At 28.1% G+C, this 144179-nt stretch overlaps 11 protein-coding genes across 20 annotated transcripts in view; 5 read left to right on the forward strand and 6 right to left on the reverse strand.

Moving 5' to 3' along the window:
- Positions 1–2419: 2419 nt before the first annotated feature.
- Positions 2420–27626, reverse strand: LOC103579744 (RING-box protein 2). The gene is made up of 2 exons (XM_008561256.3): positions 27134–27626; positions 2420–2777 (listed from the first exon to the last, which is right to left on the reverse strand). The coding sequence occupies exons 1-2, from the start codon at positions 27288–27290 to the stop codon at positions 2596–2598; spliced, it is 339 nt and encodes a 112-aa protein (XP_008559478.1). The 5' UTR covers positions 27291–27626; the 3' UTR covers positions 2420–2595.
- LOC103579743 (facilitated trehalose transporter Tret1) lies at positions 12103–25302 on the forward strand. 2 transcript variants are annotated; one of them, XM_053738164.1, is made up of 5 exons: positions 12103–12789; positions 18027–18494; positions 21722–21841; positions 23084–23207; positions 24063–25302. In XM_053738164.1, exons 1-5 carry the CDS (start codon positions 12706–12708, stop codon positions 25196–25198), a joined length of 1932 nt encoding a protein of 643 aa, XP_053594139.1. In that variant the 5' UTR covers positions 12103–12705; the 3' UTR covers positions 25199–25302. The 2 variants fall into 2 exon arrangements, with proteins under 2 accessions (XP_053594139.1, XP_014299225.1); XM_014443739.2 differs by lacking the exons at positions 12103–12789; positions 18027–18494 and adding an exon at positions 21305–21628.
- A 3034-nt stretch (positions 27627–30660) lies between the features above and the next one.
- Positions 30661–38291, reverse strand: LOC103579742 (microtubule-associated protein RP/EB family member 1). Of its 6 annotated transcripts, XM_008561251.3 has the most exons (8): positions 37703–38143; positions 36679–36985; positions 35691–35925; positions 34503–34559; positions 34221–34309; positions 33999–34151; positions 32752–32831; positions 31298–31386 (listed from the first exon to the last, which is right to left on the reverse strand). In XM_008561251.3, the coding sequence occupies exons 2-7, from the start codon at positions 36943–36945 to the stop codon at positions 32790–32792; spliced, it is 843 nt and encodes a 280-aa protein (XP_008559473.1). In that variant the 5' UTR covers positions 36946–36985; positions 37703–38143; the 3' UTR covers positions 31298–31386; positions 32752–32789. The 6 variants fall into 6 exon arrangements, with proteins under 6 accessions (XP_008559471.1, XP_008559470.1, XP_008559472.1 ...); XM_008561249.2 differs by lacking the exons at positions 32752–32831; positions 37703–38143 and adding an exon at positions 38185–38291 and having other exon boundaries at positions 30661–31386; XM_008561248.3 differs by lacking the exon at positions 32752–32831 and having other exon boundaries at positions 30661–31386; positions 37703–38035.
- A 68-nt stretch (positions 38292–38359) lies between these two features.
- On the reverse strand, positions 38360–42052 carry LOC103579741 (uncharacterized). The gene is made up of 3 exons (XM_008561246.2): positions 41894–42052; positions 41528–41737; positions 38360–39896 (listed from the first exon to the last, which is right to left on the reverse strand). Exons 2-3 carry the CDS (start codon positions 41682–41684, stop codon positions 39460–39462), a joined length of 594 nt encoding a protein of 197 aa, XP_008559468.1. The 5' UTR covers positions 41685–41737; positions 41894–42052; the 3' UTR covers positions 38360–39459.
- A 418-nt stretch (positions 42053–42470) lies between these two features.
- Positions 42471–56980, forward strand: LOC103579739 (E3 ubiquitin-protein ligase UBR5). Its single transcript, XM_014443733.2, has 11 exons — positions 42471–42697; positions 43923–44123; positions 44201–49172; positions 50366–50705; positions 50800–51032; positions 51994–53283; positions 53357–53665; positions 53753–54324; positions 55217–55423; positions 55557–55935; positions 56486–56980. The coding sequence occupies exons 1-11, from the start codon at positions 42636–42638 to the stop codon at positions 56696–56698; spliced, it is 8778 nt and encodes a 2925-aa protein (XP_014299219.1). The 5' UTR covers positions 42471–42635; the 3' UTR covers positions 56699–56980.
- A 455-nt stretch (positions 56981–57435) lies between these two features.
- Positions 57436–62199, reverse strand: LOC103579740 (protein bunched, class 2/F/G isoform). Its single transcript, XM_008561245.3, has 3 exons — positions 59365–62199; positions 59177–59228; positions 57436–59090 (listed from the first exon to the last, which is right to left on the reverse strand). Exons 1-3 carry the CDS (start codon positions 61308–61310, stop codon positions 58884–58886), a joined length of 2205 nt encoding a protein of 734 aa, XP_008559467.1. The 5' UTR covers positions 61311–62199; the 3' UTR covers positions 57436–58883.
- Positions 62200–62399: 200 nt separating this feature from the next.
- On the forward strand, positions 62400–65649 carry LOC103579738 (uncharacterized). The gene is made up of 2 exons (XM_008561242.2): positions 62400–63198; positions 64355–65649. The coding sequence occupies exons 1-2, from the start codon at positions 63080–63082 to the stop codon at positions 65169–65171; spliced, it is 936 nt and encodes a 311-aa protein (XP_008559464.1). The 5' UTR covers positions 62400–63079; the 3' UTR covers positions 65172–65649.
- Positions 65650–67664: 2015 nt separating this feature from the next.
- LOC103579737 (tyrosine-protein kinase Src64B) lies at positions 67665–102877 on the reverse strand. Of its 2 annotated transcripts, none has more exons than XM_014443744.2 (7): positions 102564–102877; positions 77945–78355; positions 75567–75698; positions 74507–74717; positions 74161–74414; positions 71949–72659; positions 67665–69891 (listed from the first exon to the last, which is right to left on the reverse strand). In XM_014443744.2, the coding sequence occupies exons 2-7, from the start codon at positions 77985–77987 to the stop codon at positions 69677–69679; spliced, it is 1566 nt and encodes a 521-aa protein (XP_014299230.1). In that variant the 5' UTR covers positions 77988–78355; positions 102564–102877; the 3' UTR covers positions 67665–69676. The 2 variants fall into 2 exon arrangements, with proteins under 2 accessions (XP_014299230.1, XP_008559463.1); XM_008561241.3 differs by having other exon boundaries at positions 75507–75698.
- A 387-nt stretch (positions 102878–103264) lies between these two features.
- LOC103579736 (trifunctional enzyme subunit alpha, mitochondrial) lies at positions 103265–108696 on the forward strand. The gene is made up of 5 exons (XM_008561240.3): positions 103265–103496; positions 103792–103901; positions 104930–105202; positions 105271–106908; positions 107889–108696. The coding sequence occupies exons 1-5, from the start codon at positions 103427–103429 to the stop codon at positions 108090–108092; spliced, it is 2295 nt and encodes a 764-aa protein (XP_008559462.1). The 5' UTR covers positions 103265–103426; the 3' UTR covers positions 108093–108696.
- A 2404-nt stretch (positions 108697–111100) lies between these two features.
- Positions 111101–114201, reverse strand: LOC103579735 (Krueppel-like factor 10). The gene is made up of 3 exons (XM_008561239.2): positions 113909–114201; positions 113454–113663; positions 111101–113317 (listed from the first exon to the last, which is right to left on the reverse strand). Exons 1-3 carry the CDS (start codon positions 113966–113968, stop codon positions 112427–112429), a joined length of 1161 nt encoding a protein of 386 aa, XP_008559461.1. The 5' UTR covers positions 113969–114201; the 3' UTR covers positions 111101–112426.
- A 5743-nt stretch (positions 114202–119944) lies between these two features.
- LOC103574768 (zinc finger protein ush) overlaps positions 119945–144179 on the forward strand; it is a 105181-nt gene continuing 80946 nt past the window's right edge. For 2 of the 3 annotated variants that reach the window (XM_053738241.1, XM_014443740.2), the window contains exon 1: positions 119945–120501. Coding sequence is in view for 1 of the 3 variants with exons in the window: in XM_014443740.2 (XP_014299226.1) it covers positions 120462–120501 (40 nt within the window). In the remaining 2 variants the exon portion in view is untranslated. Of the gene's footprint in view, positions 120502–124244; positions 124297–144179 lie in introns of those variants that run through there. The other variant, XM_014443741.2, reaches the window with a different exon arrangement.

The following is a 144179-nucleotide window of genomic DNA, read 5'->3' on the forward strand; positions in this document are numbered from 1 at the left end:
ATCAAAATATTTATCGATTTTTCTTTTGAATATTCAAAAGTTTAAAAACCGTTCAAAAAGTTTTAAAAGTTTAAAAAAAAGTTCATCGTTTTGTCAAGTTTTGAAATTTAGAATAGTCAACAATTTTTTTTACATTAAAGATACGTTGAGCTCTCATCGATCATAGACATCGCTGTATAGTTTTTAAAATGATTTAATTATCGTAGTTAATCACAAAATACTAGAAGCAAAAACATTTATTTCTGTTTTTTCAATGGCAAATATAAAAAATTCTGAACTATAAAATTAATAATAGTAAAGGTTGTACTCTAATTCTAGATAATTTCAAATCGTGAGTACGCTAGAAAATGACACGGTCATATTTATAGACAAATCGAATTACTGTTTCAATTAATATATTTATTTATAATAAACTTTTAAAAAATAACAGTTACTCAACTTCAGCACCGGGTTGGATCATATTACATACATATGTATAAACCTGATGAATATGTTGAAATATATAAATCAATTTAATAAATTTTAATTATTTAATAAAACTATAAATAATATATATTTAATTATAAATATTAATGAGAAAATTATTTTTTATATTATTTTATAAAATTAAAAGTTATAATCCAAGACATTAAATATTAGTACCAAGATCTGTTGTTTATATAAGCGCATAAAAAATTTATAAATAACAATATAAATTTTCCATTAGTACTTTGGAAGTCTCGAAACTTCTACAGCTCATTAAATAAACCCGAAGTAAAGAATAAAATAAGCGTTGGAGGCGATATTGTATTAGTCATATTGTTCATTAATTAACCATTAAATTAGGTTTTACGTTAAAAAACATTATAGACGAGCCTCCACAAAATAATATAAAGATTTAAGGCTTAGTCCATAGGTCATAAAATTAACAAAGGCTGTAAAGGTATAAAGATTAAATTTAATTTATCAATTTTTTATGATAATAACTTGGAATACGTAAATGAAAAAAATTTATTTACAACTTTGTCCCGCGTCTGTGTTATTGACGTCATATTGTCAATTATACTAATACCGATCGCATGATCTTGTGGGCATGATTTTTTAAACACGTGCTTGGAACAGCTGCAGGAGCATAAAAAAAAAATAAATATAAATGATAGTTATTAAGTTATTGCAGATCTTAAACTAGATCATTCAATGTCATTTTTTAAAAAACAAAATTAATTATTATTACCACCGTTATCTTTTTGTTATTTGTTAAGAAATAAAAATTTATTATGGATTTATTTTGCTTTGTGCTATTGAAAAATATAATTTATTATTATTTTTTTTTAATATTTATTCCTTTGAATACTTTATTAATTTATTATAAAAAAAAAAATAAATAAATAAAAAAACAAGAGATTTTAAAAATTGGCTCAGCATTTCGTTATTACTTTAGCAAGTTGCATCATCATCACATATTTTCACTTCTTACTCTCTATCTATCGCGCTGCTAAATAATTAAATAAAAATTTAATAAGTAATACGAGGAAAAAATATACCAAGAAAAAAAATATTAAACAGCTGGCTTATAATCATAATAATTTATCCAGACTGGGGCATAGTCAGCTTTCAAAGATATGATTGGTTGATCTAAAGTCGTGCCTCCGAAGCACGTTTCTCTTTACAGATTTAAACAGTGGGGGTAATAAATGAGACAGAATTTCAAGTATGTTATCCTACTAGTATACTTGTAATACTAATATATATATATATATATATATATATATATATATATATATATATAAACAATTTATTCAATGAGTGTAGATGGTTTTAATTTATTAATTATTTCAGTTTTTTTTTTAATTAAACTTTTGGACTTGATCTAGATCTTTATTGTAATTTTTTTCATCAACTCAAGATTGAAATCGATTCAACAGACATGGAATCCAGTATGGATTTAATTGATCTGACTGTCAGAGGATCCAGTAATTCTTGTTAATTTCACATTCTCTTTCTGAACAAAAAAACTTGAGGGTCATTGACTCGTTTATAATTGTATTTTATTTTTTCTAATAAAGATTGTTAAAAATAATCATTTAATTTATTAAATTTCTAGTTTATTACTTTATTACTTCTATTGTATTATATCATTTTCGTAATTTAAACATTTAATTGTACAAAATCGTATATCGTATGTAACACCTTAAAAAATAAATCTTTATGATAATGATAATATGTTAAAGATTTCACTATTATTAAAGATACTTTTTAAGTTTTAATATGCCGCAAGGTAATTTACTTGTTTTTCAGTTTCTTTACTAAAATTTTATTTGATAAGATAATCATTTTAAGAACAACTATAATTGAAAAAAAAATATATTGTTTTACTTCTTAAAGACGTAATCAAATAAAATTATTATTAATTAATTATTGTGTTGATTAAATAGTTTTATTAAACATTTTTAATTACTTTTTTGACTTAACTACATAAAAAAAAAAAAATAATTTTAATAATTACCTATAATGAAATTTATAATTTTTAATTCGATCTTTATTAAATTTATCGAGATACAAGATCCTGATTAGTAAAATGAATTATAATGAAATAATGTAATTTAAAAAAAAAAATTATTTTCCCATTCGTTGAATAGACCATTCTTGTTGACAAAGTGGACATCGGTTGTTTTGTTTTACCCAGAGTGACATACAGCAATAATGAAATGAGTGATTACACTCGCCCCAAACTACAACACAGTCTTGACGACCGTCAAAGTCTTTTTTACTTTCAGCTTGACAACGTAGACAGGCATCTGAAAATATGAAAAATAAATAAATTAATAATAATGATATAATAACTACTCTATAAAGATAAGTTTATCGATTAAAAAATTCTCAGACATTTTTATGACGGGGTGAGGAAGCTTGAGGATTTATTTCGTTTTTTAAGTACGAGATTATTAATTGATTTAATATTATATAAAATATTATGAGCGATCGAGTTTGAGAACAACAGCTAAGATAATAATATGTAATACAAAATAACGGACATGAGATGTAATAAATGAAACACATTGACCTAAAATAACAAGACATGGATCGTTTGTTTTTAATACAAGTACAAATAAATATTAAAATAAAAATTATTAAATAGTAGGTTCATGTTTTCTCATTTATTTGTTTCAATATTCTAATCACCTATTGTACTAAATTATATCATCTGTATAAAAGAAATTAACTCTTTAGATTACGATCATAAATATAAACGGAGGGGCAAAACGGAGCGGGGTGGGAGGCAAAATGGGGAATCCCCAAAGTTTTATGTAAATGTTTATTTTTTAAACATTCTAAAATCACTTTTGTAAATATAATTAAACATCATTTTGAATTTTTTTTTACTATTGTCGGAAAATTTTTTTGTAAAAAAACAGTATAAAATCAATTTGATTTTTTTCTTATCAATTTACGATAAAAAATACTCCCGGTGTTAAATTACTTCAGATATATTCCAACAATCAACTTAATGATATTTTCAGTTTCTATAATTTTGAAATTTATTTAACTATTAATAATATTTTGATCTATTACTTTGAACAATATATAATTGCATTTTTCAAAATATCTTCTTTGAAATTAAAACTAACGTAAATCTTTTACCTTGAAGTTAATTATAAAAAGTGATTACCAAATAAAAAAAAGGCCATTCGGCAGCCGAAATGGAAGTAGATTTCTCATTATTTGATTATTTTATCCTTTCAAATAAACATTAATAACAAAATAAATTTTTTTTTTTTCGACATTTTCGAATATTCTCAAGGTTATACAACAAAAGATTTTAAGTTAAATGCAATAAAATTTTAAAATTGAAATTAAAAAATTGAAAAAATTATCGGAATGATAAGTTGAATCACAAAAATTGAAGTTAAAGAGAAAAAAATTATCTACGAAAAAGTATTCTGTGTTCTCTACTATAGAATTAATAGTTAATACGAAACTAAATAAAATAATTTAGGTTGAAATTTCAATTATGATAGATCTAAGTGTCACACTTGAAATCAGTCATATACACTGTAAATAAAACCAAATTAAATACAGACACTTGAATTGGAAGATTAGGATTTTATAAGTGTTACACAGTAATGATATAAATTCGATCAGTTTCATAAGTTACTAAAGAATACAGTAGTTAGATTTCTATCGATTCTATTGAAAGTAGGAGAACCAACGCAATAGCAAAATTTCATTTAATGAGTGGTAAGATAAGAAATTTCATTGGTCTAGGCACATAAAGAGGCATGAAAATTAAAGCTTATTTGAAGAGCTTTTAATTGAATTTTACAGAAAGTCGATAAGTTATAACATTCAGAAAATTTCGAAGAAAGAATAAGTGAAACTATAAATTTTTGACATTTTGAAAAATTTGAAATGCTATAACTTCTAAGCTAATTAACTGATTGAGCTCATTTTCAAACTCGATCAAGGTAGTCACCCACAGAATACGTATACTAAGTTTCAGAGCGATCGATTTGAAATTGTGGCAATAATCGAAGTGACAACCTGCATAAAATTAGTTTTTATAATATTTTGTAAATTTTCAAAACCATTTATCTATTAGAAAAAGTGGACAAATCAATGAGATGCATAATGATAATTGAAGAAAATCGAGTGAATTTTCAGATAAAACAAACAAAAATGAGCTATCTCTTTCCGTTTAGAAGAAGTTACATCCAGTTAAAGCGGCAGACAAATTTTTTTTTGAAAATTTTACAAAACTTCAACTAAACATAACTTTTAAACTGATTGGCCAAATTGGCTTATCTTCGAACTCATCCAAGGTAATCGTCCATAGAATTAGTATACTAAGTTTCATCAAGATCGGTGTAGAATTGTGGACGCTATTGTTGGAGAACGGCGCGTTATATTGTATATATATGTATATATAAATACACATATAAATATTTGAACCAAATGCATTTTCTGACTCAGCTCGTCGAGCTGAGTTGAAAGGTAGCAAAATTTTTCGAAAATTTCATTATAAGGGCAAATACACTAGTTAGATTTCTATGAAATCTACTAAAAATTAATAATTTAAAGTAAATCGAACTTTTTTAAAAATCGAGTGTCAGTCGAAAAGTGTTACCGACTTTTGTTTTATGATAAAAACTATTAAACAATTTTTTTTTTCTTTTGTATCCAATAATTATTATTTTTTTTTTTTTGTAAATTATTTACAAGAAAATTTTAATCAAATTTACTTAATTTCCAAAAATTGTTTTATTCACTTTGAAATCATTTAACATATTTGAGTCCCCAAAAACTTATTATTTCCTTAAGTACCCTGTTTTTCCCCCTCCTCTCTTATATATATATATATATATATATATATATATATATAAATATTTGTATTATATATAGGTATTAATTCAGCCTAATAACACAGAAAAAAGTTTCAAGATAATAAAAATAAATATTTAATTGACTTTTAATAGTTATTAAAATATTATAAGTTATATATTGTGCTATTAAATACGGTAATGGATATTACTGTTTGTGTGAGTGGTAAAATTCCATTCGGTTTCAATTAACCAGAGACGATGTTTCATGTGTTAAATACAAGTCATTGTTAATGATCTAGAAGATTCGAATCAACGACATATATGTATACAATATAATATAAGCATGTTTGTAGCAATATAATAGCGACACAACATTTATTGAATCATTTTATTTTGTATTCCTTTAATTGTATTTCTTTTATTTTATTTTACGTATAACATAATACAGTAGTGTATATAAGTATTAAAAAAACAATGTTTTCTATAATTGATTATAAAAGACGTCATACAGTGATTGTATCAAGGCAAAATAGATAGCCAATTAACCTTTTCATGGGGGACCTTGCCATCGATAAATCAATATAATATGCAACGAGCCTCCTTATTCACTACTTTGTAATATATGTTTAATTAATTCTCATTGCATCGTGAAACCAATGTGTCATAAGTGTAAAATATTTTAAATAAGCGAGTGTATTATTTTTCAATTTTTCATTGTGGATTTTTGAAAATCAAAATTTAAAAAAAAGCATCCGAAAATATTATTGTTGTTTAAAATTCTACGGTGTCATAGCAATGCTGGACTATACCCAGCTCCTAACAAAAATTGAAATAAACATCCGGTGTAAGAAAAAATCGTTCCAAAGAGATTCCAAAAAAGTTCCGCATGTGGAACTTTTAAAAATGAGACAGGTTAGTACTTCGAATGGAACTTTTTTGAAACGTTAGTAATTTTGATGGTAAAAAAAATGTTTTTATGAGCAAATTTAGAGTCAAAATAGGACGCTTTTTTTACTCTAAATTTAAAAGCCTTTTTAATCCATAAAAAAGTCGGAAGTGGAGTCTGGAATTTTTTTGAAATGTCCATATAAAATTCCGAAAAAGTTCCAAAAACGTCCTCTTTTGACTCTAACTTTATTCATAAAAACTTTTTTTTTTACCATCAAAATTACTAACGTTCCAAAAAAGTTCCATTCGAAATTCTAATCTGTCCCATGTTTAGAAGTTACACATGCGGAATTAATTCAGATGTAGTTTTGCCGAACTCCTTTGGGTGCATAATGTAATTCATACAATTAATTAATCCTAAAAATTTTTAATTTTTGTAGCGGGAAATTGAAAATTTGTTATGACAAAACTTTCTTCTTGTATTGAGTATTATTTAGTAATATTTTCGGAACAAACGAACCGATTTGAACTTTTATTGGAGCAATCAATAAAATTTATCATTGAAGAACTTGTTGAAATTAATTAGATAAACATTTTACGAAATATTAAAATTTAATCAGATCCTAATCTTGATTATTTTTTTTAAATGCAACAAAAAAATATTTAAATCATTTATGATTCGCTCGTGTGATCTTATATTTATTAAAAAAATAATTCTTTTGTGTTTAATTTTTTTTATATAGATCTTGAAAGCAACAAAAAGTTTAAGGGCTACAACACAGAATTAACCGTTTAACAATTTTTTTTTATAATCACAAATCAAAGTATCTAAAGATAATTTTTTTAAATTGTATTAAGAAAAAAATTGTCAAGACCAGTCAATGAACTTGAATCAAAGATAAGATAAAAATAATCCTCACTTGCAATAATAAAAATTCGAACAAATGTAGCCCATAAGCTCTCAAATCATGCTATCTATTACATTATTGAATATAAATGGAAACTTTTAAAAAAATTATCAGTAAAATTAAATAAAGATCAATGTAAAAATTGATAATCATTATGATAATATATAGACGTTAAGTATTCTGTGATAATTATGATAATTTTATCCTGATTACTTTATGATTGTATATACGAGTATATGAATTAGATTGTTGACATATGTGGCCGTCAAAATAAATAAAAATAAAAGTTTATTAAGTGAATACTGCGCTCAATGGAAATTTTTCGATTGGTGGTCAAGTATTGTTTCGAGCAATTATCGATTGGCTCCAGCGATGGGACGAATGAAATCAGTTTAGGAATATTCCCTTCCATCTAAAACATGTTGATCATTTAATAAAATATACATTAATAATATGATTTATCTTAAGAGATGTAAACAAAATACTGGCCATTTTTCTTAATATTAAAAAAAGGTAGTTTAGGATAAATATATAATTTAATAAAAAGAATTAAGATTTCGGAAATTTTCTGAGGTCTTTTCCTTTTGCCCTTACTTGACCGTTATATTAACCCTGGTAAATTGTTATATATGTTCAATATGACATAACGCAATGTACTGTATATTATTTAATTGCATTCTAACCGGAGCATTCGAGATTAATTCAGTGACGTTCAGGTCGAAAGTTTGACATTAAAATTCTTTTAATTTACGTTACAATAATTGGGGAAAGGTGCGAGGAAAGAAGAATAAGCTCCTGATATTTTCTTTAAAAATTTTTAGAGAAAAGAAAACGGAGATTTTACTTAGATTTTTTTTTAATTTTATTTTGATGATGTACTCAGAAAAAAAAAAGATTTCTTAGCGCAAAAAATTTTTACTTGACCCAAGAAAATTTTTTATTTGCCCTAATAAATATTTTGCATTATGAATTGAAAAAGAAAATTTTCTCGGGACGAGAAATTCTTTTCTTCTGTGTAATAGTAATGTTGCTTAATTAAGTTGATTGTAATTTTTTAAAAATTTTATTAGGTTGTACACTGAAAAAAAATTGATAGTGAATGTAGATTTTAGTTCGATCCGAAATAAATAATGTAACTAGAGGATATTTTTTTCAATGGCGCTATTCCACAGTGATTTGAATTTTTTAAAGCTGCCTTTACTTCGATTAGAAATTTTAATATTGAAATGTAAATTCTTCAGAGCAAATTTTACTCTGATCCAAAATTTCAAAGTTAATATAAACTCTTTTTCAGACTAAATTTCACTTCGAAGAGAGTTGATAAATAAAAAACCATTCAATCCGCGTTCATTCCGCAAGCTTATTAAAATAGAAAAAAAAATTTTTTTTTTTTTTTTTTTACTAAATCATATTGATGTAAAGAACTTACTAGAAATAGTGAATAAAAATCACCTTCTAAGAAATTTATTCTTCAAGAGCACATTCTGTCCCCTCTTCCCATTTTTGAATATTTCCAAGACTGTTTTTACTTAACACACCTTAATATTGTTTATTCTTATCTTAATGGAAAAAACAATTATTTATCAAGTAAAAGAAGTAAATAGATGTTATGAGTATAGTACAAAACAATCATTTCCAAGAATAGAACTAATAAATTTTAAGGACAAATGTAATTGTGACTTAAAAAAATTAACTAAAGAAAATGTACAATAGAAATTCCAATAAATGATTTTACAAGAACACAATGTCTTCCTAGACATACAAAAATATGTATGTCTAGTAAATGGTGAGAGGAAACTATAGTTAGACGTAAATGAACTAAAATGACTAATGAGATAATTTAAAAATAAAAATTTCAGTTAAAATATTTTAAAAATAATTTTATCATAGAAAAACAACATTTGAGTAATTGCAATAAATTATTTTTCAAACTTTCAAATTATATCATATTACGTTTAAATTATAAACATTTAAATGTTATAATTTTTTTTATTTGTCAAAATTATGTCTCGTTATTATTCACAAATGATGGGTCAATAATTACAAAGCAATTAATTGAATCTAAATCAAATTTATCGATTTAACATTGTCAAAAAATTTATAAATATAATTGTTTATTTATTAAACAAGTTATCACAATTACAAATGAGTATTTATTTTTAAAATAAATTATAAATAATATGTTTATTATTAAGATAAATTATGAAAGCTTTGTTTATAATAAATGAAAGTCATTTTGTCATTTAAAAAAAATAATCCATAAAAAACATAAATCAAAAATAAGCTTTCACTAGAAAGATATCTTTATTTAAAATAAATCTGACAAGAAACATCAGAGAAAAATAGGCAAGCTCCAAAATTTTTTGGACTTTTTAAACTTAAATCAATCATGAGACATATGTTTTTTTTAAGCTCTTTAAATCGTGAAACTAAAAAGTACAAAAATTTAGAATTAGCTTCAAGATTTTTTTCTATAAAATAAATGTACCTGAAGATAGGAACGATTTTCACGCAACGAGAATGAAAAAAAATTTATGTAATTCGACTGCTTAAGGGCGACTTAATAGGTATTTCTGGAGGTTGGGGTTGGCCTAAGATTTTTGGTTGACATACCAGCATCTATAAACGAAATATTTTAAAAATCTAGTCATCCAGTAGATTTTTTACATTCGAATTGTTTTTTTTCAGTTGCACGAAAATCATATGAATCTTCAGAAACATCAAAATAAACCGATTTATTAAGTCTCATTGACAATCAAATTAAGTAATTAAGACGAAAACTTTACATAATTTTTAAAACAACTAATACACAATAATTTTAAAGTATCATACAAATACATCGTACCCAAAGTTTAGAAAAAAAATAAAAAGTTATTATATGCATAAGAGGGGATCTACACATTTTTAAAAGTTCCATGTGCTTACATTTTAAATGTTCTACACGAAAGAAAATTCTGCTAAAATTTACAATGTTAACATCGTAATCGTGGACTAGACTTTCATTGGCGTCAATTTTTAAATATCTTATATCAAAATTTACTATAGACTTTGTTAAAATTACGATGTTAAATAATAAAGAATATAACCTTCATCTAATTTTAATAATGACTATAGTAAATTTTCAAATAAGACATTTAAAAATTGACGCCAATGAAAATCCAGTTCACGATTACGAAGTTAACATTATAGATTTTAGTGGAATTTTTTTTCCGCACTGAGATAACAATTTATTTGAGCCAAATAAATAGATTTATTTGACTGAACGAAATCATTTATTTCATTCAAATATATATTTATTTATTTATAGTTAACAAATCTTGGTTGAAAAAAATTTCAAATAAAGATTTGTTAACTATAAACGAATCACTATTTCATTCAAATGAACCATACCTTTGTCTCAAATAAATACTAATTGGGTCCATGAAATCTTACAAATTTTTAAGGTATTTACCGAAAAAAATGGGGTTTGTTTTAATTATTACTCATGTATACATCACTATAAACTAAAGGTGTACTTGAAAAAGTGATTAATTTTATTTAAACATTTACAAGCTCGGATAAGCGATAAATAAATCTTAGAGAATTTGCAGAGTGTAGAATGTTAATTCCCAATGAATAAATACTATTTTTTTAACTTACAAAAAAAACTTTGAGTAATTTACAGTGCGCAAGTTTTTGAAGAGATAAATTTAAATAAATATCATTTATGGGAATTTGTAAATAATTCGCAGATCCTACGAGATTTGTTATTTGAGCTTATGTGAACTGGTTAAATAATCATAAAAAATTATTCATTTGAAACTTTCACACTGCAAAGTCATCAAGGTTTGTTTTTTAAGCTTAGATGAGTTTAAAAAATAATCATCCAGGTCGTTTGTTAAGTACATAAGTATAGTCGCTGCAAATTCCCCAAGGTTCGGTTTATCGGTTATTTAAATTTTCAGACCTTAAAATAAAATTATTTATGACATTTTCAAATACATGTGTATTTTTTTATTCATTTAGTTAATTTATTATATAATATAAAAAATTCGCAATTTTTTTTTATTGAAGTCCATTATATTTTTTTTTTGTCATCTTAATAATTACACATCAATTTTAACAGCAATACGAATTATTTGTTAATTATGAATATGGATGAGTTCGAATTAAATTCAGTCTAATAAGCCAATACAATTAAAAAAATTTCTTAAAATATAAATTAATGCAAAAAAATAATAATTTTAAAAAAACTTTACTTTTGTTCTTATTCTGATGGACTAAAATTTTTTTAAATTTTTATTTGAAAAATTAAAACAATACTCATAAAATATCTCACACTGGAAAAAATTATGAGTAATTAATTCGACTGGTTTAGGTAAATACGCACTAATATGTACTATCGTTCTATTGATTTTTTCCGCCCACTTTTGAATTATTTTACGTTATAACAAAAATCTACAAGTTTTCTGTAAAAATTTTTTAAAATATTTAATTATTTAAATATAAAAATAGAAATAATTAATTTTTTAGATATTTTTGATAGAAAAATACAAAAAACTAAGAAGAACAAAGAATGATGTAATACAATTGCGCGTTACATTTAAATTGAATTTAATGAAAAATTATAAATCGTTAATGAATAACTAATTCATTTTAAGTTATTGATATTTTGACTTATTGAAAAAAAGAAAAGAAATAAAAATGCAAATGGTTCAACAAATTTGGCAATTACAAATAAAATTATAATAATGAAGTCGACAATGACACCTAATAAATTAATTGACATTTCGCGAAGACACTCCAATAATATTTTAGCTATCAATAATAATCAATTTTCCACCATTAATATATCAACAATATTTAAACAACATGTAACTGCATAATATTATAAATTTCTCCCACTCTAATACAAAATACATCATAGCACCTTTTAACGGTTGGTCGAGATTGTCCGAACATTGCCGAGGGTTTCTGGCGCCTGTCCCGAGTTCTCCGCAACAGAAGTATATAAAAGTCAAATCCTTTAGCAAAATGTTCAACAGTTATCAAAAACCCTTGAAGAGTAAATACGTTATAGAAAGCACGTGACTGTACTTTCTCAACTCAATTCAATCAAATTACAATCAAATATAAATTTCATATATTTTACTATTAACTATCGTTCATCACAAAACATTTTACGCTATTAATTTTAAACATAAATTAAAAAAAAAAATTTTTCTTTAAAATAAAATTAATAGCTGTCAAAACATAAGCACGTGTGTGGTTATCAAATCGTCATAATATTATCATATGTCGCTACTGTATTAAGTATGTAATGGTTGACACATTTACATATTTATAAATATATACATAGATAAAACAAAATTATAAATATATCAATACAAGTGCCCGGTACAAGTAAATGCGGCGTACATACGAAAAAGAGAATAAAAATATAGACTTTCATTAGTAAAACAAGGATAGATTTTCTACGCAGACTTGATAGAACGTGGAAGACCATTCTGCACTATACTTACCAACCGGCAACCAAGCAACAGTGGACATTTCTTATAAATTTTATAAACGTTATTATTTGTGTTTAATTATTTAAAAACATTTAATTTGTGATTATTTTGACAATAATAATGGATAACAATAGCAAATCAAAAATGGTTACGCGGAGGCAGATAATGCAACCATGGCCTCTATGTCTGGTTTCATCAAACAATGTAAGTTGAATTAATGTATATCATTTTTATATTTATTTACTTCATTTTATTATCACTAATTGATAACCATGATTAATCATAAATTATCATTTGAAGAATGACGAAATTTTGTGATAACGGAGTTTTGACGTTTTAATTTAAATTTAAATTATAGCGTTTGGTCGGTAGGGCAGTGTCGATGCGAATCTTTATATAAATGTGTACAGATGATGTTAAGTCGATGCTTGTTCCCGATTATCCTTTTCTCTCGCAGAAGTCTCTCGATATGTTCGACTTTATCTGGTTCCTGCCGGGCTTCTGGAAAGTTCCATGCGTTTCCGTGGGTCTACGCCACAGGCCGATATTGCTTTTATTTTAAATATTTTTCTGCTTACACAAAAAAAATCCAATTATGATTGTCTTTTGATATCTATTTTTATAAAATGATTCTTCATCATCACCCTGGTTTTTTTTTTTTTTTTTTTTTTTTTATTATTATGGTTCAACTATTTAATTAATAAGGTATAACAATGAATTATTTAAAAGTCAATGTCAAGGTTCAATAGAAAGGTCAATAAAAGAAATTAGATTTTTCTTAAGCAAACAAAGAACTTTATATAAATTAATGTTTTACATAAACTACTACTTTTTTCAGTTTCGTTAATGGCTATTAAATGATAGTTCGCGTCATTATCTTGTTATCATTAATAAGCCCAAAAATAGATTTTCGTTAATACCAAAATCAATCGAAATGACAGTAAGTTATTGTTTGATACATATATGTATAATACTTTTTATTCAACTATATAGAAAAATATTTATTTTTTAAATATGACACGCGGTATTAATTTCCACGTGTTTATTAAGTAATTTAACACGATATATTTAATCCGTATTTTATTTTTTTTAAAGTTGAAACAACCTTGTATTCAAGACATTTTGGTACGTAATTCGTTTCCCCAATCATTTGAGCTCACTTAATGTTACGTTGCTTTTATTTGCTTGACTGAGGAATAGAATGAAAGGTGTGTCGATAAATATATACACTCTCTACAACATGTGTATCGCAGAAGTGGAAAAGTACTGCAAAAGATTTTTGAAAGGAGAAACAGATCGTCGACCCGATATATGTGTGCAAAAACTAGTATATATTATATGTATACATTATCGATACATGTAGGCATTGAAATTACCGACAGTTTTAAATTCAAATTAAGTTTTATTTTTTTTTTTAAATTAAAATACACGGATAATTTTTTACTCAGATATAGGACACCTGATTTTTAAAAATTATGAATTTTTATCAAAATTTTTACTCTTCGATAAAGTAGATTTTACTTTGCAATACTGATAAAATTTAAAAAAAAATTTCATGTCTTAAAATTACTCAAAATTGTAAGATACTTTAAAATAAAAAAAATCTTTCCGCATTTTTTTTTTTTTTTAATAATACTAATGACTAAACATCATATTTATATGAATCATAATTATTTATAATAATTCGATTGAATGTATTTTTAAAATAAATTGTAGTAAACAATGTTAAAACCGTAAAGTTTATTTTGAATCGAGATATTTTCGCAGTGAGTCGTAGATTGTGCCAGCATCTTTGTTTTTTTTTTCTTTTTTTATTTATATTCTCTGGTACTTTCCACTACACTTGCTCTCGCTGGTCTTGTTCAAGCAACTGATCATCATACTCTTATTTTTAATTACATGTATACATATATATATGTGCATACATTTTTTTTTTAATTTTATTTTGTGTATTTTATATACGTACAGTAGTATGAAATGTGATTTAAGAAACCCAATGAATGAACTTTGCGACACTGACCTAGAGACACTTTTTTTTTTTTTTTTTTTTTTTTTATTATTCAAGTTTAAGAATAGAAATGTAATAATAATAACCATTCAAAATGATTAAGTATGATTACACAGTAATAGGTATGATATCAATTCGAACATTAACGGATAATTACTGAATTGATTTACTTGTTTGTTAAGTAAACTGTAATATTGTCATCACGTTGATCAGATTGAGTATAGAAAGTTTGTGATTTATATAATAGTATAATTTTTTAAAATAATAAATTACTTTGTCAAAGTATTTGCAATAATTTAATATCCTATTGTATGTTATTACTATTGTAAAAATTTAAATAATTATTTTAGTTGTCAATTTTTGATTGCTTAAGTAAACAGATTATCATTTAACTAAAAAAATTTATTTATAAAAATTAAATCCAGTAGCCAAACTTGGGTATTAGAAATAAAAAATAATATTTAAATTATCCCGAGTCGAAATGTTAAATGTAAATTAAACGTTTTCGTTTTGAACATTCAAAATGAAGGTTCAGCGGTTTTATAGTACGCAAAATGTAACTTCGTCTCACGAATTTAATAAAATGTAAATAAAATCTACTAAAAAAAGATTATACAAGGGTAGGAATTTTTTTTTCTTCAAAGTGACCTCGGATGGTCCGAATTTTTACTATGCCATTATGGCTCCCGGTATCTGCCTGAGAAGCCAGAAGGCGTACTACAAAATAGTTGGGAATTGACGTGATTATTATCCAGGAGTACAAAATTGATGATAAAATTTTTTTGGTATACTCTTATTTTCTAATTGTAAGTCTAAATAGGTTTTAATTACGTTTTGTATTCGTGGCATTCTGATCTACATTTTATAACTAAGTCAAAAACGGTCAATTTAAATTTTTAATGTCCAAAGCATTCAATTTACGTCTAATATTTCGACTCGGGATATACTTATGATGTATTTAATTAATAAATTATTTTTAAACCATATACGTAATTACATACTTGGGGTAAAACCTCCAATATTATTTATTTCTATCATTAATACTATGCATTATTGGATATTATTTATATATACATATATGTTAGAAAACTTTGATAAAATATAATTAAAATTTTGCTACCGATTTATACAAGATTTAAAAACAGTTTAGGATATCAAAATAAAAAAATTTTTTAGGGTTGATTTGATCGAGTTTGGTAAAAATTAACAATTAAAAATGTAAAATTAGTTTAAAGTATTGTTATTTATTTATAAAGGTAAGAAATTAAAATTTATTCATTTGGTGAATTAAAAAAAGTAAAAAATAAATCACAGAAAATTAGTATGGAAGTAAATAATTATACCGCAGTTTATGTAAGTTGGAATGACATCATCGGGGTGACGTTAATTATCAAAAAAATTTCAGACAAATCCAGTAAAGATACTAAATATTTTTTTTTATGTAGTTTATTAAACTTATTGTCAAATTGATGAAAGTCATCATGTCAACGAGCACAAAAAATGTTATCACAATATGGTAATAAAAAATAATTACTGTTGACATACAAACCAATAAATTTATTTTGAATATTTACTTTTAATGATTGCGTTTTTTCTCCGTTTTGACAGAAGAAAAATAATTTTAAAAAAGTAATAAATGAAACCACCTGAAAAATCAGCGCTAAAAAAAATTATTACGATTTTATTTTTTGAAAAAAAAAAATCAAAACTCATGAAAATAAATTAATGGCATAATTGTTTGTTGTGTTTCATAAAAACTGTAAAAAACAAAACTACTAAATCTCTATCTGTTTTTATTCATTTTTAAATAAACAAATAATAGTTCAAATAAAAAATATCTAAAAAATTTTCATGTAAAATAAATATAACCAAACATTAATCATAACTATTTTTTATCGATGTAGTACACAGCAAAATTTAAAATATTAATGAATTAAAAAATTAAGAAATGATATAAATTATGTGAATCACTTTATCACGCTACCATTGCGTGTATATAATAAATAAAATATAAGAAATCGATGAAATAAAATACGAAATTTTATCTTCTCACCCACGTTCTTCCATCATCTCAATAAGATCACGGGGTCTCTTTCAATCGCTTAAACTATAACGGATTAGTAATTAGGTCATTCTTTCAATGACACAATATCAGTTTAAACAAATCGAACATTGGTAAACAAAATTTTTTTTCAATAAAAGAAAAGTATCATGTATCGAAAAAAAATTATTAGACATTTTAAATATAAAATAAATGCTATAATTTATAATTAATCGAGTAAAAAAAAAATCATTTAAAAAACTTGTATACACTGTGAAAAATTTCCAACAAATTTTACTATGGGTGCATTGTAACCCCGGACCATAAGAAAACGGGTAAAAAATTTACAAGTGTCCCATAGTAAACGGTATGCGCAGACGACACGATTGACACCTATGCGCATACGTTTACTATGGGACACTTGTAAATTTTGTACCAGTTTTCTTATAGTCCGGGGTTACAATGCACCCATAGTAAAATTTAATGGGAATTTTTCACAGTGTAGAGTACAAGACTTATCTCAAGTGATTGATAATTCAGATGCATCTTAGTATCAAAACTAGTTTTATATATAATGATTATTAGTACAATATTACAATTACGGTAGTAATAACATGTTAAAAGTCATCTCCAAAATCAGTCATCAAGAAAGTCCCATAAATGGGTTCGATATGGTAATTTTTAATAAAATAATTTATAATTGACCTAATAGACTTACAAATAAATAAAACTTGAAATTACCAATAATAAGAATTTTTTCCTTTAAATAAATAAATTTAATATTTAAGAACAATAATAGATGTCCCTAGCTATCATCTGTTGTAATTACCAAAAGACGTATTCAAAGTTTAGTTAACAAAGTTCGCCTCAGGGGTTATCAAATGATTATTGTGGGGGATTTACGTCGATCAATCACAAAGTCTTCATACTCTCTATAATTTATTTATTAATTTTTGAATATTCTCATTGGTCAGTTATTATAATCTATGTCTTTCATATTGGAATTTTTTTTTTTTCATAATTATGTTGATAATACGAATGTATATATATAGTTAAACTTTGTCATTTTTCTTTGATTTCATTTTCTTATAATAGTAAGCTCACATTTCTATTGTTAAATTTATTCTTAATATTTTATTGGATTCTTGTAAGTTTATTAACTTTTTTTTTTTATACAATATTATATATTAGAGAAATGATGTCATTGTATTGGAAATTATTTCATTAATACTTTTGCCGCTAATTTCAAAATTTGAATAATTATTCAAATTATTTAAAAAAGATTGCATTTATTTTTTAATTCAACTAAAACTTTATTTGATAATTAATAAATAGATTTTATATTTTTTTTAATAGTATTATAATTTAATAATTAAATTGAAATTTTTTTAGGGGCAACCAGCTCATCAAAAATATCTCCCCTGGGTTTCATCCCTGGGAAATTCGGCTTCATCGTCTATACACGAGGATTGTTCATCAAACTCAACATTATTAACAAACGCCAGTCCTTTCAACAGCCAACAAGCCCTTATTACCAACAAGAAAAAATACAATATTACAATAACTAGGAATAAAAATTACGATCTTGAACAATCAGAGGCACATTATTATACTGAAAATCTAAGACACGGAAGTGAATTACAGTCAAAAATAAATAGTCCCAACAATAAAGACATTACTCTTGTTGATTACAAATTTTTGGAGCCCTTAATCATGGACAACGAGGTTGTCATTGAGGAACAGGATATTTTAGTGGACAATAAAAGAAATGGAGAAGACATTGCTCTCCAAAGATCACCTTCATCACCTTGTAATGCCAAAAAACCAAAACCTCAAGATATATTCCAATATTCATCCCAGGTAACTACTTATTCATATATTTTATTTTTTTTTTACTTATATTTCGTGAGTTTTACTGAAGAGAAAGTAGTCTAAAGTTTATATGATCAGCCCAATAGGATCGTAGTATCAGAACGTAAAAGATTTTAAATAGTACTCAAATATTGACTAATAAATGTAAGACTGATAATTATTATTTAAAAAAAAATTAAAATCATCTTTGAACTGTTTAATATTATTATTTATAATTTATTATTAATTCAATTGTGAGTTATTTAGAGTTTATATTCACTTATCGAATATCTAATACAGTTGATATGTCAAGAACTAAATAACATATTTTTAATTACGAGGGTAGAACAATCACGTTTATTATTGATATTTCACAATAACAATAGTTAACGCTATTTTATTTATAGATATTAATTATTTATATTTATGTTTAAATGATTTAATTATTTGCGTTTTATAAAAATGTATTTATTTGATAAACAATAACCTTTGATATTTTAATTTCATCATGTTTATTGTTGAGAATTTTTTTTTATCATACTTTTAATCCCAATAATTGTTCGACTTAATAAATTATTTTAATTTACTAATTTAAATTTAAAAATCTTTTACATATTTTTAAAAATTTTTAAAATAAAAACAAAATAATTCATTATCATTATTTAAAAATAATAATAAAATGCAAAACACTTGACATATTGTAAATATAATATTGAATGCAAAAAAATAATTAGTTAACTTTAAATATATGACATCAGTGTCTATTATTTTTGTTTAAAAACATATAATTATCTGGTACCAAAAGGAAGTTATGCAGTTAATATCAAGGTTAATATTCAATTATAATAGATATTATTTATTAAACTCAGAACATATGCATTAATGATGTATGTTCAGATGAGTTGCTAATTATTCTGTCTTGAATATTTTACTCTCGTTTTTTTTTTTATTTTTTAAACTCATTGATATGTATTTTATTTTTTTATTTAATTTCATAAAATTTGTTTTACTTGGCTATCTTACTGGCCTCGATTTTCTAAAACCTTCTGTACTCTATACACATTTCCTTGAACTTCTTTTTACACAAACTTACTCTCATTACGTTTACTAAACTCATTTCCAATATTATTTTTTTTACAATCCATAAATAATTTTTAATGATATTATAAAATTAGCATTCATATTATTTAATATGATACTGAATTTAACCGACGTCTAATAATTTTTGGATTTTTTTCAAAACGATAAATTGTAAAAAAAAATTTTTTCAAATAATTGCACCCATAGTTGTCTTAATTTTCTACATGAGCATATTTTTAAATGTGATTTTGTAATTAATTAGTTGAAAAAAAATTCGAAAATTGTTCATTGTCTGCTAACTTCAGATTCATTTATTGAACACATTATCAATAGCAGAAATTTTGACAAAAACAATATAAATTCTATTATATTTCAGCAACGTTTCGTGCTCTATTAGCACTTCATCAGGGTTCTTAATAAATTACTATAATATAATACAATCTGGACATAAGCAATGTTTCTGTCTACACTCTTTCAAAGGAAAAAATTAAATTGTCGTGAGAGTAGAGCATCCGATGTAACTTATAACCAGATTCTACTATTTATAATTTTCCACACAGATAAATTCTACTTATTAGTTATAATCATTAATAACTGGATAGTTATTACATAATTAGCTTACTTATGTATTTAACACTTAGCAATTTACATTAATTACAATCTTATATTTCATTTATTTGTCTGAGTGAATTTTTTATGAATTTCATATTGTAAATTTATATATACTCTAAATTCTTTGATATATTAGCTTCCTATCAGGATTTCGTTCACTTCTCTATTGCAAGATTCATATTTACTCCGAAAGAAATTTAGATTAATGACAATTAACAATTAAATAAATTTTTTTCAATATTTAATTAGTAAACATAATTATACAATCAGTTATTAATGATTACTTATAAATGAAATTTATCTGTATTTGGAAAATTGTATATATTAATATAATAATTTATAATGAAACTCGATGAAGTGCTGAAAAAGTACGAAACGTTAAATTAATAGAGTATAATTTTTATATTTAAAATTCTGTTATTGATAATGTATACATATATTTAAAAAATTTTCATATTAAAAATTAATAAATTTCGTGAAATTTTCTGCAAAATTAATTTAAATTTTATTCGAGTTTGAAATTAAAAAAATAATCATAATTATGAACTCATTATTGTAATGGATTTGAAATCGGAAAATTACTTAGGTGTCGGATCAATTTAATAAATGAGCATGCGCTTATACTTATTAAGAGCACAAAAGTGAATATTAAAAAAATCAGTATCATCATCCAAGTCGAATGAAGACTATATAATATTTAAATATATGAAAAAGTATTTAAATAAAAAAAAAAAAAAGAAATGAATTAATTTCTCAAAAATTTTCGCGTCATAGTATTTAAATTCTGGCAGATGTGGTGCTGATAGTATTATTATATTCACTATTCCATGAAGATACGTGATCAGTATTTGAAATATATGACATTGGGACGTTGCATTACGAATCCGTGGAATTAAACCGTATAGTATAGAGACTAAAAGTTTGTGAGACAGAGTAAGAATAATAGATATTAAGATATACATACATATGTACATATGTACGTATATATATATATATATATTTATATATAAGAAGAGTTACAATAATGAACGAGAAATAGAAGGGGGCCATTTGACGCAAAGAGTGGTAGAGCTGCCCCCCTGAAAACTTAATGTCGGTGGTATCATATATAAGGGAACGCGACAAGTGTTGATTGCCTTGTATTGTTATATTTGTCGCTCTGGCACCGAAAAGCTCCCACTCGTGATAATAGTGTGGGCTCGTCATTTTTTGATAACGATATTCTTTAATCTAATCGACTAAAAAAACTTTTGTGTGTGTTCTAATTTGGAGGCGTGGCAATTAGTTTTCTAAAACGTTTTTCAAATTCAAAGAAAAAAAATAACTTTTGCAAATTTAATTAAACGTTAAATAAAAAATTTAAAACAATGAAAATCCTTTTACGTGCTGATACTCATGTGAATATCGAAGTACCTGGCAATGTACCTGTTGCAAAATGTACATTTTTACAGGTACTGATAATAAAAATAATTTTAATTATAAATATTTTAAAAATATAATTATAGTGAATTTAATTAAAAAAATTTATTTGATTTTTTTTACAGGTCTTTGCAGCATTTGCAGTGTCAATCGCATCATTGCTTATAGGATTTTCAAGCTCTTATACATCACCAGCTTTACCTTCTATGAAAGAAACAAAGCCATTCGAGCTTGATGATGTTATGGTAAATTTTTTTTTCTTTTGTTATAAAAATATTTAATTAATAAAATCCAAAAAAAAAAAAAAAAATAAAGAACAATAAATAATATTGATATCAAGACATTGACGTGGGGATTAATCGAAGAGTTTGATTTGTAACCTCCTTAAAAGTTGTCAATTGATCCTCGTGGTCAGGGGCGCGTCTTGATTCTCTCGCATTATTATCTATTAGTGACAGTAGTTTAGCGTGATTGGCTGTAGTTCAGACACACACCGGCTGACGTTTGCATTTAAATGTTTAATAGAGTTGTATATTAAACATATTGACGCCTTTAACAGACACAATAATACACCATTTGATGAAATAATATGTCAAGCATCTCGGTTTTAACTATTCAATCACCAATAAAATATAAAACGATAGACAATACACATTACTATTATTAATATTATTATTATGTAGACGTCAACGTCCTTCATACTCCTAATCATCCAACTGTTTATATACGAAGGTCATTTAAATTTTTTTAAATCCACCGATTATCATCAGACACTTTACTCACTCATCTTAAATTCATGATGTGAATTGTAAATTTTACTTCCTCACTTACTTCCTCAAATAAATTTATCGTGCATTGAATTATTTATTGACACATAAAAATCAGGTCTTAGACATTAAAATAATTTCATTTTTTTTTTTTTGTTTTTCTACTATCGCGAAAAAACAATATTTTTTACAATTTATCGCTAAGCTTAAAAAACCACCTATATATTATATATATATAATACAAATATTTAATATTATATAGTTTTTATATATATATATATATATATATATATATATATATATATATATATATATATATATATTTATTTATTGAAATAAAGTCAAGTAAGATTATGGAATTTCACAACTTCTTAAATTATTTTTGATTGATAACGGATTTACATCAATGTGATAAAAACTGACAATCAAAATAATTATTTCTTTGAAAACAAATGTGTCGTAATTTTATAATTTAAAGAATTATTTCTTTTTTTTTTAAATTAAACAATTAAAATTTTATTTCTTAATAAATATTTTATCAAGATAAAACTTTTACTTTGTATAGATTAAAACTTAGCTTTATATAATATTTGCTGTATACATTGCATAAGACATTAATCATTACATTTAAGTAAACTGATTATCATCCAGCGTAATTACTATTATTTGATTTAAAATAACAAAATAATAAAATAAAATTCGAAACAATGATTGTTTCAGGAATCATGGATTGGATCGGTAATGCCTCTGAGCGCATTGCTTGGTGGAGTATTTGGTGGTCCACTGATTGAATACATCGGTAGAAGAAATACCATTTTAGCAACATCAATTCCATTTATGGCAGGTAATTATAAATTTTGTTTATTTTATATTTTAATGATAAATCACGGCATAAACAAAAAAAATGAATTATAAAAATTAATAATAATAATTGATAACTAAAAATTTATAATGTGGTCACAATTTAATATCATTTCAAAAAGTAATTCCGTTGTTTTATAAAATAAGTTATAATAATCTTAATTTAAATATTTAAATTTAAAGTTTATATGTAAATAAATCATATCAAAAGTAATAGAAATTACTGTTTGGTAGATAAAAAAATGAAATTTTACTAATTTAACTCTTTAGCTTTAACATTAGCTGTTAAGAACATTCAAGTTTATAATAAAAAATTTTTTTAAAAATCCAGTATGATAAACAAAATTTTCAATGTCGAGCAATTGATTTTTTATACAACGTTATATAATTATTACTTTCTTAAAATTGAAGAAAGTATATTTTAAGCGCGTCAGTTTTTAAAGTTTGAAACAATAAAATTTTACTTGTGTTCAAACAATGAAATTTAAAGACCAAGAGTAATTTTTTTTTCATATCAATATATTTTAGAGAATCACTCTCACACTTTTTCGCTTTCAATATCATATTATTTATGAATTACCTTCTTTGTGGCGGGTTTATTGTTCAAATAAAAAAAATCAATGAAAATCCGAATAAAATTTATTATTTATTTTTTTGCGTATAAAATTACTCGTAATGAATAAAAAAAAATCACACTATTATCCTCACTACGGATGTAATTATTAATAAACTACTTACATAGATTACGTAAAGTAAATCTCAAGTACACTCATCAATCATCAAGTCTCATATAATTTACAGCATTTATTTTGACCATTACCTTTTTGTCTGATTGCAGCCTGGATATTCATAGCAACAGCAACAAATGTCTGGTTAGTGCTAGTAGGTCGTGCACTGAGTGGTTTCAGCGTAGGTGTAATATCTCTCGTATTGCCTGTTTACCTTGGTGAGACCCTCCAGCCAGAAGTGCGTGGTGTCTTGGGTTTACTGCCAACAGCATGCGGTAATATTGGAATACTTATATGTTTCGTTTCTGGAATGTACTTGAACTGGTCAATGCTGGCATTTATGGGAGCTTGTATACCAGTAATATACTTCCTGCTAGGATTATTGATACCCGAAACACCAAGATGGTATGTGTCGAAAGGTAAAACAAAGCGTGCACGTAAATCACTTGAATGGCTGCGTGGAAAATCTGTTGATGTCAGTGAAGAGCTCGCCGCTGTTGAAAAAACTCATCTTGATAGTGAAAAAAATTCATCATCAAGTTCAATGGCTGAACTATTTAAACCAAATCACATTAAACCACTTATGATTTCCGTTGGGTTGATGTTTTTCCAACAGTTTTCTGGTATTAATACTGTTATATTTTACAGTAATAAAATATTTAGCGAGTCTGGTAGCTCTATTGATACAAACATAAGTTCAATTATCATTGGTATTGTCAATTTTAGTGCAACATTCATGGCAACTGCTGTTATTGATCGTTTAGGACGTAAAATTCTTCTTTACATTAGTAGTGTTGTTATGATTATAACATTAATGACACTTGGTACATTTTTATACATGAAAGATAACAACTATGATGTTGCTAATTTTGGTTGGTTGCCGTTGGCGTGTATTGTAATTTACGTTATTGCATTTTCATTAGGATTTGGACCGATACCCTGGTTAATGATGGGTGAAATATTACCAGCTAAAATACGTGGTGGTGCAGCAAGTGTTGCCACGAGTTTTAATTGGTTTTGTGCATTCCTTGTAACGAAAACCTTCCAAAATATAATATCATTGATGAAAATAACCGGTGCATTTTGGATGTACGGTACTATTTGTATAGTTGGTTTATTATTTGTTATACTATTTGTACCGGAAACTCGCGGGCGTTCGTTGGAAGACATTGAAAAAAAATTAACGGGACCAGTTAGAAGAATGAGTGCTGTTGCAAATTTGAGGCCTATGCCAACAGCATGTTAGAACTTTTTTTTATTATTTTATATCTTTATCAATGCATTTATTTGAATTTTTATTTAAATGTTAAAAAAAAATACGAAAAATATAAATAATGAGATACAGAGTTATAGGGATTATATTTATTCCGGTCCAAATTTTGGAAAATTATTCAGCCGATGATAACTTATCAATGATAATAGCAATACGTGTCATTTATATATATAAATAATTATTAAAATAATGTTAATAGAGAAAAATGAATGGCAGTATTGGAACAATGTTCCTTGTAAATTTATTAAATCAGTGAGTTAAATAGCTTGCTCAAATAGCAGTTATAAATATTATTAAGCGAGATAAGACGACAAAAGTAAAAACTCACTTTAGATTGTGAGATATATTTTTAATACGGTTATAGTTATATAAAACTTTAAAAAAAAACTATAAAAATAATGTTTTTTAAATATTAAAATACATGATAAAATAATTATATGTAACATTTTATAAGTATAAATTTATATTATTTATAATTATTATGTTAAATCTCGTAATTCGAGAGTCCTAAAGAGTCTACCTCATGGAAAATAGGTGACGTAATTATTTAAATGTTAAAAAAAAATATTTTTAAAAACAGGGTATACTAAATATATAAGCGTATAATTACTTAAAAATAATAATCATTTAGAAATTCGCATAAATTATTTAGATAATTAATGCGAATGCATGTAGATGAGTAGCGTTTAAAATAATTAGTCAATAGTCCGCATAAAAAAAATATTTGTAAATATAAATAGAGGCTTTAAATATTAATAATAATTTTTTAAAAATGTAAATATGTGTAGAAAGACGAGTAGTAAGTTTTATTGTTAATATTATATCAATATTAAATTTTTATTCTTATTAAATTTATAAACTATTGAAATATTTAAAAGTCAATGCAATCGAATCAAAATCCATTATAATTGTCTATTTTTATTTTTTTTTAATTCATCACAGGTTGAAATTTTATAAGTGTACTTAATTTATGCCTTAGCAGCAATCTCATAAAAATTTTCAGAATCATATATTTATTAGAATCTCTACTTTATTCCCTCAATTATAACTTTTGTTTTTAATTAAAATTAATTAATGATACTTATTCTATTAATTGTATTGAGGTGACAGAGGCTGCAAGTTTAATTATTTTTTTACATCAATTATGATGAATAAATATATGAAATTATTTAAATATTTTCAGATGATCTTGATGTACAAAAAAAAATATTTTTAGATAAATTATAATCAATATTGTTAATTATTTAAATAAAACATTGACATTATAATTGCTTAGTTTTTGTTATTTAAAAAAATTTCTTATACTCCTTTTTAAATAGATTTTTTTATGAATTATTAATTATAAGATAATTAATATAAAAGATTAAAAAATAATTTTGTTTATTAAAATTAATGAGTGTGAATGTAGCAGGCATCAGGCAAATTTAAAATTATTAATAGCGTAAATAATTTAAAAAATTAATAAGTGCATTTTTTATAAATATTATTTTTTTTAATTATTAACTCTATTTATTCACAATTTAAAATTTGTCTGATGCTTGCTACTCTCACACTCATTAAAATTATTATTTTTTTTGCTAAAGAATAATCTTGTAATGAATCAAATGGAAAATTACATTTGTCAATTTTCGTGTCTACATGAATAATTTAAAAATATACAAACATGGATTTTAAAAAGTCCTTGGTATGTATTTTTTCAAAAATTTTCTTTTAATATTGACTTTATTTATTTCAAATAAAAATATTGTCGATTATTTGTTGCTTAAATTTTCATTAAAACAAATGAATCATGTTATAATTTTAAAAATGATTAATAAAAACAAAACTTAAATGTTTATATTATTTTCCAATGATAAATCAACAACACGTATTATAAATAATAATAAATATTTGAGTAATTAAACTTACCCATAACTTGAACTCTGCAAATAGCACAGGTATCACATTCAACATCCCAACTCCACATTGCAACAGCGTTCCATTTTTTCAAAGTAAATAGTTTGTCTGATTTAGCACCATCTCCATCACCACGATCTCCACTACTATCGTGATCTTGGTCTGACATTTTTAGGTTATTAATTTTTTTACAGACGATTTAATTCAACGTTACAGATAATTGAACTTAGTAATCATTAATTTATATACTTTATATAATATTTAATTAATAAATAATGTTATTATTATATCACGTTTCATAAATATCAATAAATTATATATCTCTTATTTATGTTTTCAAAACCTTATTCTTTACTTGTTTACACTGATAATTATTTCGATACTGGTGTCCTCTATGGCGCCAATTAAATTTTATAAATTTCTTTTTTTATAAAAAAAAATTTTTACGGTAAAGTACCAGATTGTTAACGTTCTTATATTTTTAATTGATTAAATAATTTTAACATACAAGTATTAATTACTTTTTCTTTTTTTTTTTTTTCTATTAATTAAAGACATTCTTGGACAGTGCCCCCCACTTTTATAAAATGTCCAATGTCATGACCTTGAACTGTCATGAGAGTATTAAAATTAAATTGATTAATTTCAAAAAAATTAAAGCATTCATTGAAAAGCGGACAGTGCAGTTACAACTTCGAGATATAGATTTTTTAAAAAATTACTGACAGTTGTTATCAATTAGAAATTAAACTAAATTTGTTGAATAAATTTTAGCCTATAGAACTTGAAAATTCGAATTTTAAAATTGACATGATTTTACTGAATTGATAACAACTGTGAGTAATTTTTTAAAAAATTTATATCTGGGAGAAATTGTAATTGCGTTGCCTATTTTTCAATTAATACTTTAATATTTAATTAATTAATTATATTTTAAAACTCTTGAAATGATACTGAAATTAGTTGATGTCTAATAATGTTTGATTTTTCAAAAATGATAAATTAAAAAAAAAATTGCACCGATAGTTTTTTAAATTTTTTACATGTGCATATTGTTAGTTTTTTTTTTTTTAATTAAGTTGTTGAAAAAAAAATTCGAAAATTTTCAATTGTCTGCTAACTTCAGGATCACATTAAAAAACAAATATTTTTTATCAAATTAACAAACGACATTATTTATAAATAAATGTTGTCAATGAAAAAAAAATAAAAAAATCCTTTAAGAATTTAGGACATGCAAATCCCCATAGATAAAAATTCACATAATTAAATTTAAATTAATCTTTGCAAATAGCATTCTTTAATTCTTTAAGATGTTCATTTTTATCTGTTATCAATCCTAAAAGGGCCATGTCCTCATTTTCTGAGGTTTATTTATAAACTTAAGTGATAAAAAATAATCTTTGGGAATTTTCTCAGTGCTAATTATACAAAGTTTGTTTGCAAGCTTAAAAACACTCGTTTATTTATGGAGACTTTGGGCACTACCAAGTTTACTCAATAAATGATATGTATTTTTTTTATTTAATGATTATTATTACTAATTATATGATAAACAAGATTGTATGACATTTATCGTTGATGTTCGTTTTAAAGAAAAAGTTAATTTGCATGAAAAGATGCACCAGTACCAGCACCAGTATCAGTATTCTAGTGATATATTTAGGCTTTCAGTTAATATTGACTAAATAACGAAATTTACAATAAAAATGCAGATAATAATTTTTTTAGGAAATTTGATTCTATACAAAGAAGGTCCTCTTATTTAAGTGGATCAAGTTCTTCGTTTACGTAAATGAGGAATTTTATTAATTTTGTAAATAAAATATTTTTTTTAAAATTCGACTGAATGCCTTTGAATTTTAATTGTAAATTAGTAATTAATTTTCTTTTTAATAATTCAACCTGTTCATGAAAATAAGAAGGATTAAATTTAATAAGCTTCGGATAAATTTATAATAAATATTTTATTTACAAAATACTTTACACTTATCTTTTGAATTATATTGTAAAATTGCCGAAGGTGTTAATAATAATAAATAAAAATTAGTAAAATATCTATATCACGTGAACGAAGAACTTGAGCCACTTAAATAAGAGGACCTTCTTTGTAGAGAATAAAATTTCCTAAAAAGTTGTTACCTGCATTTTTACTGTAAATTTCGTTATTTAGTCAGTATCACCTAAAAACCCAAATTATTATTAGAAAAATAATTTTTAGAACTAATAAAGAGTATTAAATTGTCTACAAAATGCCGCAAACAGCGACTCGATAACTTGAAATGCGGCTGAGCTATAGAGAATTGAAAAAAAAAAAATAGTTCGACTCCCGATGGATTTTGAATAGAAAAACTTCAAAATCAAAATAAAAGTACTTAGAAATAAGATTAAGAGCTAAAAATTTTAGGGAATTTTTGTTTTGGTATATACATCAATATTTTGCTGTGCGAGTGGAAAAAAAAAAGTTTGTTCAAAACGAATCACCCTAATGTATATACCTCGTATATGATAGTATAAATAGTGTGAACTATTATTTAGAAACATGATTCCATTAATTCCTGTAGTTGTGAGAAAGAGATCAGGTACCGTTTCACTTTAATAAAAACTTACTGAACTAGTTATATTATAAGGTTTTAAGAGAAAATATTAAGTGCATAATTAATTATCAGACTTAATGAACGTAATTTATTAAATGCTTATTACTTAAAATCCATCATTAAAGTTATTTTTTTTTGTTTTTATTTTCAAAGCATTCAACAGCACATTTTCTGTAATTTATCATAAAAAGCTTATTACTAAACATAAGCTTTGTTTTTTAAAAAATTATTTATATTCAGTGCTATTTAAATATAAATTGGTAAACAATAGACATAAAGTATAGTGAAAAAACGAAAATATGACGGACAGTACAATTAAATGCAATAAAAATATGTGATCTTATTTACTTTCACTTAAAAATCAACTCATATTTAATTATTTTAATAAAACTTTAAATTATTCGTGCGTATGTGCAATTATATGAAAGATAAATATCAAGTAAATACAATTATTTACTTAGATATCGAACCTTTCAATTTAAAATATTACTCTCTTGCTTCACATCAATAACATCATAAATTTTATTCATTTATTTATTTATTTATTTTTGTTTTATATAAAACCAAAAATTAGTTGTGTTATATCCGATAGTGATTCCATCGACGTTAGAATTATTTTTTATAATTTAATTATTTATTTGTTTTTATATTTAGAGAAGCCATATATTTTATTAAATGACTGAGTATTATAATTTTATATTTTCAGATCTAAGTTATCTAAATTTTCTGTACAAGCTACCATCAATTTAGACAATTAAACATAATTAAGTTGATTTAATATTATAATTAAAGTGATTAATTGAAAAGAAAAAAAATGCTGATAAATCACAATCACTCGTCACATTTTAACGAAATCATTTGTGTGGCGTAGCGTGCACTTAATAGTAGTTATTGATAAAAAATTAACAATTAATTTGTAAATAATAAAACAAATAATAACAATTTACAAAAGGAATTGAAAGCAATCTATTATCGTGAAAACTTTACAATGTAATTAATGATTAAAATAAAATTAAAAAAAAAAAAAAAAGTTACAGGAATTGAATAATAAAATTAACATAAATTACCAAAGAATATTATAAATCTTAGGCACGAAGAACAAGGTTTGTTCAGCAGAATTAACATCATTTAGCTCCGACTCTAATATTTGTGAACCTTAAAATTTTTTTCTGTACAAAGATCATAGCACGCAAGATCACACAGATGTAAATGCATTAAAAAAAAAAAAAAGAATTATATGTTACCATGTCTCACATACTAATAAAGTCTGTTAGCTCTCTAACAAATAATTTTTTTTGACACAATCATAATCTATTGCAACTTTTTTTTTTTTAGATTCATCTAAATGATTTAAGTATAATGAAAAATGAAATTTAATTTTTTTTGTATCAATCATTAGAGTAATGGAACGAATGTCTGAATGAAAACACTAAATGATAGATTAATATTTATTATCAATTATGCGTGAAAGGTAATAGATATTTTTTTTTCTTTTTTTTGTTTTACTGGCTCACGAATGGTAGCGTGCGGTAACGCTATTAAAATTCACTGCTGTCTTGATGATTGATTAAATTGATAATGATGATGATCATTTAAATTTGGTTAATATTCCTCGTCATCTGGAGCAAGACCATCACCTTCCAATTCTTCGGGTGGTGCAAAACCATCCTGAAAATAAAAACAAAAAAAAAATATTAATAAATATGTTTATTTAAAATAAATAAGACTTGTTTGAGGTTGATAATATTATTTTCTTAAAGCCACGTGAGAGCTCTTCTCAAGCGGCAATCTGAGAAGAAATACATTCGAGCTAACTCGTGAGAAAAAATGTCCATTTGTTTTCTTTTATTATTAATAATTTTAAATCCATACTTATAAATTCAAATTTAAACGTCTTATTTTTTTTGTTTTTAAATTGCAATCAGTGTTTTTTAATAAAAATTTTTTAAACTTGCGTGATTTAACGTCAAAGCTTATCTTTTTTCAGTTCACTTTCAGCCATTTAAATAAAATAGTTCCTGTACAATCGTGTATTCGGCTTTTGAATTCATTTCCATCGTGTATTTGCATTTGAATGAAGCATTGTGATAATAAAATAATTGTTTTAAAATAAATAAAATAAACATATGTACATCAAATAAAATGAACTAATATTAAAAGTAACAAATAAAACTTAACCAGAAGTTAAACAATAAAATAATAATATTAAACATTTATTGTTTGTATTTAATTAATTCATACAAATCACAAAAACAAATATATTAATACTACGATATAATTAACCAAATATTTTTAATATTTACTATTTAATTGTATGAACTTAATGTTCCAGACGAAAAAAAAAATTTATAACTGTTAAATATATTATTATTCTACTGATTTGTTAAAATTAATAAAATAATTGAATATATTGACCAAGTTTTAGATAAGAAATTTTTTACAAAACTCCAGTGCTATCAATAAAGAATAAAATAAAGCAAACGTGCAAAAATATGACTTTACATAAAAACAAAAACTGGGGCCAGTTTTTCAAACCGGGTTTATTTTTAATCCAGGTTTAAATTATTATTGCTGATATATTTATATATTATTAATATATATACTAGCGGTATAAATTTACACCCGGATCAAAATAAACCCGGATTGAAAAACTGGCCCATAATAAGAAGATAGTAAGTGTTGATAATTTTTGTTTTTTAATATGACGATTAAGAAATTGAAAGTATAATAATTACATATGATTATAACTATCTACTGAGATAACTCTAATGTAATATTAGACTGTCGATGAAATAATTAGTATAATTTGATGACATCGGCGAGGACAAAAACAACCCTTACCACACAAACCCTCATACTGCAAAAAATATTTCTAAACCCAAAGTACACAACATATCCCTGAGATGTTTAATTATTTGTTTAATTAATTGTGGATATAATTATATAATTATCGTCCGTAAATTGAAAAAGTCGACCAAAGAACGAAGAAGACTACCAGATCAGACACTGAAGATCTACCATTCTCATTGTTACCTTTAATTTGCGAAATGAAAGATAACTGACAAGGATGATTAATAATTTTCTGCGATGTCTTCGTGACTATTTCCATTCTCCTGAAATCATTTTAGGGTAAACATTTCTCGCTTCTTTGTTTTCTTTTTTCTAACATTGTTTAAATTTTTTTTTTTTTTTTTTTTTTTTTATCGCGAGAAAAAATATTTCTGTCTTGATATCACCAAGTTGTATGTAGATTTTATCAGTGGTATAAAAATAAAAATATCTATCTTTGATTTTAAAAATAATTATAAACGATAGGGTTCTTAAAAAAAAAATTAATATGTTTTTTTTCGGCTGTTGTAAAAAAAGTTTCTATGTATCGAAAAAAAAAATCCTGTCAAACAGACGATTTTTTATTTCAACTTTAATTTCTTTATAAAAAATCCTATAACTTCATTTGACGTTGAGGAAAAAAATTGATTCATGGACAATTTTGTAGGAAATTTTATGCTCTACAAAATTTTTCAATTACAGGTATTTAAAGTTGATCACTTTTTAAAAATCGACGTTCAAATGGTATTTGCACGAAAACTGCTACTCTCACGGAAAGTATCAAGTAAAGGCTTTGTAAAAAACGAAATTTTTTACAAAAAGGCTTCAAAAATATCAATATAAATTTTGTACTTCATGATTAATTAATACTTTTATGTTTAATAAATACTTTTTCATGGAAATTATTATTTTCGGCTTGTACGACGTAAATGTAATTAATTTTTTTACTGAATTTTCTTGGAGTAAAACTAAGCTACGATCAAAATTATTATTTTAACAAATTTATTACGCTAATGTAATATTTTTCACTTATTTTCAAATTAATTTATGTAAAGATTGTGTTAAAAACATGACCACAACCATACAATTAATTTTAAAAAAATGATCAACTTTAAATACCTGTAACTTTTGAACCGTACGTCGAGCTCGTAAACGATTTTGTAGAGTATAAAATTTCTTATAAAAATGTCCATGACTCAAATTTTTTCCTCAATGTCAAATGGAGTTATAGAATTTTTTATAAAAAAAATAAGAATCCCATGTTATTAGCATGGGAAAATTCAAAGAGCGAACGCCACCTCTTAAAATTGAAATACAAAATCATCCTTTTGACAGGTTTTTTTTTCGATATATAGAAACTTTTTTTACGACAGCCGAGAGAAAAAAAAATATCGATTTTTTTTGGGGCATCCTAATAAACAATAATAATTATTTTTATAAAAAATTATTACCTCGGTAGCATAAAGAACATCCAATATTTTTTGTACGATTGGTGGCTGGTCATCTTCAGTCTCTTGACACATTAATTCGATATCTCGCAATTTACCAAAATAAAAATCTCGTTCCTTCTCTAGCCCATCAATCGTTACTTTGAGCTCAGAAACCTTTAGTAAATAATTATAAATATTTAAATTATTTATTGATAAAAATAAATGAATTAATTAAAAATATACCTGAGAAGTGAGCTCATCCATTTTACCATTATCTCCACGAGTGCTGATGGTTTGTTTTATTGGTTGACGAGTGGGTTGAATTTTGTTAACTAAATTTATAAAAGAATAATAATTATATATGAATAAGTAATTAAGATTCAATTTAAATTGTTAAATTATTTACAATTAAATACAGTTTAGTTTGTTGATTAATTACTCATGCAAACGCATTCACAGTAGCATAGCATTACGCGAATAACATAAAATGATAATGGAAAAAAAAAATCATTTATAAATAATTACTAGGCTTTGTTGTGTTCTTCACTGCAGCTGAAGAAATTGTTGATACGGGAATATCACCTATAGAAAATCGAATCTTACGATATAAAAAAAATGTGCTATTGTTGTTATAGGCAAATATTAATAAATTGTTTGTTGTACTAAAAAATTAGTTTTCCATTATTTTTTACAGCAAATCTGACCATTAGTAAAACTGTTAATAAATCTACTTTTCTCACAACGATCCAGCTTTAAAAATTAATTTTTAGCAAAAATAACACGGAAAAAATTAGGTAGTACTGGTTACTGTTTCGTACAGTAGTTGACGAACAATATCGGTAAAAATACATTTTAACTTGACTGATTTTTATTAGAACAGGAGTGAGTCATAGCTTAACACGTACTATCACTTTTTAAACAGTAACCAGTGCTGTGCTACACAGTACATAAAACATATGACTGGTTACTGTCAAAATAGTCACCATTAACATCCAGAACAGTACTCAGTCCTGTTCTGACATTAACGGTTACTAAATTCATGTGTCTTTAATATTCTTAACAGTAGAGGTATATTCTACCCTTTCTCTAAAGTTGAATAGTTTTCTGTCAGTGTGCTTTAATGAATTTTACAAACTTATAATTAAACTAATAATTTGATATTAAAAAAGTTAAAAATATATAATAGTGATTTGAACAAAATTTTAACAATCTATACTTGACAGATTTTAATTATAGACTTCTACTACCAAGAAGAGTAAAGACACATATGCATTTAGTAACCGTTAATCCCTGATTAAGAAAAATGATTTAAAACAACTGGAATTGAGTAATATATAGATATACCCTTAGCATAGATTAAATCATTTTTCTTTATTGTGGATGTAAGAACAGGACTGAGTACTGTTCTGGATATTAATGACGACTATTTTGACAGTAACCAGTCATATGTTTGATGTACTGTGTAGTACAGCACTAATTACTGTTTAAAAAGTAATAGTCCGTGTTAAACTATGACTCACTCATGTTCTAACATGAATCAGTCATGTTAAAATGTATTTTTCCCGACATTGTTCGTCGTTTACTGTGCAGAACAGTAACCAGTACTATCTAATTTTTTCCGTGAATAAGTATTAATTAAATTAATTGATAATTTAAAATATTTATAAAATTCAAATGGTGATTAATTAATAAAGGTGAGTGAGTATTATATACCGGTACGCGTAATAGGTTTAGATGGAGGTGGATCGCGTGGTGAAGGCCGTTTCATCATGCCTGAACCGCGTGGTACGTTACTTCCGCCGCTACCCATGGGTTCACCTCCCCGCATCGCGAGTGCATCGTAAGCTTCGTTTCCGGAGTAGTTTGCGTCAAAGAATTTCTTGAACCACTGCAAGAACTCAAAGTTGTCTTGGAAACGACCTTTGATCAGCCTATCAATAGGTACGATCTGTAATTTTATGTAAAACAAAAAAAAAACTTCTAATGTGCAAAACTAAATATAACCAAAATTATAAATAAAATATACATAATTACATAAATTAATAAATAAAATAATATATACATTTCTAGATAATAATTAATTTACAAAAAAAAAAAAATTTTATGTGGCCGTTTGTGCAACATAAAAACCAACAGTGATATCCTCGAAGCCTGTGATGTAATTAGAATGCGGCCTGATGATAAGTATAATCTAAATACAAGATATCATGCAGATTAAGCAGACACATAATATTACTAAGTACATAATCATTGGGGAATAATGTACCCGGCTGTCTCTGTGCGATGTTTCGCTGTTGTGGAATTGGCTTCTGATGCATTTGAGATGGTCTTGGTTGAGCTGGTAACGGTACCAGTTGAGGATTTGATGAATTATGACATCCATCAACGCCGTTACCAAGTGGAATTCTCCCACGTGCTTCAAATGCATCGTAGTCAAGCCCATCGTAATTAGCATCAAAGAACTTTTTGAACCATTGTAAAAATTCAAAGTTGTCTTGGAATCTGCCTTTTATCAGTCTGTCCACTGGAATTACCTGATTGACCACGCCGAACAAAATAGTTTTTTTTCTTTTTGTTCTTTAATTTTTATTATTTTTTTTTTACGACTATAAATACTTAAATTAATTTTGTACGAGTTATTCTATATAAATATAAATAAATAGTAATAAGTATATTTTTATGAATTTAAAAACCAGTTTACCTTGTCGACATTCATTTTTTTAAATGCTCCCTGTAAAATTTTGAAATTCTGTATGTATTCGTGCTCTAAGTTTGTGCGGAATTTGACTCGTTTAAGTGGTACACAGCCGGGGAAAAGCATATCCATGAACTGACAGTAAACTGCACCCGTACATAGCTCTTCAATTTTCGTGAATGATGATTGGAGACAATCGTTGACCCATGCAAGCATATCATGTCTACTGAGGTTGTCTGTTGTCACATTAGTCGCATAAACATTTACCGCCATGGTTATATTTATTTATTTATTTAGTTAACTTTTGTCTTATCTGTAAAATATTAAATATTTATTTATCAAAAACTGGTTAGATTTTTATACCACGACTGCGATGCGAGCAGCTCTAAATAATTTTAAAAGTAATTATAACTTGTATCCAACTAAAAAAATTTACAGTTTATTTGAAAGTTTTAGTTGCAATTAAAAAAACCAGCGACATAGAACATTATAACTGTAACTTTTTGAATTATCAATTAAACTTTTTCCTCAAAATAGACTTACACTTACAAATAAAAAAGTATAATAAAATAAAACCTGTTTCAAAAAGTTAAAAAAAAAACATCAAGGTACAAACTATGCAAGTCTAGACTAAAATTTTTTTTAGTGAATATTAGATGCTAGGTTAGTTTAAGAATGGATACAACTTCCTGTCCATATTTAGTAATTCAAGATAATAATAAATATGTACACGAGAACATGAATAAATATGTAAATAAAAAGACAAACCGCGTGTCCGGCAACAAAAAGGAGGCTTAGAGTATATTCTAACCACAATGTAGCCAAGTTATGTTGGATGGATGTTCAGTGGCGAGGGATTTTACTAAAAAATTTAAAAGAAACCAAAAAAACTAAATGAAAAAGAAATTAAGCAACGCGATCAAGGACCAGCAGAGAGCATATATATATTGGGGAATAATATATTAATTATGGAGATGTAGATATTGTTTAGTTAATGAAAAATTTAATGATTGTTCCGTTTATTACTTACCAATGCCACAAAGAAATAATTATATCGGGAGTGGTTCACCGCGCACGTAGATGACAAATGTGCCCGGTACGGAACGGAATCGCTGGTGCTGGTGCTTGGTTCGTAATTCGTTTAAACCCGTAGACACACGATATATACACAAAGTATATGTATATATATGAGTGTATATAATATTAGAGATTGGGTTGGAGTGTAGACGAAGACGATGAGAAGAAAAATTAAATAAAGTTAACGGTTTTTGCGGATTGGTCAATTGCTCCCTTAACAACCGACTCTCAAAAGTCCAAAAGACAACTCACGAGCCACAAGATTATATCGCTAATGCAATCTTAAGAAAGTGCAATTAAAAACTAATTACTATTTAAGTAATCAATTTTTTTAAAACTATTTAACTAATAGTATATGATTATTTATGATTTTGATAGTTTACTAAAATGAAATAATTTATTTATTTATAACAAACAAAAAAATGTTAATCGTACCTGTCAGACGCCTGATAAAATTTTCTCAAGACAAACTCTATACTTATATTTAATGGTCTGAGTTTCAGTCGTTTATGAAAAAGCCTTAAGGCTGATTTTTAAATATTATTCGCGCGCATTTATTTTTTCACCTATAATTGGCGGGAAAAATAAAATAATTTGAAATACTGAAAAATTGTAACTGTAAATATTATAGTATTTTTAATAAATATTCAATAAGTAATGTAAGAAGTAATTACATTTAAAAAGGTACAATGTTTACAAAAAATGAAGTATAGATACTTAAAGATAGAAAAGAGGAAGATAGAGTTGCTTTGGTTGATTATTTGATTCCATCACACAATATCCGCAATTCCTCTATTTAAGGGGGGAAAGGGATCTGAGATGCAGAAAAAAGAGCATATTTTTATGATTTTTTTTTTTCAGAGTAACTTCTTTAGTAAAATTCTTAAAATTCGTGACATTATCAAGTATCATTCCAAGAATATTCTGCTAAATTTTCATAAAAAAATATTGAAAAATAAGCCAGTGCCAGTGGGGAGAGACGAGTTACCTTAAAAAAAGTTTCCATGCCGTAAGCAGGATCACTCATGACTGCTTCTGAAATCAAAAAACCAAAAATATTTTTTTGGTACATAAGTTTATCTTAGATTTGAACGAAGGATTTTTTTTCAATAACTACTAATTTTTTAATTAAACAAAGGGAGCAATTTTTGGCAAAAATCAAAGTTTTTTTACTGCACCTTTACCAAAAATTCAAAAATGAATATTTTGTTGATTCCTTAGTTCAAATCCAAGATAAATTCATGTACTAAAGAAATCTTTTTGATTTTTTGATTTCAGATAAAGCAATCATGAGTTATCCTGCCTACGGCATGGAGGCTTTTTTTGAGGTGACTCGTCTCTCCCCACTACCACTAGCTTATTTTTCAATATTTTTTTATGAAAATTTAGCAGAATATTTTTGGAATGATGCTTAATAATGTAACAAATTTTAAGAATTTTAATAAAGAAGGTACTCTAAAAAAAAATCACGAAAATATGCTCTTTTTTATTGTATCTCAGACCCCTTTCCCCCCTTAAAAATTAGGTATCAATTTTATAAGAATAATCAAATCCTAATTTATTCTCCCAGAAGAATCAATAGAAAATTGATTAATTATATTAAATTGCATCAAAGCAATAAAAAAAAATAATTGATCCATACATTTTATCACATATTTATCCATACCAAATAATATGACCACGGATATTTTGTCATCATAACAATTATTTTTACAATTCTTTTAAAGTAATCAGTGAAAAAATCTCAACAAAGCAGAGACTGTACTGAATTAAGTCTTCATATGGCACATCATACCAGTCACAAAAAGATTCTGCGTAATAACGATTAAATATATAAGACAAGACAAATGTTATAACGCCAAAAGAGCCTTTTTGGACACAAGCTAATGTAATAATAATAAGTTGTAAATTTATCGAGTGATTTATCAACACTCGCATTTTCGATCGCTCTTTTCTCGGCACCATCTCATGGACAATCGGCAATAAAATAAGTACTAGAAGTAATGACTGTCTTAGTAATTGATCAACGCCACTGAGTCGTGACATTTCGGTTGAAAAAAAAGCAAAAGGTATTATTTCAACTATATTTGATATCCGTTCATAAAATTCTCTGAAACTTCTCTTGCCAATTAGACTTGCTGTGCTACCTATAATGATAAATTATTAAATATCAATCAGTTGTTAATTAATCATAATCCTATGTGGCTATTTTCAGCACCCGCAAAGTTGAAAATTTTGTGTTCTTGTGTATAAAAATTAAATGTTTAAATATTTTGTGTCAATTATTTGACACTATTAAGTGTAAATTTAATTCAAGTTTAATGTGTTATCTTATCTCAACAAGTTTTAAACCTGTGTTATTATTTGACGCAAGTATAATGTGTTAAATTAACACAAAAAATTGAGTGGGCCGTTTGGGAGATGTGATTTGTGTTAAATTTAACACAAATTTTTCAACTGTGCGTAAATCTTGAACATGGATTATTAGAGACCAGCGCTCATTCAATTATGTAAGGAATTCTGTAAGGACAAATTTGAAAAAAAATTCGTAGATCTTTTTTGGACTCGTAACTATGCGATAGAATTGTTGCCAGCCCCGAAAATCTCTTTTTCAATGAATATTTTTATCAAAATTCGGAGGCATGTAGGCTGATCACAGCAAAATATTTGGAAATTTTCAAGTTTGAATGTAACAGACATCAGACAAATTTAAAATTATTAATGAATAAAATGTTCATATTTAAGGTCACAAATCCAGTATCCGATTAGTTATGATTTATATTTCTATATAAATGTTATAAAACAAAAAGTACAGAGAACAAAATGACTAAGTAAAATAAGTATTTTTGAATTTGAATTCACCGAATTACATATTTAAATTCCTGATAAAAAAAAATATAAATGCATTTGAAATATGATCCTGAAGTTAGCCGAGGTCTAATAATTTTTTGATTTTTTTTTGAGACAGTAAATTATAAAAAAAAAAAATTGCACCTATAGTTTTTAAGATTTCCTATGTGTGCATATTTTTATTTCTATTTTTTTCTGCAATTGAGTGGTTGAAAAAAAAATCCGCAAATTTTTAATTGTCGGTTAAAACTTCAGGTTAACTTTCATCATGTTTTGACTTACTATTACAAACGGCGAGCATTTATGTACATTTTTTGTGTTATGTAAATTCGAAAGAAATACAAGCGTCAAGTGTTTTAATAGTTCTCACTTAAATTTCAGTCTGTGAACTATAGACGAATTGATAAAATTTTTTGTTAATTAATCTAAGAAATTAAAATTGATGGAATATCTTATTATATTCTTTACACTTCAAACTTATTTGATCTAGTCTAAGTTTAATTTGTCGGATGTTGAACGAGTACTCAATCATCTTGTTAATACGCAACAAACTGTTCATAATGATCTGTACACATATTTTTTATCTTTGCTAAAAATTTACTTTCAAACATAAAACATGAAAGATTGAAAAGCAAATAGAGTAAATAATTAATAAAATAAAATTTTTAAAAAATGCGCATTTAAAAAATTTTTAAATTACTGAGTGCATTATTTATCAATGTCATTTTTAAAATTATTTTCTCTATTAATTTATAATTTTAAATTTGTCTGATATTTGCTACATTCACACTCATATTTATTTACAAATTTAAACTTATCTGTCTTCTACATTTACACTCATGAAAATTCATGAACACAAATGACCTATGTTCAAGATATGAGGGTTAAAAATTTATTAATAACTATAAATAATTTAAATAAAAGATACCAAATCTAAACATCCCTAAAATTGAGTGGATAATAAATATTTGGAAGGCTCGGGTAATTATAATAAAATTTTTGTCATCAACATATCTTAAACATATTATTGTAGTAATAAGTTTTATAAAATGTGCGAGAAAGCCTCCTGGATTAGCCATTTTCATAATTTATATCCTGTCCTTAAATTGTCCAGGTCAACCTGTTGATGCGATGATTCCTATTAATAAAATAAAATTTATCATCTGAGTTTAGTAAGATCGTATCTAGATCATTTCAATCAAATTGTTGCATAGATATATATCAAGAATGATTTATAAATAATATATAATATTAAAGATCCATAAATATGACATCATAGACATTAAATACCTACCCCATCGACAGAGTCCTTCAAAATATTTCACTTGAAACTTTAGTCAACATTCGACCTCTTGTTATCAAAAATTTGAAAATTCATAAAAAATATCTGATAGTTACATTGTAAAATTTTTCTTTCTATTAAAAAAAAAAAAAAAAAAAATATTAAAAAATAAACAAATAGTGAAATGAGGTTAGAACGATAACCGATGATGATGACACTGCCTTAAGGAAAGTATAAGAAAATATATAATATTTTGTCCAATGAAATAACTTGAGTATCCTGATTTGCCGGTTAAAATTTTATCAACCAATCGTCTTTGTCCATTAGCGTAAATATTAATTAAAGAGTTTTCAAATCAACTAAATAATTAAATAGTTTTATTTAAAAAAAAAAATTTTGATAGCAAGCTGACACAGAAAATTAATAAATAATTTAAGAATAAAATAAAATAAATAAATAGAGATCTATAATCCTGTGGATAAAATAAATAAATAAATAAAAAAAAATGAGCAGTTTATATTAAATCGTAATATATATGTAGATAAAAATGAATGCGCATGCGAACCAGGATCGATAGTCTTTGTGAACGCCATTAATGAATATTGGCCGCCATTTTTGGCATTGCTGAACACGCAACTAGATAGTTCTCCTGAAACATGGCTGAATATCGGTTCTCTGTTATAGTTAAATTTTGCGTAAGGAAACGTTAATATAACATTTTGGATAAATACTATTGTGTTAAAAGATTATTAAAATGACGTCGATACATTTTGTTGTACATCCATTACCAGGCACTGATGATCAACTCAACGATAGGTAAGTTTTTTAAAGATAATATATGTGCTCGAGGAAGCAATAGGCACCTCCGTTTTTTTTTACTTACTCGCTTTAACGTATTCCTTCATTGCATACCTTTAGCTCTACCAGCTCATACTTGCACTATTCCATATTATACATGTTGAGCCATGCCATTCACCGTACTCATCATCATCGTGGTCATGCCTATCATCATCATCGTCGTCATAATCATTTTATTACCCACATTTTTTTAATTGCGACCTAACGATTCATTTTATATAAAATATCATTAGGCTTTATGGTTATTTTTTTTTTTTAATTTTTATTTTCTACTTCTTAAAATCATCATGAGATTAACTGATTTTTTTTAACAAGTGATGCAATGGGTTTTAAATTGACCTTACTATCCATGACATTCAAAATTTAATATTTATTATACAGCAATATAAATTATTATTATTATTATTAATAATAATTATAATAATAATAAAAATTAATGGCTAGTATATACATGTTTAATAAATAGTAATTAATTTTTTTTTATCAATGTCGTTAGTAGTTGGTCTTTTCTCTCGCCGATATTCACATTGATTCCCCACCTCTTTGTTCCGTATAATGTATTGTGGGTCATTTGATATCGTATATTATTCTAGACATCGTTCTTTACACTATTCTTATCCTTATTTTTTAAATTATCAATTCAAACTTAAAATTTTAAATCTTAAATACACATATGTATTTATTTACTTAACTATTTTTGTTTTTTGTCATTTTTTCTTAAACTTTAGTATCATCTGTTACAAATTTTCCATTTCTTAACACTATTTTCGTATGTATGTTAATTTATTAAATTACATTAGCTCACGATTTTCATAGTAATAGACTTGTGTGTTAATGGAAATATACGTGCATAGACATAAAACAATATATATATATATATATATATTTATGTCAATGTACATATATATGTATAGAATACAACCCATGCATTAGTTCATGTGAATAGAAGCGCAAAGGTTGAAATATTACATACGTCATCTTATCAGAGTATTTAATGGATTTCGTAAATGCTACTGATATGTTAACTACTATTAATTATTTGATTAATTATTTTCTCTATACTTTTGCCTAATTATTAAACTAACCTTATTTTTATTAATTTCCTTGTATTTAATTATTTAAATTTATTTAGTGATTAGGAATGCCAATTTATTAATTTTTTAAAAAATGATTTTATTTATAGATTAAAAGAAGTGGCTGAGAAGATTAATAGATATGGATTTGTTACACCACCGGCATTTAGTGGACTTAAAGCGTCTGTTAGACGGATTGTCGTTGGGCCATCTCATATTGCATTACTCATGGATGATAACAGAATTTGTCGTGTTGCTTTTACTGTTCTTTCAGATCGATTGGATCTTAGCAAAAATGAACCGAATCGAACGTAAGTTTTTTTTTTTAATATTTAATTATTAAATTTATTTTATCAAGAATAATTAATTAATTTATTTATTTTTTTAGTCCTAGTAAAAATCATGTTGGGAATTCAAACTCAGTACCGAGTGGCAGTGGAACTGGTGGAGGTGGTAATCGTGCGAATTTGAGATCAAGAGCAAGAATAATGCGAAGCAGTTCAGCAATACGTGGCGGGGGTGGAGGTGCTGGTAGTGGCGGAAGTGGTACCGGTGGTGGCAGCAGTAGAATAGGACCACCGGGTGTAATAATGGGCGGAGGTAGTAGCAGTAGTTCACGACCAATAGTATCAGTACCAGCACCATTTGTACCCGAAGATCTTATTTCACAAGCCCAAGTTGTACTACAGGGCAAGAGTCGTAATTTAATAATACGAGAATTACAACGTACTAATTTGGACGTTAATTTAGCTGTTAATAATTTACTATCACGTGATGATGAAGAAGGTGATGACGCTGATGATGCAGCTGACAGTTATGTACCGGAAGATCTTATTTCATTGTTGGATGGTGGATTCAGTAATGAACAATCAGTTATCATTGATGCTGATTCAATGTTTTCAGAGGATATGTTTGGTTACGGTGTTATGCGTAATCGTGGTAGCTCTTCACGACGATTGGGTATAGACCGTGAGGGAGAAAGATCAACGGAACGTGATCGTGATCGTGACAGTTTTAGTCGTTGGCGTGATCGCCAGTACTACGGGCCAAGACGATGGTTAGAAACAGCATTGAAAGATTGTTGGGAAAAAGATCCAGAGAGTAAGAAAAAAGAATTAGCATCACAGAGTCCACTATGGATATCTGAAGATTTAGAATGGTGGCACGAAAGAAGTGGTGAGCCAGCACCACGTTTTGTACAAATAGTTTCACTTTACAGTGAACTTATTGCTGTTTCTGCAACAGGACAATTATACCAATGGAGATGGGCTGATTCAGAGCCATACAGAAACGCTGAAAATCCAAATATACATCATCCTAAAACAATTTCACTGGCATTAGTTGGTGAAAAAGTTGTTAATATTTCAGCAACGGCAATACGTTGTTCAGTAAGTACTGAAAGTGGTAAAGTTGCAACTTGGCTTGATGAACTTCTTGGTCATGTTGCATCACGATTAGAACATCCAGCTCAAGCATTCACTGAATTTACTCTTGATAAAATAGTATCACTTCACACTTGTGCACTTTATACTGTCGCTAAACTCGAGAGTGGTACACTTTATTGGTGGGGTGTATTACCATTTGCGCAACGTAAAAAATTATGGGAAAAATATAAAGCTAAATCACGTAAAAATCGACCAATGACTGTCGTAACAGCTGACATAAGTTATGGAACTCACGTTTGTATGAAAAACAGTCCAATTTATCAAGCCGGAGCTATTGGATTTACAATAGCAAATGGTGTACCTAAAGTTGGACAGTTATTATCAGCAGCATGGAATTTAGATGCAACATGTCGATTTAAAATTTTACCAGCTGGTGCTTTATTGCCTAATAATGTTATTAAAACAGAAACGAACAGTAATGGTAGTGGTACCAGTACTAGTAAAAATAGTTATAAAGAAACAGCTGATAGACTTGATATGCCACCACCACCATCACCAGCATCAAGTACCTGCAGTGATACTGGTAGTATAACAACAAGTCATAAACGTCAAAAACGTATGACACCACGCAGTGAAGGTGAATCTGAAAGAAAAGATGAAGAGGATTGGCAACTCAAGGACGTCGTGTTTGTCGAGGATGTCAAAACAGTACCTATTGGTAAAGTTATCAAGGTCGATGGTTTATATGTTGCTGTTAAATTTTTTTCAAAAGATTCAAAAGAAAAAGAAAAAGAAATAAAAGAAAAAGATTTTATTACATCTGATTTTAAAGATTTGACTGCTGATGAAATGATGAAACTTATTGCTGAGTGTAGACTATTGAGAAAAGATGAAGTTCAAGTTGTTAAATCATCTGTTAATTCACGTACACCAGATTGTTTTCAACGTACACCAAGACGAGTTAATATTGCCGAGGGTGTAAGTGAAAGTATACTAACAGTATCAACAGACGGACAAGGTATTCATGCTATTGTTAAAAATGCCAATAAATTAAGTTATGTTGTTTATAATCTCAGTACTGGAAGATATGTTCAAGATTGTTATTTACCATCTGAAATAAATTCATTTCTTGGATTAGAACCACAAAATATAAGTCTTACAAGTGCCGGTGAAAATACTGAGTGTTCAATGATATTACGTGATGGCAATAATACTATTTATCCAATAGCTAAAGATTGTGCCGAGTCAATACGTGATTCAAATTGGCTTGATTTAGTACCAGTTGTGTGTATTGGCGCATCAACAATTCCAATACCCAGTTGTTCAAATTCAACAAATTTAAAAAATCAAGTTGCTGTCATTGCACTGGTATTTGATAATCTCATTGTGATGCCACGTATATTACGTTGTGATTACGAAGGCGTTAAACAAGTATTGATAAATATTGAACATGATGCTGCTAAAAGTAATAATATACAACAAATACAATCTATTTTACAAGAGCGTTGTGACGGTAATCGCAATATATTTCATGCTTGCGTAAATATGTGCTCACCAACATCGAATAAAGACAATGAACAAAATGTTGAACGTGAATTAGTAACTTGTGCTGTTGATGGCAATACAACACCAATTGAAGAACCGATACCACCACTCAGTTGGCCACCAGAGCTTGATAATACATCTGGTGAAGAAGACAGTTTACTGAGTATTGGTGCGGCAAGTATATCAATGATGAACAAATCCGTTGCAGGATCAACTACTAGCAACACATATATCACAGATTCAGCAGAACGCAGAAATAATGCACTTTTAATATTAAAATACATGTGTGAAGCTGCTGTACTTTCTCCTCATCTTAAAGAATTACTTACAGCTAAAGACGCTCAAGGACAAACTCCATTAATGCTAGCCGTATCAGTACGTGCTTATCATGCAGCACTTATACTTTTGGATACAATACAACGTGTTGGAAAAGACGCTAAAGAATGTTCGACAATGATTTTACCATCAGATGCAAGTCCAGATTTATCACCACTTTTCGTAACATGCTGCAATGATACGTGTAGTTTTACTTGGACTGGTGATGATCATATTAATCAGGATATATTTGAGTGCCGTACTTGTGGTTTAACGGGTTCATTGTGCTGTTGCACTGAATGTGCACGTGTATGTCATCGTGGTCATGATTGTAAATTAAAACGTACATCACCTACAGCTTACTGTGATTGTTGGCAAAAGTGCAAGTGTCGTGCTTTAATTGCTGGACATCAAGGCGCTCGTTATGATTTACTTTGTCGACTTGTTACAAATACTGATTTAGCAACTAAAATAAACTCACGTGGTGAATGTATACTTTTATTTTTAGTTCAAACTGTTGGACGTCAGTCTATTGAACAGAGACAATTTCGTTTAGTACCACGACAACGTTCAACATCAGCAACTCGTAAGACACCATCATCAGATGGCCATGGAGCTGATGCTAATATGCCAGATCATGATTTAGAACCACCACGTTTTTGCAGACGTGCTTTTGAACGTTTATTAAATGATTGGCCAGCAGTACAATGTATGATTATGACTGGAGTTACTGAAAATTCAAATGATCAATTATTTGGTGATGCTGGACAATCAGTACGTCAAAATGGTACAGCATTACTAGATAAATTTACTCATACATTATTGGTAAAGTGCACTGCTGAAATGTTGGATATATTATTAACAACACTTATAAGAGAATTGCAAAATGATACAATACCAGGACGTCAAGAAGAAGCAAATATTGTGGCACGTCGATTTGTAAGATCAGTTGCTAGAATATTTGTTATATTTACAATTGAAATGGCACCGAATCCAACTAAAAATCGACGAAGTGTCACTCAAGCTACACCACCATTAATTAAATGTCGTCGAGTATTTCGTGCGCTCATTAAACTTGCTGTTGAAGAATTATGCGAAACTGCTGATTCTTTAATAGCACCGGTAAGACTGGGTGTTGCCAGACCAACAGCACCATTCACACTAACTGGTTCAGCAATGGAAGTTGTTAATGGCTCGGAAGAATTATTTTCCATAGATCCGTTGATTCCACACAGTGGAGTTAGTGCACAAGTATTGGATCCAACACTTGAACAACCATCGGGTAATAATAATATTACTATATCTCGAGATGCTGTGGCGATGGATGAAACCGAAGCAGGTGAAGAAGTTCCAATGGACTTAGACGGTGACATAAGTGAACATGAAGACAATGGATTACCAGGAATACCTGGAGTACCACCGAGCCAACCAATGAGTGAAGGCGACAGTCATGCTGGTGGTGTTGGTGAAGAACAAGCTGGTGACGGTGAATCTGATACTGAGCTTGATTTGCTTGCTGAAGCTGAGACAGAGTCTGATTCAGATGACAATCATAGCAATCAAGATGCCGCTTCGGCCCAGAGAAGTGTACAAACTGGAGCAACTGCTGGATCTGACGGTGGTATAGGCTCTATTGTATTATTTCCTGAAGATGAATCTGGTGAGTCGAGTCAACAAGAGGACGATGAAAGTGAAGCCGGTGAAACTGATGAACAAGAGTCTGAAGAGTTTCCAATTGGTGAAGAACATTTAGAACGTCGCAGTGGCTCTTCAGGACATTTACCTCGTAATAATTTAGCCCCGATGTCAATGCAATGGGCAATAAGAAATAATCGTGAATTAAATACTAGAACTGCTGGATCAAGAGTTACTGGCGGTAGTAATATGATATTTATTGATCCGTCTTCATTAAGACGATCAACAGCAACTTCAGCAGTTGCTGCTGCTCAAGAACCGATTACGATGGGAACAACTGCTAGTTGTTTAGCTCGTGCATTCGGTATTGTCATAAGAATGATTGCTGATTTATTGACAATGGTGCCCAATTATAAAAATAATGCACCAGCTTTATCACGATTAATGGAAGTTACCTATCAAGATGCTGTTCATCTACAGGTACTTATTTATAATTATTTCAATCAAATAAATGTATTGACGTTCTAATTAGCAAATTGTCTAACTCCATTTTAGAAAATCCTCCATTTATGCGATAAAAAAGTTATTAAAAAATGTTGTTTTCATTTATAAATCAATTCCATATTTAGTATATGTATAATATTTTTGTCTAGGTTATTCAAATAATATTTTTTCTGAATATTACTATCTGAAAATTGCACAAAATCACCTACTAAAAAATATTAAGTTAGACAATTTGCTAATTAGATCGTCGATATATACATTAGACTGATTCAAAAAAATCGACTATTGTTTTTTTAATAAATTATACGAAAGAAATTGTTTGAGATAGTGAAAAAAAAATGCTGCCAAAATTTAAGCTCTTAACATTAATATTAACAATATCCTCATTGCAATTTTCGATTTGTCATTTAAATAACATGAGAAAATTTTTTTTTTTAAGTTTGGAATTTTATCACTCGTCAGCGAATCAGTGTATCGGAAAAATCAATAAACATTTTTGTTGGCAATTGAACACTACAAAAAAAGTCTCTTCTTATTTTTCGATAAATTTGATTTTTCAAAAGTTATTGAAACTCAATTTTCAATGCATAGTAAATTTTAGTATTATTTGACTTTTTCGATGAAACTATCAGACTTATCTTAAGGGGATACGCTACGGGACCTCCTTCTCACACGCAAAAAAATAAACGAGACTATTTTTGTACTCGTAGCGTAAATGAGAATTTTAAAATAATTATTCTCGGAGACGAATTATAATTTTTGAAAATACGAAATTTCTAGCCCTCTGTTGTTTTAAAAAACGCTAAAGACTCTATTTTAGGTTTTCAGTGTTTGTCCGTGAATTAGTTTGAATTGAAAATCGGTTATCGTTACCCCTCAAAATGGTGTAGACTTTTTTTTGTAGATCATTTCATTTCCCACAACTTATCTCTTACACAGTTTCCAAACATTAAAAAAAAATGTTCCCGTTATTTAATTAGGAAATCAACAATTGCGATGAGGCGGTTGTTAAAATTATAATATTAAGAGCTTAAATTTTAAGTATTTTTTTTTCGTCATCTTGAACAATATTTTCCGTATAATTTTTGAAAAAAAACCATAGCTGATTTTTTTGAATCAGCTAAAATATACATATATATAATGATTTATTATAATTTTTTCTTTTTTAGATGTATCTAGAGGGACATTTAAAACCTACGTGGGACTGGCTACTTGTAGTTATGGACGCAACAGAGGCACAATTAAGATTTGGTGTGTCATTAACACGAAGTGCTGATCCAACACATCCTGAACATCCTCTCAACAATGCGCCCTCATTGTCAGGCGGTAATTTTACTGGTCTATTAAATTCTGCGGCAATGTCATTAACGTTACAGGGTAACACAGGCCGTAATCAACGCACTGGTATGACTGCTAGCTCAAATATTTCCACGACTCAAGGCTCAACACGGCTTACCGTTGGCTTTACAGGAGTCGGCGAAGCTCCAAGAAATGCACGAGAACGTGAAGGTAGCCATTTTTTTTTTATTTCATTGTATTCTTAATCATTTACAATTTATAACAATATTAATATTAATAATTTTATAAAATTAATAATAAATAGGTGGAGATGCACACTGGGCAAGGCGTGAATTTTTATCATATTGTTTATCACTAATGCGAGCACACAACGGTGAACATAGAGATAGTCTACCCGTATTAGATGTATCAGCATTACGGCACGTTGCTTATGTCTTTGATGCTCTGGCTTATTACATGAGATCATTGAATGAACCTCTTGGTACACGTGGTGATAATCAAAAAGAACCAAGTATCTATTCAGCTTGGAATGATCAGGTTAATAATAAATTTAATGATTTAATTAATACACTAAAAAAAAATCGGTAGTAAATTCGAAGTGAAAATGAATTTTATTTAAATCTGAATTCCAAAAAAAAAATTCACTTCAAATACGGAGTGCAAAGTGATTTCAAAATGATGTTAATTTCAATCATAAAGAATAAAATAAATAAAAAATCATCCGCTTCGCATTCACTCCGAATTTAATTCTCGTTTAAGGTAAAAGCCCCTATACCCGCTCACTTTTCATTGGAGTGAGATTAAATCACTCAATATAAATTAATAAAAAAAATGCAAAACCATATTTTTTTTTTCAAAGTTATTTTTTTTAGTTTTAAGTATTTGAATAAAATTTTAGTTTAAAGAATAATGTTGATAATTAATTATTATTAATTTTTTAAATAAGGTCCTTGAGTGTATCTATAGTCGTTCACTAAAAGTTGTGATGTAGCATTACTCGATCAACACATGTCCCTATAGTCGCTCAAAGACAATATCAATGAAACTATGATAAGTTTATTGACTGGGAAAATAATTTATAAATTATACTACTTTATTTTTTCATAATATAAAATTTCATGAATTTTAAAAATGTATTTAATAAGATATAGTTATAACAATCCTTAAAAATTTTGACGTAACCTAAATTTAATCTAACGAATGAACGTTAAAGTAAAAAATGCTCGGCTGAGCGTGATTTTGAAAACAGTCACTTAATTTAAATTTATAATCTATTATAAAATAATTTGATACATCATATTTGAATATATTTAGATTCACAAATAATTATTCATCAATAATAATTTTTTAGTTGAAATTTTTCTTTCTAAAAATTATAAAAAACGTATTAAACAGTTAAAGTGAGCGACTAATGGTACTGAGCGAGTATAGAGGATTTTACCTTGCTAATTTTTTTCAGTCAATTCAATTTATAAATTTTTTAATATTTATATCGCAGGATGAAAATGATAATGATGAAGGAGATGAAGATATTTTACCAGCAGCACCAGCAATGGAAACAGATTCAGTAGATTATCCAGATTTATTACAAGTACCAGTGTGTGGTGCTGGAAATGCAGTAGGAAAAGGCCGAAAGCATCCATTTTTACAACGTTCAGACTCAACACTGTGTCTCGGTTGTCCAGCATTGGATCCATTTGACACAAATATAAGTGAAGCATTACCACTAGCTGATCAACCGCATTTATTACAACCGCACTCACGTCGTGAAGATTTATTTGGCGTACCTCGGCAACCAGTTGCTGGAACATCTACCGGAGTTAACAATAATTTATTTGAAGGATTACCAACAAGACTGGGCCTTTCTGCGCGCAATATTGACAGCGCAACGACTTCCTCAGTGACTCCATCATTTAGTCAAGTTATCCAAGGACCCAGTGGTAATAACAACAACAGCAACAACATCACCATTACCACTATCACCACCACTGCAACTGCGACTACTACCACCACTACAACTAGCACTACTATCAACAGCATAATTAATAATATTAATAATAGTAACAGTAATAGCAATAGTAGTACTAGTAGTTGTAATAGCAGTAATTCTTCATCAGGAATTACAATGGAAAATAAACGTAGTAATAATTTGTTGTCAACGAGCGAACCAGGATGCAGTAAACAATTGGAAAAACAAAAATTATTTAGTCAAACAATTAATACTTCTGTAACAGCAACAGCAACTGTCAGTAATGACAATAATTCAATGCCTATTATAACAAATGAACAAATAGATCGTGCGCCAATAATAGTATCACCTAATAGTCAGAACGATAATAATACAACAAATAGTAAAGGAAAAGAAATATGTAAGACTGGCAGAAGTGTTATAGTTAGAGCTGGTACAGTTAATGATTCAAATGTTAATAATAAAATAAATGCATCTGATGTATTGGTTATACCAACAGTTGAAGCGCAAAATGGTGCTGAAGAAGTCGATCCAGCGGCAACTAGTCAAGAAATATCAGCACACGAGACTGTTGAAACAAGCCCTATTGAATCTGCCCGTGCAGTATCGACTATTGGAACAAATATTTCACATAATATACTATTAGGCCGTTGGAGATTGTCACTTGATTTATTTGGACGTGTATTTATGGAAGATGTTGGACTTGAAGCTGGTTCAGTTGTGTCTGAGTTGGGTGGATTTCCAGTAAAAGAAGCCAAGTTTCGTCGTGACATGGAAAAATTAAGAAATTCACAGCAAAAAGACATAACTTTATCTAAGGTTTGTAGTGTCTGATTGATGTAATTACCCAGTACAATGTATTATTTTTTTTTTTTTTTATTTTGTTTTATAGGTTGAACGTGACAGAACGCAATTGTTAGTTCAGACGATGAAAGAATTAAATACGCAATACAATTTGTACAATAGAAGAGCATCAAGTACTCCACCATTAGCTGTCAATCGTGTCAAAGTTACTTTTAAAGATGAACCTGGAGAAGGTTCTGGTGTTGCAAGGAGTTTTTACACTGCTATTGCTGAGGCACTTTTAGCTAATGATAAACTTCCTAATTTGGAAGCTGCACAAGTTGGATCTAAATATTCACAGTATAATGTCTTACAAAAATTAAAAAGTCGTGACAGAGATCCACATTTACGACGACAAGTAAATAAAAATTATTATATATTTTTATTTATTAAATACTACTGCTGTGGTATAAATTTTTAATAATAATATTTTTATTACTTGCAGAATCCAAGATCATCTGGAAAATATCGAGAAACACGAAGACAATTATCATTTGAAGCCCGTTCTTTCCATCCTACATTCCCGACAGAGGGAGCGAGCGGCTCTGGTGGTGCGGGAGGATCGTCATCAAGCAGCAATGCAATACCTGTAGCTCATGGTTACAACGATCATTTAACAACCCACCAACAAAATCTTGGTGATCGATTATATCCAAAAGTTCATGCATTGAGACCAGCACTCGCTGAAAAAATAACGGGGATGTTACTTGAATTAACTCCAGCTCAATTGCTGATGCTGTTGGCTTCTGAAGAATCACTGCAGCAAAAAGTTGAAGAAGCTTGCGAGCTTATACACAGCCACAATCAAGATTTAGCCAGTGAAGCACTTCTTGATCTTGACGTATTCAGTTTAACTGAACGATGTGGTGCTAATAAGAAAAAAATGGATAGCAGCATTTTAGATGATACTGAGGACAATGCTCCATTATTTTATTCACCAGGTAAACGTGGATTTTATACACCACGACAAGGACGAGCTAGTTATGAACGTCTTAATGCATTCAGAAATGTCGGCAGGTACGTGAAGAAAAACAATTTTTTTTTTTATTATTAAGGACATTTTCAGACAGTGCCCCCCCCCTGCTTTTTAAAAATATTCAATGGCCTTAAACTGTCATTAGGGACAAGATTTTTACCTTAATTTCGAAATAAATGGTGCAATTGTTTTATATTACGGCGAAAATATTGGTCTTATAAAAAAAGTTTTCAAACAAAAGTTGTAGGTAATGTAATTTTCTAAAAAAAAATGTTCCTTATGATTTTTTTATTTGACCAATATTTTCACCGTAATTCCAAAATTAAGATTCATAATAAACGATGAAAATTTTTGATAATTATAAAAATCTCAATTTCGAAATTACGGCTTTCTTATTTATTAGTCATATGAAAAAATTACAAGAGACATTTTTTTTATAAAATTAAATTTTGAACAACTTTTATTTAAAAATCTTTTTAATAAGATCAATATTTCCGCCGTAATATCAAAACTTTGACAGCGTTAATTATTGTTATTTTTAAATCAAAGCAAAAATCCTGTCCCCAGTCATAACAATATTCCAATTTAATTAATTAATTTTAAAAACGAATTTTAGCTTCAAAACTTTGGCATTCAAAATTATAATGTTGACATAAAGATTTTGATGAAATTTATTTAACTCCTAATTGACATCAACTGTAAATAATTTTTTTTTAAATTTACGTCTCGACAAAATTGTAACTGCATTGCCCCGTTTTCAATTAATGATTTAACTTTTTTTTAATTAATTATTAAAATTTTAATACGGTTATTACAAATGAAAGTCATTAAATATTTTTAAAAAGTGGGAGATACTGTCTGAGAATAGTCTTAACAGTAATAATTATCGTGATAAAAAATATAAATAATTAATAATTTATTAAAATATTTCAGACTTATAGGTTTATGTCTATTACAAAATGAATTATGTCCTATATTCTTAAATCGTCATGTTATTAAATATATACTATCAAGACCAATACGTTTCCACGATTTGGCATTCTTTGACAGTGTTATTTATGAAAGTTTACGACAATTGGTGGTTGACGCAGAGACTAAAGACAGCAATAGTTTATTTTCTGCACTGGATTTGACATTCAGGTATTTTATTATTATTATTATTATTATTATTATTATTATTATTATTATTATTATTATTAAAACATATTTTTATAAATAGTAAGTGAATAATTAATTACCCAATACATATTTTTTTTTTTGTTTCTATATGCAGTATTGACTTGTGTCCCGAAGAAGGTGGTGGCTCTATCGATCTTGTGGCCAGCGGGCGAGACCTCGAAGTAACGGCAACTAATGTCTACGATTACGTACGACGTTACGCAGAAGTTCGTATGATAAAAGTTCAGGAGAAAGCTCTTGAAGCAATGCGCGAAGGTGTATTTGATGTATTACCGGAAGGAGCATTAGATGGTTTAACATCTGAAGATTTGAGGCTTTTATTGAACGGCGTTGGTGATATCAATGTGTCTGTTCTTATTTCTTATACATCATTTAATGATGAATCTGGTGAATCGATGGAGAGACTCGTTAAATTTAAACGATGGCTATGGTCTATTGTCGAAAAAATGTCACATGTTGAACGACAGGATTTGGTAATTTTATTTTTCATTATATAAATAATAAAAAATTATGATCATAAATTAAAATAAAAAATTTATTAGGGCATTCTCAGACAGTACCCCCCACTTTTTTAAAAATTTCAATGGCTTTCAACTGTCATAACCGTATTGAAATTTTATTAATTAGTTAAAAAAAAATTAAAACCTTCATTGAAAAAAGGAGAACGTAGTCGTAATTTCACCGAAGTATAGAATTTAAACAAAATTGTTTGCAATTGATATCAATTAGGAGTTAAACGAAATTTGTTGAATAAATCTTAGCTTATAAAATTTGAAAATTATTTTACAAATTTCGTTTAGCTTCCAATTGATATCAACTGCGAGTAATTTTTTTTTAAATCTATATCTTAGGGAAATTACGACTACGTTCTCCCTTTTTCAATCAAGGTTTTAATTTTTTTTCAATTAATTAATTGATATAATTTTAATACGGTGATGACAGTTAAAAGCTATTAAAATTTTTTAAAAAGTGGGAGGCACTGTCTGAGTATAGTCTTAATTTAAAATTTTTTTTGTATTTTAGGTTTACTTCTGGACAGGATCACCAGCATTACCAGCAAGTGAAGATGGGTTTCAACCAATGCCTAGTGTAACAATAAGACCCGCAGATGATGCTCATTTACCAACAGCAAATACATGTATTTCACGTTTATACGTTCCACTGTACAGCTCACGTCATGTGTTACGCCACAAGTTACTACTTGCTATAAAAACTAAAAATTTTGGATTCGTATGAAGCGTCTTCGTGGTGGTCGCATGCCCGACCAAAAATAATAAAATACCCTTAAACTATCCCGACATCTCCATTGTCATCATCATCATCAATCTCATCACCATCATCAATCTCATCACCATTTAATACCACCATCACCGCCACCATCATCTTCGTCGTAATTATTATTATTATAATTATAATTATTATTATTATCATCATCCTGTCAAGATCACCCGCGTGGATGACCCATTAACGATTAATTCGTAATGATATAATAAGGAATAAAATAAAAAGTTATACGTTGTTATGTTTTCTTTCTCTTCCTAGAAAAAAAGAAGTTTATAACATTTATAAATTTATAAGGTGTAATTATAATTTTTCTCTGATCAACTAAAAGTGGTCTTCATTGTAATAAGGTTTTATGTTAAAGTGTCATATTTAGCCTTTATAGTGACCCAAATAAAATTAAAAAAAAAAAAATAATAATAAGAAGAAAAAAAAAACAAAAAAAAAAAAACAATTTATGAAACGGTCACACGCGTGTGCTTTTTTTTATTACTTTTCTCTCCGTATTATTTTATATTTATATATATAACTAGATAAAGTGTATTATTTACATCTTTTACTATAAAATATATATATATATATATATATATATATATATATATATATATATATATATATATATATATATATATATATATATATATATAATATGAATATGCGGATAACGTTGGAAAAAAAAAATTGCCGCATTATTTAGAATAAAGAAATTTTAATGATAGAAAGATGGCGTATTATAATTTTGTATTAATATAAGTTACTTCTTTTTTATTTGTTGTACCCGCACCATGCTATGGTAAATTTTTAAAAAATAAATAAGGGATATATATAATATATGTCGGAGAAAAATGATACAATCAAAAGGAAAAAATTTTTTTTTATTAGGCTTGAATTCAGGTGCAGACAATTTTAAAACTTCATTTTTTTTTTTTTACTTCGCTGACGTAAATTAATAATCAATTGAATATATAATTTTTTTTTATTTATTGATCTGATCACTCATACTTATATTACGCGTCACTTGGAGATTTAACGTGAGTATTTTAAAAACAGCACATTTGGATAAAGTTTTAATTAATAGTCAATTTTATTTATTATTATTTTCTCTTGTCTTCTGTTAAATGACGTTTATTTAAATTTTTGTTTTTAAATTAAAAAAAGTATCGAAATATTGCGATATTTATGAAATAATATTACATATGTGAATACAAATTAATAATTTAACTTAATTACTTAATTAACTTCGTCTTGATCACTTGAGTTTTTATTTTATTAAATTAAATCAAATTCATGTTGGTTTTTTTTTTAATTGCGGACTATCTTAAACTGATAAAAAATACGCTGCGGCTGATTTATTAGAACTACCTGGTTAAAATTAAGATACAATTAATTTTTTTTTAATGTGTAATTTTATTTGCTTTTTACTTTTGTTTGTCATTGAGTTTTTAAATTCATTTTATTTTTAATTTAATATAATTTATAATTTAATTATCATGCACTGAAGAATTTGTTTTCATTTTTTCGGCCATACACAGAACAAATGCAAAAACAATATACATATATATACATGCTGTTTTCTCTTTTTTTTATAAGTCAGTAATTTTTTCTCTTTTCACTCACGAATGCGTCCCTGACATTTATTTTATTTTATTTTTCGTATGTATGTATGTGTGTATATGTGTATGTCTGTTAAAATTCCATTAAATTATTTCAGGCCCAATGAATTTTTAAAAAATAATAATAATAATTTTAAGTATAATTGTAAAATGAAGCGTGTCGAGCCATTATAGTTGTTTGAGAAAAGTAATATTTTCCAATTAAATATATACTTGTAAAATATACATACATATACGTATATATTTAATTGAAATAAATAAACTGCAATAGTAAAAAATAATCTATAACTTTTAATTTACTTAGTTTAAAAAAGAAAAAAAAAATGTTGCTTTTCTTTTTCATTTCCATTTTTTTTTTTTTTTTTTTTTTTTTTTTTTTTTTTTTTCGCTAATACTAATATGTATAATATAATAAATCTCATTATTTATAAATTTCTAAAAATCGTAAAGTTATATACAATAATTATATTATCAATTATGAGACGAAGTATTGATAGAAACTTATATTATTTACATCGGATGATTACCTATTGACCACTTGCTGGATTGTTATTTTGGGGTAATTTGGTTGTCGATTGGCTCAATTGAGCCAGTGTTTCGGGAGTCGCATGTGCTCTTAAAATTGAATTTTCAGCCTCGAGCTGATTTATACGATCCATTAACTCGGCTATTTTTTCTTTCAATACTTCAACTTCTTCTCTTACAGCAAACATTAAATGACTTTTTACCAAATCCTTAAATAATAAAAACAAGTAATAAATCAACATCATCATCAACACAATTACTTAATCACAATAATAAACATTAATGAATTACTCACCATAGCTTGTTCAATCTTGTTATCAATAGCTACAGCACTTGTCCCCGACATACTGTAACAAAATTTAACATAATCATTATTTTCACGGGTTAATACACAACGTATTATCCTATCAAGCGTTGATTAAATAACTGCTACATGTATGTACATATACATGTATGTACAACTATATATATGTTTAAACGAACCTTTCATTGTCTTCGAGTGTATGATGGTCATCATTGGTCTGTGTTACCTCAGCAAGGCATTCAAGGAGCGCCGCGTCCGCTAATTGACTACTGCCGGCATTACTAAGTCCTCCCGACATTGAGTCCAGCTCTATGTCGGGTTGATGAAAACCCATAGAACCTTGCTGCTGCTGCTGTTGAATTCCACTGACAACATTTTGACAGTTGCCAGAGACTTGGGTCATCTGTACCTGAGTATTAGCACCACCCGTTGGTTGTGACTGTTGTTGCTGCTGGGGTTGCTGCTGCTGTTGCATTGACGTTGGAGCAATAACTTGATTGGGAAGAGGACCACCAGGAACATGGATTGTTGAAGTTGGTTGCTGTCCACCTGACTGAGGGACATTATGGATACTCTGCATACCTTGCATGTTCTGCAACGTGTTCATTGGCTCGGAAATCTGAGTCATTGATGTTGGTGCCTGTAATCCTTGTTGTTGTGGTGGTGGCTGCTGCTGCTGTTGTTGAGGTTGTTGTTGTTGTTGTTGAGGCTGATGTTGCGTAACAAGGATGTTGGTTGCCTGAGAACCTGGTGTTGATGATTGTACTGACGACTGACAAACATTTTGACCTGGCATGGATTGATTTTGTGAGCTTACTGTTACATACGTATTATCCTCCTTCGTATGACTTATATTTTGTTGTGGCGTCACATTGTTATTATTAGTCTGAGTAATAATAGGAATAGAGCCTTGAGGCATACTTTGAGGCTGTCCCAAATTATTAGGATGTGTATTTTGTAAATTTGCTGGTAACGTCGAACCTTGTTGCTGTCCACCTTGTTGCTGATGTTGGTGTTGTTGAGAAGCTAATTGTTGTTGTTGTTGTTGTTGCTGTTGTTGTTGTGGTGATGACTGGAAGTATTGGGGTATCTGAGTAGGCTGTTGAACCTGCGGCTGTGTTTGAACCGGGGGTACATTGCGCTGCACACTCTGAGGTAACGAATTATTACTAACAGGATAACCAGTAGCCGTAGCAGCAGCAGTCGAAGAAGAAGAAGAAGCAGAAGCAGCAGCAGCTGTACTTGAAATCATCGAGCTAATAATATCTTGATGTGTCGCATGACCATTCATATCGACGTTTATGATGCCGTTGTCTTCAGAAGTCAAAGACTTGGACGGATCTAACGCAATAATTCCACCGTCCGTGACACCATATGATATACATACTTCATTTGGATCGGATACTTTTGGTGTACCAATGGCATTTGACTGATTAACAGAATTAGTGTGGTCAAGGTAGTCCATGCACGTCCATCGGCCCCGTTTGAATGGTTCCGTGCTTTCGATTTTGACAACTTTAAATCTTTCATTACGTCCATGTGAGTGTACCTCCCGGATATCCGTGTCCTGTTTAGCGGTACTCGACAACAAATTAATAATATTATTATCAGTAACAGATGCAATATCAAGCGTATTAATATTGGTGTCGTTTGTTGAATTATTAACATTACCACCTTCGGACGGTACTATGGCAAGTCCGTACTGTGAACTAGTCGGTATAACGGGTGCAGTACTTAAAGCAGCATTACTGGCATTAAAAAAAACATCCTCTTTTGAAAATGTATCCTCTGAATAACTGGGTGTTTCGATATCCGTAATTCTCGATAACTCAATAGACGTATCTTCACCGTGTGACTCATCAAGATCATCATTTGAATCTTCACCGGCGTCATTACTCATACGGCTGCCAACAGTGACGCTTGTTATTTGAAATGACGATGTTTTTTTCTTGCACTGATTACTCGGCGTGATGTTGCTAGGCACAGACAGACCCAACGCCGGGTGTGTTCTGTCTGGCTCACCAAGTCTCATAGTCTCCGTTGTCGTACGATTAATTGCGTTAATTTGTTTTTTATTGATATTTTCCGACGGTTTGTGCGATTTTCTGTGCACATTATCTCCCATTATTGACGGAACTTAACATCTCTCAGTCTCTATCTCTGTACTATGTATACTCTCTCTTATATATATTATTATTGAAACTGACATCTTTCTGTCTCGACTATTTTATTATTTTTAAGACGTCAATGGTTATGACGATTACGATCACAACGACAACAACCACGATGACGACGATATCAACCACGACGTTTATTATTATTATTATTATTATTATTATTATTATTATTATAATATAATATAATCACGATAATGATTTAATATCACAACATAAAAATAAATATCGTTAAAATAAATTTAAGAAAATTAAAAAATAATAATAAAATGAATTAATGCCCCAAAGCTGTTAGTCAAAGTCTATTCGTACATTTAAATAATTTACCACTATTAATTAGCAACATTTTATCATTTTTACTTGATGTTGACAGTCCACCATTTCGACTGTAGTTTAAATCCACAGGGCCCCTTTGCTAGTTATTTAGCCCAGACCAACTTCTCACTTTAATTTCTTCGTTATATCCTCCTTTTCTCACTTCCAGTTGTTAACCCTCTTCTATCTCACTTTCCTCATAAATCCGTGTTGTCTTTCCTTCTCAATCACAACTTTATATATATATATATATATGTATATATATATATGTGTATCTATCTATATATACATATATATTTTTTTAATATAAATTTCTAATCGAATCACCTTTAAATAAAATCACCCACAGTATTTATAAATATAAAATAAAATGTTAAATAAAATCCATTAGTTATTATTATTATTATTTTACGTAAATATCCATTGAAAATTTTTATTAACGTCCATGTCTCTTCTCGTCTCTCTACTCTTGTTGCAGGTGAGCAGTTTAAAAATGGCTGCCAGTACATTCGGATACTCTCGCCAGAGCCACGAAACCTTTTAATCTAGAGGGCTCTCACTTACTCATAATAATAATAACAACTCGTTTAAACTCGGGTTTTATCGGCTATCATCGGTGTTAGTTCTAAAGCCACCTGCACAATACTCGACATTTTAAAAAATAACTTAAGTCTTGTTTTAAATTTGCCGCGCGCGCAACCGATCGCGTGTTTGCTTGCGCGTGTATTTTAATAACGTAAACTCCCGAGGACATTTAACGAGTTTGTAGCCATTGAAAAATTTTATAAAATTCAAATGCGCAACCAGTATATTACCCCTACTCTTAAACACTTTTTTCATTGCTCCCCTCTACTTCTCCGTCCTTTTCTTAATAATTTTAAAAAGAGTTCAATGCTAAAATGGCCGTTGTGCGCAGTTGTCTGTGTTTATTTACGTATTTTACTTATTGTAAATTTACTTAATATTCAATGTTTATTTAAATAAACGACAATAATTAATTAAGATATTATTTTAAAATCTTAATTACTTATAAGTGAACTTTTATTATTACTGATTTATTTGTTTTTGTTTTTTTTTTTTTTTGGATTATTTAATCATGACAGTAATAATAAAATCAATTTAATTAATAAAATATAAGACTGTCATATATTTGTGTGATGTTATTTTGACGTGAGCTTAGGGAGTTTTTTTTCGTTCATTTTTAATTTTTTGTTTTATTTATTTTATGCGACTCATCGATATTGAGTTCTAACCTAATTGTCAAGGCTTCTCGAAACTTCGTACGTCAATTGATTTCAGCAGGAGGAGACACTGTCAATTTTAAATAAATAAAAAAAAAAGTTTGTTTTTGTTTATGATTAAAATTAATTAATAATAGAGAGTAAAGATCAAATGTTAAAATGAAATGTTTCCACAAACGTTGAGCGTTGAAGCTGAAAAAATAATAACGAGCATGGCAGACGAAGTGCTGCCGGCTAGTTTGGAAAAACTTGAAATTGATCGACTGTCAAACAATTGTCCTCAGTAAGTTATTTATTTATTTATAAATTTGTAACTATAACTGTAAATTTATCATTATATTTTATTTTTGTATTTTTTATTTTGTTATAGCACGCGAATTCTTTATTTAATGATACTATTTTTAACTCTCGTACTACTTTTATTTTATTCAATTGGAGTGAATAAATTTTATAAATCTTTTATATTCCTTGCTCATCGTAACATGGTCCAATTTTTATGAGTGTAAATGTAGAAGACATACGACAATTTTTTAATTACATATAAAAAAATTAAATAATTAAAATAATAAAATTAAAAAAAATGCATGTACTGAAATTTGAATTGTCTAAACATTTTAAATTATTATTTCAAAGTTTTAAAAATTGTCAAATGTCTGCTAACTTTACAATCATTCATTTTTTTTTTTTTACTTAAAAATGTTAATTTTACGAATATATATATTTTTTTTATATTAATATATCTAACAAATAAATATAAAAATAGTATATTTACATTTTGTTTATATGAATTTAATTTAATGCCCTAAATTTTTCGAGAGTATCCACGAGAAATTATTTCGTAACAAGCGAAAGCATTTAAATGTATGTACGTTGTTGACCTTGGGTCGAAATTTAACGTGATTCTTCGACTATTTTTTCAAGGGTTACTGCTTTAAATATTTAAATAATATATTTATTGTTATATATTTTTTTAAAAATAATACTAATTACTAGGGATAAGATTTTTGTCTTAATTTCAAAATGAATGATTCACATGTTTCATAATACGACGCAAATATTGGTCTTATAAAAAAAGTTTTCAAACAAAAGTTGTAGGAAATTTAATTTTCTAAAAAAAATGTTCCTTATATTTTTATATGACCAGTATTTTCACCGTAATTCCAAAATTAAGATTCATAATGAGTGATTTAAATTTTTGATAATTATGAAAATCTTAATTTTGAAATAACGGCTTTCTTATTAGTCATATGAAAAAATAATAAGAAACATTTTTTTTATAAAATTAAATTTTGAAAAACTTTTACTTGAAAAATTTTTTTATAAGACCAATATTTTGGCCGTATTATCAAAAATCTGATACTATTAATTATTAAGTGTTATTTTTAAATTAAAGCAAAAATCCTGGCTGTAATTACTAATTATTATTTTTATTATTACAGCGGCAATAATAGCAGTAGCGATAAATCAACATCTGCAAATCCATTTCGTTCAAGTGGACGTGGTACGGCAACTGGTGATACAAGTTATTTATTTCGTAGAAGATCAATGCCAAATCGTCCAACACCAAGTTTTGTAAGCCCACGTGGTGTTAAATGTACAACGAACTTTAAACCATCAAAAAATGATAAATTACTGGATGGACAAAAGAAAAATTCAATTATAAAAGAAGCCGTACTAAAACTAAATACTAATAATTCAACGACGTGTTTAAGTGATACATTGGCTAGTACATTATTACAAGAGGCGTGTAAACTCAGTATTTCATACATTAGAAATCCTAGGACATTTGGACATGGTTCAGTAACGAAAGACTTCAAGGCTTTGAATATTAACACGGATTCGAGATTGGCTAAAGACGACACTAGTTTACCTGAAAGCTCTTATCGAGCTAGTAGTTTTCAACGTGCGCGCAGTAATACGATGCCCAGTTTAAAAAGACCTGGACCAGGACCTGGTGGTGGTGATGGTGAAGAAGCTGTTAATACTGTTGTCGCTGCTGCCGCCGCCGCTGCTGCAGCAGCTTCTACTATTTCAAATAATATCAATGCTACTGCTAATATACCTGGTTACAATAATAATGAAGGAGTTTATTCATCAAATGCTGGTCAATCGAGCACGAATACTTGCTCTGTACAAGCAAGAATGTCACCGCCATCGTCTTGTGACGTAACAATTGATGAACTTGCTAGTTACTTTGAAGAATTTGTTCATATTCCAAAGAAGATGTCACACATGGCAGAAATGATGTATATTTAGCTATAGTTAGCTTTAATTAATGCAGATTTTACTGCCCATTCATTATTATTATTATTATTATTAATCTTATTCATTTTATTTTTTAAGATCGATAATAAAATTGATATTCGGTAACATTGATAATTATTATTATTTTTTTCATGATTAGTTTTATTTTCTCACGGTTGAAAATTAATTCGTAAAATTATTTTCAATTAAATTAATTTTTTGATATTTGTCATAATTAATTGAGTTTTAAATTTAAAAATGAAATATGAACGCGAACAAATTAAATTTTATTAATTGTATTATTAATAATAATGTATGTTTATGTTTTATTTTTTAATGAGTTGCAGTGATATAGATATTTTAAAATTTGAATATCATGATTTGAGTATCGACGTACTCAATAAGCAATTTGAATCATAGTCTTACGATTTATATTTGTCTTTTTTTTCCAATTCTCTCACGGAAAGATTTTTGTATTAAGATGATTAAGAAAAGGAAAGAAAAAAAATAAATAAAAAAAAAAAAATGTTTTAATGTCATTGTAATTATTTACTAAAAAAAACTCTGAACCTTAATTAATTGTCAGTTGATAAGATTAATTGTTTTACAGACTTATTAATATTATACATGTATCGTATGTATATATAAGCATACGATAAATATTAATACAATAATACAAAGTAATCATTTGATGATTATAAGCTTTGGTACATAGTAATTATACAGATTTTTAAATTATTATTAATATTATTACTATTATTATTATTAATAATTAATTCTCAATTTTTATTGAAATGTATTGAAGTTGTACCACGCGGTATGGAGATTCGACAAAAGCCATAATGTGATAAAAATAATTTTTTTGCTTTTTTATTTATTTTTACTTGTTCGTCTTTTAAATCGTAATAATATTCATTATTATAATCATTATAATTATTATTACTGATAGTGTAGAGCAGAGGTCAACTTTTAGCAAAATTATTTAAGCTTTGATTGCAAATAGTTTAAGACTTATCAGAGATATTGAAAAATTCCAGAATATCTATTCATAGATGAATAAATTCTTTGAAACTTTCTTCAATTTTAAATATAGATGAGGAATCTTAAATACAGAAGATTTAAATTTTAAAGACTGGAATTTTTTTTTTTTTTTGTTTTTCTTTTTAATACAAAATTAAATTTCATTTCTAATTACAAGCTACTGATTTAAACTTTTCATTAAAGACAAAGTTTAAAATTATTTAATTAATTAAATAGATGATCTGAAAATTTACTCTCTGTATTAAATATTTGCAATTAAAGTTTTAAATAAAAAAAAAAAAAAGATAAATAAATAACCTTCTATTATTAAGATAAATTTAACGTGATTACGATATACAATTACAAATTTAGTTTCATTACTTTATTATTAATATTATGATTAATAAATATAGTGACAGTTGTTGCAATAATGAAATGTTACAAAATTTCAATTGTCGATACGGTTTTTAAAAAATAGTCGTGGTGCACTTTAACTTGATAACTCGGTATCAAAACTTGAGGTCTGTTTCCTATATCACAGATTTATCAAAATTTTTCTCATTCCGAGCTCCGCGACTTTTTTTTAGCTTTTTCTCTTTATTTATTTCTTTCATTCGTGTTTTTTTTTGTATTCAAAAATTATATTTTTTAATTAATAAAATTTATCGTCAGCTGAGTCAATAAGTACCGATATTATTATTAGTATTGAGAAAAACTGTACTGTACATTATTTTTTACTGTTATTTTATTATTATTATTAATTTTCTGTATGCAGTATTGACAATACACGTAAAATATGTGGGAGTATTTGAATCTAATAATAATGGAAACAAAAAATTAGCAGCTGGCGATGCTTTGGCCTCGTGACGTTTTTCTATGATTTGATAATCTTGGCACATCAATAAAATGATATTTATATTATTTAAAATAAATTTAATACCAAGTATAAAAATTTTAAATTTAAGATGACAATAAATTAATACGAGGTCAAGTTACTTTTCACTCAGCTGAATACTATATTTTTTAATTCATTATTTCTATTTTTTAAAACAATCTTTGTTATTTCTTTTAATTATAACATCATTGACGTTTACCCGGTTTGTAACTCTGAAAATATTTTTTTTTCTTTGTTTTTTTTTTTTTTTTTATTTAATATTGAATTAACAAACTGTCAAAAATTTACTCCACTTTTACAGTAAACACAACAAGTCATTGTTTTAATAAATTTTTTTTTTTTTTGGTCGGTATAAAATTGTTCATAGAAAAAATTTATTGGACGTACAAGCTACACTACTCTTACAATAACGTGATGAAAAAAATTTTCACGTACGTATTACATGACAAGAGAGAATATTTTCTTATTAACAATCGATGGAAATTGTTTTACAAATAATTTATTACATTATTAATTAATAGTATTATTAATATTACAATTAATTATTATTATTAAAATTAACAACTAACTAAATTGCGATAAAATAAATATCCATTCGTTATATCAATATTTTTTTTCCTGGATAATAATTATTTCTTTTTAATAATAAGGTAAATCGAAATTACACGTTCGTAATTATACGTCGAAATCTAATTAATTAATTATATATTTAATTTTTTTCAATTATATATTAACATCTACTTAAAATAAAATTACTGTCTTTTTATCTTAAAGTGTAAAATTTACAGATTTTCTTTTTTTCTTTTAGTTTTTTGTACGATTAATATCGATGACTTACGATTACCTTATAATTAAATCCTCTAATTTTTTTTTTCCATTTTCTTTTTCCTTCATTTAAATTTCATCTTTATCTCTCCGTCATATGTTTATTTATTGAATTTAAATCGCAAATTGTAATATAATCTCCAGCTTTCAAGGACATAAAATGTAAGTCACATTCACTCAAGAAATTTTTAAACACTCTCTCATTGACTTTCAACGCATACCTGTAATTATTTTTTATTTTATATTTTTCGACGACCCATATTATCAGATTTTCAGATCTTCATCAGATCTAATGAAAAAAATATATTAATATATGTATATTTATAAATATATTTTTTACAGTCGGACATGAGTATACACTGATAATTTTTATTGTAAAACTAATAAATAATATAAGATTTATATAAATGGTTCAATGTAAAAAAAGAAAATTTGTATCAACTCACTGACATTATTTAATTAAGCGATTTAAATCAATGAGGTTGAGTAAGAGTATAATAAAATTGTGACTTAATCTTAATCTCGAAGTTTAATCAAACGAAAAAAATAAAATGAAGTTTTTTTTACGCGAATTAAATCGGCAATGAAGTGGGTAATGGTGCATTTTATAAATTGGGAATTGACTTGATTTCCCATTTGAGAAATGAAAAAAAAATATATATATATATATATATAAAGATCACAGCGAATATTCGTGATAAATAAGAGATTAGGAAATAAAATAATTGCAGTAATTAAATACAACTTATAATGTACATGTAAATAATTAAATAATATGTAATAGTAAATAAAAAAAAAAGCACACACGTAATCACAAATAATCGCCTGACATGGTTTCGCTCTCGTTTTAATTTTTACAAATGAATTTGTGCTAAAAAAATTTATTAGTTCGATGGAGAAAAAGTTGCGTTTTTTTTTTTTAATTCATTTGATGGAGACATTTTTTTTCACATTTAAAAATAATATTATTTGATTGGAAATCGATGTTTCTAGAGTAAATATTTTTTTTTTGCCAGTCCTGTAAGTAATTAAGTCTAATTTATTATGTTTGTTATTTTCGAAAAGTCAATTTTAAATTTAAATTTATAGACGTCATTTTACAAAACACTACTCTACGAACGTCTATTTAAAATTACAAGTTATTTGTATTCAAGTCTTTAAATTTTTCATTAATTTTAATCTTACAAAAATTTCTTCTCTTTTTTTAATTTTTTTTAATTTTTTTTTTTTTTTTTATTTTTATTTTTATTTTTTTTTCAGTCATCCATTATCGTCAGAGACGATAAAAAATTTATAGTGCCAAATTTACTTGATTGTAAACTACAAAAAAAAGTTTAAATAAAGAAGACTTGAGTATTTTCTTGAATGTTTTTAAATTTCCGAAGACTCTAAGTGAGTTTATGGCACACAAAGATCACCGTTTGACATAGAGATTATTATTATTTATTTTTCTTTTAAAAAAGTGCCTGTGTACAGGCAATGACAAACGGTATGATTCAATAAATATATCATTGGCAAAATTCTGGCAGTGTTTGGAATGATTTTTTCTTCCATATTACATTTTTGATAAAAAGTAAAAAGATTGCGCATCTTAGAAGAAGATTAATGCGCATTAATTTAGTGTATAAGGAGTAGTAGGGGTAGTTTTTTATTTTTAACAGTAAATCCCGTAAAATTCCATGGCACAATTAAGATAAGCCGGATGGTAATGACCATGCGGCGGCATAACGTGGCCATGCTGCGTAACGTGGCCCTCTAAATGATGATGGGCCGTGTATCAGTCTGTTGGCGGTTCAAGGTATGGTATTTCACTTGTCACATTAAATGATTCAAAATAATGATTGAGGAATTCAAAGGTAGGTCGTTTCTCTGGACATGCGTCCCAACATTGCAACATAAGACGGTAAATGCTGTCTGGTAATGGCTGATTCGCTGGCTTAGGCATTCGGTATCCTTTGTCCACTTGTTCAATAACTTCACGGCCATGCATACCTGCATAAATACATCAACATATATATGGATATTTATTATTACAACAGCTATGGTCTAAAAATAAAGGATTATCAAATTTTTTAAATTCGTAGACTAAAAAATTTGCGGATTAAATACGGAGTGAATGCGAAACAGATGATTATTTATTCATTTAACACTAAAACTGCGGATTTAAATAAAATTCACATCACTCTGAATTCCCTCTACTAAAAAATAAATGCCTATTTACTTCGTATGCAGAGTTAATTTTTTTTTAAACTCCAGAACTTTGAGGGATGAAGTGAAATTCATATTCACTCGAAATTTACAAAAATTTATTAAAATATTCTATGCGAAATTTTTCAAGAAAAAAAAATCTATTAGTTTGATATCAGTGAAAAGAATTACTTATATAATATGTATTTATCCATTGAAAGTTATAAAAATACATAATATTTAATCATATATTTTTATAAAAATATTTTTTAATTTAAATATCACTTTCTTATAAATTACGACAAATAAATCTATAAATTTCAATAAAAATTTATTATGAAATAATATTTTTTTATTTGTTTCCAATAAAATCCTGTCGATTTTATTGATTCTTATAAATTTTTTATCAGAAACTAAAATACGTTTCTTATAAAACCAACTCATTCATATAAATATTTTATCGAATTTCATAAGTATGAATCAGAACATATTGGATTGATTAAACAGAGAATGCTTATCATTAAATTATAATATATGAGTCATAAATTTTAAGTTTCATAAAAAATTAATAATTTAATATATGAATTAAAGCTTGCAGTAATCTATTATTGTAAGCTTGAAATTAAATAATAAATATTATTTATAGATAAATGTCTACCAGTGGACATTGATGGATAACTCTGATATTTAGTTTAATATATATTAAAGTACTAGGTCATTTTTAACGCTGACCTTATTAATTGATTTTAAAATTCCCTATATTATTTTTTATAGAATAACTAATTCACTTAAAATTTAATCCTATTAAATTAAATATTCAAAATTTTGTCTCCTTTTAAAAAAATTAATATAAATTGACTATATAAATAATTCAAATAATTTATCATTTAATCTTTACGGTGAAAAATTTCAAAGTATTTATCAAAAATTTGTTTTTCATATTTAGTAAAATTAAATAGTATATTGTGTGACGAGGAATAAAATTATTTCATTCCTGTGTTACACTATATTTTTTTTTTTTACGATTACTTGCATTGAACTTCAAGTTTAAGTATCAGCAGCCAGTCAGAAACAAGTTAATTTTAAAAAAAGGTGTGATCAATTATTAGCGTAAGCGTACATTGTAATATGAAATTTATGATTAAGCAGAAACAATAAATATTATTTATCATTTACACTAGTTTTTATAAATAGTCTATTACAGACCAAAGGAGGAAAATAGGACATTCCAACTCGTGTATGGAATTGCCTACCCGAGTCGAAGACGAGGATGGCAAGCACGTAGGATTTATCACCAGATCTGCACCTTAAAGTTTTTGACTCTGTTTATGGGAAGAATGGCGCATACGCTAATTTTTATCATTTGTTTTCTCATAAAAGAAAAGAACAACTTCCCTCTAATCAGGGCAGGAATTTAAACTTTCGGTGCAGGTATGGTGAAAACTTGATCTTCAAGTCAAAACAATCACTTACATAAATAAAATTCATGATTTAAAATTACTAATAAACAAATGACAAGAATCAGAGCTGAACTCAAGAGTGAACTGGCTTTCAGCGGGCAGCAATATTATTTGTTTCATCCCAAGGGACAACACAATTTGTTTCTGCCCTCTGGCTGGAAATTCATATTTTACGCATTCGCTAATATTTATTCACGGCATTGGGCTAAAATTAACTTGTTTCTACTAGCTATAGTACAGACACTGAAATTTGAAATTTCGATGTTGATATTGTGAAAAAGAATTTCTAACAGTAAAAAAATAATTTTTTTTTTATTATAATAATAAAGTCTTTTAAATTTGTTGACTAGTTTTTTTTAAATCACGATAACAAGTTTTCAAGAAAAAAAAATAGTTGTTTACCTGGATAAGGAACCTGTCCATATGTAAAAAGTTCCATAAGCAATATTCCATAAGACCAAACGTCACTTTTAATGCTGAATCTGCCGTAAACAATAGCTTCTGGCGCAGTCCACTTAACAGGGAATCTACTACCTTGCTTTGGGCAATACTCGTCATCTTCAATAATCCTTGCAAGGCCAAAATCACATATTTTAGCTTTATTTTTTTCACCAATAAGAACATTCCGAGCAGCAAGATCCCGATGTATAAGTTGTTTGCTTTCTAAATGTTCCATACCCGAAGCGACTTGAGCTGCTATATAAATGAGGTCCTCAAATTGCATATATTTACCGTCACCAGTTCTCAGAAAGTCTAAAAGACTTCCATTACACATGTACTCTTGAACAATATAAATAGGTTCTTCTTTGGAGCATACGGCATACAGTGCGACTAAATGTCTGTGCCTAAATTGTTTCATTATTGCTGCTTCCTGGAGGAATGCTTCTGTTGACATTGTACCGGGTCTCAACGTTTTTACGGCAACTTCAATCTTGTTGCGCCACTTGCCATAATAAACCTCACCGAAATTACCATGTCCGAGCTTACGTATCAGCTGTATCTCACTACGATTAATCTCCCATTTGTCACGTAACTCTGGTCCAAGGTCCCACATGTCGGGCTGTGGTTTTGGACATGGTTTCGACAGTACGTGACATAGGCCAAGTGCATTTTCTGTAATTTTATTTACATATTATAAATTATATAAGATCCAAGCTGTGTAATTTTTAAATCAATGGCTCCACAAAAAATTACAATCCATAAAAAAAATTATGATGATTTGCAGAAAATTAATATTTATTTCAACTATTACTATCTAGATTGTAATTTTCACTTATCATAATAATTACAATACAGCTTCGTTAAATTTTCGCTTGGAAAAAGTCAATATTTACTTATTCATATAAAAATAGTTCAATGTTACAAAAAGTAGAAATTGTTTCCAGAATTATTAAAAGTTAGTACATTAATCGCAATTTTTGTTTCGTAGTTGATAAATATTACATCTCCAATGTAATTCTACGTAAGTTACTGTACATTGTAGAATGTCGGTGAGACAAATTGCTACTCCGGGAGATAAAATTACTATTTGAGATTGTAAAAATTACTCGCCAGAATACATCTTTCACAAAGTGCGTTAACTAATATTTACTAAGTACCAGCGTAAAAATTATTGGTACATTATAATTTTTATTTGTCGCTAGTAAATTTTATTTTGAATGTAGTAATTTTTATAATCAATAGAAATTATTATTCTAAATAATATGTTGTAATTTTTTACTTTGAGTTTTGTACCAGTTATGATTTTTTTTAACGTTTCAAGATTACTTCTCGGATTGTAATTTTTTTTTTTCAAATTTATTAAAAATCCTTTAGTTATTTTTCTCCGTGCAAAAATATAAATTATTATTATATATTTGTTGAGTACTATCACGTCTCTGTAGGATTTAATAAAAACGATACTTAATTTCCTGAAACTAATTTTCAAAACCGGACAATGTTAACGAGCGGTAGATTTAAAATCCAAACGTAAAAAATGTAATTGATACAGAAATTAAAAGATTTATCTTAAAATCTAGTCAATAAATTAAATTAAAATCTGAATCAGCTTTTTTTCAGTTACTGCGATAAAAAATAGTGTATGAAAAATTTTCCAAACTAGTGACTTCAAATTAATTTTATTGCTGGATGATAAATTATTAATTTTTCACGATTTTTCAAGTAGTTTGAAAAATGTTTGCGCCTGATACATGTTATTTTCATTCTAAGTAATTGATTTTATGCTGATTCCGTAATCTTTTTGTTGATAATGTTAGACTTGTTCTCGTTTTTTTTTTCGTTTACTTACACGAGATGCTTTATTCTACATAGGCAATGAGATAGAATACAAATGTTTTATAAATCTTATTTAATCAATTAAGTTAGTGACAAATACTTGAAAATAAGGGTAAAAGAACATGTGTGACCCGATGAGGATTACCAACATAATTTGTGATCGAATAGGATTACCTGTGTAACTAACATGTCCCACAAAAAAAAATTCATCATTTATTTTTTATAAAGTTAAATTTTAATTGCAAAGCAGAGAATATAAAAAAATCTAATCATCAGTATTAAATAAATGAAAAAAATTATTATTAATTACAAATAAAAAATATTTAAATGAAATACTTACTGCTGTAGGCCATTACAAGAGCCGGTAGTGTGGGGAAGGTTTGATTAGTGGCAATAAAGAAGCCACCATTGTCCAAAGGTTTAATCTTATAATGTTTGACATGATGACCCCGTCCTTCTTCCCAGTCTTTAACACTGAGACTGTATCCGCGTGGATTATGTTCACTTGGTCTTACTAAAAAGGTTCCCCTTGGATTTTCATCCACCAAGAGTAATTTACCAGCCTCTTTTCTCGACACATTCTCAAAAAACCAGCTGCAATATCAACAATACTTAGTATACTTAAAAAAAAAAAGTTTTAAAATCGATATAAAAATGAGAGTGGATGAAAAAAGCTATGAACTTACTCTTCACTCTCGACTGAACGTTCAACTGCTACAAAGTTCCAAGGTATAAGTCCCTCCTGAAGGGTTCTCAAATGTAATACTCGCCACCAGTCGGGTTCAGAGTCGTCTAGAACTTCCATCTGATCGCCTTTTACAAAACTCACGTCTGTACTCTCTCTTGCAGTGTAGTTATAAAGTGCTACCACTATTTTATTCGTTCTCTGTGAATGAGCTACTCGAAAACAAACGAAAAAAAAAGAAAAAAAAATTAAAATTTTTTGCTCTACTTCTGGCAATTAAGTTCAAAAAGTTGTGTAACAAGAAACAAACATTTTCACTTGTAGAATTTTATTATTTTTTCTCAAAAAAATATTTAACGTGACTTTATTTAATGTTTTTGTAGTAAAAAAAAAAAAAAAAACTGTTTTTATGTTTTAAATAAAATTAAAATTCATAGCAATAAATTTAATTTAAATCATCGATTTTCTTATATTAGAATTTTAATTATATCAGACTTATCTCTATTAAGGTCAAAGGGAACTAGAATTTCCTCTATTTGCGTAGTATTAAAACGTAATATTTTTTTTTATATTACATCTATTTTTACTTTATCATTTTATTTTTTTTTTTAAATTATGAACCCTTGTTAATAAAAAATTAATTACTGATAAATTAAATTTCAAGGATAAACTACTCGAAAAATATTAAAAGAGTCATGATTAAATATTTTATAAATCTACAAAAAAAAAAAAACACTTTACTTATTAAAAATGAAAATACTCGTTACCGTACTCAGCTGATGATAATCTAAAAAAGAACTAATTACTAACATGACACTAATAAATGAAATTATAATAATAGCGTTAAAAATCGGCTGTTAAAAAATATTAAATGTAAATACATTTATAAATTAGTTAATAAGTTTGTCGTTCTTACCAAATAAGACATAAATGAATTAGTAATTAAATAAAAATAAATAATAAAATAAAAAAAAAAAAAAACATAAACATAAAATACACACATGCAGGTAAAACGACAGGCGAACTTGTTTTACGAGGTTGATGTGGAATCTGTGTCTTACAAGGTGTCTGCCTAGGCCGGATAATATCAGCGCGAGCTTGAACTCCTCTTTGATTAGGATCTGCTGTGTATCTATCCAAAGAACCTCCATTACTATGTTTTGAAGTTAATGCAGCTTCAGTTTTCTTATACACTAAAAAAATAAAGCCAATAATAATAATTTTTTATTTGTTTATAGTTTCAAAATATATATGTTAGTTAAGACATTTATATTTTTTTTTATCGGTACTCATAATTTGAGAATAATTAAGGCATATCTGATCTAATTCGATAAAAATTATTTATTGGTAATGAGTATGAATGTAATTGACAAGTGGGAATATTTTTTATTTTAGAATAAATAAATAAAATTTTAGTAGAGTCAAAATTAAAAAATGCGTATTTAGATCAATGAAAAGTCGGTACACGCATTTTTATAAATTTCATTATTGTTATTCGCTTATTTTATTTATTTAAAATTCATAAAATGTCTCATGTCTGCTACATTCATACTCATTATTGGTAACAGACCAAACCTACAATAAGGTAAAAGACTTAGTACCCGATCACTCCATCTATTTGTATAGATATATTTAGGAAAATTTAGTAAATATATTTATACAAATATATGAGTGATCGGATATTGAGTCTTTTAATTTATTTAGTATTTTTTTTTTTTTTGCAATTTTTACTTAGATCCCAATAATGAAAAAACGAAGCAGTTAGAATCAAAAAGGTTGTTAGAAAAAAAAGTCTTAGTAAAAACCAATCGTTAGGATCTTCAAGCTATTAACATGAATACTGACAAGATAAAAAAGTCAAAACATTAAATGTATACATAAGTATAGAACTAATAAGTTTCACTATATTTATTATTGGCGTACTTCATTAATACTTTATTAATATTCTATAAAATGTCCTTATTTCTGAAATTTATTCTAGTAAAAGTGAAAAATTTATTTATATTTTATTATAGAGTAAATTATATAAAAACATGGATTTAAAATAAAAAATAAAAAACTGTTCATTCAATAAATATAAAAAAAAACAATGAACATTAACAAATAGTGAAATAAAGTTTCATTTAACGACAATGATTGATTATTGATTAAACTGATTCATACAATTTTATTTTAAATTAAATAAATATTTCCAAAGATTTTACATTACTACACGGAGAGAAATTTATGGTAACAATTACAATATATTATGGGAATAGTTACCATAATATATAGGGTTTATTCCCATATGTACTTGGGGACCGTTGCAATATGGTTATAGGATTGGTTCCTATTTGCTTATGGGAACTATTCCTATGAGTATGGTACTCATTACCAAAATTCTTTCACATGTGATATGGGATCATATTTCCTAAACGTACGAGGAACGACTACCATAAAATACTCTCCGTGTACAGTTAGAGAATTTTTTAATTATTTGACTGGATTACCTGGAAAAGTCAAAGAATTTAAATCTTAAAAATCTGTGGCTACCATGTATACACAAAAAATATTGATTTGTAAAACTAAGTAAAAATTGTAAAATACACGCAGATTATTTTTGAGAAAAAATTACCTATAAAGTTTTGTACTGTAAAAACATCTAGCTATGGTAACTACTCTAGTTGTGAAATCTGATTCACTTCAATAGGATTTGATCGGAAATTTTCGATTGAATCCTATTGGAGTGAATCTGATATTTCCGAAAAATATATTATTTTCCGATTGAAACCTATTGAATCCTATTCAAAATTTTTAATCGGAATGAATCGATTCCAAACGGAAAATAATATTTATATTTCTTTATTATTTTTCGATTGGAACCGATTAAGTCCCATTCAAAATTTTTATCAGAATGAATCTGTTCCAATTGGAAAATAATAATGAAATAAAAATATTATTTTCCGATTGAAACTGATTAAACTCAATTGAATCCCAATCGGAATTCTTAACCATTTTGACTATGTTGTTAGTAGAAATTGCACTTCATTTGCATGCTATCGAGTAGTACATTTTACAATGTGCATGGGAGAAATTTAAATATTTACCACATGTCCTCACAGTATCAAACTTTTTGGGTAATTTTTACTAAAAATTTCTCTGCGTGTATAAAATACTAAATATCGTAGATTTGGTCTGATGATGCTGATGCACCAGCGAAATATTACCAACAAATAATTTTTCTTGAATTAGATTCGATATGCCTTCATTATTCTTAAATAATAATAATCACAATAAAAAATATACCAAAATTTATTTCTCAAAATAAAGTTGAATTTGTTGTAATTGAAATTGTACATAAAATCTATATTAGATTACAAATGTAATTGAAATTGAAATACTAGTTGTTACAAAGAAAATAAAAGCAAAGAAGAAAACAAAGTAAGATTAAATCACTAACCAATTGGCTGAGGCTCTTGCCTCTTGCTGCAACACTTGCCCATCTTTCCGTTCTTATCTTAACTTCTTTCGTCTCGTTCACTTATTTCTTCTCTCAGTCTCACCTTGCTCTTATTATTATTTTTCTTCTCCAATCTCCACCTCGATCACCAGCACCACCACTACTACCTTTCTTCAACCTTAACTACAACTCCCTTTATCCTTTAACGTTTCCCGTTGGATCGATTTCAATTTCCACGTTCTATCTGTCCAGTTGAGAATTATCACCGTGATGTGGACGAGACTCCATCGCGGTTGATAAGTTTTTTTTTTCCACAAACTACTGATGAAAAAAAATCGTTATCCACGTTCTTATAGTATCACTGCTGCCTTATTATCTCTTCCATTGCTTCGAAACTGTCCTCGTATTCTTCTGTAAAAAAAAAAATAAAATTTTTAATTAAATTAACTAACAAACATTAACTCATTAAAGCATGAACAATAAATAATCATTTTAAAATTATACAACATGTTAAAAATATTATTTTAAAGATTTAATTTATTGCTATACATAAATAAAATACGAGATAATAGACATTATAGTGAATGAAGAGGAAAAAAAAGCCATAACTCGCGTTTAACTTTAGTTTTTTCAGCTCATTTATTGTTATTGTTATTATTATTCCAGTTTATTTTATACTGACGTTCTTTCATTTCATTCAATCCCCTTGTATATTAAACTAGGGAAACTAGTCATGTCTCGTGAGATTTAAAAAAATCTATTTATTAAAAAATAAAAATATGATAATTTATTTTTTTATTCTATCCCCTTTTAACTTATAAATAGAGAAAGAAGAGAGTCTCCAGTCATGTTTTTAGTCGGGAACTGAATTGGATCGATGGTCCAGCAACAAATATTTGTTTCTCACAAAGAAAAACCGACATCCTCACTGCAGGCACGTGCGTTCTTCCATGTAAATCCTTTATTTTTATCGCTTTTTTTTATTATCATCATTTACGCTTCGAGGACATCAGATATGACATAGGATAGTCAATATATATACATGTATATATAGTGTGTGTGAGAATGTATGTTATGTAGTTGTCCATCCAATGGCTCTTCATTATTTTCAACCCGTATATATCTTCATCGTAAACGCCGAGTCTTTTTACGTCTTCCTGTTTTACAACAACACCGGAAGCAGATGAAGAAAAAAATCCTATAATTTCTTCTCAGAAAAAAAAATTTATTTTTAAAATGTTAATCTTCTGGTGTTTAAGATTTTTTTAAAACTTGTTTTAAAAAAGGTTTGATTAATCCAGCATGCAAATTACTGATATCAATAATTTTCCACTACAACTAAAATAGCAAATTGAAGGTTAAAATATTTTATATACAGAATTATATCTATTATTATCCTCTTGATAAACTAACATGTCTCAAGCAAAAGATTTACTTTTTATTCATTCCATTCTTCAACCCATAGCTCGTGGAAAGTGAATGAAATCTTTAGTGTATATCAGGGAGGAAGGAACAAATAGTAGGAAAATAGAAAAGAAAAAATAAATAAAGAGTAAAAAAAAAACAACGTTCTGAGGGTGCTGACTTTTTCAGGCGAATTTGTTATACGGCGTCTATACTCTGGCAAAGCCATTGACTCTCCAGGCAAGTTTACGAGCCGATTCTGCATCTAGTGTAGCCAAGAAAGTTTTTGTATTTATTTCATTCACCCTCGCTCTAAAATACGCATTTGTTATACACCAGTATCAGAAAGAGAAAAGTTTTTATTAACGTGATTGCCAGAGTATTTTATCTCTACATATCTATAAAAATAAATTATTTATTTATTTACATCTAAATAAACATTATATACTTATGATATTAATATAAAATAAGAATATTGATATTTTTTTATTCTCTGGTCACAACACGTTAAGAGAGATGGACATGCCCATGTATTTTAAACCGATCGATACTAATAATGGCTTGACTACAACTACCACATATAGATATGAGTATATATATATATACATATATAATAATACAAGATACGCGGAGAGCGTGCGTTATTGTATGTTACGGTATACAGTACAGAGCTACATACTGTACAGAATACTCAATATACCAATGGCACAGTGAACAGTGAGTAGGAAAATGAAAATAGTGTAGTTTGGTTGTGAATGTCTATAGGGGAAATAAAATGTTTCGATTGCCTGGGTATGCTTGAATCAAGGGGTGCACGAGTGTGTTGATTTAGGAGCAAAATGACGTGGGAAAAAAAAGTATATATGATGAGAAAATCATTGAACTACAAATGATGAGTTGATGGATTTAATAGGATTTAAAATTTTTAACAAATAATAAATAGGGCAGAGCGTTTTCGGTCGCTTAGTGCCAGTTTTGGACACTTGAAAAATTTTAATTAAATAATTTGGAAAAGACGCAATAAATTAATCAATTTTTAAAATGTGTTCGAGGATACTTTTATTACACTATTAGAGTGGAAATTATATTTAATACCTTTTCGTTAATTACAATAACGTATTGAATGTCCAAAAATGGAGCAGTGGCGACAAATGGTACTTCTACACGGAAAAAAAATAGATGGTGGCTACAGGACACAGACTTGTGGGAGGAACGAGACAAAATCCGGTTGAAGCAACAGGATTTTCATGCTACAGCAACAGGACAAATCCTGTGGGAGAAACGGGACAAAATTCTGTGAAAACAATAGGATAAGGAACAAGTTTCATATACCAATTTTTTTTTGTTAATATAATTAAATTTCAACATTCAAAAAAAAATTCAGTTTGGAAAAAGATTCAAATTTTGAAAGAAAATTCAAATTCTGAATGAAAATTTAAATTTTGAAAAAACTTCCAGTTTGGAAAAAGAATTCCAATTAAAAAATTCCAAGTAAATTTTGAAATGGCATTTAAAAATTGACGCCAATGAAAGTCTAGTCCACGATTACGATGTTAACATCGTAAATTTCAGTAGGATTTTCTCTCCGTGTATAGTGAAATTTCAAAATTGGAAAAAAAATTCAGTTAGGAAATAAATTCCAATTTTAAAATTTGAATTTTTTTCGAATTCGAATTTTCTTTTAGATTTTGAATTTTCTTTCAAAATTTGAATTTTTTTTTAAATTTTTAAATTTTATTATACTGATAAAAAAAAATTGGTACATGAAACTTGTTCCTTATTTTATTGATTCCACAAGAAAAATTGCTGCAACCAAATTTTGTCTTGTTGCCCCCACAAGGCTGCGTCCTGTTGCAGCACCTATTTTTTCTTCCGTGTACCCTAAATATGACTTAATCTTTATGCAATTAAATTTTTATTGTAGAATTGAAAGTATTATTATTTTTACTGTCTTGGTGTTAGTTTGAGTCTAAGTCTATGCATTCAAAATATATATATAATTAAATTATGTGTAGCAAAGCGTTAAAAGGGTCTAGGAACTAAGTCTGTAAGCTGGTGAACTATCATGCACTAGCTATTAAGCGTATCTGCTGATAAGATCTTTGATATTTTCATTAATATATACATAAGCGAGGGAGAGCTTGAAAACAGTTATATCAGAGGCGAGTTGCAAATTACATTTCCTCAAACTCCCCTTGACAATGTTATGCTTGGCAGCATAGTAACCAGAGTGTGGACTATAGAGGAACAGAGATGTAGGAAGCGTTGGGTGAAATGAAGAGGTAGTAGGGCTGTGTAGCCAAGGAGGATCAAGAAAAGAGGGGTGGGATCTTCATCTTGGTTGATAGCAACCGAGCCCCAATTTTCTTGACACAAGGGGCTGTATCTCTGATTCAGGTTGAGGGATCTCTTGTATTGCTTTCTAGCGCATACCAGTTTAATGCTGCTGTATATATGTATGTATGTATATTGTACAGCAGCTTTGAGATGGTATAGCAACTGTATGATGCTAGAGTTATATGAATATCTCTTTCTCGTTGACGGAATTTAACATCCAGAATGTGCTTTGGCTCCAAGTAACTGCATCATCTCGACGCTTCGAGGCCGTTGGGTTGTAAAGATAGACTTCCCTCCTGGCATGATATGACCTAAGGGAGGTTGCTTGACTCTGCTTGCATGTCTATTCCAAAATAGAGTCGTTGCTTTTAAAGCCAACATATATTTATACGATTTGTAGTGTTGGAGACAAGTGAGGCTTAGTTAATGAGCCTCGTCATTGAATTTACTTTATCATGTAGTGTGAATCTTCCATTTGAACTTATTACAGCTATTATTATTACCATTATTATGTTTTTCTTATAAATCAAGATCTTAACGATGGCAATGATGATGCAGTGTTGATACTCGTTAAAGTCTAAACTTTAAAAGCATAAAAGTCAAAGTGACATGAAGGCAATCTTGATATACTCAATTGTATGAATAATAACATCTTTTTTCAGTATTTATATAGAATTGAGAGTAAGCTTGTATTTTATTTAGAGAACTCGAGAAAACTGAGTCATGTACTCTCACTCTTCCTCTGCACTGTGAGCAAGAGATGACTCAATGGGTCTGTGGGTCGGCAAGATGTAAAGACGGATGATTTAGGTTTTGTATTATATTATATTATACTTATATTATTATAGGATGTATATTTGTAACTTATGGTATCGGCTGTTAAACAGCTGACATAAAATATCTACCTTTCTCAAGGGTCATATCCCTTCGTATTATTACTATTCCACAGATCATCATGCCATTAGGGCATATACATTACATAAAGTATTAAATGAAATTTAACGGTCCTTATTTACGTATATAAATATGATAAATGTACCTATAAGTTAAGTTTTTATATAAATAATAAAATTATTAGTAACGGGTTCTTAAATTTTTTTTCCAGGTCAAATGAGTTATTAATTCGATTCGTCAGCAGCACAGGGTAAAATAAGGTCGACGAGATGCTGTTGGTGGTAGTGCTGGTTGGATGATGATGGAAGATGGAGGTACTGCTAAAAAGGCTTGACGATCTTAATAGTCAAGGTGGTAATTGAAACTGACGAATTTAATACTGATGGGTAAAATGGCTGTTAGCTTCTTGTCGTATAAAATTCATCGAATACTTCACCCTCAGTATCGATTTTTACGGCCGTGGGTAAGGGATGTTGAGACGACGAAGGGCGCATAATGTCAAAAGAGGTTCCTGATGTCGTCCCATCTTATACATATAATAAATATATATATACACAAGGGAATATTTGGTTAGATGAGATACCTTGGTTGATGTGTTCCTTCGACAAATAATTGAATTGTTGAATTATTAATCGTCTACCGATCAATTTTATCTATCAATTTTGGTTTATAAATATATCAATACATATTATATTTCGGAACTTATCACTCAAGAACTAACCAACACATCATACAGGTTACTGCAGTTACACTGGTGTGATTAAGTACTTTAATTTATTATAGTTTAATATATAAATAGACATGACTGCTGATAGACCAATACAAGCACTCTAACAATAAAAAATAAACCCCGGGTCAAAGATAAAACTTGATTCAAACTCGCTTCACCTTATTTTCTTTTACAGTTATCATTTTGCCAACGATTTTCCGGTAAGATCTCGACTTTCTCGACTTTATTAAAATTTTTGTCTTCTTTCAGAACTTTGTTCATCTTAGTTTGAACTTATTCGCCTTCACTTCGAGCAAGACAGTCATCGACCTTACTTTTGACTTGCTGAATCAACTAGAAAAACAATTATTTATTCACGATACTTTAGATTCGCTCAATCAAGTCAAGAGCAAGCAGTATTTATTAATATCAAATTTGTTCTTCACGTTTACTTTAGTTTTGACTTTTTCGTCTTATAATTTAATTCAAATAAGTCTAAACCAAGTCAATTTCGACGATTTTGACTCTTTCGCCTAAAGGGGTGCCACTAGTGTGAAATTTAAAAAAAATTAATTTTTTTTGCATATTTCGATAGTCCACACCTTCAAAAATGACATATTACAATTTCAAGTGCATATCTCGAATAGTTTTTTTGAGTTACAGCCATCTGCAGAAGAGCCACTTATCGATTCTTGAAAATACATTTTTCAAAATTGCTGTAGTTATAACTTGACAAATCATCCGATCGATTTGATTCTTATTGCAGTTTCTTTTATATGTGTTTCTACGTAGTATGAACCTCCAGTTTTTCGATCGAGTCAAAAATGGAATTTTTCAGGCCAAAAATCATCAATTTTCGCGGAAAATTTGAAATTTCTTTTAAAAGCTCCGCCATTTTGTTAAATTTCAAATTTTTTCTTAGCTCGAGGGTCATGGTACGGGAAATACCTTCTAGTTTAATAAACTTTTTTGTTTTTTTTTCGTGAAGATCGCTATGACTGCAGTACGGGGACTTTTTTTGGAGTGTTGAGAGATTGTGAATAACTCCCAGAATTTAAAATTTTTTAGTTCAAAAATTTTATCTTGTATCCGTTATATATCCATAAATTTATCCTTAAAACATTAGAACATTCCATGCAGTAGTTTTCTTTAAAAAAATTGCCAAGAATAATCTTTTTTTTAGGCGGTCACACTAGTGAACCCCCTTAAAATTTAAGTTAAATGTCTAAACCAGGTCAATTTCGACTTGATTTAGACTTTTTCGTCTTAAATCGCGTCTAAGTAACCCCAGCTAAGTCTAAACCAAGGCGAAAACTCAATGTATTTCATATCTCCGTAAAAAAAAAGTCAAGTTTGTCTTTTAAAAATCGACCCTCAATTTCGACTTGGTAAACCAAGTCTAAATCAAGTTTTATTTTTGACCCGGGACGTTATATTAATGTTTTAAAATTACGTAATCGTTGGTCACGACTTTTGTTGTATCTTCCAGGTACTTTCTCATTTCTTATATATGCCTCATTTTCTTCTTTATTCTTTCTTATCCATAACTATTATATCTCTTGAGTCTCTTTTACTGAAATTATTACAGTACGTCGCATCCTCACTGTACTACTCACACTTATACTTAAAAACTTGATAAGAATAAAAATTTAACTCTTAGCGGTTATCCCGTAGAAGAATAGACATCGTTAAGACTGTATGCCAATGGGTTTGAATTACGCTCAAAGCGACACTTAACCCTCCAACTAACAGCACGAGCCAATCTTCCGTCACGCTCTGTCGACCTGCAATGAGAGACGAGGTGTGACTAAAAGAAAATAAAGATAAGACTTGCTGGAATATTATTTAAATCACTTTATTTTTTTTCTTATACTCATTTTTTATATTTTTACTAATAACCCGTGGTTATAATAAATTTTTCAATTTTTTTTGTTGCACTGTAAAAAAATAGCGGAGTGAACCTGGATTAAATCCAGAGTTAATGCGGAACGGATGACTGTTAATTTATTTGATCCCCTTGGAGTAAAATTTACTCCGAAGGTGAGTTTATTTTAATATCGAAACTCCGGTTTGAGGTGAAATTCACTCCGAAAGAGAGTTTATTTTAATATTAAAACTCCGAATCGAAGTGAATGCGGATTTAAATAAATTCTAGATTACGTCGCTGGAAAAAAAACTCCCGATTTATTCTATATGCGGAGTGATTTTTTTCTAGAACTTCGGAACTTAGAGTGAAGAATTGAATTTGAATTTTGAAAAAATCCGTACACGGAGAAAAATGCAGGTCAAAAATAAATAATAATTACAATCACAATGAAAAATTTACTATCTCAAATAAAAAATTACAATCCATAAAAAAAATTACGATGATTTGTAGAAACTTAGTTTTTTATTTGAATTATTACTATCTAGATAGTAATTTTCACTTATCGTAATAATTACGATATAGCTTCATTAAATTTTCTCTTGAAAAAAATAAATATTTACTTGTTTATATAAAAATAGTTCAATGTTACAAAAAGTAGAAATTGTTTTCAGAATTATTAAAAGTTAGTACATTAATCGCAATTTTTTTTTCGTAGTTGATAAATATTACATCTCCAATGTAATTCTACGTAGGTTACTGTACATTGTAGAATGTCGGTGAGACAAATTGCTACTCCGGGAGATAAAATTACTATTTGAGATTGTAAAAATTACTCGCCAGAATACATCTTTCACAAAGTGCGTTAACTAATATTTACTAAGTACAAGCGTAAAAATTATTGGTTCATTATAATTTTTATTTGTCGCTAGTAAATTTTATTTTGAATGTAGTGATTTTTATAATCAACAGAAATTATTATTCTAAATAATATGTTGTAATTTTTACTTTGAGTTTTGTACCAGTTATGATTTTTTTAACGTATCAAGATTACTTCTCGGATTGTAATTTTTTTTTTTTTTCAAATTTATTAAAAATCACTTCATTTTTTTCTCCGTGTAATCACTCCGAATTTTTTACAGTGTATTGTTAGATTTTTTTTATTATGATGATTAAGTAGGAACAGCATCTACGTTATTTGCATTATAAATGCTTAATTTTGTGGACACAAGTTTTAATTTAAAGAAAAGAAAAAAAAACGGTAGTGTCATCCTGTCTATTGTCGTGACACTTTAGTTGATTACACCGGAGTATGGTAGACTTTAAAACTTTTTTTAAAAGTCCGGATGGTGTGCTGCTGTCAAGGCTAGTAAGGTGATCCTGTAGATAAATTCCTTAGCCATAGTCTTCAAACGTAATTACAATTCAAGGGATCAGTTGTGGTGTTCTTTTTTTATCTGTAGTCTTTTATTCTCGTCTTCTGATCGTTGTAGAAGCTGACGGTTGTTGATTGCCTTCATATATATATCGTGTTATTAACTATCAGTATGCATAACTTGTAGCTGTCTTCCTTTGAGACGATCATAGACTTAATTTAAGTATTTCTAATATTGTTGTTAATTATTTCGTCGTTTACTATGAGAACGATGATTACGATAAATTTGTACTGATAAGTTTATACTAAAGACAAATTTATCAAGATTACTTTTTATGAAGATTTAGTTTCATTTTAGTTTAACGGGCGTTTATATAAAAAAATAATTTGCAATTAATATTTATAATGTTACATTTTTTTGTTTAAAAATAATTGGATTTTTCTGTATGAATATAGATAGGAATCGATTGTTCAGATTTTAAATTTAATCTGGCACTGAAAGTTTTATAATTAGTTAAGTATTGTTATATTTTTTTTTTTAATTGACACTTGATATAATGCTGATAATTGCACGTCCGTACGATATTAATTTACGCTATATATAAATTTATAAATATATACACATACAGCATAATTAAATAACATATAATTTGAAGAATGTAGAAAGCTTTATCGATTTTTTCTTACAATACAGCTATTATGAAAAAATAAAAGTTTATTTTAATTATGTTTAAATTTTATTAATGATATTGTTTATTATTCATAATGAATCCAATTAAAAAGGTATAATAACAATAAATTTCAGAGAAGCGAGTTTTTATTTTCATTATTATTAATAATAATAATAATAATAATAATAATAATAATAATATTATTATTACCGCTGCTTGTTATAAATTTTAACATATTGCTGTTTATTTATATTGATTTATTACAATATTAAAATATAATATGTAAATATAATGTATTCTCTAGCTTATTCAACTGGATAACATTTTTTTTTATCATGAATGAAAATAATAATAATTTGAAAACAGCCTGAGCCTGCGGGCCAGCCCTAAAACTTTCCGCTATTTCCGAGCTTGAAGAGCTACACTACAATACCAATGCTACACCTTCCATTGTGAAAATTCAAGTAATAAACAATAACAAAAAAAAATAATCAAGTAAATCGTTTTTTTTTAATATTCTATACCACCAATTTTTTTTGAAATAATGAGCTGATTTTGACGTTTAAGGTGATATTCGACGCAGTTTTTTACCTACTAACGTTAAAAAAAACTGTCATCAATTTGTTGAACGATTTGGATTTTATTAGGAAAAAACACTTTTTCGAAATTCTTTCGACAGCGATTTTTTTTAACTAATGAACCGATTTTGATGGTTGAGGTGGCATTTGACACGTTTTATAAAATTTTAGAGCTGATTTGATTTTGTAATCAATCCATTGAATACATTACAAGTTATCCGAAAAAAACATTTTTGAAAAAATTCATTTTTGGAATATCTCCGAATTGACTGCACCGGTTATGTTCAATTTGTCACAAATTGTTGCAATGAATAAGCCACTTAAAAGCCAAATCGGCTCATTCGTTCAAAAGTTACACTCGGACATCATCTTGAAAATAGTCGGAATAACTTCCTAGGACCTCAAAACGTCGAGATCTATTGAAAACTCGGTTATTTTCAAAAATTGAATGGAAACCAATAACTTCCATTCATTTTGAAAATTTTTAATTTTCTTAGCGGGAAGTTAATAATAATAGTAATATGTGACAATAGTACACCGAAAAAAATAATTTTTTTTTGCACGAAAAATGTGTACTTGCCTTAAAAAATATTATGCATTTTGAATCGAAAACAAAAATTTTTTGGAGCAAGAAAAAATTTCTGGTCTTAAGAAAATTTTTGTTTTCAATTTATAATGCAAAATATTTCTTGCGCTAAGAAATACTTTTTTCTGTGAAGTTGTGTTCCTGTAAATTTGCTTAATATTTTGAAAGCTATTATTTGTATGTACACACTGAAAAAAATAATCGCTAGCTGCTAGCGATAATTTTCTTTAGCAGGTAGCGATCAAAAATCGCTTGCTGGAAGCGATTTTTTCGCAAGCTGCTACAGATTTTTTTCCTTTTAGGAGACGGGAAGGCAAATTGGGCACCCCAAAATTTTTAACATGAAGTTTGGGGGGAGGGGGGTAAATGGGCTGCCTAGACTTTGAAAACCTACGAATATTTGTTAGCCAAACGGGTTCATAAAATTTCTTTGACAGAAATGATTAAAGAATAATGATAAAGAGCAAACTAGGTCATGAGTTAAACAGCATTACTAACTATGATTTTTTTCAAAAACAATTTATTCTATGTAAACGAAAATAATTAAAATATAAGTAATCAAGTAACGAAACTATTAGTTGTTACAACGAGTGATTAAAAACTTTGAATTAAGTTATTTTAAGGTCCAACTCTTCACTATCGACTCTTTTTTACACCAAATACATAACATAAAGTTTCAAAAAATAAAACAAGCAAGAAATATTCATTGAGTTTTATTGGGGATCCGTTTTACCCAACTTTTTAGGATTTAAAATTTTGAAAGACCCAGCAAATTAACGCCAAAAACTCAGTAGAAGGAAAAAAAAAGTAAAACAAGCTGAAAAACTCACATTACAAAAATTTTTTGAGGGAGCTTATTTTCGCTCAATGTCCCATTTTGCCCCCCCCCCCAAACACTTCATATTAATAATTTTGGGTGGCTCATTTTGCCCCCAAATATTTCGAGACATCCAAAATTTTAGGGGGGTCCATTTTACCCTCCCTTTCTCTTCAAGGAAAAAATCTGTAGCAGCTAGCAGCTAGCGAATATTTTTTTCAGTGCACTTACTATTATTAGTAATTGTTGAAAACTAAAGCAGAAGAAAGTTATTTCACTGAATGAAATTTGCTATTTAAACTTTTAAATATTTTATATATATTGTTATCTTTAGTGCTGTTGGCGAAAGTTTAAATTTAAAAAAAATAAAAATAAACAGTAATGTCATCCTGTCTATTGTTCTGACACTTGAGTTGATTACACCGGAATATCGTAGGCTTTAAAACTTTATTTTACAAAAAAACAAATGGCAAAAGATTCACTTCCAGTTTCATGACCTGTAATTTTGTAATAATAGAGCCTATATTTATCTTTCGAACGTTCCCTAAATTGCATAAATAAATATATTAGAATTCAGTTCAATGGTTCGTATATTTCATATGAATACACGGAAAAAATTAATTATAAACTTTTTATATCAAATACAATATTTCCTCTACGATACCGGTCCACTTCCTACATCTGCTGATACAAATTTCATATTACTTTTTTCCGTGTTCATGACTAAGACACTTGAAAATGTCGTAGATTGAAAGTGATATCGAACGAGTACTTATGAGAAACCTAATATGGTGGTGACATCTATTGAAAAGTATAGCTGAATATCCTTTCAAAATTTTTTAAAAAATTTATTTATGAAATTTGTTTTCTCCAGGTAAATTATAATTTTTAATTTCAATTAATTATTAAATTAACAAAATAAAATAAGTATACTTTTCTTTCAAATTTAGTACAATAATCAAAATATTGTAAGTTGAGAGGGATTTGTACTTTTATCTCTACACAGAAAAAAAGGATTTAGAGGCGCAAAAAAATTTTTATTTTCCCCAAGAAATTTTTACTTGCTTTAAGAAATTTTTCGCATTATGATTGAAAACGAAAATTTTGTAGTCCTGAGAAAATTTTTGTTTTCATTTCATGATGAAAAATTTTTTTTGCACCAAAAAATCCTTTTTTTTCTGTGTATCACACTCAAGTCGATGATGGGTATTGACCTTATTGCATTTGCGCAGTGAATGGAAAATTTGTCCACGTTTTTTTCTTAAACAAATGAAAATTTTTAAATTCTGAAAAATGAAAATGCAGATTACTACACAGAAAAAAAGAATTTCTTGACATAAAAAATTTTTTCTTCTAAGAAAATTTTTACATGGCCCAAAAAATTTTGTATTATAAAGTGAAAACAAAAATTTTCTTGGGGTGAGAAAAAATTTTTTTGGAACAAGAAAAAAATTTTTTAGGCGTGAAAAAAATTCTTGAGCTAAGAAAATTTTTTGTCTTCAATTCATAATACAAAATTTTTCGTACCCCATGAAATTATTTTTTTCTGTGTAGATTATAGTCGTACATCGAGCCTCGTTCTTAATTTGCGTTTAGCGGTTTTGTTTAAGAGAAAAACTTGGACAAAAATTATGATAGGCCTTTTTGAATTCCAATATTTAAACTATTTGTACACAGAAAAAAATGATTTACAATAATTGTAGTTCAACTTCTAATTATTTACTTTATGTTCAATAACTAATGTCGTTTCAATCAGTAAAATTATAATTTTAATGTTTAAACTGCTATAATTAACAGTTAACCGTTGAAATATACTGCTTGAATATTTAAAACTACTACTTAAACCTTAAAAAACTACAAGAGACGTCAAAAAAATGCATCTGTTATTAATTTCTTACGTTCTACTCCATAATATTTACTAATATCCGGTCTAGGTACGCTGTTGATGAGAATCTGAGTATTATTTACTAATATTTTTTTTCCATGTATTGATTTTAATTGAAATACTTCATTACTTTATTAACTTATTGAAATATAATAAAAAACAAAATCTGAGTACATATTATATATATGTATATGTGTATTTCCGGAGCCAAGGGAGATCGACAAGTGATCGATAAGGCACTGACGATAAGCAAGACCCTCTAGGGTGCTGGGTATTATTTTCCCTCTTGCAATAGACACGACGGCGCCACACGCGGGGGACGATATGTTTTTTTTTTCTTTTTTTTCCAACCTTTTATACAGTTTAAACAGCAAAAACGTTGTAGAAGAGGTGAGATAGACATACGTACGTATAGATATAAAAAAAAGATAGTACATCTCGCCACTAGCGGGTTTCATTCAGCCGTAATAATTTACAAGCTGCTATAGTTGTTCCGGTCAGCGAACCGGTAAAGCTTTGACGACACTGAATTTAAAGTGAACCCAGTAAATGGTTAAAAAGAGAAAAGGGGCTGTGTATATCAGGTGAAAATTAATACTCAAGAAGTAAATAATGGAAAGTTTGTGATACTTTTTATTGTATTTTGATAAATAGTAAATGAGAACTAGGAAATTATGGGATTAAATAACCGTTGAAGCGTATGTAGAATTTTTTTTCTATGTGAGTAAGCTCAAATATTCAATTAATATTACAAATTATATATTTATAGAAAAAGAAAATTTATTTGAAATTATTTTACTGGGGCTTACTCGCTTTATTATTAATTTAATTATTATTATAGAAGTTACAGGAGTTCAAGTTTTTATTTTCCATCAGAAATGGAGCACTCGCGGGCGTTCTGATGTAAAAGGGCAGTAACCTTTTTTTCCACGAGTTATGATTATAGCCCTAGAGCTAAACATCGCAAACCATTTATACAGATCTACATATATATATAAAAAAATACATAATAAACTTTTTGCAAAGTTCTCTGTCAAGACTAGCTCGATATCTTGAAAATGTTATTAGGTTGTACTGAGTACTTGTAGTCAAGAGTAATTTTCTTCGCTGATTTTTACTCGCTCCCGTTTTTTATACTCAACAGGACTTAATCTACTGTCCTACTTATTTTTTCTTTTATTTTTTTAAAATGACAAGAAAAAATATATATAGAACTCGAGCAAAATAGTTCTATCATCATTGTCCTAGGTTTCAATCGAAGCTAACGTTAATTAAAAGATGTAATTTTTTTTTTTTCGCTGGAGAACAAACAAAAATAAATAAAAATAATCAGACGGAGACAATTGTTTGTCTGTATATAACAAAGCCATTACCTTGTCCCAGTTTCATTGTTCCGTAATATACATATATATATTATATATATTATATATATATATATTTGTTACCAGAGAATTAAAAATAGTCCACACTTTTGGTGACATTCTCCTGATTAAGAATTGTATCAAAGAAACCTCTCTTCTCTAGTATATCCGTTTTATCGACGTCAAGTGGCCAGCGAACAGAAGAGGTCGAAGGGCACAGAAGTGGGCGAATGATACTTTTATACACTCTCTATCTTCCTTCATCATTTTCTTATATTATTCTTTTTACTACAAACTTCAACACACTACATACATGTATAGATATACATATACATATATATATCCATCACTCCATACCACTTGTCAATACGATGGTAGAGCTTTAAAAAATTTTTAAAAGCTCCACTCATCTCATCAGAATGACGTCTCTACTTGTATGAGTGATTTTATAAGTGAGCAAGTTATTGAAACTCACATGTTCCACATACATCTACACATATATAGTTAAGTTGTACACATACATAAAATTATAACCACTCGTCTCGCCTACTCCACATTAAGATAACTTAATTTTAAACTCACTCTTTTAGTACTTGATGATATAAAAAATATTTATTTATCTTATTAATTTTGATATGTGTATTATGTGTGTTGATAAAAATAAAAATATATGGATGTAAATATAAATATAAATATAAATATGGTTATTAGAAATACGTGTATTATTTATCATTTGTAGAATGATCAATTGAATATAAATGGAGATAAGGGAAAAAATGATAGTGACTGTTGTGTCGCGATAATGTCATTGAGATTGACAAAGCTCAATGATGATAGCGGAGCCGCGGACTTGACACGCTAATGGGGTATTAACGACGTGAACTTTATTTCCGGACTGGTTGTTGTGCGCGGCAACGGCAACTACTTCTGTTCTGTACTCAGTACGTGCTAGTTTCGATCGATGAAAAGAGCACGAGTTGAGTAGTATATATCTACATATATACTCATATGTATATATAATAACACAACCAAGTAGTCTCTCTAACTCTCTCTTCAGGTACCCGAGATGTTGAATAGACCGTACCGCGGTTAGCCGACTCTCACTCAACTTGAGAGAGAAGAAAAATAATAAAAATATTTTAAATCCCCACAGGTGAGAAAAATAATTCAAGTCGTCAAATACTTAATATTTTTATTTTACTCCTCTTTTAATGCCTTATATTGAAACTCTTGATCCTCTTTGGAATGTTTCACGGTTTGCTTTTTTTTCTTTATTTATATATTTTAGTATTCAGCTCATTTTATAATTTAACTTTAATGAAAATTAGACATTCTATTTATAACTCTTGGACTCCTGGATTTTATTGATTTTTTTTTTTTTAATCAATAGATAAGTAAATAAATGAAATAATATATTTTGATCACGTATTTTTTAGGATAGTGTATTGGGCATTAACAAATAAAAGTTACACAAGAGTGTCCGTTGAGGCGGTAAAAGTTTTTTTGACCATCCGAAAAGTTTACTCTTCTGTGTGATAGTCGCTGGATAAAACGAAAGAGGTAGAATAAGAAAGATATAACTTAAAAAGAGATGAAAGAAGAATAAAAAAAATAAAAAACAAGTATTAAAGCATAAAAGAACAGAGTGAAAATGGTATAAGAAAGACTTATAAAGAAAATGGGCAAAGGACAAACCTTTTGAAACAAAAGTACATTTAAAACTTTTTTTTTTCACATTTTAAAAATGCATATATTTACATCATAATTATTATTTTACAAGTCTGTGTACTTTATTGCCCAATAAAAATTAATTTCAAACAAAACGCCTCAGTTATGTTAAATTCAACAAGTACCGGAACAAATTGCTCAAGATTTCTTTGACCAATTATTTTAAAATTATCTCCTTCACTTATTTAAATATTATGTGTGTGCTATTAAACATGTAGCAAGTTAAAATAAAACAAAACTTTAAAAAATACAAATAGGGGAGGGAGGGGCAAAATGGGGTACATAAGAAAATACTGATTTTGAGGATCCAAATATGCTAAATATTTTTTTTTTATGATATCCAAAATAAATAGAAAAAAATTTCAGTTGCCATTAAAAAAAAAAAATTTTATTTTTGGGGACAAGATGGGGTACTCCCATAAAAAGGTGAAAACAAAAATTTCTGCGTATTAAATAAATTTAATTGAATTAAATTTTTTTTTTGTAAGTAGGGGAGGCCGGGGTGCTAAAGCCCCCTGGGACACAGCGGCCCTCCTAAAAAATGTTGGTAAAAATTTTTTTTTTCATTTTCGGTCAAATCAAGTTATCTCTGATGTTTTAAAGATATTTTAGGCTGATCTTGCGATATCTGGGGCATAACGGACAACCTAAAAAAAAATTTGCTGCAGAAAAAAATTTTTTATATTTCTAAACTAATATGAATTTGAAAAATTTATTGATTAAAGCTCTTTTTAAAATAAAAAAATAATAATTTCAATAAAACTGGTTATATCAGCTAAATAAAATTTGTTTTCAATAAATATGAAGTCTATGAGATTATAAAGGTACAGAAATAGTATATTTGTGCTTAAAATATTTTTTTTCAATAGAAAAGAAAACAACGATGTTTTTTAAGCTTTTTTTTTAGGTGGGCCTTCGTGCCCCAGAAAAAAACATTTTTTTTTTTTTGAGTTTTGGTAAAACCTTAATGGATTTGCTAAAGACAGGACCAAATTAAGTTGGCCTATAGGTTAAAAGCCAAAAATAATAATTACCGGCTTAAGGGGGCCGTCGTGCCCCGGTCTCCACTAATTAACATAAAGAAAAATAACATTCTACACAATTATTGGAAGCAAAGGAAGAAAAAAATGTTTTTAATAATTTTTATCATAAAACGAAAGTTATAAATATTTTTTCGACTGACACCCGATTTTTGAAAAAGTTTGTCAAAAAATATTCAAAATAATGCTCAATTATATTTACAAAGTGATTTTGAAATTTTTAAAAATATTTAAAAAATAAAATTTTTTTTTTTTTTTATAAAATTTTTTTGGTAGCCCGTTTTGCCCACTCTACCCTATATTAAGCACGTAACAAGTTAAAATAAAACAAAACTTTAAAAAGTACAAATATATATCATTAAAGCTATAATTCTACTCTCGTTTAGGAGCGAAATGTCATCTTTTCCTAGCATTTAATAGAACATATATAAAAATTTATATATATAAAGAGGGAGAATATTTATTTTTAAATAACCACAGCTGTCTTCCTCACTAGTTAAACTTTCCTCAAGATAATTCACATAACAAGTTTATTTAACGTCATTCCATTTGAACTAGAACACTCAACATCGTAATCCCATTTTATAAAAATTAAACAGAGCTTTGTTCGACTGTACGTATACATGTAGGATAATACTATTTATTATACATTTTAAGCCTTCAATCTGAGTGTAACTTTTAATTATGTACACTTTTGAAAGTATAACATAGAATTACAAAGATGAGAAAAAAACGTTTACAACTGCACACTAATAAAAAATATATATATAATACTAAAAACGCATGTATAGAAAAAGATGAGGCCAGCACGTGGCAACCAGATGCGTACGTTCCTGATTACCCACAGCAAAGGCCAGAACTGCGATCAATACACACATATTTTTTTTTCTTATATATATACATGCAGCGAAACTAATGCATATACTTGTCAATAAATATATAGAAAACCCCAAAAAAATGAAACAACTCTCCCTAGGTCCATATGATAACCATCCATTGGTCACTATATTGTTTGTTTTTATTTTTATTTTTTTTTTTTTTGAATTTACACCGACATGTCATCATTCAATAGCAAGTTCCAAGGTCCAGACGGTTACGCCAAATGTTTAAGTATAAATAAAAGTAAATGTTAAGGTAAAATGTTAAGTGTGCGAAACATGTGGTTTTAAGTTGCTACTTCCTATGAATGTGTAAATGTAAATGTATATGTATATGTGTATATAGATGTAGATAAACCACGAGATAAAAAGAAAGAATGAAAAGAAAAAGGTGAAAGTGAGCGAGAAGAGAATGGGGCACGTGCACGAATTCTGATCAGTATAAACTATAGATACTTTCTGAGTACTGTGCAACGTGTGCGGCTGCATAATATAATGGTTCACGGACACACGCACGGGAAATTATGCAAAGACGCGGTTGAATAGACCGACGGAATTGGAAAGAGCTAAATATGTATGTCTGTATGTACGTATGAATGCATGTGTGCAAACAGGGTTGAGGTGTATGAGGTAAAGAGAAAGGGGACTAACCAGGAGGCAGCAGAACAGTTTAAAACTAAGAGAAAGACCAGCTGTGACTCTCCGTCTCTTGTTGATTCTCTTTAAATGTTATCATGATCATTGTTGTCCGTGGAAGAAAATTACGAGGGATAATAATCAATAAAATTACCTACACACCAGCTGCTATTAAATACAGAGCTCTATTATAATATGTGAATTTATTTGGCAATAGATTGGGAAATTTATTACAAAACTACTACACGCTGTGTAGTACCATACGGTTCACGTTATTTAACCGTCAGAAAGAAAATAAATTAATTGATTGAACATTTTTCATGAATATTTGTACCAGAGTTTAAATTATTTTCGGTGAATAAGGTAAAAGCCCCTATACCCGCTCAGTACCATTAGTCGCTCACTTTGACTGTTTAAGGCTTTTTTTTATATTTTCTATAAAAAAAAATTACAACTAAAAATATCATTATTGATAAATAATTATTTGTGAATCTAAATATATTAAAATATCATGTATCAAATTATTTTATAATAGATTATAAATTTAAATTAATCGACTGTTTTAAAAATCGCGCTCAGTCAGGCATTTTTTACTTTAACGTTCATTCGTTAGATTAAATTTAGGTTACGTCAAAATTTTTAAGAATTGTTATAACTATATCTTATTAAATATATTTTTAAAATTCATGAAATTTTATATTATGAAAAAATAAAGTAATAGAATTTTCAAATTATTTTCCAAATTAATAAATTGATCATATTTTGATTCATATTGTCTTTGAGCGACTATAGGGCCATGTGTTAATTGAGTAATGGTACATCACAACTTTTAGTGAGCGACTATGGGTACACTCAAGGATGTTATTTAAAAAATTAATAATAATTAATTATCAACATTATTCTTCAAACTCAAATTTTATTCTAATACTTAAAACTATAAAAAATAACTTTGAAAAAAAAATATGGTTTTTCATTTTATTTATTAATTTATTTTGAATGATTTAATCTCACACCAATGAAAAGTGAGCGGGTATAGGGGCTTTTACCTTACACTGTAAAAAATCATCGGGGTAAGTCCAAACAGTGTAGGTGTTAAAATCGGCAGTGTTAAATTTCAACACCGAAAGCGTTAATATTCATTACCAATGTTAACATATTTAACTTTGTGAATATTTTTACTTACTCGATGACTACAATTAATCAGTGTTTTTATTAACTAATTAAATTATTGGTGATTGAAATGGTAGAAGTAAAATTGTGTAATTTTTAAGTAAATTACGTATAACATAAATAAGTACTTAGCAAAGTTGAAATTCCCTCCTGATAATATTCATTAAATTTTTTTATTTTTTTATATTTGATGAAATTTTTTTTCTGATTTCTATACGTGGACTTTTTACGAATAATATCATATATAATTGGTATTTAACAATAATATAATAATATATTACTGTATCTCATAGTTCAATCAATTTAATACTTTGTTTTCTTATTTTATACTTGTTAATAAATGATATTTTTTATTAATTTCCATAAAGAACTGACATTTTTTGTGTTTTATAAGCTTTTCAAAGTTAACACTTCAAGCAGACACAGTTTACCCTGCTTTTACACCGATATTACTCCGCTTTAACACCGGCATTTTTAACACCGGTGAATTACTTCTCCTACACCGGTGTAATTTCATTTTAACACCGAACGGAGTTTAACACCGGTCTTTTTACAGTGTAAGAACATTATCCAACGTACGGGAAATTGAGGGTATATTTTATGTTTTTATTTTTTAGTATTCAAGGACAATTGAAGCTTGCCAGTACTTGACAGACTAGAGAGCATGAGAAACAAGTTCACCCTAATAATTTTCGTCGCGTGAATAAGGAGACCTAAAAATCAATAATACAACCCATGGTACGTTTGCAGCGCGTGTAGTTGACTGAATATAAGTATAGGGGTTTTGTTTTATATTTTTATATGTATGTATATTTATTATAAACATAATATGAAAGCGAGGATAAGCGACATGTTATTTATTATTTTTTCACTTGAATGAAGTTTGATATAAATTTTACGCAAGGTTTAAAAATATAAATTGTAATGAATGGCTATCAGATAGAGTAGATTCAAGATTTCGTTTCCAGTAAACATTTTTTTTTTATTATTATTATCATTATTATAATTCATTATTGATGATAGCAAAGTATAATGTAATATTATATGATCAAGTGTAGTGGAACTCTTTTCCGGCCTTGAGAGTACCTGGTAATGTTAGAACGATAGTGGGGATGGGGTTGAACAACCCACCGGACGTTCACCGACGACAACAAAGCGCCTTTAGGATGATCCCTAGACTCCTTTTTTTCTTTTTCTTTTTATTAACGTCTCATTTTTTTTATTTTTCCATTCTTGTCTCCATTTCGGTTAAATCTTCTACGTCAAATTTTATTGGTTTTTTTTTATTTATTTTTACAGGTTTGTGTTTTATTTTTTTTACGGTTAAAGACACAAAGGGATAACCAACGACGTAAGTTAAACTTTTTTTTGTGAATTTTGCGATAAGGATACTTATTTAAAATGATAACGTTATTGGAGTTTCCTTTCTTGATAAAAACATCCTGGTATGAACAATTCGCTGACAAAGTTGCTACGTAAACCATTATCTATTTTTAGACGTATATATGTATATATGGTTTTTTTTTTGCTTAATTACAGACTAATGAGTAATAGTCTTTATTATTTTAATAGCAAAAAGATAAAATATGTATTATAGCTTTGAGCTTTATTTTAATTAAAGTCTGCTTTCACCGGGTTATTGATGAGTTCAACTTTGGACCATCATGATCAAAGTGAAAGTATTACCATCAAACAGAATAAATTACAAACATATTACATGTGCGTATACATATTTTTTTTTAATTTATTATTATGCAGCGTTAAAATTACTTATGTGATATTTTAAATTTGAATTTATTCATTTTATAATAAACTTGACGTATAATTAATGCTAACAAACAACAATATATGTAAAGCCAAAAATATGCTGGGCAATTTTTTTCAAGTGAAAAAAAAAAGATGTTTTGTTGTAAGTAAAAAAAAAAACATAACGAGCACGAGTTCTAGGACAACGGGTGAGTCATAACAGCGGGAAATCGACGACCCGGAAGGTGTCATCACATGATTATTAATTTGCTTTTCATAAATCATTTCTATTATTAAATATAAACTGCAATGTGTTTTCTAATTTATTTTATGTACACAACAAATAAAGCTTTTAAAATAATTATCGAGACCTAATTTATTAATAACTCAATTAAACCCAAAGTGTTTATGTATTATTATAATTACATTAGTAAATTTTTAGTAATCAAAAAATTTAAATAATTTAAAATTTAATTATTATTTTACTGTGATAATGGTTAAATTTTTTTAAATAATCAACAAATATTAAAAAAATATTTTTAATAGTTTTGAATTTCTCCAAATGAAATTTTCTTGAAAGATTTTTAATTTTTTTCTATAATGTCAATAAATTCTTGTGATAGAAATATATATTTATATGATAATCGATAAAATAAATTGAGCAAATAATATTTTCTTATTAAAAGTACTTTGCTTATATATGTATAAATATAATAATAACTATTACAAAGTAAATACTCTCTTGGCTAAAGAATTTATTTTGAATAATTTTTAAAATTAATCTGATATTTATCGGGTAGAAGTACCATTTGTGGCCACTGTTCCATTTTTAGACATTTAATACTTTATTTAAATTAATGAAAAAGTATAAAATAAAATTTTAAAAATGAATTATGTTATTGCATCTTTTACAAATTATTTTATTTTAATTTTTCAAGTGTCCAAAACTGGTCCTAAAGTGACCAAAAACGGTACCTCTACCCTATATGTAATAAAATATCTTCTAATTATAAGAAAGTTGACATTTTTGTATAGTTTATAATAATTAAAGTCACTGTGAAAATTTGCGGATTAAATCCGGAGTAAAATTCATTCCGAAGGGAGTTTATTTCAATATTAAAACTCCGAATCGGAGTGAATACGGGTTTAAATAAAGTCTAGATCACTCCACTATAAATAAACTTCCTATTTAGTCCATACGCAGAGTGTTTTTTTCTAAAACTCTGAAGCTCCGAGTGACGGAGTAAATTCGAATTTTTAAAAAATCCTTGATCACTCCGCATTCACTTCCGATTTTTTAGTGTAAAAACATTTTTTAATTAAAATAAATTATTTTGAAGCTAATATATATTTTATAAAATATTTTTTTAATATTATTAACACATTGGTAAAACAAAAAACAAATATTTTATTGATGATCACACTGACAAAAAATTTTATCGAAAATTTCTATACTAAATCATAAAATAAATTGTCGTCATAAGTAAAAATGACTAAGATTTAATCATTTTTGCTGATGCTGCATTTTATGTGTCTAAACAAACTAGACACAATATATGACTAATATATTAATTTTTTTTCAGAGTATCAACAAAATAAATTATTTAATCAAGAAATATTGTCTCGTTAAAAATATTTTTTCGCTCAATCAATATAAAAAACTGAAATCTAAAAAAAAGTATCAATCAATCAATTAAATAACTGAAAAATTTTTTAACATGAACTTTTCAGCAATTAATTTTTGAAATATTTTTCATTAAGTTACTAATTATTATTGATGAGTGTGAATGTCCAGACATCAGACAAATTTAAAATTATAAATAAACAGAGTAAATAATTAGAAAAATATTTTAAAAAAATACACTTATCAATTTTTAAATTTTTTACATGCGCATTTTTTTAAAATTTAATTTTATAAATTATTTACTCTATTTATTTATAATTTTAAATTTGTCTGTCTGCTACATTCACGCTCATTTTTATTGTCATGTATATTAACAATCGAGTCAACAAATAAAGACGAAGGTTTGAAAAAAAAATGTGCACATGCACTTATTAAATCCACATAAATTTTACACACACATGAGGGCGTGCAGAAGAGCCATGGAACCGGAACACACCACCCCCGTTAAATTCGATAGTCCACCGTTCCAGTCGTGCCGTTGAATTTTAAATTGCCTTTGTCGTTACGCCATAATATGTACCCGTATATACAACCAATAGATATTGTTTTCTTTAATTTTAATTTTAATTTATTATTATTTTTGTTTAGGCTTAAAGGTCAACGTACGTAAAAGAATTTTTAAAAAATCCTCATCAATGAGTCAAAAAAATAATAACATCCATCCCGGATAGGGCGATATTTTTACTATTATTCTAGATCTGTTTGGATTACTGCTGTAAAATATAAGTGCTACAAAGCCATAGGGTACCGTTATCGAGATTAAAAAAATAAATAAAAGGAAAAAAAGGGAAATCGAACGTGAGAACTAAAACGATATGTAATAATATAAGTACTCATAGAATGATAATTATTTAAAAGAGTCATATAGATAAATATTTATGTACTCCATTTATAAAATAAATATATTATTACATATATCGACATATAAGTGAAATTAGTATAGATATATATATGAAAACAAACCGGTTTACAGACAGAAACAATGACAAGGATCTTCAATACACCAGCTGATTGTTGCAACCAATCGTCAATTAAAAACCGGAAACAAAGCTGTCGATTAAAATGAAATTTGAACGGTGTTCAAATTTATAGTAATAGAAGACTAGATATTCAATTGCGATACTGTCTAATGCTTTTCTTCTGCATCATCTATTTTTTAGTTTTGAATTTAATTTAAAAATTTTTATTAGCGGCTGTTTTTTTTTAGACTAAATTTCACTGATTAATTTATTTTTGAAAATTTAAAAAGTTCTTACCTGTTTTAGATTTATTGATAGTAATCCTGATGCAATACTGTAGGAACAATTTGATTTACATTTTTTTTTTTTAATGTACAGAACAGTAAAACAATTAAAAAGTACACAATAACAAAAACACACTGATGGATAGTATATGTGAGAAAGAAAGTAGTTAACGCGTGCCGAGAAGGACACGGGCGAGCGTGGTTGCACCCACCGCAAGAGCGAACTGTCAGTTACCGTGGGTTACACATTACACATATTATTGGAAAATAAAATCCTACACTAAATATTATCTCACAGCGGGGCTGCTCTTGCGCAGCCGGCGCGATACTACCAGCCAGCAGCCATATTTACCCTCACCCACCCACTAACTATACCATTTACCATTTCCATGGGTTTTAAAGATCCCCTCTTAAATACATCTCCATTACCCATAATCAGGTTCGTATCAATACTCACTTGTAACCCTTTACTTTCAAAATTTTTAATTTTAATCATAATTTTAATTACAAACTTTGAAACTGAAAAATTCAAATTGTGCTGGGAATTGTTTCTAAAAATTTTAAACAATTAATTGTTGTTAGAATTAAACTGACGAATTAAATTCAAGTATAAGCGCATGCGCAATTATAGTTTGCAAAGTGCGTATGCGCAGTTAAAAGTTTTACCAAGTGCGCATGCACGGAGTTTCTATTTCTCTGCGCGTAGGCCAAAATAACGGAGCGTAAATGAAGTATTGGAGACTGCCGGCTGTGTATGGTCGAGTGTAAAAAAACGGGAATATTTTTTTACTGGATTTGCTGGTTATCTAAAGTACCCTGTACCCTACAGTTGAAAAAGAATAACAAGCTTTGTAATTATTAATTTTATTGGAAATAATGGCCAGCACACGAATACTTGGGGCATTGACACGATTTGGAAAAAATCGAACACTTATTACTAGAAAAGGTAAATTTTTTAATTATAAATTTATGTACTGCATGCAAGCAATTAATATATGTCTGAGTGACAATTTTAGTATCTTGAGACAATAACCTTTGTACCCAGGTTTAAAAAGGTATCACTCAAGTCATTATGAAGTAAAAGTTATAAATAATTAGATAAACAATTATTTTTATTTGCAATGATACTTATTTTTAAAAATTTACGTTAATTAATTATAGTTTCAAAAAGTTATACATTAATTATTAATTATAAATTTTTTCTTTTGAATGATTTATTTATTTTTGATTATATTTTTTAGTTTTCAATGTTCCTTTGAGATGTTTAGCAACAGCTGGAAATCAGAAGCATTTAAAATGTCGAGTTGTTGGAGACGTTGCTGTAATCACTTTAGATTCACCAGGGGTCAAAGTAAAAATTGGATAAGACAATTGATAGCTTTTATAATTTAAATAATATTACAATAATAAATTTATTAATATGTTTTATTAATTTTTCATGATACTAGCATTGAAACTTGAAGTTTCAGTGTCTTTACAGCCAGTCAAAACAATCCAATTTCAAGCCGATGCTGCAAACAACTATTAGCGAATTCGTAATTCAAAAATACCTTCATACAGCGGGCAGAAACATGCGTTTTTTTCCCTTGAGCAGAAACACAATTGTTTCTGCCCGGTGTTTTTTATATTTAATGTTCATTCGCAGCTTTATTAATCGCATTTGTTTGTTTGTTACTTTAGTTTACTCATTTCATTTTTTAAGTGATAGTTTTAATTAAGTAAACAAAAGATTCCGTGACAATATATCTACGGCAAAATACCCAAAAACATAAATATCTACAGAAAAAATATCCGTGGATAAAATTTAAACACTACGAAATGTCTGCAGACGAAATTACCAACCGAAATAATATTAATCGTGTAGAGTAGAGATCAATTATCTATTAAGAAATACATATGTTATATTTCAATCAAAAGTCATTTTTTACCGCTACTTCATAACACATCCAATCAAGTTCGCACAAAATGATCCAGTAATTGACGAAATTAAATTAAAATATGAGTATTTCTTCTTTGCTTCATCTAGTAAATACAAATATTTTATCTACAGATATTTTGTCCGTTGATATTTTAGTACGGCACCAAATAAAATTACTAAAAATGAGTGAAAATAATATTTTTATATTATTTACCATTTAATAAGTGAATGTAAATCACATATTTCTCATTCTCTAACAATTATCCGCATCATCGACTGGAAATAAACTTGTTTCTAACTGGCTGTTGACACTAAAGCTTGTTCCGATGCAGGTAATCATGAAAATTATAGTGTGTGAGAGGATGAAACACGATTTTAGACTGCGGTGGCAGCCAACTTCACCCTAGTCTGGAATCGTCTTGTTTTATCCCTTGTCACACAATGTACTATTTTATGTGTAGGAAAATACATTGAACCGCGAGGTGATGGATGAGATGGTTAATGTATTGAAAGATATTGAATCAAATATATCAGTAAAATCAGCTGTACTTATAAGTGGCAAACCAAATAGTTTTATCGCTGGAGCAGATATTAGTATGCTGCAAAGTTTAAAAACAGAAGACGAAGCATACCGAACTATAAAAGCCGGCCAGTCAATTATGAATTCAATTGCTGATTCTCGCAAACCCATTGTAGCTGCGATACAGGGTACATGTTTAGGTGGTGGTCTTGAGGTAATTAGAACTTGGAATTATTTGTAAAATTTTATAATCTAGTAATAAGTTATTATTTACAATCGTAGGTAGCACTCGCCTGTCATTACAGACTGGCAGTGACAGATAAAAAAACAGTACTTGGGTTACCTGAAGTAATGCTCGGACTTTTACCTGGTGCTGGTGGTACTCAAAGACTTCCTAGACTCATAATGCTTCCAGACGCATTAAGTATGACCTTGACCGGTTCGAAAATAAAAGCTGATAAGGCTAAAAAATTGGGAGTAGTTGACTTACTGGTTAATCGACTTGGACCGGGAGTAGCAACTCCTGAAGAAAATACTAGACGGTATTTAGAAGAGACTGCTATAAAAACTGCCCAAGATATTGCAAATGGTAAATTGAAAATAAGTCGTAGCCCAAAATCTTTAGTTAGCAAAGTTATGAAATTGGCATTTCAACTTGACTTTGTAAAAGATCAAGTGTTTAAAAAATCAAAGGATCAAGTTATGAAAATGACTAATGGATTATATCCGGCACCGCTTAAAATTCTTGAAGTTATTCGTACGGGTTTGGATAAAGGTATCGTTGCTGGTTTGGAAGCTGAAGCACGTGGATTTGCTCATTTAGCAATGACTCCTGAAGCTAAAGGTCTGATTAGTTTGTTTTTTGGACAAACCGCTTGCAAAAAGAATCGTTTTGGGGCTCCAAGTAAACCTGTTAAAAAAATAGCAGTCGTTGGAGCAGGATTGATGGGAGCTGGAATAGCTCATGTGAGTATTGACAAAGGCTACAAAGTTGTTTTAAAAGATACCACAGACAGTGGACTGTATCGTGGTGTAGGACAAATTCAAAAGGGTTACGATAATTATGTTAAACGAAAGCGTATGAGCATTGTTGAGAAGGAACAAATAATGACAAATTTAATACCAACATTAGATTATAAAGAATTTAAAGATACTGACATTGTTATTGAAGCGGTATTTGAAGATCTGGCGATTAAACACAAAGTTATTAAAGAAATAGAAAGTCATGTACCACAGCACTGTATTATTGCGACAAACACATCAGCGATTCCGATAACTAAAATAGCTGCAGGCAGTAGTAGACCAGAGCAAGTAATTGGAATGCATTATTTTTCGCCAGTCGATAAAATGCAACTACTTGAATTGATAACACACAAAGGTACTGCTACCGAAACGATAAAAGCAGCTGTTGATGTTGGTTTAAAACAAGGCAAAGTCGTTATTACTGTTGGCGATGGTCCAGGTTTTTACACAACTCGTATTCTCAGCGCGATGTTATCTGAAACACTACGACTTTTACAAGAAGGTGTTGATCCAACCCATCTTGATAAAATAACTAAGAAATTTGGTTTTCCGGTTGGACCAACGACACTTTGTGACGAAGTTGGTATTGATGTTGGTGCACACATTGGTGTTGATTTAGTTAAAGCCTTTGGTAAACGTTTCCAAGGCGGTGACTTCAATATTATGACTGATATGGTTAAAGCTGGTTTTCTCGGTAGAAAGTCTGGTAAAGGAATTTTCGTTTATGAAGCTGGTAGAAAGGAAAGAGATGTTAATTTAGGTGCACTCGATATATTAAAGAAATATCATCTTGAACCCAAAGGAAGTGTTTCTGATGAGGACCGTCAATTACGTATGGTATCAAGATTTGTAAATGAAGCCGTATTGTGCTTAGAAGAAAACATTCTTGCTAGTCCGGTAAGTTTAAATATAATTTACTGTATTGTTGTTACCCAGGAAACCAGAGTTTCAACTCAGAGATTGAAATGAAATTTTTGACAATGAAATCTTGATGACGTACAGTATATATAAAAAATTTCAGTTCAACTTGTTAACTTTCTTACACGTAAAATAACATATCAATTTGACGTAAAGTTAAAGCTGCTATTTGACATCAAGTTTACTCTGATAGCCAGATTTTCTGGTCAGAGAGTTGGTGTACATTAGTTGCGACCAACTTGATGACAACTTTCAGCTTTTGTAACTGTTGACTACAAGCTTTCCAGAAAGTTGGCGACAATCTACTGCCGCAATTTGTTGTCATTTTCTGAGAAAATTGAAGGCAACTTTCTGTCAACTAATGCCAACTTTTGCCACAAACTTTCTCGGAAAATTATCATCAACTTATGGAAATGCTAATTTTCGATGTCGCCTATCAGAAGATATGTAATTTTACGCGTGGGAGAGAACACAAAATTGAAATTTTTTGTGTACTAGACGTCATCGAGATGTTAAATGTTTCATATCAATTTTTAAGTTAAAATGTTGATCATCTAGAAAGTTCTCATCGAAGTCAATCTTTGCTATCTTAATTTTTGATCTCACGCCACGATATTCAGACTTTCTGATCAGAAGGTTGCTGTACATGAGTTGCGATCAACTTGACGACAACTTTCAGCTTTTGTAACTGTTGTCTACAAGTTGACTACAAGTTTGCAGCAACTTGGCGACGATCTACTGCCGCGATGTGTCGTCAACTTTTTGAAAAATTTGTAGTCAACTTGTAGACAACAGTTACAGAAGCTGAAAGTTGTTGATAAGTTTCTCGGAAAGTTGTGATCAACTTATGGAAAGGCCAACTTTTGCGGTCAACTTGGCAGGGATAATTGTTATTATTGAAAACATTGATCAGCTGTCGATAAATATATTACTTAATGATATTAAAAATTACATTACAGCTCGAGGGTGATATTGGCGCTGTGTTTGGTCTTGGATTCCCACCATTCACTGGTGGGCCCTTCAGATGGGTAGACTGCTACGGAGCAAATAAACTTGTTAGTAAAATGCAAGAATTCCAAAGCCATTACGGCGAGGCTTTTACTCCGTGTCAAACACTTCAAGATATGGCACGTGATGCTACGAAAAAGTTCTATGTCAAGTAAATTTATTTAGTTTTTTTACTTGATATATTTTTCAGATTTTAAATAATATTTTTATATAGAAATAAATTTACTAATACTTAATATCAACAATAGTGTCAATAACTACTATGAAAATTATTATAAAGATAATTTTTGATATTATTATTATTATTATTATTATTATTAATACTTGTTGTCGAATTTTTAAATATTTATATATAAATATAAGATCATAAGACTTTGATATTTTCATATTTTTCGATGAATATACTGTTATAAATGTAATGGAAATTTATATGTTGTAACTTTTTTATGTAAAAAAAAATGATAACGATTAAAATCGTAACATATATATGCATACATATTATGTTTCTAAGTATATAATTGTGATTTTTATTTTGTTCTCTTGAAAAAAAAAATATAAAGAAATTTAATCATGAGTGCTATCACTATTACGTGCATTAGATCATCCGATCTTGAATTTTTCCTGACTTCCACTGCAAAACGCGTAGCATAAATGAAAAAATCTAATGCGCTCGTAAAAAATATAAATGTTTGAATATTGTATTAATGATTTATAATTTATTGTAATTTATATTTGATTAAGAATCGTAAATCAATCGAATACTTTGTATCAATTATTTGTCTCATTAATTTTTTATTGTTTACATATCGGAATAATAATAAACTGCAACAAAATCTAACTTTTGCATCATCTAATAAAACAACCAGTCGCTTACCTTGTTTGACATTAAAAGATTAAATCACACGTACGGGAAGAGACTGGATCTTTGGCTGACGCAAGCAAGTTATTGGTTTCGTCAGTAATAGTGCGGAAAACTATTTACCTTTACAGTTGATTAGCCAATGTTAATATATTTTTTCTCTATTCGCATTATAATCTGAAAGTAACAAAGAATAAAATCAATTGATTAATCAATTATTAATAATATAATCTGACACGTTGTACTGGGCGTATATTAATAACGCCTACAATTAGCTTTCAATTATTTACGATTTTAAACTATTCTTATTAAAATTCATTGACGTTAATTTATAAATAAATTATTTATTTACTCAAGGAGGGTAGGATCTGAGATGCAAAAAAAGAGCATACTTTTGTAATTTTTTTTCAGAGTACTTTCATTATTCAAATTCTTAAAATTTGTGTCATTATTAAGCATCATTCCAAGAATATTCTGTTAAATTTTCAGAAAAACATATTAAAAAATAAGCCAGTGGTAGTGGGGAGAGACGAACCACCTAAAAAAACGTATCCAAGCTGTAGGCAGGATAACTCATGACTGCTTCATCTGAAATCAAAAAACCAAAAAGATTTCTTTAGTACATGAATTTATCTTGGATTTGAATGAAGGAATAAACAAAATATTCATTTTTGAATTTTTGGTAAAGGTGCAATCAAAAAACTCTGATTTTTGCCAAACGGTGCTCCTTTTGGTTAATTAAAAGATAAGTAGTTATTGAAAAAAAAAATCCTTCATTCAAATCTAAGATAAACTTATGTACCAAAGAAATCTTTTTGGTTTTTTGATTTCAGATGAAGCAGTCATGAGTTATCTTGCCTACGGCATAGATGCTTTCTTTTAAGGTGACTCGTCTCTCCCCACTATCACTGGCTTATTTTTCAATATTTTTTAATAAAAATTTAGCAGGATATTCTTCGAATGATGCTTAATAATGTCACAAATTTTAAGAACTTTAATAAAAAAGGAGCTCTGAAAAAAAAAATCACAAAAATATCCTCTTTTTTTTATGTATCTCAGACTTGTTTCCCACTTAATAAAAGAAAGGGAACAAGAAACGTAGAGATAATAAATCATTTTGATAAAATATCGTAATGTGCATAAGTACATTGCATTGCGTTATAAAAATATAAAATTATATCTTTAAATATTATGTTATCATAAAAATAACAATCTAAAAATAAAACGTCTTAATTCTGTCTACGCTTGATGATTTACCGCGTGTATCAAACATCATTTCATTGTCACTCAATGTCCGCGTGATAATAAATATCATCGAATAAAAAATATATACAAGTTTATGACCCGTACTCGTTATATCTGTTATCGATTATCAACATCTTTTTTTTTTTTTAATTTTTTTGGTAATTATAAAATATGTTGCGTATTGAAAATTACTGTAATTTATTTTTTTTTTTTTTTATAAATAATTTCCTACAAACTCAATGATTATTTTAATTGATTAATAATCAAAAATCAGGGAATTTACGTAATTGAAAAATTCTCAGTACCTGAATTTAAAATTATTTAGTTAACAGATTTTTTTTTTTCATATTTTATAAATGATAAAAAAAAATTAGTGATGCGCAATTAATTGAATTTATTTGAAATGACATTTTGGCAAAATATAATAATCATGTTCAATGACCAGGTGATAAAACACTTATAAAATAAATGACGTGGCTGAAATATATTTTTTATATATGTACATGTCCTCATATATCTGGCGATGCACGCGTTTTTACGAACATCAATGTTCGTCTTTGCGTGATGGAAAATTTTGTTTCCCATGTAATAAACAACTTACAAATTTGAACTCTTCATTCATTAGTAGTATATACCCAAGTATACAATAAATATATAACAATATCTATTTATATACTACCGTATTTTAATTTAAAAGTAAAATTAAATCAAAGGAAAAATTTTAATTAAACAAAAATAAGAGTTTAAATACGTCATAAATAAACGGGTGTATAAAATGAATATATATTTAATAATGTATGTACATGTAATAAATATATCGTGCCCACAAGACGTCGTAATCTTCGGTGTCATGAATTGAAATCGGTCTCAGACAAGTGTAACATCTCTCGTTCACGTGTTACCACGTAATTTCCATGATGATTATGAATTCTCAACAGCTACTGGTCATTTTATAAAGCCTCTGTATGTCTATGACCTTCTTGCCTGGCGCCAAAGTATAAATACTAAATAACAATTATAATTATTATTTAAAAGGAGTTTTAACAAATAACTAATCAATTATTTATGAAAGTATATAAGACTTATTTATTTAATAATTATGTACAAAAACATTTATTTATATTTTTTTCTCCTCAAGTCTTGACTTAAATGAGTTACAATGTATTTAAAAAAATATTATTTACAATAACTCTCCTCTTTGTTGCATTATTATTGGACGTGGGTAATCTTAAACGTACATACATAATAATATTAATATTTAAAATAATATATATATAAGAGTTTATAGTTTAAAAAAGACTATGTACAATTAAACCCCATTTACCCACTCAATTAAACTATAAATAAATACTCTAAATCTTTAAACTCTGGGTCACGAGTTTTAACGCATCAAAAATCACAGACACACTTAGGTACTTAGTTTATAAACAACTTTCTCATTCTTATATTATTATAATCATAATACATTTTAATAATAATTAAATATTACTAACGAATTTATCCCAATAAATATTACACTGTAAAAAATTTTTGTGTAAAAATAAACTCAGAGAACTTTATACGGCAGTGTAATGTGAAATTTTTCATCTGTAATTTTTCCACGGTGTAATCTACTTTTTTTACACCATTCCGTGTTACTCGCAATTTTGATTAATCATCAACAAACGATCATTGAATATTTTTGACTACATAATCAAAAACTACATTAATTTTAATGTAGTTTCTGGTTAATTTTAACATCAGACAAATTTAAAATTATTAATAGAGTAAATAATTAATAAAAGAAAATTTTTAAAAAATGTGCGGGTAAAAAATTTTAAAATCAATAAGAAAATTTTTTATAAATATTTTTTAAATTATTTACTCTACTTATTTATAATTTTAAATTTGTCTGATATCTGCGACATTCACACTCATTTAATTTTATTTAGATATTAAATAGTATTTTGAATATTTAAATATTTTTATGATTCATTATTGTAACGCAAAAATATCATAAATTACACATTTAAACGCTTGATGGTGTAAAAATTTTTTATTCACATCGCTTGAATTTAACACCGAATTTGTGTAAGTTTCACCCCTAAATTTTTACACCGAGACATTTACCCTATACCGGGTAAAAAATTTTTTACAGTGTAGTATTATTATTATTAATTTAAAAAATAAGACCTTTTGCAGTCTGATGTCTGCCCTCGACTAGAAGAATATATAGTTAACGTCTACGCCGAACTCTAACTGATCAATAACAGTGAGATGAGATAAGAAAAGTTCTTTAAACTTGCTCTTGATTTTACTCTACCTCATTTCGTTTTTTTTCCACACTTTTTTAAATCAGTTATCTTGTTTAGTAATAATCAGGAAAAAATAAATACAAATTTTACATCAAAGACTTTGTGAAATGAATGTCTGTGAATTATTTTTTTGCAATCGCGGTGCTATTACTGGAAGTAAATTTATTCTTAGCGGTGCAGGTGTTATCGAAGATTGATGATGGACAGATGTTGATGATGATGATGATGTCAGTGCAGTTGATGATGAATTTCTGTCTTTAGTATGACGCTTAACATGTTTAGCTAAATGGTCACTTCTCATAAATCGCCTTTGACAAACAGAACATACGAACTTTTTTTCACCAGTATGAGTTCTTTTGTGTCGCGACAATTCATCACTTCGTGAAAACCTCCTTCCACAATCATCATAAGGACATGGAAAGGGTCGCTCACCCGTGTGAGTTCTCTTGTGAGCTTTTAGATGTGATGACTTGAAGTAGTTTTTACCACAACCCGGATACTCGCATTCATAAACTCGTCTACGTGCTCCAGAGTCTAGACTACCGGGGGTTGAAGAGTTAGTTGTTGTTATTGTCGGCGATGTAACAAAGAGAAGTGGAGTTGTTGATGTTGGTAAGACTAAGGGTGTTCCTAAGATACCAGCAACCATTGTAATAGAGGGTGGTTTTGGAGCAAGAGGTTGTAACTTCTGGCATTGACTCTCACGGTCTGTGTTCTTGCTGTTAACTATAATCTCTTCTTTGCGGAGGCTCATCTTGAACTTGAGAGTCTTGAGAATATTTTCTGTCTCGACAACTGGTTTTTCTAAAACTACTGGCCTTGGTGCTTTTGAACACACAGCTACTGGTGATACACCACAAGTGTACATTTTCTGTATACCCGCTAAATTTGCTGGACTGTAGGTACCGTCCCGATTTGCGCGCATTATTACTGAAGCACGAGCTGGCTCTGGACTTGGCGGAGGCGTTCCATCCAATAATAACTGTAACAAATAAAAAAAAAATTGTATTAATTCAATTGGCCTGACTGAATTTAAATTAAACAAAGTTCAAAAGACCAAGGAACTATTTTTATTTTGTATTGTATAATTTTTGTTGTCGATAAGTCAGATATTTTACCTTTGCTAATTCTCCACATTGCTGATCAGTGCATTTGCTGCGTTTGCGTGGGGGCTGCTCGTCTTCCTCTGTGTCCGACGGTTGGGGCGTGGGTGGAAGGTTGGGATGGGCATCATCGTGTTTTTTATTACCACGATTTAACGAATCGTTTTGTAATAATTTTTCACCAAGTAATGCTGCGACACTGAAGGACGATTGAAGCGGTTCATTCTGTAATAAAAAAAAAAATTTTTTATTTTATTACTTTTTTTTTTTTTTTTTTTTTTTTTTTAAATAAATTATTTTTGTCAAAAAAAATTTTTTTTTAAATATCATTAAAAATTTAAAAAAAAAAAAAAAAAAAAAAAGAAATTTAAATTTATAATTCGCGGGCGTATCAGTGGCGCGAAAATTCAAAAACAGTCAAATCAAAACAGATGATATATATTAAAAATAAATGAATTAAAAATACTTACATGAATATATTTAAGCTGAGGTGATGCTGGTGGTGACAGTGGCACATTATTAGAATTCATGTTAATTAAATTAAAGTCAATTATTATAAATTATAAGTTCACTTTTCACCACAAAATTACTCGTTGTAATAAGTCATAAGTATTTATATTCAAATAAATAAATAAAAAATTTAAAAAAATATGTTATAGACAAACAATATATCCAAGAATAAATTTAATCAGAAATAATGTAAAAACTAAAGATGATACTCAGTACAAGTCTGAAAGAGTAATGAAGCTTTCTCAGGTCGAGCAGCAGAATGTTGTTGACGAGTGTGTTGGTGATCATGCAGCGTGCGGTCGATCGACCAATCATATCTAGGGGCTCGCTCTCTCCGGCCAATAAACGCCGACTAGTCAGCTAGTGGCAGCGTGATCATCAGCGTGCTGTTCACGTGCTCACTGTATGACTGACTATGACTGAGGTCGTGATCGTGACGTCAGTCTGCGTGCTTGAGTGTTCGATACGTCATGGCATTCATGGCGCGCCCTATACCTACCCGACATAATATATACATATATATTTACATATAAACACATATATATGGTTAAAAAAAAATTACATACATATGTATAAATTAAAGTAACATCGTGCAAGTCGTACCGGTTGGATTTAGCCAATCACTCTCTAGCAACTGGTAATTTAAATAAGAGTACAAGCAACCCTATTGTATATAACATGTTACTTAAACACATATATGTTTTTGTATAGATCTTTACGATTTGATGCCCATATTTAAATATAGAACACGATTTATATCCTCATTCTTACGTAGCTGTGACCTGTGTTAGCTCACATTGGGTTGACGAGCCTCCGAAATTTGTTTAACAAGACGTCAATATCAGAACAAATATAAATAATTATAATTATTTAATTATAACTACTGTGTAATTAAATTTTTTTAAGAGTAATGACGTCTGTTGATTTAGTAATTTTAATTAAAACTTGCTTTTTTTCTTTTTTTAAATACAAGTAGGCGTATATTTAAATATTTTAGTAATTACATCAGTAAATTGTCGGTGGAGACATAGGATGTGGGCATATAAAATTTTTTTGCGTTTTATTGTTATAGATTTTTTTCTGATAAGATTAAATTGATAAAGTATTTGAGATTGTACTGCAAGGTGCATTCTATAGTACGGCCTTGAAGGATAAGGATAAAAATTACGCGCCTCTTAGTCTCAGTGTACAATGAGGTCGTTCAACGAGTTCGTTCACCTAATATATACATATTTATGTATTTATATATATTTAACATGTACAATGGATGTAATCATGGTTTATTTATCCAGCTTGCGACAATAATATTCTTTAGTATGTTATTATAGAAAAGAGAGGGTAATTGAGTAGAGGGATATAAATATGATTTTAATCATAAATTGTGATATAGTTTTTAGTGATAGATATATATGATATTATTATTTGATAGTTTAAAATTAGGTCAAGGTACGGTGACAAATACATTTATTTTTTGTTTACAATATTTTGACCGTCTGTATCAGGGTTTTAATTTTTTATGATAAGGATCTTGAATTTTGATAAAAGTAATTTTTGATGTTAAAATTATAATTAGTAAAATTAATGGAAATGAGCAATTTAATTAAAATAATTATCAGAGTTCTGTAACAGAGTATTGTTTGTCTTATCTGCCATTCCTATTTAATTAGCTGAAGGCTGCTAAGTATTCGGTTATCTAATACATTTCTAATATTGTTTGACCCGCTATAGGGTAAAAGTACCAGTGGTATCTGCTCCATTTTTGGATATTTAATACTTTATTTTAATTAATGAAAAAGTATAAAGTAAAATTTCAATTTTAACAGTGGGACAAAAAATTAAGTATGTTATTGCGCCTTTTACAAATTAATTTATTAAAATTTTCCAAGTGTTCAAAACTGACCCTAAAGTTGATAAAAACGGTACCTCTATCCTATGTGACTTACCGAACATTCTTATTAATAAAGCCACGAACGAAAAAGTTGATGTACTCCAATTTATTAAAATACACAAAAAAAAAAGAAGAATTTTTTCGGAGCGAGAAAAAATTTTTTGGAGCAAGAAATTTTTTTTGTCCCAAGAAAAGTTTTTCTAGTTTCAAAAAAATTTTTGTTTTCAATTTAAATGCAAAAAATTTCTTGGGTCAAGTAAAATTTTTTTTGCGGCAAGAAATCTTTTTTTTTGTGTGTTTGTATATTACCTAAAAACCGCGTAATGTTAAATTTGATTAAATGAATATTAATTAAAAAATTGGTAAATTAAATTTTTTAAATTAATATTATTGATAAGACCAGATCATCTTAATATATTTATTTAAGTAAAACGAAATACTGTTGAACATACATATTTTGTTTCCTTTCTATTTTATTGGCTGGAGATTCATTTGTGTTTACAGACTTAAACAACTGTTACGAAACAAATATTAATGATATGCAGAAGATGATTATTTTTTCTATTTTCGTTTATAACCACCAGTTATATTAAGTCTCTGGAAATAAATAACTAAATTTATGATAGATTTTATTTAGCTTCAGCGAATGTATTTCTGTTAACTTTATTTATGTCATAAATATCAACGTATAAATATATAAATTATTTTTTTATTTGAGCGTAAAAGGGCAAGAGTTTGAAAGTCATATGATTATTATTAATTTTCCTTATTATTCTAATAATTTATATATATATATATAAATAACCGGATAGTATGAACTAATTAAATTATCAAGGTTAATTTTATTATTTATTTTGTTTGTTTGTAATAAATCTGTCTTGTTTATCAATTTCTTAAAATACACAATTAAGTTATATTGCTGGTAATATAATTGTAATTAACATGATTAAATATTATATTTTTAATTAAAGTGCAACGTTGATTGATTATTTGGTTTAAAAATAATTTTTATTATTTTATTATATCATGAATGATAGTAAAAAGTATCAAAATTGGTATTTATATTATTACATTTTACTTATGTTTATAATTTTAATGTAATAAAGATAATTAATAATTATTACTCTTTACTTACATATATATACTAATAATTTAAATAAATGTTCTCACGGCCAGTGTTCCCACATCGGTCAAAAGATATCATTCAATAAAAACTTAATATTATTACAAGATAATAAAGATATATATGTTGGAAAGGAAATTCAAAATCTAAAATATAGTTTATTTATATATAAAATATATAAAATATCAATTGATACCACAGTACTTATATATAAATATTTTATTTATTTAAATTGATATTATTTTATAATCTATTTTCAGATACAATCATAAATTTCAGATTAAAATTTTTCTTGTAGAGTAAATTAATAATTAATTAAAATTATTATCCCATACGAAAAAAAATATGTATGTATGAGACATATATTTTTATATTTGTCTCATATATACAGATTTGTCGAGATATATATTTTTTTCGTATGGAATTAGAAGACTTATATTTTATGTCAATTTTTTATTGCTTAATTTTAGTTACAAAGTCCGAAAAAAATTAATAATTTAAAATTAAATTTTCATAAAAATAGTATATTAATAATATCAGAATAAATTACAAATAAATTTAAGACAATAAAGTTAGCGGTCATTTGACAATTTTTAAAACTTTGAAATAATAATTTAAAATGTTTAAACAATTCAAAAATCAGTACACGCATTTTTTCAAATTTTATCATTTAATTTTTTTATATGTAATGAAGAAAATGTCTTATGCCTGCTACATTTACACTCATTATAAATTTAATTAATGAATTTATGAGTTATAAAGTATATAAAAAAAGTAAAATTTTAATTTAAAAATATCAAATATTATTATTTTTTGTATATAATAAAACATAAAAATACAAGCCCGCCTGTTATAAATAGTAGATAAAATAATAAATCAAATAAGATTTATAAATTAAGTTAATTACTCGAGACGATTAGTCACTTGGCGTGAAAAAATATTTGTTTATTTATCGTTTGAATTATAATGTTAATATAGCGCAGCAAATATAAATAAACATTAACGACTTGATACGATATGAATGGATCAGTCGTCTGCAGCATGAACGATAAAATATACACATATATATATATATATATATATATATATATATATGTTTATTTGTATATTAGGTGTAAAGAAATTTTTTATCAGCGCTCTTATCATTTATAATTTTTTATATCAACAAGGTTTCTCCTTCTTGATCAATACTAAATTATTTTGATTTATAATAAATTATTGTTTTGTTTCGTTTAGATTGTGAGACATTATTTTATCATTATTAATTATCTATTTAAAAAAAACTAATAAATTAATACATTAATTTTAAATATAGAATATAAATATTATCTTTAAAAACAGGAAGTTAGATTAAAGTTTTAACGTGATAATGTTATTAATCATAAGTTCATTATAGTATTTGTGGTACATGTTACAGAGACAACATATATAAATTAAAAATAGATTTAAGTTAAAAAAATATTATCGTAAATTAGCAGTTGTTGTTTATTATTCTAGTGTGTCAAAGTATCACAACCCACCATAAATATTAAATAAGTTATCTCATACTTCAGCGACAGCGAGGACTATGATATGTTTTGTGTTAGTTGTATTGTATACACATTCTTACGAATGATTACATCATACGCATAATATAATAACAATTAAATCTCAATGAATTCGCCGTTAGTTTTTTTTATCATAATTTAAATACTTTTACAATTAATCATAACTCATATGGTATTTTTATTTGTATGCTCAAGATAACCTATCTCAGTTGTTACCGAACTGCGTATTAAATTTTGAAGAAAAAAATAATAATAAAACATAAATAAAAAAATTTGAATTGTATTTGATTGCAATAAAATTTTTTTGAAATTACTTGCAATTTTTGTGTATTTTATTTAACCATGTGGTTATAATTGAGGATTTAAACATTTTGAAGCTCACTTCTCTTTTTAATTGTTTATTACAAGTAATTAGAGAAAAGTTTTAATTTAAATTTAGTTAATTATATGACCACGTGAGGGCGTTAACTCTCGCTATGCAGAATATCAAGTAAAATGGTTTCGATCATCAGTAGGTAGTTTTGTTATTTTATACCGACTGTACGTCAAAAATATTTCACTTGATAATATATATAAATATGGCATGTACTGTTTTATCCATCTGATTATGATATAAATTAATTTTGAAAATTAATTACAATTTATTTCCGTCACACGATATCTTTTTAATTTATCTCGATGATCTATAAAAATATTTTTTTTATCACTAAGTAGATTATTACATTCTATTTATCTTATAATTACGAAATACTAACATACTTTATTTATAATCTCTCGATTGATAGATAAGTGGTTCGATTTTTTTTTGACAATTCATCACATTTATTTTTTTTAAATATTATGAGAATATTAAATATAAAATATCTTTATAAATATAAAAATATTTATACTGATATTTTCATACATATGAAATTAATTAAATTGCAATTGATGAATTAATACAATTTATATATATTTTACATGCATATATATTAGATTATCGAAATCGGGTTTTTTTTATTAATATTATATTTAAATTGATAAAATAAAATTTTCACAATTGCAATAAATTCATAAATTTTTAATATTCAAAAATACGTTTAATAAAATTTCATTTTTCGAATCAATTTAAATTTTCAAAATTAATTAACAATAAGAAAACAATATTGACTAAATTTAAAAAATTAAAAAATTGGATATTTGTTGTAGAGATAAAAATAATGACAGATAAAAAAAAAATAAATTCAAATTTTTTAATTTTTGAAAAATAAAAATAAATGTCGATAAAGCAGCAAATATTATTGCGGTAAAATCAGCAATGAAAAGTAGGCGGAGTTGGTTGTTATTCCCACTCTGTAATTTCTCCCACTTAACTTTAGATGGTGTCACGCCGCAGAGTAAAAGAGTGGGGGGTTGTTTAGCACGACGTTTCATTTGTTTAGTTGCCCGCTGACAGCGGTCGAAAGAGGGTATAGTGATTTTGTGCGGATATTTTAAATTATCCGCGCAAAAAACCTCTACAATTATAATATCAGTAATAAATATACTAATAAATATATCAAATCATTAATGTGTTAAGCGTAATAATATTATCAATAATAATAAAATTTTAAATATTTAAAAAATAAGACAGTTGTCCCAGTGAATCTCGTCGACAGTGATTTGTTTTTGTAGCTCTTGTCCTCGCTTACATATTATTGCATTGTCACTTCATACTGCATGTCGTTGTATATATATTTTTAAAATTGTTTATTTATATTTTTTTTGTTATTCATGATTATTTGCAACGTGTTTTGGTGAAAGAGCTTTTTAAATATATATGTTCAAGTCGTTTTGGTACGCGTGTGTTTTTTGTATTGGTAGCAGTCTTTTAAAATAATTGTTAAAGACATTTATCATTATCATCATCATCATTATCTCATAATCATCATAAACAATGTTGACGTTAGTTTGGTGATGGCAGACAGTCGAGGAGGATGTCACGCCGCAAACAGAGCAACCCAAAGCCGCTAAAACGTGAGTCCTTTCCCATGCTAAAACTTTTATTCCTATATATTATTTATTTATACTTTTTCTCATATATCGTTTATCTTACATATTTTATTATCGTGCTTGGAGCTTTTAAATGGTGTCCGTTAAATTGTTTCGTCTATTTAGTATCTGTTGGCATTTAATTGAAATTTAATTTTAAACTTTATCATATCGTTTACAATAAATAAAATTAAATTTAAAGTATTTTTATTAATTATATTTAAAAAAAAAAGTGATAATAAGATATAGAGTTGTGAAAAAAATATTTACGCGCCTTTTTGATTCGACAATGACGTCATTTGATTATGGCGCGAAAATTTTAAAATTCAAATTGCAAAAATTTTTTTTATTGTGTTTATTTATAAAGTTTATATTTTTATGGATGTAATGCATTAAGAAACATAAATTTAATTAAATATTTAATTAAATTAGACTAATTAGGAGCAAAACGATAAAGAGTTTAAGTGACAGCTGCGATAATAATAAATAAAAAAATAATTGTCATATTAATTTAACGTTTCGATACACACGTGTCTCCTACTCTCTGTGTCAAGAAGACTTTCACGTGGTGACGTGTTACAGGTCTCTCTTATATTTTTTATCATGAAATTTGTAAAACATTAAACAAGCAATAGCTTTTATTCATTTATTTTAACATAAATTTAAATTTTTTAAATTTATATTTCCTTGATATGGATATTTACATTTCTGAAGATAATTATTTTGATAGATAGTTGATATATATTTAAAAAAATTTTAAAATACAATCACCATGGGAAATTTGTATAGGTTAATTAATCGACAATGATCCCATTCACCACAGATATTGGCCTAACTTTCCGCAATAATTTTAGCTCGTTCATCGCTCTTGTGTTTTCTCGTCCATGTACACGAACAAGCTAATTAGTTCCGCGTGTTACCAAGTTAATAACCCCCACGTTAATGTCGTCGCCACTGTTGCTACATACAAACTATAACTCTCACCCCTTGAACTCGATCATCCGGTGTCGATAGTGATTGTTATCGTCTAATAAATCATTTTAAATTTGATAATAACCCGCCTAATAAAAATAAATTACAAAATTATAATAGATAAAAAAAAAGAAGAAGAGAAAGAAGAAATTGATAGAGTAACTCAATTGCATTGTACTCTTTATCATTAGTATTATTATCACTAGATTATTATCATCATTGATACATAAATGAGGTGGGAATAAAGAGTATCCCGTAGAGAAGTGATAATAATTTCCCGCTGTGTTGCAGGAGGTTAAATTAATAACCGATGATTTTGTAGAATGTCTTATTGAATCGTGTTCACAAGTTAAGTATAATATCTTCACACACCATCTCGTAGTTGTTTCCAAGAGCGATCTTTCAACCGGCAAACTGTCTACTACTTCTTAAAAGAAAACGAGATTTAAAAAAAAGAAAAAAAAAAAAAAAGAAACGGAAGGGGGCGTATCTGTCGTTTTGCCTCGTCGTTGTTTGGACCCGACTATCGAGCTATCTAATCATCCCATTAAAAGCCTCGGCGTGCATAAAAATAAATAAAAAATAAGTAAAAAATTTTATTTTTTATTTTTTACTCGAATTGAATCAACCGTCGATCGCGGTTTCCAATTGTGTGTGCGTTAGCCCGCCAAGAAATAAGAATATATATAAGTTAAACGACACGAGAAAGAAGAAACAAAAATATTTAAATCGCACTGGATCTCTTTTCTCGTCCACAGCTTCTCTCACGGTCGTCACTCGGGTGTCGGACGACAGTTTCGTTTCTTACTTCTCTTTACTCCTTATTCATTCTTATTCTCTCTTCTCACTGCGTTTATATACAACGTATGTATATGTATATTTATATACCTTATATTCTCTTTCTTTATTTTTTATTTAAACCCAGCAAGTAAAAGGGATTACAATAAAGGATCTTGCGAATAAACAGCCAAAGATCAGTACACGCGCGAGAGTAAAGAGTCGCAAATCCCGCGGTGTCTCGCTCTAAGGTTTTTATCAGTGTCGATCGGCGGAGGCGGTCTTCACTGGTTACTTTTACTCTTTACTTAAGATTGGTCACACAACCAATCTTACAAGTTAAGACTTGAGTAAACAAGTTCAAGTAGAGTCAGCAATTTAAACAATTAAAATAACTTGCGCTTTAAATTTTAATCTAATCAATCAATTATCCATACATACATATATGTGTCCATACATATATATTTCGATAGTTATTTTAGTCTTCGGTGATTTATATGACAGATGTATTTATTATAAATTTGATATTTCCTTATTCAATAAAGAATAATGATCTACTAAAGATTTATTGTATTGTATGATATCTAGTCTGATGTGTAGTAAAGTTAAGTCCGGAACGCGTTGTGCGAGAGTGTGTCGTAAATATACTAACGGTGGTAACACACGAAGGCGGAGAAACACGTTGAGTTGAGATTGAGGCGGCAGCAGTAACAGCAGCAGTTACAGCTAAAGCAACACCACTTGGGAGCGGTGTATGGGATGAGATATACAATATATATATATATATGTGTATAGGGAAGTTTATGTAAGTGAGAGAGAAGTTAAATCCATAAGAGACAAGTCCGCGATATCGTAGTAGTTGTCGCGGGTTGCGTCGTAGTTATAGTCATCGTCGTCGTTGCCGTCGTCGTGGTGGTTGCTGTTGTAACAGCGGTACCTCGGGTAGGGAGACGAAGGGCGAGCCTACAAATTGCTACACCGCATTGTGGTGTCACTCCAGCCTCCCGCGACACGGCCCTGGCATGGCTGGAATGGTGTTCGTAACTCGTTTATTTTTTCTTTCTAACTTTCCTCTCTCTCTTTCTCCTGTTAAATTATCTTTCGCCTTAACCTTTACTTTTAAATATATATATGATACTTTATAAACATCTTATTGTTTTTATTTCCTCATCTGTCACGTACTCATCAAAACACTTCATACGTATTTAATTATTTACATTTTTAATTATCGTACGGTGGTTTTACCCTTGCGATTAATTCGTGATCATTTTATTTACTCTTTTTTATATTTTAAATTGATTAGCAGTTTAATCATTCTTGGAATTAAGAAAACAAAGAAAAATATTTATTGATATTATTATTATTATTTTATTTATAAAAGGTATATAAATATACACTGTTATATTTATTTTTTAATTGCTGGTAAACTCAATTATTTAATCTTTTACACGTTCAATTGATAACTTGTTAATGGCTTGTTGATTTCTAAACATCAAGTCAAAACATTTATAAAGTAATCACACAGTCATACATATATATGTAAGCAGACATAATATCGTTACAACGGTGCGGTATTATAATGCACGTGATGTACAAATGCACTTTTGATTGGAGTATAAAAAAAAAATAACAATAATAATAAAGTAGGTAAATGGGTGGGAGGTAAAAATGGGGCTGAGGGATATTTCGCGAGAGAGTGCGGTACGTGACGTTACGACGGGTTAAAATCTCTCGTATCGCCCGGCTATCGAGCTCATTACGCTAATATTCACTCGAAATGCCGGCCGATAGGGTATCTCGATCGTGCTCTGCGCTCCGTAAAGGCCTTTTCGCGATTCGCTCGCGACCCGGCTCTCTCTTTCTCTCTCTCTTTATTTTTCTCTCTTTGTGTATATTAGTGCACGCTCAACTCACCACTATATACTGTTGTCTCGGTACGGGGCTTCAGTGTATTGTTGGATGTCAATGCCAGCTGTTTTGTCGATTTACAACACCCAAATTATCGTAATTATTGTTATATTTACATAAAACGTAATATTTTATTATACACTAGCTATTTTTAATCAATTTGTTATTTTTTTTTTTTTTATTTCATCATTGTTCATTTTTATTAATTACTATTTATGTTATCGATTGATTGTAATGGAGGAAATAACGTTGATAAATTTTATTGTTTTTTTTTTTTATAGATTTTATTACTTTTTTTTTTTTAACTCAAGTGGTAAATCCTGAAGGGTTATTGTCCTTATTAACGTGTTAGTTGCGTCCCCGCGACCGTTTTAGGGTTCTGATACTCGGAACTGATTAGAGAAGAGGATGCGAATGAGATGAGAGAAAAGCTCTGCAAAAACAGGCGGAGAATCGAGTAGTCTAGTCTACTATTCGTTTTCTCAAGTCTTTTAAGATATAAGTCTTTCTTTATCCTCATCTTTCTCTTTCTTCTTATTTTTCCCTATAGATATATAGGGAATATACCCATGTACTCTATAGTTTTAGTAAAGAGTACACTAGTTACATTGGATTGCGTATTCCCGTCGTTCGATACATCCTGCACCCGCCAGCGATTATCTACGCACGTGTGGCTGTACTTCAACTATCGTATATATTTATTGTAAAAATACATGATGTATTTTTAGTATTGGCTCAATACCTTGACAATTAATTTTATTTGTTTATTTTATTATAAACTATATCAAATATCTCGTATTTAAAGTTTATCTTAATTTTTTGTTGTCGCTGTTGTTTATTTAATTTAATTTTTTTATTTTTTTTTTATTTTTTTGTGTTAAAACTGTGGGAGATACATAGAGACGTAAAACACGCGGTCGTTGGTAGAGATAACTCACGGTATGCGAGAGAGCATCCAAATATATCGCTCATTAGCGTTAACTGATCGGAACACACTACACTGCTGGTCTCTCTACTCGTCTGGCTTGGACAGAGATGAAAAGGAGAAAAGAGAAAGAGTGAGTAAGATATTGAGCGAGGGAGTATGAAAAAGCTACATGGTATTCATTTATATATATATATATATATATATATATATATATATATATATGTCGTGTACTAACAACAAGAACAACAACAACAGTAACAACCAAAAATATAAATAAAATAATGAAAAATTTAAAAAATGGCTGAGAGAGTTGTAATGAAAAGCCAATAACTGAGCTAGGACATTTTATAAAGAGTACACGGAGAAAAATGGGCTTAAGAAATTTACGGATTTTTATTATGCTGTTGATCAAACTTGAAACAGGAGGTTGAGCCGCCAAAAAATTATTATGCTGCACTATAATAGTATATTGTGTGACAAGGGATGAAACAAGACGATTTCAGACTAGGATGAGGTTGGCTGACATCATCTGCAGTCTAAAATCGTGTTTTATCCCTGAGACACACTATATTTGTTATGATTACCTGTATCAGAGCTTCAAGATTCAGTGTCAGCAGCCAGTAAGAAACAAGTTAATTTCAAGCCGATGATAAGGAGAACTGTTAGAGAATGAGAAATATGTGATTTACAGTCACTTATTAAATAGTAAATAATATAAAAATATTGTTGTCACTCATTTTTTTAGTAATTTTATTTGGTTAATTAAAGTTGTCACTTAAAAAATGAAATGAGTAAAGTGAGGAGTAAACAAATGAGAGTAATAAGGCTGCAAATGAACATTAAATATAACTGACACCAGGCAGAAACAATTGTATTTCTTCCCTTGGGATGAAGGTATAAAAGTATTTTTGAATTACGAATTCGCTAGCAGTTGTTTGCAGCATCGGCTTGAAATTAGCTTGTTTCGATAGGCTATAGAGACACTGATATTTTGTTTCGATACTGGTATCATGAAAAAAATATCATATACTTAAGATGAGTTTTCATTTGTTTCTCTATTCGCATTCAAGTGATGAACGATACTATCTTTGTTGCACGGTACAGTTAATGGGAATTTTGTCCCATTATTTCTCGTAAACAAATGGGAGTTATTAAAAAATTGAAGTGCACTTCGCTAGTTCATAGAGTAAATCATCGGGGCTGTGTCTATATTTTGCTTTAGGGCTTTTATTTTAGATATAAAAGCTCGGGCATAATTATCTGATAACCATTCTTAAGACTTATTAATAAATTATAATAAAAATTACTTGTCTACACTCAAATAAATTTTTAGTAAAAATTACCCAAAAAGTATGATACTGTGAGGACATGTGGTAAATATTTGAATTTTTCCCATACACACTGTAAAATATACTACTCGACAGAATGTACACGGAGAAATTATGCTCGTTTAAAATGCTATGGCTAGCCACCTGTCGGAAATTGAAATAAACACATGCAAAAATTACTATGACCATAACAAAATTTATAACAATTATAGCACTAATTACTGTAACCATTGAAAATTTTACTATGGCTTTGTAATATTTGCATATGTAAATTCAATTTCCGACAGGTGGCCAACATGGTCCGGCATGGCTACCCATACAAAAAAATATATATGTGACATATATGTCATTTATATATTTTTTTGTGTGGGTATGTTACCATAGAATTTCAAACAAAAATAATTTCTTCGTATAAATGAAGTGTAATTTTTACTATAGCTATAACAACATTCTAAAAATTTAGTTACTGGCTATGGCTAGATGTCCTTTCAGTATCAAACTTTATGGATAATTTTTATTCAAAAATTCTCTGCACGTAAATTAGGAATTATAGCAGAGAATAAAAAATTTTCAGAGGGTCACATTAATAATTATAGTGCAGCCTATTAGTTTTTTGACAGCTCAATTTCCTGTTTAAAGTTTGGTCAACAGCATAATAAAAATTCATACATTTTTTATCTCTATTTCTCTCCGTACATCAATACAGCATGATTAATGTAACAAATTTTTTTGTAAGTACTTTGATTGTGGGTATGTATATATGTATGTATGTATGTGAAAATTGAGGATATATAGATGGTAAGATGATACTTAGTGAGTATGTTTGAAGACTGTGTTTACATCAAAGTTGCCTTATGTTTGCCGTGAGCAAATAGTACCTCTTCCTCAGGCAATTAGGCTCGCTTCAATGCCGATACAACACCGGGAGTCGCGCGTGCCGATGTTTGTCGAGCCAAACAAGATATTGTTTCTTTATCTTAATATTATTTTTATTATTATTATTCTTTATTTATTTTATACTTAATAAATTTACACGTCAAATATAGTCGGGATTACAGGTTGGATTCAAAAATATTAATATAATGTAAAAAGTTTAATAAAATAAAATTTAAAAATCATGTATAGGAATGCGTATATATGGTTTACAATTTATGGAAAAAAAGATGGTAAAAAATTGTGAAAATAAATGGAAATCAAAGTGAGGAGAGAATAAGAAAAAAATATACATATATATTTTTTTATTTGATTCTGATATTTTTTTGTATGGTTTCCTTTGGTGGTTTAAAGCTTACTGTTGGGTTCGCGTTCGTATCGCAAGAATAATCGTCTGACGTTTTACGTTTTACGTTGGCCTTATAGGTGGACACGCAGACTCTGCCGCTCGATTTCCGTGTAGGTACAGAGCAAAACGTCGGTAGATGCATAGATAGCAATGAATGAGGTGATGATACTACGACATTAACCACAAAATAAAAAACAATAAATAAATAAATAAATATAAAAATAATTTTATATTTATTTTATTTATTTATTTTTATAATGTAACGTGTATCCGCTTAGGGGAATTTGGAAAAGTTTTTCCCGGAAGATATGTGAGGTTGAGAAATAAAATGTTGATATGTGATCACGAGATGAACGTTCATATGAAGATGAAGAAGGAGAAAAATAATGTGGATGAGGAGAAGGAGGTAAAAAAAAAGGATACTGTGCGTTTATCTACATTGGAGTAGGGTACGATTCAAGAAGAATGCTCACAATGCTGTAATTTCCAGTGTTTGATCTTCCCATCTCTATGAGGGTCTGTGTGCGGTATTACCAGGGACGAAACGAAGAGAAGACATATATATATATATATATATAAACTCATACGACCACATACTCCAAAGGTAAAGAGTATATACATATATTTGTACGGAGAGGAAGAGAGAAAAAGAGAAATGAAGGGGGGAAACGCCGGTTTTATTTTACCCGCATTATTATTCCGTTGGAGATTGCGCGGCGATCCGTCGTTTCGCCGAAGCCACGTTCTTCTTATTTATGGATGGATTCCCTTTTAACTTTTGGACTCTTTCCGTCTTATTCTTTTCGTTACTTATTCTCTCATTTTTTATTTTTTTTGTTATCAAAACTCTTTTGTGCCATTCACTTATGTATATCACATTGTAGTTACTGATGTACATACTTGATATGTATTTGCTTTAAAAAATTAAATTATTTATTTTCTCGATGTCCATAACATTCATCGTTAAAATTTTTCATTTAATGAAACACTTATTGATAAAGGAAAAAAAAAGGAGATTAAATAAGACCGCGACTGTTTTTCCAACTGTTTAAATTAATTCAACAATAATAAGAGCCGGGTTTGAGATTGCATTGTTGTCTTGTCCGAGAGATCATCATGAGGGTATCGGCCTTCGTGAGATATAATATGTATAAGCAAAAAAAAAAAAATTAATAATAATAATAACGATAATAACAATGATGAGGATGATGATGGTGATGATGATGATGTAGTGGTACAGAGGAGAAAGCGAAAGGAGAGATCGATTGTGGATTTAAATTTCTTTTTATGTATACACATGTAAATTTTTAAAAATTTTTAACTCAATGTTGATAAGGAAAAACAACTTCAATCGGCACTTTATCGTCGCCTTTCTTTCTTGATTTCTTTTTATTTTATTTATTTATTTTTTATTTATTCTCGGAGCAGACTGAAAAAACATCAATTAATACTGATTCTTTGAGAAAAACATTTTATCAGTATTTATATATATGATTATATATTTCTCCTTTTTATTATCTTTAAATTTTTATCTTATACTTATACATATATATACATATATACGTGTATCCATCGTAAATTGTGGATAATTTTATTTTTATTTATATATATATATATATTTTATGAGCACTTTTATATAGAGTTTGCATTATATTTAAGATTATTTTTTATTAATTATTTTGTTTTTCTTCTTCTACATTAGTTCCAAGAATAAAATAGATAACGACGGAAATAATTGAAATTTAAGATTGTCTTTTATTTATCGTTTTTTAATTGACTAAAAAATTTTGATTATAATCTCAACATACTCAAAGTATTATCAGAGTAGATTCATTTTTTAATAGCTTTAGATAGAGGTATATTTTTTTCAGTGAGAAAGGATTTATATAACACGACTACAATCTCATTTTTTGGTTAAAAAAATTTTTTTTTTAGCAAATTTAATCATATCAAAATATTGACTGTCCAATTTCGAAATCAAATAACTGTCGAAATTTCTACCAGCTAATTTTGACATACAATTTTTTTTATTCATATATTTCTTGCTAAAATGTCTTTTAATTAGTCAAATAAATTATTTTTAATCCATCTAGGGTAGAAGTACCATTTGTGGCCACTGCTCCATTTTTGGACATTTAATATTTTATTTTAATTAATGAAAAGGTATTAAATAAAATTTCCAATTTCATAGTGTAATAAAAGTATCTTTTTACACATTTTAAGATTAATTATGTCATTACATCTTTTACAAATTATTTCATATAAATTTTTGAAGTGGCCAAAAATGCTACTTCTACCCTATCTTAATTTTTGTACGCAAAAAAAAAAAATTTCTGTATACGGTGAAAAATTTACAGGCAAATTTACTATGGGCGCATAGTATCACCGGACTATAAGAAAACTGGTAAAAAATTTACAAGTGTCCCATAGTAAACGTATGCGCATAGGTCCCAATCGTGTCGTCTGCGCATACGTTTACTATGGGACACTTGTAAATTTTGTACCAGTTTTCTTATAGTCTGGTGATACTATGCACCCATAGTAAATTTGACTGCAAATGTTTCACCGTGTAGTAGCAATACCGTTAGGGGTTATAGTAACCATCTAAAGTTTGAAAAATTGTAGATTGTTAACATAGCAATACTTTATTTGCGTATAGTCTAGATTGCTATTTTAACCATACAATTTTTTGTTAAATAATAGATAGTTGCTACGACAATACGTACATGGAAAAAAATGAACTTTAAAAATTAGTGTTTAAATTTATAACCCGGAACCTGGGTGTTAATATGGGCAATTTTAACATTTCAAATGATAAATTTTATAATACGTGTCAATTTTTTAAGTATCCGTTACGATTTTTAAAGTTCAAATAGTAGTTTTTCTTGCATAGATAATAAATTTTATTACTTATCCTGTAATTATTCACGTTTTAATTATAAATGAAAAAATTACTATTTAGGATGATAGTATATTTACTGATTATCATTATATTACTTGTCGCTCTCAATATATATAGTTCATTTTTTTCCGTGTATTGTTATATTAATAATACCTAATATTACTATAATAATAGTAATCTAAACACACAAAAAAAATCCTCAACTGAAGGTAAATATTCTTAATTCAAGAAAATTTATTTGGAAACCTAATTTTTCTCAGATAAAGTAGAAATCTTCTCCGACCAAGACGAATTTTTTTTAACCAAGAAAAATTCTCTTAGCCCAAGAAAATCTTGACTTGGTTCTCGAAAACGTTCGTCTTCCAAAATATTTTCCTGACTCAAGTTAACTTTTTCTTCTGTGGAGGAATTGTTAAAACAGTAATACCAAGTATAGGGAACATAACCAAAGAATATGATTAAATTGACAATACTTTTATTCAAAATTGAAGATAGTCAATGCAGCAATCTAGTATAGCCAAGTTAACGACACATTTTGTTATGACAACCATGTACCATTAGCAATACTTCAAATGGTTATGATAACCAAATTTTTTTTTCAGTATGTTTATACGATTATTTGAAACTGTCGTTTTACGGGCTTTGAATTTGAGCAGTTAATTTTTCCACCTAAAATTGAAGTAAAAATCCTTGTTAATTTTTAAATTTTGTATCTGCACATAATAAGGAAACTTATACTATAGCTAATAATATCATAAACTCAACTCGGAATATAATATAATGAATGAACGGGCTCGTGGCCCTCGTTGTCGCGCCACCACGGCCCCGTCTCGATTCACCTTATAGTCGGGCTCCGGTTTCAACAGGTGGGCGTGCGAACGCCGCGTAACTGCCGGCGTGTGTGTCGGCTCTCTGATGATCGCCCACGTCGCCCCTTTTTTTTTTTTTCTCTTTTTTTATTTCACTCCCTCGACAATCGATTGTGACACATACACACATCTTCTCATACTCTGATACTCACATATCACATCATTCAATATTTTTGTCGACACTCCTCCCATCCTCTCACGCGATAAATTTCACCCGATAAATTCATCTAAATATTGATGGATGGTATTATTGGAAACATATTTCATTAACGCAATATTATTTATTATATATATATATATATATATATATATATATATATATATATATATATATATATATATATATATATATATATATATATATATATATATATATATATATATATATATATATATATATATATATAATATTTAATAGCAATAATGATAAAACTTTATAAATATCAAATCAGCATTTATTTGTGTATCTCAACACTATGGCTTATTTACGGCTATGGAATTATATGGTTGTAAATGTAGTTTGTATAGATATATAGTGTAGGCTTACGATCGATTTCCAATCGACTCTATGTACGTGCACACACTTGTGTGTCGAGTGGTAGCTTACCTACTATACCCGTCCGCCCACGAGCACCAGCAACCGCAGCAGCAGCAGAAAACGACTTATCGCGAACTAAGAGAAAGAGAAAAATAATAATAATCGAATGAGAGAGAATGAGAGTGAGAAATGAATCTATTCGTTATAAATGCTATTTATCCATTCCTCTCACTGTCCTATTATAATATCCTTTATCTTCTTGCCTTTGTTACATTTTCTCTCTTATATATCCTATATAATAATAATATTATTCTCTTTTCAATAATATTCCTCTGTCTCTTTTACTGAGATAAATACTCATTGATATAAGTCTAATGTAAATCAAAAGCTGATCTCACTATTGAATTTACGTCTTTTATTTATATCATTTTTTTTTTTTTAATAATAAAAATAAATTATTTTTATTAATAATTTTTCCGTGATATGATACTGAAATCAGCAGACGTCAAATAATTTTTTAAATTTTTTTACAACAATAAAATATAAAAAAAAAAAATATTTCAGAAAATTGCACCTATAGTTTTCTTAATTTTCTATATGTGCATTTTTTTAAATTGTTAAAAAAAAAAAAATCAAAAATTCTTAAGTGTCTGCCAACTTCAGGATCATTTCCATGATACTGAAGTTAGACAACGTCTAATAATCTTTGGATGTTCTTTTAGACGGTAAATTATAAAAAAAAAAAAATTTGAAAAAATTGCACCTGTAGTTTTTTAAATTTTCTACATGTGCATATTTTTATTTTTTTGTAATTGATTTTTTGAAAAAAAAAAAAATCCGAAAATTACTGATTGTCTGCTAACTTCAGGACCATATTTTTCCAATATCTTTCAACTTTTTTTTTATAAACTGAAAATTTAAGTTAACGTTATCGGCATCAACTGTATACAATACGGGCATGATTGTCGACGAAAAAAATATAATTATCAATTGTTTTATAATTTAACAACAAAAAGCAACAGTTTGTAATTAAAAGACGTAATTTATTTTTTATTGAGGAGCATTGGAATGATTTTTTTATATTTAATGGATGATTATTTGAAATAATAGTAATTTTTGTAAAGCTGAGTAGCATTAGAGGAAGAGAAAGAGAGGGAGAGAAAAAATGTGTAGAGCAGTCGGGGGCGACTTGTCGGTCGCTGGTTAGACGTGTGTGGCTTATCAGAACGCGGTTGGTATCACATACGGGTCGCTAATGTCTCCTTATCGAGAGCACCTCTACCCACCTATATCCTCCTCTCCCCCACTTCTCAAATGCCCACGGATCCTTGTCGGACTTTCAGCAGCTACTACCAGCAGAGCCAAACGTTTCTTTGGTAACCGCGTACACTCAACATAATTCACGATTAAATAGATTACAACAATTATTATTATTATTTAATGCATATCTTTCAATTTTTTTTTATTTTTTATTTTTATTGCAGTAAAAAAATATTTGTCCATATTATACTTCATTATTTTATTTATTACACAAATATTTTACGATACTGAAATTAGCCGACGTTTAATAATTTTTTTTAATTTTTTTTTAAAACGATGAATTATAAAAAAAAAGTATTTGAAAAAATTGCACTGATGGTTTTTTAAATTTTCTACATGTGTATATTTATTTTTTTTTTCTTGTAAACGATTTGGTGAAAAAAAAAATTGAAAATTTTTAATTGCATGCTAACTTCAGAGTCATAATATTTGAAGCTAAAAAAAAAAAGATTTTATTAATAAAAAAAGCTATCAAGAATTATATAATAGCTTCACCATGAATATATATATAAGGATAACGAATGATGTCGGGAGTAGTGGAGACAAGTGTGAGTAGCGTAGTTGCGGGGGTGTCTCGCCAACGCGTGTATACAGAAGAGAATAACAGAAGAGAGCATAGTGAATACGAGAGCAAGCAGCCGTAGTCTCTTTAACGTTTGTTAGGATATAATACTGAGAAGAGGGTTTAAGTAATATAAATTTGTGTTAAGAGACGCTCGACTAAACGGATGACCGGCTGTATCTCATTGTTTTCATTTCCTTCGGCACGCCGCGTTACTGTAAGACGCGGAAATGAAGTGCGCGGTGATCTAGAGACGAATGTATAAATGTATGTATATATGTATATTAATGGGTGTTTATACTCATATATATATATATGTATGTATATAAAAGCACCCCCTTTACAATTCTCTCCTTTAAAACCACTGAATCCTCTTATACTCCGGTCTGACTTCATCCCTACTCGTGTCCTGCATGACAACGAGAATGAAATCCTACCTCGCTACTGTTTCCTCATTCTGTGCGGTCTAACCATCCCTACTTGTGCTATACTGAATTAAATCCATGGGTCTGGTTGGAAACACCCATATGAATTGTCGGGAATTGATTATAAAACACTTGCGAGTATTTTTTATACTTTTTAATTCTAAAGAAATTGAGAAAAAAAATTTTTTTGAGACTAAAATGAATAAAAGTATTTTTACTCACATTTTCGTCATGCGGAAATTATAAAATCATAGACACTGAGCACGTACATCGAGTCTTGACGTACAAATGACTTTTCATTCTCCTTTCATCCCTTTTGGCAATATATATATATGTACATACATATATATAAAGGAATAAAAGTTATGGTATAAATTTTGACATTATGATCGATCATTATAACTGTAGATTATATTTATATATTTATTATACATAAATAGCGTTATCTATTATGTTAATCTCAAGTTTTTTATCATAAATAATTTATTATTTTTTTAAGTGCCACTTAATATTCAATCACTTGAGATTTTTAATCATTTTACTTTTTAAATCTTTTTATTTTAAAATTTTTTGGAATTTAAATATTTAATGAGGAAATTAAATTATGAATTTAATTAAAAAAAAAAAAAAATAAATAAAATAAAAGTATTGTTTATATTTTAATTCATTATACATTTTTCAATATATGACAGAAGTTATCTTGAATATTCTAACTTAAAACAAAAACATGCATGTGATTACAAGTGTCTATTAAAAAAGTTGAGAGCTTATACTGACCAGTATTTATAATGAAATACACATGATAAGTATATATGTATATATAGACATGAATGGAAAAATGTAAAGTATGGTTTTACAGTTTGATACATTGTAATTCACGTCAAGTTTGAGATGTAGAGTCATCACAGAGTCACATTATTCCATGTACCTGTACACACATTTTAATCTCACGTTCGACGTATACAATTTATTGACATCGACACTTGACTTGGAACATAACAAAAAATATAACGTCCTTTATTTATTTTATTTAACTTTATTTCTTTTGTAATTCCAACTTTGACACCTTTATATATATCTTTTATATAAAGATACAATGAACTTCGATCATGCGAGTGCGTAGTTCTTGGCGCGAAGGACATGTCAGATAACCATCGCTCGGATAATTGAATGTCGATTCAGCCTAAGGCTAAATTATAATATTCGCCACCTGTCTATCCATCTTTAAATAAGTGTTCTTTTCTTTTTTTTTTTAATTTACTTTATATTTATTTATAAATATTTATCTTCAAGATGAATTATGATTAATAAATGTAAGAAAAATGCAGTGAAAAAAATTGTTTACACGCAAAAAAATAAATTTTATTCGGATTTTCATTGATTTTTATTGTTTGAACAATAAATCCGCCACAAAAAAGGTTATTCATAAATAATATAATATTGTAAGCGAAAAAGTATAAGAGTGATTCTCTAAAATATATTGATATGAAAAAAAAAAAATAGTCACTCTTGGTCTTTAAATTTTATTGTTTAAAATTATAAAATACGTCATCTTGCCATGTAAGTGAATGTTGCATCAGCAATACTTGAGGCTAATTTTTTCACATAGATTGGAAGCCCACGAACACAAGTAAAATTTTATTGTTTCAAATTATAAAAATTGATGCGCTTAAGATATACTTTCCACAATTTCAAGAAAGGAATAATTATATAACGTTGTATATAATTGAGCATTTCACGGAGAAAAAAATTAAGTAATTTTTACTAAATTTGAAAAAAAAAATTACAATTCGAGAAGTAATCTTGAGACATTAAAAAAAAAAATCAAAACTTGTACAAAACTTAAAGTAAAAATTACAACATATTATTTAGAATAATAATTTCTATTGATTATAAAAATTACTACATTCAAAATAAAATTTACTAGCGACAAATTAAAATTTTAATGTACCAATAATTTTTACGCTTGTATTTAGTAAATATTAGTTAACGCGCTTTGTGAAAGATGTATTCTGGCGAGTAATTTTTACAATCTCAAATAGTAATTTTATCTCCCGGAGTAGCAATTTGTCTCACCGACATTCTACAATGTACAGTAACTTACGTAGAATCACATTGGAGATGTAATATTTATCAACTACGAAAAAAAAATTGCGATTAATGTACTAACTTTTAATAATTCTGAAAACAATTTCTACTTTTTGTAACATTAAACTATTTTTATATAAATAAGTAAATATTGATTTTTTCCAAGCGAAAATTTAATGAAGCTATATCGTAATTATTATGATAAGTGAAAATTACAATCTAGATAATAATAATTAAAACAAAAAATTAATTTTCTACAAATCATCGTAATTTTTTTTATGGATTGTAATTTTTTATTTGAGATAGCAAATTTTTCATTGTGATTGTAATTATTATTTAATTTTTACCTGCATTATTCTCCGTGTATAAACTTGAATGTTCCAAACAGCAAATGTTGAAGCTGAAACGTTAAATTATTATAATTTAATTTTTTGATCTTCCAAACAGTAATTTCTATTACTTGTAATGATTTATTTACATATAAACTTTAGGTTTCAATATTTAAATTAAGATTATTATAATTTATTCTATAAAATCACGAAATTGCTGTTTGAAATGATATTAAATTGTAATCACATTCTAAATTTTTAGTTATCAATTATTAATTTTCATAATTAATTTTTTTGTGTGTAATTATGTAAAGGTTGTGAGATAGGGCTCCGTAGTCTGCAGCCCGGAAGCGTTGGTCACCCACGAAGCTCATAACTCTTCTCCGACACTTGTTAATTGAGAAATTAATCCTCGATAATTATTGTCTCGGTATGCCGTTGGTTGCGGGTGCTATGCAAGCCGGTTCTTAGGTCGAGTCACTATCACTTGCTCTTTTCTTTCTCTTTACACTTGACTAACATATAGGTATTAAAGCGACTGATAAAATACAAATCATACGCCATTATTTATTTAAATTACTTACATGTTAATATTGATTATCAATAATTACAATTTTTATGATTTATTCATAGAAATTTAATTTGTCAAATTTTTTTTTTTTAAATTATTATTAGCGAAAAATAAATTTTTTTTTTTGTTGGTAAGAAAAAATGTGAAATAAAAATGGAAAACTAGGATATATTTTTTTAAGTTGGACATAATAGTAGATAAATGTTGGTTTACATTTGTGGACGAAGAAAAATAAAAAAAAAAAGAAGAAGCAGCAGCAGCAGAACACGTGTGTGTATATATGTGTGGATGGAATGTAAACGGCTATCGATACCCGCATTCGATAGTCAGTTGCAAGGGACATGGCTCCTCCATTACCACTCGAGAAAGTGGTTCCTGCGATTGATGCCCGCGCAAGCTGCGTGAGCGATTTATACGTGACGCGTATGCACTCACTACTCGCTCACTTGAACGACGTTGTGAGTCATAGTGACGAGACTGGTGGATACTTGAGGCGTGTATCTGAATCTTACATCTCTGCATCACCAGAAGCGAACTGAAGAAAAGAAGAAGAGTAAAGAAGAATAATGGAAGTAAAACACCGATTAAGAAATCCAATAAGAGCTAAAAAAATAATTTAAATAAAATGACGAACAAATGTAGAATGGATTAATAAAATCGATTAACGTACCGCCGTTTGTTGGACACTATTGTGTAGTTAGTTCACGTCAGCAGTCATTTAGCTGGCTGATTGCTTGCTTGTTTGTTTGTATACCTATTCTACATACAGTTAGATTTCAGTAGCAGTTAGTTTGTATAAAAAAATGTATTTACCTTTAGCTTTGACGCCGCTTAGACGCCCAACGATTATTACTCGATTGGTTGGCGCGCGCGAACTCTGTTTGATGATGCACCGCCGTTGAGAAACTCAACTACTGGCTGCCAATCAGCGGCGGCGCCTCCACCGCGAGCAGGAATGTCGTTTAACTCGTGATGTGAATCTCAATTGTGTGCTAATTGCCGTCAGTTGTCTTCCGCCTTTTTTTCATCACCGATTCCTATTTATTTACCAAATGACACTCCAATAAATTAACTATGTACAAATCTATTTACCGTTTACCGCAAATCTTTTTTTTAAATTCATTCTACAACTTGTTCGATTAATTTATACTTTTATAAATAATTCTTCATCATATTAATTATAAATTTATAATGGAGAGTGATTAAGAAATTTATTTAAATATTTTAATTACAAATAATAAATTATAGGATATCAAATTTGTAAAAAAATGATTATGAAGCTAGAAGCGAAAAAATAAATAAAAAATAGCCATGAGAAACTAGTTTTTGGGGATTTCAATGCGTGAGGAATTTCGATGAAGATGATAAAGAACCTCGAGAGTTGGGGGATATAAAAAGGCTTAGGGTTGGTCGTGCAACCCTTGTCGGCCGGCCGGATCTGCCGCGCTCGGTATCCTCGCGCATCTGGGAGACGGCCATGCATTTATGCATGTTCGCGGGTATCGCATGTTTCTTGCCAATAACGTCCATTCCTTCTTCTCTTTCTCTTTCTTCTTCTCCTTCGCCTTCTTGTCTCTATCCGTCTTTCTCTTCCCTCTCACTGACTTTATTTTCTTTCCTTTTTTTATTATAATCTCCGTTATAATGCTGTTCACCACGTTCAAACTTGCTGCCGCTACCGAACATTTTTTTCTTTCTTTTTTACTCAATCGAATTCAAAATTACCAACATCAAGTGTCTACAAATCACTGAATAACAAAATATTACCTTGTAATACTTAAAAAAATTTTTTTTAAAATATCATATTTATTTATTTATTTATTTATTTTAATCAATAAATATATATGAGGAATATTTAGAATATAAACTAAATAATAAATTATTAAAATTAAAAATTATATAATTACTGTAAAATAAATGTATGTTGTTAAGTTTGTTTTAACATATATCAAGATGTCCGCCAGGTTGCGGTACATATTTGATAATAAACCGATAACATAAACGTACATACACATATACACAAGTCAAAGTTAGGTTTACACATACATATATATATGTATATGTACTCATATCGTAATTTAATGCAGCTAGAAACGATGAATATGGATCCGGGTAGCTCATGCGCTCGCCAAGCGGTTTATTCCTTCCCCTGCTGCTGCTGATGATCGTGCTATCGCCACCTTTGTGTGTAATAATGGCCGTCCCTCATCGTCATCAAAAACCATTTGTCCTACCAGTTAAAATATTTATTATTTCACCTTTAAATTGGATAGCAAACATTACCTATTATCAATAACCAATCACTCTACGATATCGATACACGGTTAGAAATTTTGTGTTAAATTCAATAAAAATCGTGTGTTGCAAACCTACACAAATTTTTGTGTTAATTCAACATATTGCGTTTGTGTTTATCTTTAACAAACATTTTGCGTTAAATAATTGAGCACAAAATCTGTTATTTTGATAGAGACTTTGTTAAAATTCAACAGATTTTTTGTGGTAAAATTAACTAATAAAGATAAGCACATAACAACCAACCCAAGTATACTGGTCTAACCTTCCCAGATAGCAAAATGACATCTTGATGAGTTCTGAATGAGTTCCTATTTATGATTTGGACGTCTCATCAACATCTTAAAGAAGTCTTTAAGAAGTTCTCAAGATGTCGATTGAGCCACCTAGCAAGCTCAATAAGACATCTTTAAGGAGCTCCTAATTTTGACTTCATAAAGAAGTTAAAAAAAGAATACATTTAGACGTCACAAAACTGACGTCTTATTTATGGAGTCTTCAAGAACTCTTAAAAATGACACCTTTAAGGAGTCATCATAAGACCTCTTGAGGACTTCTTTAAAAAGACATCGTAAAGTCATTCCGACTTGAATGTTGTCTGGGTTAGTACAACTTATGCCAATTTAGCAAATAATTAGTTCGATTTTCTGTGATTTTTCTAAAAAACCTATGAATTATCCTCTTGTAAAATGAAAATAAAAAAATCACTGAGTCTGATCATAAAAATATTCAAGTCATCTATGATTATATTTAATTGTAAGTCAATTACAATCCAAGTTTCCTTGTAGACAATGCTGCTAAAATGATTTGCTTGGTTATAATAATGAAGAAACGTGCGGGAGTGTTTACCTAAACAACACAAATTTTGTAGTAATTTTCGAATAACACAAGAAATGTATTACAGTACAGATTTTCAAATTATTTAACATGAAAAATCTGTTTAAGAAAAACAACACAAACTGTTTGTGTTGAACTGACAGATTTCTGTGTTTAAAAGCAACACAAAAAATTGAACCAAATAATTTTTTAACACAAATACACAAAGTTTCTAACTGTGGTACAATTAAATTTAAATTTAGTTTGCCTTTAAATTATCTCTTATTAAAATGTACCTGAAAATCCGAACGTTTTTCGCGCAACGAAAATGAAAAAAAATTGTGATTTTACTGCTTTAGGGGTAATTAGGGATGACCGAAATTTTCGGCTGACATACTAGCATCTATGCGAAAAATTTCAGAAATCTAGATCCAGTAGATTTTTTCCTTTTTATTTTGGTATCACGAGAAAGGTTTTGATCTTGAAGTAAAATTACAAAATTTTAATTTTAATTCCAGTAGCCTTGATGCGCGGATTCGCGTTCACATTAAGCAAAGCTTGTGTGTGAATGAGAGAAAACGAACGAAATAAATTAAAAAGAAAGAAAAAAAATTATACGGTTAGAGAATGCTAGTAGGAAGAGAGAGAGGAAGATAAAAATTGTGAGAGTCACTACTACATGACTAAATAGGATATTCTTTTTCAAGCAACACAACAAGATGAAGGGAGAAGGGTATACTTTTATACATATATATCTATATAGTACACCACGAAACAGATACCTGCTGCTGCTGGGACAATCAGATTAGCACAATCTAATTAACGCTGCTTTTAATGGCGTTCATTAGCACATGCTGGCTCTCTCTGGATGTCCACCCACGGTCCCTTCTAAGCATCCACTTCTCGTCATCTTATACAACTCACGTTGTAAATAAAATCTTAAAGTTAATACAAAATAAAATAAGTAGAGTAAAAATATGTACAACGTACGTAGCTATTTTATTTTTTTTTTATTTTGCACATAGCAATTTATGAATCATTTTTATGAGATTAAAATCAAATCAAGACTGTGAACGCCGACACAGTTGAAACTACACAAAGCCATTCTACTGCCACACTTTTTACACTTCCCGTCTACTAAGTGTTGTGGGTATATATATATATATATATATATACTTAGATATTATAAATATGTTTATAAGTTAATAGTTTTAGTGTGAGTTAGAGAGTACGAGGATTATATTTTTGTACATAGCGTTCGTATAAGAATGAATAAAGAGTGTAATGTTAAAGAAAAAAAAATAAAAAAGAGTATAAGTGTAGTGAGAGAGGAGATTTGTTGGACGAACGCGGTGTACGAACAGTGCGTGACATTGTATGGATATGAGCTGATTTCTCGCGAGATATAAGTCTTACCAATATATATATATATACATATATATATATATATATATATATATATATATATATATATAACCACGAAACAGCTTCTGTGTGAGTCAATATATGAGAAAAAACTATGGCTTGTCGATTAATATTAAACTTAAAGTAATTTTTTAAATACTCAACTTTTTACTGACGTTAAAAAAATATGTGATTTTTCTTATGTTAAAACAACGGGGAAAAAAATTTAATGAAGTGAAAAACTTGAATATAACAAATTTTGACAAAAAAAAAGTATTATTAATTTAAGTTATTTATTATTGCACACCTCAAGCGCGAAAAGTTGAGGGTAATTTATGATTGATCTATTATTTTTGACTCATTCACTCACATTAAATTATCTCTCTACTCTTGTGGTTACACTAAAATGAATTAAATTGTATACCAATACAAAGAAAACTTATTAAAGAATAATTTTGACACAATATTAAGTCAATTGACTATTCCATTAATTAAATATCAATTATTTTAATCCCAGAGACCAAGATGTCAATTCTGAATAAAATTTAATCTCTAAAAATGAACTAGTGAAATTGATTTAAAAAAAGAGTGACATCTAAGACAAAAAGGCGGGATATTTAAATAAATATTTTAATGAAGAAAAAAATTAAACTGAAAAACAAATAAAAAAATCAAATTAAAAATTTAAAAAGTGAATAAAAATTCATAATAAAAAAGTAAATAAAATAAAAGTAATGATTAAAAATAAAATGAGTGATTGAGGTGTGCACTTTTGGATTCCCCAACATTTTTTTTTTATCGCAAGATGAAGAGACAAATTTAGATTACATTTGACTGATCCTTTGTTGTCACTTAACTTTTGAAGTTGAGGTTAGATGTAGATATTGTAGACGGACTGAAGCATGAGAGCAATGTTGATATGAAACGCATATCAGCAACCTGTATTAAGCTTTATCTCATAGCTTTGTAACTGAAAGGGTGGTGGTATGTAGTGGCGATGCAAAATACAGTACTTACTGTCCTCAGCTGTTTGTAGTCTTATATATACATATATTTATATATTTTATGATACTCTATGTAGAGTTACATTGCTTTGCAGACAGCTGGTTGATGTAGGGAAAGAGCAATTGAGTGAGTGAATGAGAAAAGAGGGAAAGAGTGAGATAAAAAATGAGAGAACGGATATACAGGAGGGTATATTGCGTGTACACTCGATGAGCTTATACATATATCGCATTGTATGGATATCAAAACGATTGCACCGCGGGTCTCAAGCTCTGTAGTACTACTATTCTAGTGTACACTGTATTACGCTGGTGTAGTTTAACTGTCGTTGGATAACCCGCGATACCAGATCTACATCTAGGAATAATGCGTACCCACATGTGCTACTCTGACCCTCCTCTTTTAGTCTCTCCCTCATTGTGAGCATGCAAGAACAGAAATTAATAATCTGAGATATGTTACATTTTTTTACTGTTTTTTTTTTTTTTTAATCATATACACGGAGAAAAAAGAATATAGTAAAATTTACTAAAAAATATGGGAATAATTACTAAATTTAGACAGTAATCTTGAAACGCTTATGATTTTTATGAAAAATTCATAAACATATAAGTAAATTTTACTATCCCGTTTAGTAAATTTTACTATACCGTTTAGTAAATGTTACAATATTAGAATGGAAAAAAATAAAATAAAATTTTTATTAGCTTTTAACTTTTATTATTATTGTTATCATTTTAATTATTATTGCTATTTATGTCATCAATATTGGTGTTGGTGTTGATTTTTGTTTTTTAAAAAATCACTCGGTTTCAACCGAGATTCGAACCCTGATCTTCCGCGCGCAAGTCCTTTCCTATGTCTGACGGCTTTTTTTTTTTTTTTTCTTTCAAAGAAATTTATTTGCACATTATAAATATACATAGCTCATACATAATATTTTATTTTATTTGTATTGATTAGGCCGCAAATAATTAAAAAAAAAGCTTTTGTTATTATTTTGATTTAAGAAGATGGTTGTCCCATTGCCTTGGCCAGCTCACATCCATTGGTTCTCGTGTTGGTCCTTGTACTCCTTACTTGTTGTTGGTTAGATTATTCGTTTATTTATTTTTTTTTTCTCTTTTTAGTAGCCATGATATAAAATTTTTAAAACTTCATCTAGCTTTTCTATATCTGACGGCCCGATGTCTCCTTTGGACAAAAGTTTTAGAACTTGTAATACATATTTGTATATGCTATCCCCGCCAAATTTTAATTTTATCTATGCATAGTAGAATTTACTATACAGATAGTAAAAAAATATAATCGTGTTAGCAAAAAATACATTGCGCATAGTAATTT

The sequence above is a fragment of the Microplitis demolitor genome, chromosome 4 (assembly GCF_026212275.2).
Source record: "Microplitis demolitor isolate Queensland-Clemson2020A chromosome 4, iyMicDemo2.1a, whole genome shotgun sequence".
NCBI lineage: Eukaryota > Metazoa > Arthropoda > Insecta > Hymenoptera > Braconidae > Microplitis > Microplitis demolitor.

Bases quoted from the DNA above. Each gene is read 5' to 3' on its own strand.
- LOC103579743 (XM_053738164.1), top strand. From the start codon at position 12,706: ATGGATAACAATAGCAAATCAAAAATGGTTACGCGGAGGCAGATAATG. The intron at 12,790-18,026 runs GTAAGTTGAATT...AAATTTTTTTAG, and splicing joins GTCTGGTTTCATCAAACAAT to GGGCAACCAGCTCATCAAAA. The intron at 23,208-24,062 runs GTAATTATAAAT...GTCTGATTGCAG, and splicing joins ATCAATTCCATTTATGGCAG to CCTGGATATTCATAGCAACA.
- LOC103579744 (XM_008561256.3), bottom strand. From the start codon at position 27,290: ATGTCAGACCAAGATCACGATAGTAGTGGAGATCGTGGTGATGGAGAT. The intron at 2,778-27,133 runs GTAAGTTTAATT...TCATATTTTCAG, and splicing joins TTGCAGAGTTCAAGTTATGG to ATGCCTGTCTACGTTGTCAA.
- LOC103579742 (XM_008561249.2), bottom strand. From the start codon at position 36,945: ATGGCGGTAAATGTTTATGCGACTAATGTGACAACAGACAACCTCAGT. The intron at 35,926-36,678 runs GTAAACTGGTTT...ATAAAATTACAG, and splicing joins AAAAAATGAATGTCGACAAG to ATCGTACCTATTGATAGGCT. The intron at 34,310-34,502 runs GTAATTATTTAT...TTATAAATTTAG, and splicing joins GAAGAACACAACAAAGCCTA to TTAACAAAATTCAACCCACT.
- LOC103579741 (XM_008561246.2), bottom strand. From the start codon at position 41,684: ATGAAAATGGCTAATCCAGGAGGCTTTCTCGCACATTTTATAAAACTT. The intron at 39,897-41,527 runs GTATCTTTTATT...TTATCATTATAG, and splicing joins TTTAGGGATGTTTAGATTTG to GTAGCACAGCAAGTCTAATT.
- LOC103579739 (XM_014443733.2), top strand. From the start codon at position 42,636: ATGACGTCGATACATTTTGTTGTACATCCATTACCAGGCACTGATGAT. The intron at 42,698-43,922 runs GTAAGTTTTTTA...TTTTATTTATAG, and splicing joins GATGATCAACTCAACGATAG to ATTAAAAGAAGTGGCTGAGA. The intron at 54,325-55,216 runs GTACGTGAAGAA...AAAATATTTCAG, and splicing joins GCATTCAGAAATGTCGGCAG to ACTTATAGGTTTATGTCTAT.
- LOC103579740 (XM_008561245.3), bottom strand. From the start codon at position 61,310: ATGGGAGATAATGTGCACAGAAAATCGCACAAACCGTCGGAAAATATC. The intron at 59,229-59,364 runs GTTCGTTTAAAC...ATTTTGTTACAG, and splicing joins ACACTCGAAGACAATGAAAG to TATGTCGGGGACAAGTGCTG. The intron at 59,091-59,176 runs GTGAGTAATTCA...TTATTATTTAAG, and splicing joins ACAAGATTGAACAAGCTATG to GATTTGGTAAAAAGTCATTT.
- LOC103579738 (XM_008561242.2), top strand. From the start codon at position 63,080: ATGTTTCCACAAACGTTGAGCGTTGAAGCTGAAAAAATAATAACGAGC. The intron at 63,199-64,354 runs GTAAGTTATTTA...TTATTATTACAG, and splicing joins CTGTCAAACAATTGTCCTCA to CGGCAATAATAGCAGTAGCG.
- LOC103579737 (XM_008561241.3), bottom strand. From the start codon at position 77,987: ATGGGCAAGTGTTGCAGCAAGAGGCAAGAGCCTCAGCCAATTG. The intron at 75,699-77,944 runs GTTAGTGATTTA...TTATTTTTTTAG, and splicing joins GCAAGAGCCTCAGCCAATTG to TGTATAAGAAAACTGAAGCT. The intron at 69,892-71,948 runs GTAAACAACTAT...GTATTTATGCAG, and splicing joins TGGACAGGTTCCTTATCCAG to GTATGCATGGCCGTGAAGTT.
- LOC103579736 (XM_008561240.3), top strand. From the start codon at position 103,427: ATGGCCAGCACACGAATACTTGGGGCATTGACACGATTTGGAAAAAAT. The intron at 103,497-103,791 runs GTAAATTTTTTA...TATATTTTTTAG, and splicing joins AACACTTATTACTAGAAAAG to TTTTCAATGTTCCTTTGAGA. The intron at 106,909-107,888 runs GTAAGTTTAAAT...ATTACATTACAG, and splicing joins AAAACATTCTTGCTAGTCCG to CTCGAGGGTGATATTGGCGC.
- LOC103579735 (XM_008561239.2), bottom strand. From the start codon at position 113,968: ATGAATTCTAATAATGTGCCACTGTCACCACCAGCATCACCTCAGCTT. The intron at 113,664-113,908 runs GTAAGTATTTTT...TTTTTATTACAG, and splicing joins CTCAGCTTAAATATATTCAT to AATGAACCGCTTCAATCGTC. The intron at 113,318-113,453 runs GTAAAATATCTG...TATTTGTTACAG, and splicing joins AATGTGGAGAATTAGCAAAG to TTATTATTGGATGGAACGCC.